The 144,179-nt window shown below is 46.8% G+C and overlaps 2 protein-coding genes and 1 long non-coding RNA gene across 6 annotated transcripts; 1 reads left to right on the top strand and 2 right to left on the bottom strand.

The window, feature by feature from the left end:
* Positions 1-46,279: 46,279 nt before the first annotated feature.
* Positions 46,280-48,806, bottom strand: LOC142019569 (uncharacterized). Of its 2 annotated transcripts, none has more exons than XR_012647110.1 (3): positions 48,287-48,806; positions 47,898-47,973; positions 46,280-47,387 (listed from the first exon to the last, which is right to left on the bottom strand). It is a non-coding gene; the product is annotated as an uncharacterized LOC142019569 (long non-coding RNA). The 2 variants fall into 2 exon arrangements; XR_012647109.1 differs by having other exon boundaries at positions 47,363-47,391.
* An 8,246-nt stretch (positions 48,807-57,052) lies between these two features.
* On the top strand, positions 57,053-126,331 carry AMN1 (antagonist of mitotic exit network 1 homolog). 3 transcript variants are annotated; one of them, XM_074983786.1, is made up of 7 exons: positions 57,053-57,183; positions 78,582-78,714; positions 95,586-95,730; positions 103,474-103,691; positions 111,774-111,830; positions 121,288-121,399; positions 124,944-126,331. In XM_074983786.1, coding segments are annotated over exons 1-7 (741 nt in total). In that variant the 5' UTR covers positions 57,053-57,181; the 3' UTR covers positions 125,018-126,331. The 3 variants fall into 3 exon arrangements, with proteins under 3 accessions (XP_074839887.1, XP_074839886.1, XP_074839888.1); XM_074983785.1 differs by lacking the exon at positions 57,053-57,183 and adding an exon at positions 59,292-59,418; XM_074983787.1 differs by lacking the exon at positions 57,053-57,183 and adding an exon at positions 59,956-59,974 and having other exon boundaries at positions 124,944-126,330.
* Positions 126,332-129,018: 2,687 nt separating this feature from the next.
* Positions 129,019-140,356, bottom strand: ETFBKMT (electron transfer flavoprotein subunit beta lysine methyltransferase). The gene is made up of 3 exons (XM_074983784.1): positions 140,037-140,356; positions 132,311-132,441; positions 129,019-129,362 (listed from the first exon to the last, which is right to left on the bottom strand). The coding sequence occupies exons 1-3, from the start codon at positions 140,354-140,356 to the stop codon at positions 129,019-129,021; spliced, it is 795 nt and encodes a 264-aa protein (XP_074839885.1).
* Between the last annotated feature and the right edge of the window lie 3,823 nt (positions 140,357-144,179).

Genomic DNA, 144,179 nt, shown 5'->3' with positions numbered 1-144,179 from the left:
GTTTACGTGGAGTGTTTGGAGAGCTTTTCCAGTGCTCCTACCATGGCCACACTTTAGCCGTGTCTACACGTGCACGCTACTTCTAAGTAGCGGCACTAACTTCGAAATAGCGCCCGTCACGGCTACACGCGTCGGGCGCTATTTCGAAGTTAACTTCGACGTTAGGCGGCGAGACGTCGAAGCCGCTAACCCCATGAGGGGATAGGAATAGCGCCCTACTTTGACATTCAACGTCGAAGTAGGGACCGTGTAGTCGTTGCGCGTCCCGCAATGTCGAAATTGCGGGGTTCTCCATGGCGGCCATCAGCTGAGGGGTGGAGAGACAGTCTCCAGCCCCTCAGCTCACTGGTGGCCACGTGGAGCGGCCCCTTAAAGGTCCCCTCCCCCTCCTTTCCTGTGCAGGAAGCTGAGGGAACATGCAGGCAGCAGCTCAGACATGCGGCCAGCCTGCACATCCCTCAGCAGCCACAGGAGGCACAGGACCTTTCATGGCCGCCCAGCAGCCCCCCCAAGGGGAGCCAGGGCAGCCAGCCCAGTCAGGCTGGTAGCCAGGTCGGCAAGCGGCAGCGGGGCCCCTCCTGGACGGAGGCCGAGCTGCGGGACCTGCTGGGGATCTGGAGCGAGGAGGAGGTGTTCCAGGTAATGGGGAGCAAGAGGCGGAACGCAGATGCGTTCACTCGGCTGGCCGAGGGCCTGGCCACCCGGGGTCACCCTGCCCACACTCCTGATCACATCAGGAGTAAGGTGAAGGAGCTGCGGCAGGGTTACGCCCGGGCCCGGGATGCGGCCGGCCGATCTGGGGCCGCCCCCGTCACTTGCCCCTTTTACAGGGAGCTCAGGGACATCCTGGGCCCCCGGCACACCTCCTCCCCTCCGGCCACCCTTGATACTTCAGCCAACGAGCCCCAGCAGGCCCTGCAGCCGGAGTCCGACCCGGAGGTAAGCCCCGCACCCTGGGGGCGCCCCCCGGAGCCCACCCCTGGGCCATCGCGGCAGGAGGAGGAGGAGGAGGAGGAGGGGGGCTCCTCCTCCGCAGAATCCGGGCTGCAGATCCTCCTCCTGCCATCTCGGAGCAGCAGCCAGGCCTCCACCCCCTGGGAATCTCTGGACCGTGGGACTGGACCGACAGGTATGTAGCCCCCTCTGGTGTACACCCCTGGGCTTGAGGGGTGGGGGTAATAGATGTGTGTCCAGGGCCCTCCACATGCTCACATGGCCATGGCCCCAAAGACAGCAGGGCCATGTCCCCCACAGCAGTGCATCAGCCCCTGGCCCCCACCACCGCGCACGACAGTGCCATGCCCCATCCCCGGGGCAGGGGGGAGCGGAACCTCGAGGGGCCCCGGGAGGAGGGGGTGGGACACCCCGCAGCAGCAGCATGTGATGCAGTGGGGGGAGTGCAAAAGGGAGACTCAGGCTAGATATGAGCAACAAGAGCCGAATAGCTCCCAGGGGCAAAGGATGATCTTGGGGCTACAGCTGGCAGGTGACACCTCGGCCCTGAACAAACAGGAGGGAGGAGCTGAGCTGGCTTTGAATCGGGGGGGGCGGGGGTGTGCCGCAGGTAGAGGCTAGGGGAAGGGAGAGCTGGAAGGCAGCCAGCCTGAGAAGGGGGAAAGCTGCATCCCAGAGGGGCACCCCTTGGGGTCTTCTCCCTAGGACGGGTTGGAAGGACTGTCTCTTCCGACAGCTGGTGCTGTCACTCCTGCCAGAAACTGGCCATCTGTGGCCTAAGAAACCTCTCCTGTCAGACCCTCCTGAGTGAAGTGAGAGTCGCTCCCACCAGGGGACGGGGTGCAGTGCAGGGGGACCCCTGAACCCCATCCATCACAGCAGCATCTCCCGGGGACGGGGATGGGGAACCTGCAGCACAGGGCTGGGGGATCAAAGGCCACGGCTCGGGGCCCACACTAACGCCTGTCTCCATTCTTCTTCCCCTCCTCCTCTCCTGTGTCCTGCAGCTGCACCATCGGAAGGACCGGAAGAGAGCGCCGGCGAGGCATCAGTGGTCCCGGAGACCCCTCCGGGGCCATCGCTCCAGGCAAGCCCCTCGGCCGAGGACCGACCGGCCCCACGGCTGGCTAGATGGCGGACCCTGCGCCACCACCAGCTGACGGCGACGGACCCCCAGCTGCTGGCCATCCACCGTCGGCATCTGGAGGTCGCGGAGCAGCACCTGCGGGTGGAGCAACGCCACCTGCACCTGCAGGAGCGGGTGCTGGCCTGGCGCCAAGAGGCATGGGGGACCTACATGGAGACTTTCAACCGCCGGGTGGACTACCTGGCCCCCCATGCCGCGCCGGCCGCCGCAGCGCCCGCCCTGCCTGCTCCACTCGCCGCACCACCAGCTGCTCCGCACGTCGCCGTCCCGTCTGCCGTCGCCCTGCCACCCACCACCGAGGGCCGGAGCGCCGAGGGACCCCTGGAGCCAGCTGAGACTCGCCAGGCATATCTTCCAGTCCGCCCCGCCCCAGCCAGCCCTGGACAGGGCTGCGGCCGCGGCGGGGCTCCCGGCCGCCCACGCCCAGTGCCGGACTTTAGGGGCGAGGGGCCCAGGACGTGGCCCCCCCCCTTGTATATAGTTCTGACATTAATTTGTGCCCCCCCGTTTGCCCCGTCCCCCACATGTAAATAGTTCTCCCCTTTATCATCCCTGGTTTTCTTTTTATTACTGAACAAACTTTTTTATTACTATTATTTTATTTGTACACATTACTTCTGTTCCACACATGTTGTATATAGTTCGTTCTTGTTTTATTTATAGTTAAAAAAAAAAGTTCTAAAAGAAAAAGCAGTTTAAGTTCAGCCACAAGTGCGTGCTGTCATTTGTCCAGGAAAAGTGGGAGGGGGGTGCGGTTGGGTGCTCCATGGTGTGGGCGTTGGGGCAAGGAGTGTTGTGGAGGAAGGGGTGGGCAGTGGGGGGCCTGGCAGAGTTCACCCCGCGGCCTCATCATCGAAGTGGGCCCACAGGGCCTCCCGGACCCGGGTCCCTTCGGGGTCCACCTGCCGACTGGGGGCAGCGGGTGGCTGCACGTCGGCCCTGCCGGCCTCCACAGCCCAGCCCTGGAAAAAGGCCTCCCCCTTGCTCTCCACCAAATTGTGCAGGGCGCAGCAGGCACCCACAATCAGGGGGATGTTGTTGGGGCCCGCATACAGGCGGGTCAGGAGACATCTCCAGCGTCCTTTCAGGTGGCCAAATGAGCGCTCCACCACCTGGCGCGCGTGGTTCAGGCGCTGGTTGAAGTGCTCCTGGTGGGCAGACAGATGGCCCGTGTATGGGTGCATGAGCCAGGGCCGGATGGGGTATGCCGTGTCTGCGAAGACGCAGAGGGGCATGGTGGTGTCCCCCACAGGGATCTCCCGCTGGGGGATGTAGGTCCCCGCCTCCAGCCGGCGGCACAGGCCTGAGTTCCGGAAAACCTGGGCGTTGTGGGTGCTGCCAGGCCAGCCCACATAAATGTCCTGGAAACGGCCCCGGCTGTCCACCAAGGCCTGGAGGACCACAGAATGGTAGCCCTTGCGATTGATGTAGCATCCTCCACTGTGCTGTGGGGCGCGGATGGGGATGTGAGTCCCATCCAGAGCCCCGAAGCAATTGGGGAAGCCCAGGGTGGCAAAGGCGGTGATGGTGGCATCTGGGTCCCCCAGCCTCACGAGCCTGTGCAGGAGCATGGCATTGATGGCACGCACAACCTGCAGGGAAAGCACATGGGAGAGCACCAATGAGGGGTGAGCAGGGTGTGCGTGGCCCTCCCCTGCCCTCCCCTCCCCTCCCCTGCCCTGCCCTCCTCTGCCCTGCCCTGCTCTCCCCTGCCCTCCCCTCTCCTCCCCTGCCTGGGCCCCCCTCCCCTGCCCTGCCCTCCCCCCGTGGGTTCTCTTACCTCCATGAGGACAGCCCCAACGGTGGCTTTGCCGACACCAAACTGCTGTCCCACGGATCGGTAGCTGTCCGGAGTGGCCAGCTTCCAGACAGCGATGCCGACCTGTTTCTGCACCGTGAGGGCACGCCGCATGGCAGTGTCCTGGTGCCTGAGTGCGGGGGTGAGCCACTGACACAGCTCCATAAATGTCTGCCGGCTCATCCTGAAGTTCCTGAGCCAGCAGTCGTCATCCCACTCTTCAAGCACCAGCCGCTCCCACCAGTCGGTGCTGGTGGGGTAGCTCCACAGCCGCCGGCGTGTAAGGCGGGAGGGGGGCGGGGTGCTGCAGGGTTGGGGATTGAGCCCTGCTGCCCTGGGGGCAGCTCCTCCTCCGGTGTAGCAAGGAGGTGCTCAGCTGACCCCCGCATGTCATGGATCAGGGCAAGCCCTGCTCCTGCCGGGAGGGCTGGGTGGACCTCTGGCTGCTGCTGCTGCTGCTGCTGCTGCTGCTGCTGCTGGGGGTCCATGCCTGCGTCGCCCGGGGTCTGTGTGCCTATGGCTCCTCAGACCGCATGCTGTGCAGGCTGGGTGTGTCTGGGAGGGGGCCCTTTAAGGGAGCGGCTAGCTGTTGCCCCGGAAGCGCTAGTCCGCCCTGTGACCCTGTCTGCAGCTGTGCCTGGCATCCCTATTTCGATGTGTGCTATTTTGGCGTGTAGACGTTCCCTCACAGCACCTATTTCGATGTTGTGCTGCGCAACGTCGAAGTTGAACATCGACGTTGCCAGCCCTGGAGGACGAAATAAGCTATTTCGATGTAGGCTTCACGTGTAGACATAGCCTTTGACTTTAAAGTGCTGCTGTGATTGCATTTTAATTTTAGAAGTGTAGATAAAGCTTCAGTAACAGAACTGAAACCTGCCATACTTCAGCAAAAAGTCCTTCAAAAACAGACTTCATTGTGTAACTGCAGAGCTGGTATTCATATATAGACTTGATACTATCACACTGAAGCTGAATAGAGCGTGCGAATGGCTAGCTCCCTAAAAAAGGTAATTTTCCCCTTTCTTGGTCTTCACACTTTCTTATCAACTATTGGGAATGGGCCACATCCACCCTCATTAGCACTAGTTCTCCACATCATAATGTGACACTCCCAATGTTTCATGTGTCCATATACACCTAGCAAACTGAAGTTTCCATTTTGTGCTGAAGGAGAAACTTAAGTTGCTGTCTTTGTGACTTCTGTGTGACCTAGGTGTTGGGCCTGACCCCTTGTAGAGTGGTACGTGCAGGCTCACAGGTGGGCAGCAAGGAAGAGGCTGGGTGAAGCTGGTATAAACCTGTTTTACTGGCATCAACCTGTTTGTGAGGAAGTGCTGCTCTGAAGAGATTCCTGAGAATGGAATTTGAGGTGATATGTAGTGATTGGAAGAGGTTTGGTGTGTGATTGTGAGTGGTCAATGGCTACAGGATGATTACCATGGAAGGTAATACAAAAGACATTGTTTTGTAAATGGGCAGTTGCAGTTCTCCTGAGAGTATCCTGGAGATCCTGCCCTGGAATGCATTCCTGAATAAAGCTGGTTGCTAAAGAAGGGTGCCTGAAATTGATTTGATAGGGATTTGGGCCCCCATCCGAACCCTCAGATTATAATTCTCCGTCAGTGCATCTGACAAAGTGGATTCCAGCCCATAAAAACGTATGGCCAAATAAATTTGTTAAGGTGCCACAGGACACCTCATTGTTTTTGTAGTACAGGTGTTGCAAGACCACATGCATTCAGAAGGGACAAGTAATGGTTACAACTCTGCTACGCTCTACCAAAACTATTGGCAAGTTTGAGGATTATACCCTTCATCAGCTAATTTATCTCTGCCTTCAGGACCAGGCAATGGTTCCCAAGGCAACTGATGAGCATTTTGCATGTGAATCTGCTGCAAGACTTGATACCGAAAAAGTAGACACGAAAATTATTTTGTCAGCAGTGTCTTAACTGGTAAAAGATTATATGAAAACAAATAAGTCCGTTCTTGCTCAGGTCCAGGAGTTGCTAACAGTTCATTCTGGGTTCAATTTTGCTTCCATGGAAATCAGCTGAAACTATGTGGACCCTCCCTGCAGTGGGCTGGGATATGCATAAAGAGCATTCAGTCCTTTCGTGGTACCCCAGTGCAAAGGTGATTGTGAGATCTGGCCAAGATCTGGCCCTAATAGATGCAGTATATGAACATCCTTAACATTAAAAATTAGTACCTTTTAAAAAAATCCTGGATCTTCTGAAATAATTTCCACACTCACACAGGTTAAGGGCTCTGCATACTCCTAAATTATTGCATTTTGTGCATGCTGGGGTTTAACGCTGTGTAGAAGCTTGGCTTTTTTTAAGGTCAGATGGAAAAAAATAAGTGAAAAGATAAAAGCAAACACACTTCATACAGCCACTCTGTCAGTGGTAGGTATACTCAACTGCTGAATGTTACACATCAGCTTTGGTGAGTAGCTCACATAGCAATGCTCTGCAGCTCAATGCTGTGAAAAGAATCATAATGAAAATATTACTATCCAGTGCCTTTTTTTTTGGCTATACTTGCCAGTCCTGAGTACTGGCAGCCCCAACTGCAGGACTGAATGGGCCAGGGGAGCTGGCTGAGTACCAGCTCCTCTTCTTTTTACAAAACAAGCACTGTTAATACCAACATCTGTTCAACAGTTGCCCACTCCAGTGCATACATGGCTACACAAACTACAGAGAGAGAGAGAGAATCATATAGCTCGTGAGTACATTAAATCTATGCCCAGTCTGAATTCACCAGTTCATTAGGATCTCCAGAACCTCCTGAAGACATGCCTGTTAGGAAATAGAGTAGAACTTAGATTATTTGACCTCCGGTTATCCAACACTCCTTTTTAACTAACACTTCTTGGGGCAGTGTCGGATAAAATGGAATGTTGGATAACTGGGGGATGGATAATCTCCCCCAGCCCCACACAACCAGGAGTCTGCCCCAGGCAGCTGGCCTGGGGAGTGGGCTCTGTGACAGCCCTGCCCTGGGGCAGCAGGCAGCCTGCTCCTGGCTGACTGGGGCTCACCACCCCACGGCCAGCCAGGGCTGAATGACCCAGGGCCGTCTAAAGCTCCATATTCCTGAGCCGACAGCAGCTGCCCACCTGGGAAGCTGGTCCCAGGGAATTGGCTCCATGGCAGCCAGCAACCTGCCCTAGGGAGCAAGCAGCAGCCCGGGGAGCTGGCCATGGCAGCCTGCCCTGGGGAGAAGTCAGGTGGTAGCCTGCCCTGGGAAGGCAGCTCAGTAGCAGCTGCCCCACTGCAGACTGCTCTGGGGAGCCAGCCACCTACCCTGCAGAAGTGGCCCAGGCAGCCCCCCCGCACCTCCTCTCACCTCCCACTACACCCCTGATTATCCAACATTGTCAATTGTCTGACCATTGGTGGGTCCTGATTATGTCAGATGATTGGGGGTTTACTGTATTAAGCTTTTAGTCTTCTTTTTTTTCTTGTTTAGTAGATTCATTTGCACATTAAGCACCCACCCAGAACTTATATTAGCAAAAAGTGTATTTTAATTCAAAAGCCACGAGTGTGGGCTCTTCATTTGTGAGAAACCTGAATTCAGGAATTTCATGCTATAGAGTGTTCAGCTGTAATTCATTATATCTGGTGCCTCCACGTCTAGGCATCTAGATGTCTAGGGAAAAGACCAGTCAAGCTGAAAGTGTCTACGGCACAATGTTATAAACAAGACTGGGTGATCAGGACAGTCTATAACTTAATTTATATTCTGTGATTGTGAAAAGGTGCTCGATATTTTGTGAAATAAGGGTCAACTGAAAGATGGCTAAGTCATTCAAGAACGGCTGATTGTTATTAACATCTGTAACAAAGACAAGATTATAACTGCTTTTAGTTTACTGAACATGTAACCTAAAGATGCCTTAACAAATTCCATAAATAACTGGATAAAATGAAAATCTCAAATCCAGAAATTAATCACAGGAAAGCAATATTCCATCCAAAAAAGGATTTTCTTTGTCTCACCTCCCAGAAAAAGAAGGAACATTGGAAAGTTTTCTGGGAATGAACACTGTGAGCATTCCAACAGGTACAAAGGAAGGGACCATATTACCTTCTCTTCACCACGTACAGGGAGTTACAACATATGTTTCCTTTCTGTATTCTGTGCAGTGCTGTATTAATCATTGATTTCATTTAAGCCTGTTATGTGACAACATTTAATTATTATTAGACTCAAGCACAGGATGCACTTGAAATCTTGCAAGTCTCTTTGGGCTTAGGGCCAAAGCTCATAAAGATCCTTATTCAACACTGCGGCACTCTAGGAAGAATTCTGGCATAATACTGTGGGAGCACAAGCCCCTGGTGGCCGGGCCTCACTTGCAAGGCAGAATGACCGTACACTCCATCCTGGAACGCTACCATATAACGGCGGGTGGTCTGAAGCCAGGCCAGGAGAAAGAAATCAGAAAGTTGACAAGTAGTTGGAGAGTCCCAAAGAAAAACATCCTGACAAGTAGTTCGAAAGTCCCCAAAGAGAACATCTGGGACAAGTAGCTGGAAGCCCCCCAGACAGAACATCCTGGTTGTGTGATATCAGAAGGTCCCGGAGCCGGGGGGAAGGTTCGGAAATTTACCAAGGACGGAGGAAATCTTATAACATGTCCTGACAGGCCAGGAGAATAGAAAGTCCAAACTGGGTAATAAACACTTTAATTGGCCTGGTATTGAACCCCCAGGTAAGAAACAGTATAAAAGGTGATTTAGCAGGGACAAGGGTGTGGGCTCCTGGACACTAGGCGGAGGCTACCAACTTCCAGTCCACACCGCAGACCCCGGCCTGATCACCCGGATGTCACCACCATGAAAGGTCCCAACCAAGCCGTATCTCTGACTTGAAGGGCCACTGTGATGTAGTTGTTGGTAAGATGTGGGATCATTGGATGTTATTGGTAAGTCACATGTAATTGTATATAGTTACATATAACCTAGTATCCCTGAAGAAGGCATTAGGACCCACCCAGAACAAGATGGCACCTCTGAAATCCAAATCTGGTGAAGTCATCGCTGACAAAGCCAAACAGATGGAGCGCTGGGTTGAGCACTACTCCAAGCTGTACTCACGTGAGAACGCTGTGGTTGATGCAGCCCTCGATGCCGTCGAGCTCCTACCAGTAATGGACAAACTGGATCATGAACCGACTGTGGATGAACTGAAGAGAGCCATCGACAGCATTGCAGCAGGAGAGGCCCCTGGTCCAGGATGGTATACCACCAGAGGTAATCAAGTGTGCTGCGGACACACTCCTGGAACCCCTACATGAGCTACTGTGCCTATGCTGGAAAGAGGGTGAGGTTCCACAGGATATGCGCGACGCTAACATTGTAATGTTGTATAAGAACAAAGGAGACAGAAGCGACTGCAACAACTACCGTGGAATCTCGCTCCTAAGCGTCACCGGTAAACTGTTCACTCGCGTCATCCTTGGCAGACTCCAGAAGATTGCTGAGAGGGTGTACCCCGAATCACAGTGCGGACTCCGCGCAGAGAGGTCTACCGTTGACATGGTCTTCTCTCTAAGGCAGCTGCAGGAGAAGTGCAGGGAGCAGAGGAAGCCACTCTACATAGCCTTCATTGACCTGACCAAGGCCTTTGACTTGGTCAGCAGGGATGGTCTGTTCAAACTGCTCCACAAGATAGGCTGTCCTCCATGGTTACTCAAGATGATCCAGTCGTTCCACGAAGACATGAGAGGAACCATCCAATATGACGGCACATTATCAGATGCTTTCAGAATCAGGAGCGGCGTCAAACAAGGATGCGTGCTTGCTCCGACATTGTTCGGGATCTTCTTCGCACTCCTCCTGAAGCATGCCTTTGGATCTTCAACAGAGGGCATCTTGCTGCACACAAGATCTGATGGGAAACTGTTTAATCTTGCAAGGCTGAAAGCTAAGTCTAAGGTGCGAGAAGTCCTCATCAGAGACATGCTGTTTGCAGACGATGCTGCTGTAGTGTCTCACACAGAAGACCAGCTTCAAAAACTGCTGGATCAGTTCTCCAAAGCGTGCAAGGACTTTGGACTTACCATCAGCCTAAAGAAGACAAACGTACTCGGTCAGGATGTTGCTGAATCCCCATCCATCAGCATTGACAACTATACGTTAGAGGTCATCCACGAGTTCGTTTACCTCAGGTCCACTGTCACTGACACCCTGTCATTGGACACTGAGCTAAATAGGAGGATCAGAAAAGCGGCCACAACTCTGTCCAGACTCAGCAAGAGAGTGTGGAATAACAACAAGCTGTACACTCAGACCAAAATGCAAGTCTACAGAGCCTGCATCCTCAGCACCCTCCTTTATGGCAGCGAGACTTGGACCCTGTATGCCCGCCAGGAAAAGAGGCTGAACGTCTTCCACTTGCGCTGCCTCAGGCGCATCCTTGGAATATCATGGAAGGACAGAGTGACCAACACCGCCGTCCTCGAGCAAGTTGGAATCCCAACCATGCACACCCTCCTCAGGCAGCGTCGGCTCCGCTGGCTTGGCCACGTCCACGGGATGAATGATGGAAGGATTCCAAAAGACATCCTGTATGGTGAGCTTGCCTCTGGCAAAAGACCTCCCGGACGCCCCCACTTGCGCTACCGAGATGTCTGCAAGAGAGACCTCAGAGAGGTAGACATCGAGCTGGACAACTGGGAAGAACTAGCAGACGACCGTGGCAGATAGAGGCAGGGGTTACACAAGGGCCTTCAGAAGGGCGAGATGAGGATCAGACAGCTAGCAGAGGAGAAGCGAGTGCACAGAAAGCACACTAAGGACTTGCCGGACACCCACCACATCTGCAAGAGATGCAGCAAGGACTGTCACTCTCGTGTGGGTCTTCATAGTCACAGTAGACGCTGTAAATGAAGTCCTCAATTGAAACTATAAAGGGCGCGATCCACAGTCTATGCAGACTGAAGGATGCCTACTACTAACCTAGTGTTTAGCCTATGCTAAATAAATAAATATATTTAAGACAAGTGTTAAATAGTTGTAGTTATGAATAGATGAATCAGTCATTATTGGTAAATAGTACTAGCTGGACTAGCTGGGGCTGTATAGAGAATTACTGGGACTTAGAACAGCCACAGGGCATTGTGGTGTTCACAATCGGAGTGTTATTGTTCCTGGTACTCATAATACTGTGGAAACCCGGGGTGTAAAGTCGATACACTGTATATACACTCACTATATAAGGCTGCCATAGAGGTGGGGTGGTCGGTCCCGGGCCATCCCTCCACCCCCCCACTGTATCAACCCCCACGCGCACCCACAGGACCCAAAATAGGTCGGCACATCGTCAAATACAAGTGCCCCAACCGAACACTAGTTTTGGGGAGTTAACAAAGAACTTCCTAGTTTTAATCTACTCCCACAAGAATTGTCTGGGGGTAGCCATGTTAGTTTGTATCTTCACACGACAAAGAAAGCAGTCCTGTAGCTAAACAGTGGTGCCTGTGTAATCACTGGGATTCCTGAAAACTCACCTTGAACTCAGGGCAGACTTCTTCCCCGGCTACAGAGTTGAGCAAAGGAAAGGTGCGAATGTTTAAGTCAGATTGGTGAGACTTCCCAAATCCATAATTCCCATAAAAATTCCTTCCAGTCAACAGCAGTCATCCCCAAACATTTCATACTGCACCCCGCTTTATCCATGCCAGGCCCGTCGAACAATCCTCTATGTGCCTTAGGGAGCATGCCCCACAGTCCAGGGACTCCTGTTTTTAGAGGCTGTTGATCCTTTAGGCTAGTCTTCTGACTTGGATACAGATATAATAATAGGTTTTGTCAAAATCACAAGTTTTCTCAATTTGATTACACTGATTTAAGAATTTATGGGATCATCAAATCAGTTGAAGAGTGCTTTATGTTAACTTAGTTTAAGTTAACTCCTTATCTTCTGTCTCTGCATGTACAGGACCTCTGGGTGTTATATGAAGTTTTGATTCTATTAATAATTGTGGGGGAGCCTGCATGGCCCTGTCGTGACCTTAGCATGGGCATGTGACAAGACAAATTTATGCCTGGGTAAATTCTGGTGCAATATGTGCATGCAGGCAAGGCTTAAAGCAGATATGCAGAAATGTGACTTCCTACACTTAAGGTGACGGGGCTGAGTATGACCATCAACAATGAAAAACAACATGTGGTGCTGGAAATTTCAGGTCAGATAAGTTCAAGGAAATGCAAAAGTTCACCAGCCAAAAAACAAAACAAAACAAAACAAAAAGAAGGTAAACAACTATGAAAGATGTAGTGAATTTAGTTTAGGGAATAAGAAACTAGAGTAGCTATATACAATTTGTGGTTAATCATAGTCATAAGTAAACAAGGGGAACTTAGTATAAATATAGGCAGAAATGAGGCGATCGTTGCGAGGGAATGAGCAAGGTGCCCCCACCTACCTGCCTTACCGCTATAGTGCAAAAGACCTGAACCGTTCAGACCAGCAGATACATTGCGGGCACCTCAATGTGAGGGGAAAATAAGGTCCGTAGTAAGTCTGCGTTACAGGTGAACTGTATTGGACCCATGCATAGATGTATTGTTACCAGAGGGGGGCCTTAGCCAGCAGAGGCATGTTCACACAACCTCTGTAGTGCTGGCACCCCTTCTGCTGACTCCAACTCTCGTGGGGCGGTGGCAGTGAGCTTCAGGAGTATGCAAGTGCCATGCCATTTGCAATCCCGAGAAGCTCATTTTGCATAGCTCTGCCAGCAGCAGAGCTGGGCTGAGCACTGTGTAGACATAGCCTTTGGGTGTTTAAAAATGAGTTGAGAATAATTTGAAGTACTATATTCAGCTCATTGTTGTGGTCTTGAAATCCCAATTTCCTACTATTCAAAGTGTGTCTCTCTCCCTTGCTATCTTGTGTCTCCAGAATTCACTCAGTAAATTACTAAAGTCACGGGGTTTGGTAAAGAAACTGCAAACACAAAGAAACAATTCCAGAGGTTTTTGGTTCACTCTCAGTGAGTGTTGCACATAACCATAACCTGAGCCTGTTGAGCGGCACCTTCTGGTGTGGGCTGCTTATACTACTCAGACTTAAAATGACCTGCAATGGCTTTAAGCTGCACAGAAAAAGAAGAAAACAAAGCAGCTACATAAGTGAATCAAGCTAAAACAAAATTTTCAGAGGGCCAGTCATGTTAGTCTGTATCTTCGAAAAACAGGGAGGAGTCATGTGGCACTTTAGAAGCTACCAGATTTATTAGGACATCAACTTTCCTGGGTAAAACCCACTTCACTGGATGAGTTGGAATGGAAATCACTGAGGCCAGGGCATACATAAGAACAAAAGAAGTACTTGTCAAATGTAGGACCAGTGTTAATGAATCTAATCGTGTAATCATGGATGTGTCTCATTCATAGCTATCTATGCAACAAATGTGATCTGGTGTGTGTTTTGAGCATTCTCCCGGGAAAACTTTCCAGTGCGTCTTAGGATTGAACAAGGATTCCTTCAGAGTTTTAATTTGAGCACAGAAATGCTTGCAAGATTTCTGGCATGTATCCTAATGCTGTGACAAAGTAGGAACTTGCTGTATATTTTCATGAAAGTTTCCTCTCTTGATGTTCACACCTCCACATTGGCTAAGGTAATAGGACACATCCTCCCTGACCGAATTGGCCTTGTCAAAGCTAGCCCTCCTCTTGATTGGGACTCCCTCCTTTTCATGAGCCTATAAATTTATACCCTCCTCTGGACCCCCAGTTCATGTATCTGACAAGACAGGGCTTTGTCCATGAAAGCTTATGCTCCAAAATATCTGTTAGTCTATAAGGTGCCACAGGACTTCTTGTTGTTTTTGAAGATACATACTAACTTGGATACCCCTCTGATACATGAAACCTATGCATGCCTTCAGTTTTCCTCTGTCCTTAGTGTTGCTAACCAGTCAGTGCAAAGCATTAATACTGCTCTGGGAGTAGAGCAGAGAATATGAGGTGTGTATTTGTGTATAGCTGTCTAGGGTGGAATGAATGGGCCATTAAAGAACTGATTGAAATCAGCCCAGATCAACAGAGGATCTGATCAGACCATGAAACCACTTATCACTGAACAATCAACACCTAACAGAAGAGCAGTCCAGCAGCGCTTTAAAGACCAACAAAATAATTTATTAGTTGATGAGCTTTCCTGGGACAGACCCACATCTTCAGATCTTAGCCATACCAGAACAGACTCAATATTTAAGGCACAGAGAACCAAAAATAATTATCAAGGTTGACAAAGCAGAAAAATATTATCAAGGTGAGCAAATCAGAGTAGATCGATGACTTCGACTCTCTGATTTGCTCATCTTGATAATATTTTTCTGCTTTGTCAACCTTGATTACTATTTTTGGTTCTCTGTGCCTTAAATATTGAGTCTGTTCTGGTCTGGCTATGGTCTGAAGAAGTGGGTCTGTCCCACAAAAGCTCACCTAATAAATTATTTTGCTAGTCTTTAAAGTGCTACTGGACTGCATTTTTGTTTTGATAGTATATAGACTAGCACGGCTTTCTCTGTTACTACCTAACAGAAGAAAACCCCCAAAGGGAGAACATGTGAATTTAGAAAGGAACAAAGTGTCAAGTGGCTGGAATAAGGGACACCCTTTGAACATAGTGGCTTTGAAGAAAGGAAGAAAGGACAAAAGGAGAGAGCCAGAGCCAGAAGCAGAGTCCATAACAGTTTGGCTGGCTGATTACATTGGCTTTTGGCCAGAATAGACTATGGCAAAACTTCTACCTCTCTTTGTTTTGTTTTTTTTCAGATTCTGTATGCCAGCAGACTAATAACTTGTTACCTTGTTCTGCCTGTTGTCACTACCAACAATCTCTGAGAGCATTGTGCCGTGAAGGGAGACCATATATTTCCTGCAGGGATCTGGCTTAGCTAGACAGAGGTGAAAGTAAGCGGGTGTGCCCTAGCGCACAGCTCTGGCAAGAGCTGGCTGAGCTGCGGCAGGGAGCTATTTAAAGAGCTGCAGGGACTCAAGTTGCAATAGGACAGTGTAGTAAGTACAGGCCCAATATGAGGCCTTAGGCCTGAACCAAAGTAATGGTCAAGACTTTGCTAACAGAAAGCAAAGTGCAGCTGTGAGCTAAAGGAATGCATTGCTCACAGAAGTTGGCAAGAAGAGGGTTGATGGTACATAAACATATCTACCTAGCAAATTGAAATAGGAACACGGTACCAGAACACCCGACCCTGGAACAGCCCACAGATAAGAAAGAACAGGCCGACCCATCCCAATGACAGGGGCAAAAGGGTAATATGATGGATAGAGCTGTTTTGTTCGAACTAACATGTACAAGGGGAGAGGCGGCACCTGATTACGTAGAAGGGTGTACCTCAATACGTCAGGAGTGATGTGTAAATTGTTTGTACCTGTGTATAAGAATGTACTTCTGGGATATGGTCTGGGTCCAGCTGAGGGGGCAGTGGAAAGTCCCGCCACTGACTGAGCCGAGTCCATTGACCGTGGGTGCATATTTGTAGTATGCCCTGACTTAGACTGAGAAGTCTACAGGGAACTACTATTGTGTCCAACACGGCCATAAACCTGGCCGACGTGCCTTCGCATCTTACTAGACTCTGTGGTCATTGGGGTTTCTCTTCGGGTCTGCTGTGTCAGCTATCTGCAGAGCTGGGGCAGCACACAGAGGGAACACACGCACGCAGCCGAGTGATACATTGGAGAGAGCAGAGCACCACGCTGGTAGCATCTGACAACAGACAGTACCTGTAAGCAGTGCTGTTTTTCTAGGAAAAGGTGCCGGAACTCTGTCACCCCCACAGGCTTTAATGCCTCTGGCCCCAACCCACCACAGCCTTAAGTGCCCCCGCCCCCCTGCAGCCCCAACCTGCTGCAGCTTTAAACCCCTGCCCCCCACTGTGGGCCCAAACCACCTCCAGGCTTTAACTCCATGCCCCCACCCCTGTGGCCCTAACCCAGGGACAGCCTTAACCCCCCCCCACACCCCCTGCAGCCCCTCCCTGTGGCCAGGCTTTAACTCCCTGTTCCCCCAGTCCCCAGCCTTCCACCAGCCTTTACCTCTCCCCATCCCCGTCCCCAAATTGCCCCAAGCCTTTAATCTCCCCAGCATTCCCAACCCAGGACTCACTTACCTTTCAAAAGGAGAACCACATGCTGCTGCTCCTTTGCTGGCCACCACGTTCTGTTCCACATGGCTCCCTCCAGCTCCCCATACTGTGCGGCAGGAGCACCTCTCTGACCTGCCGCGCTGAAAGAGCAGGGCTCAATGCAATTGGTTTAATGGCTGGCACCAGCCATTAACTCAGTTAAATCGAGTCCTGCTCTTTCATTGGTAGGCAGGGTGCTGGAGGGAGCCAGAGGCAGAGTGGCAGCAGTGCAGCAGTGGCAGGAGCCGAAAGTGGCTTCTTAAAGAGCCATATGGAGGTCAGAGCTGCCCAGCTGCCTTTTAAAAATGGCGGCCCTGGGAAAAAAGTTGGTGGAATGCAGTACCTTTGCGTTCCGCCAGAAAAAAAGCCCTGCCTGTAAGTTACTTTCACCCGTGCAGCTGGACACTTGGCAGGGTGTCATGGAGAGCGATAGGGATCGCTGGGGCCTGAAGGCCCAGACTTGTGGATTTGGAAGGCATGGGCCTGCCCCTGTGAAACTGTGGAGTGTGGCACACTAAAATGTTAATTTCAGGACTAGTGAAGGCTGTGGCATAGGCCAGATTTTGTGAGTCCATGACAGAATTTTCTGGCAGTCCTTATGAATTGGTAAGTTCAAGTCACCAATAGTTCAGTTGTAGTGGTAGGCTATGTGTGGCCCTCCAGGTCTTGGATGAGGATACACATGTGCCAGAATGAGCAACCATTAAAAGCCTGTTGATTTTAATATGCCAGGTGTGATTTTCATAATGGCATGAAGCTGTGCAGCCAAAGTTTGGTATATGAGCTGCCTGCCCAAACTGGAGCACAATATTTGATACCCCATGTTAGAATGACTGTTCAAAGGTGTAACATCAGTACCTCAGGTGGTGCCTGCAGGTTGTGAGATGAAACTAGTGCTTGTTTTCACCTTTCCAGATGTCTTTTCCAGATTAACTTTAGAAGTCAAAGCTCTGTTTAAGGTGATACCCAACACTGTTGGATAGGGCTATTTTCAGATCTGTTGACCACAGAAGATGACATTGAATGATTTAATGGTATCTTTGTTTAGGTGCAGGGCTATTACCAGGGTTTAGGAGGGATTTGGGAGGAGATTCCAGTAGTGGAAGTACTCACCTTTATCCTGAGATTGATGGAGAGCGTGTTGCCAATAGTTGGGGAGAGGGTCTTTGCCTCATACAATAGGTCATTGTTGGCCAATTGCTTCCCTGCTACAGAGTAAGGTGTCAAAAAAAAATCTCTTGGAGGATAGCTCCAGGGGATGGTCCAAAACATGCTCTGTTATCGAGACTTTTTGTAACTTCTACAAAACACATAGGTCATAATGACCCCAACTGGATCATCTATTTTCCTCACTTTCAATAAACTAATTTTAGAGGTGACTAGACTCAAGGTTTTTCACCCATTTATCTTCTTTCAGTCTGTTATTTCCTTTTCTCTCCTCTCCTCCCCACTCTGATTAGCAGAAACTGCCAGCTAGTTTTGACCTTGCTTCTAAAAGGCTGTTTTTCAGACTAACCCTCCCTCAAACAATGCAGCCCAGAGGACTACTGGGAACAGCGCCAGCAGCAAGGGTCTGGGCCCCCAGCACTGACGAGCAGCGGTAGAGAAATGGAGCAATGAAGCCACAGCTGGCTCTGCTTCCCACCAGTGATTGTTAGCCAGTCCTGCTCCTTCCCCAAGCAACATGTTCGGAGGAGCAGAGTGAGTGAGGGCACATTGCTCCGCTTGCCCTAGTGCTGTTGCTGAGTGCAGAGGGGTCAGCCGCCTGCTGCAAGAGCCCTGCCTCTACTCCTCCTGATGGATACTGTCCAGTCCCTAGTCCCTCCCACCCGTGGCGCTGAGGGCAGAGGGAACGTGACTCCTTGTGTCCTTCCACACATCACCTGTGGGCAGGATGGCCACAAAGATAGGGGAAGACTCTCTCTATTAACTTGCAAGCTGTGGAAAGGAATGATATTGAGCAATAGCTGGTGACCTAATTCCAGCATTTTGGGATCCTACGTGCTGAACGTAAGGCAGGAAATAGATCTGCCAACTATGCCCGTCCCTTGGGCGCCAGGTTCTTAAGGAATTTGAGGTCAGTGCTGTCCTTGTCTGCACCTTTCCTGGTTTTAGTGCCCACAAGGGCCTTCTTTATCTTTTGTGGTATATAAGGATGATAGCAATGAAGTAGCAGGACTCTGGGGCTATGTTTACATGACAGCATAAACTCAAAATAAGCTACACAATTTACGCTATGCAAATTGTGTAGTTTATTTCAAGAATATGTCAAAATAGGGTTTTTTCAGCACTTGGTGCTGTCTAAATGGGGCCAAATGTCAAAATAATGTGCTGTTTTGAGGCATCCCTTATTCCTTCTGTAGCAAGGAGTACAGAGATGCTGGAAGAGTGTGCCTGTTATTTTCGAAAAAATATTTCAAAGTAATGGGTGTGTTTCAAAGGCATGGAGTAGCTATTTTAGGATACTGGGGTATCTTGAAATAGCTCTGTCATGTAGACATAGGCTGGATGTTTGGAAAGAGCTCTTCCTGAACTTTCTGTTTAGCCATCTTGCCAATCCTGGGCTTTGACTAATCAGAATTATATAATCCTAGGGCTGGAAGGGAACTCAGGAGGTCATTTAGTCCAGCCCCCTCCCTAAAGCAGGATCAACTCTAACTAAATCATCCCAGCCAGGACTTTGTCAAGCTAGTACTTAAAAACCTCTAGGGTTGGAGATTCTACCACCTCTCTCGGTAACACATTCCAGTCCTTCACCAGCTTCCTGGTGAGATAGCTTTTCTTAATATCCAACCTGCTTCTCTCCCTCTGTGACTTCAGACCATTGCTCCTTAGGATACCATGAAATTTGAGTCATCAGACTTCCCCAGATTTCATGGTGCCCTAGGCAGCTGCATGCTGTTTATGAGCACCAGCAGCCAGACCCAGCCTTGGGCTGGTTTCACCTACATGTGCCCAGCTAGTCTCTCCCTGAGCTCTCGTCTGAGCTTAGCATCTGGGCAATGGCCACTGCTCTGCGTCGACCCAGCTCAGAAGGCAGCCCCACCTCCAGCAGCAGTTCGGAAGGATGGGAGGCAACACCATATTATTCCAACCTTCTTTCTGTGCTGTTACTAGTGGTAGCACTGACTGCTGAGCTGGGTGCCCAGACGGTGGCCACTGCTCACCAGCCACCCAGCTTTCAAGGCCAAGAAAAATTACAGACATTTTAAAATATTTCCAAAATCTGCCTGGAGGAAGATTTGAGGACCAAAAAACAGATCATAGCTGGGAAAAACCTGGACTGCTACTGACCCTACTCACAATGCCCCTGCAATAGCCTTGTGACCCCATTTTGGGTTGGGAGCCCCATTTGGAGAAAGGCTGCACTTGCGGTTCCCCTGAGTTCCAACAAGTACAAAAATTGCTGGTAGACCATTTCCAACAACTTCCACTGAAGAGGTCAGAGATACCAACTTCACATGCATTCTGACCAGTTTCATGACCAGACTTTTCCAAAGTGGCCAGCTTCATGGCTTCAGATATTTACATCTGAAATTTCATGGCGTTCTAGCTATGCGGGTACTGACCCAAAATAGGATCATGCAGTTGGCCATGAGTGACTGTGTAGGGGTAGGACAACCCCTGTTCCTCCTCAGTCTGGCCAGACTAGTAGCTAGGTGCCTCAGGCTCCTACCAGCATGGGGAGATCAGATATCACAGTGCAGAGCAGATTTCATAGTCTGTGACACATTTTTCTTGTTAGTCTTTAAAGTGCTACATGACTGCTTTTTTGTTTTGGTAGGATACAGATTAACATGGCTACCTCTCTGTCACCATTCTTTACAGAACTTGATAGGGCCCTAGTTCAGCTTCTCTGGGTTCTTTCCCCATAGTGGTTTGCACTGGATGGTAGTCCCCATTGGAATGTTTTGGTAATGCTACAACTACCATGTGGGGACAGGGAGGTCATATTTGACTTATTGTATTTGTGGTTTCTTTTCTTTCCAGCTTCATGGATTAAGGGCACTGACAACCTGAGCTCAAGTTCTGCAGAAAAATACTTGATGAGGAGGCCCTTTTGGTCTTTTCAAGTCTTCAGTAGGTTCATGTGGTCTAGCCTCTCTTCCCTGGACGGTGGCTTTCATCATCAACTTTCCCTGCCCTGTTTACAGTCCGGAATGACCCTTGCCATTTGACCAGCAGTTTTGACTTCAAGGTGGGCAGCAAAGCCAAACCCTCTCCCTGGGTTTAAATTTTCACATGCAGGCCCTTTGTTGTCAGCCTGGTCCTGGCGCTGAGATTACAGTGTGTTCTCCCACAACAAAGCCCTCAGGGGCTCCAGGTTTTCACTCTGGCAACAGTCACATTGTACTGTGTTGATTGTGCCTGTGCCTAGCATCATTCACGCCTTGTGGAAGAGATCGAGTAACCTGTGGGGTTGCCTCCCCCATAGCAGGTTCTCACTATAAAATATTTGTGCCTTATTTTTAATATGAATTTGTCTGTTTTCCCCATCCAGCCACTGGTCCTATTCTGCCCTTTTCTGTAACATTCAACGGCTCTTTAATCATGGGTAGTGGATGAAGCTTCCAGCTGGGGAGGCAGGAGCTCCCCTGCCCAGGCCCACACCCTGCCATACCCATGCCCCACTCCTTTCCTGTTGTGTGCCTGCTCTCCTCCCTCCCCTTTCCTGCCTAGCCCAGGTCCCTGCTCACTGCATGCTTGTGCCTTCCAGCTACATCCCTGAACCCAAACAGGTTAAAAATAGCCTGCCCCTTGCTTACAACTTCTTTCTGAACAGCGTGGAGCATGTTTGTACGTGTGTCAGACGTGCAGAATGCACCTAATGAAAAGCACTAAATCTGGGAATCAGAAACGTCAGTCACAGGTTTTTGTATAATCTGACAGCGGACACGCAGGCAGCCTGCAAACCCCTCTCCCTAATCCTGGGGAGCACATAATGGCAAGCGCCTGTTGAAGGTAATTGAGAAAGCTCTGTCCTACCTCCACACAATAAAAGAAGGTGTCAGGCCTCACCCTCAGCTGGCATTTGCCTCTTGAGAGGCGGAAGAAAATGACTGGAACCAGAATGCAAAAGTTGCCCCCTCCTTTTCTCTTCACACACACAAGCTGAGGGCCTCCTGTGTTTCTTGGTTCAACATCAATAAGCGCCTCCCACAGTGAGTAAGAATTGCCACAGGACATGGAGCCTGTCAGTAAAGTACAGGCTGGCTGCCGCTTTCACAACAGCTGCACCCAGTCAGCTCACAGAGCCAAGAGCACAGAACGTCCCATCGAGGCTGCTTTGTGGTGCCAGCTTTGTGTGCCAGACCAGCAGAGCCTATATCCCCAGCCCTGTTCTCACCCTGCCAATGTAATCTCCCATCCAGTGAAAGGGGGTCTTTCAAGAGGACAAGGATGACGTGACACACTGCTTTTTGGGGCAGCTGAATAAAGACTGACTTCGGAACTGGGGACCTGCCAGTGGCCAATGCTCTGCTGCCTCCCGGATCCAAAGGCAGTGTCACCACCAGTAGCAGTGCAGAAAGGAGAGTGCCAATACCATAACACACTGCTCTTCCTTCTGTGCCATGTGTGGGGCAGTCTGGGTGTGGGGGGCTCAGTGGGAGATCTGGATGCACAGGAGCTCTTTGGGGGATTCTGAATGAAGGGACAATGGGACTTTGGAGGGCCTGGGGGGATCCGATGGGAGACACAGATGCAGCTTGCTGAGGTTCAGTGGGATGGGGGTCTGAGTGTGGGGGGCTTGTTGGATGGGTCCAGGTGTAGGGGAGAGGTCTTGTCAGGGTTATGGTTAGACGGGTCTGCTTGACCATGGAGCCCCATCTGCTGCTGTGGGGACACTGCATGAGGGACTTCCACTTCCCCTCCCCCTCAATTCCCGTTTCTTTTCCTTCTCTATTCCCCATCCCTCATTCCCCTCACCCTCCATCCTTCCTTGCAGAAAAACGTCTGCATCATTTTCCTACAACCCTGCATTAAGTCTCTGCACGTTTGCTTATTAAGTCTTCTTATATGGAAACTTTGTAATTCCTGTCCCATTTTCTTACTCACTTTGCATGTATATGTGTGTAGATACATAGATAGATAGAAACTTTATATTGTCTTTTAACATAGAAACTTTGTATGAAATCTTCTATATCAAATTCTGGTGTAATAGTCCCTAAGAATAATTCAAGTAAAGAGAATATCTTTGTACCGGAGTAGATCTCTTCCCTTTCTCTCAATTGCTCGGGCTGTTGAATGAGTGAGGTATGAATGAGAGGTGTGAAAGGCGAGCACCTCCAAATAGCTGGAGAGATACAAATCCAAGCACAGTAAAGACCTGTCAAGTGGGGAAGACCAGACATATTGACGCCCAACCACAGGAGTCAAAAGCAAGCATTTCTTTTGAGAGCGAGTTCAAAAGGCCCTCTTTGAAGATGAATGTGGCAGCACTGAGGCAACACCCAAAAGGAGGCATCAGGGATGATTAGCCAAAAGCACATAGGTTTTTGCATATGCATTGAATGACTACCTGGTGAGAGAGGCTACTATAAATCTAAGGTGTTTTGCTGGGGGACCCTGGGTCTCATCTTGTCGACATTGGAGCACCGAGCTGGACTGGCAAAAGCCTGGCTCCACCCCTCCCTCGCCTAACTCACCTGATCGGTGACTTTAGGGAGAGCAACTAGTTGGTAACAAGAAGTCAGCCTGTGCTTGTGTGCGTGAGTGAGTGAGTGAGTGCCTGAGCGTAACATAGCATATGGACAAGATCAAGTAGCGGCTGACACATGTACTACCAGGAAATGTGGCATTCTGCCTCATCCCCCTGCATAATTCTTTTAAGTCCAAATCCCCTCCTTCCCTCATTTCCCCCGTGCCCCTCCGTCCAGCTCCACTGCAGGCACAGGAAACAGGAAGGCTCCCCTCACAGCACGCAGAAGGGGAGAATTACAGGCACGAGGACCTCGTCAGCAGGCACCCCTGGGCAGCCGCGCGTGTGAAATGTGAGCTAGTTTGTTCCGTGTAGGTTCCAGGGCAGGCAGCTGAGAAGGAACCTGCGTGAACCAACCACAACAAAAGACATCAGAGCATGGAGCCAGCGGGGGTTGCTACGGCACTTGGGAGGGAAGGCAATTGCCTTGCCTTGCCTTAGGGAGGGGCCGCCCATGCCTGTAATACCTGACATTTTCTCTCTAGGAAGACACTCGGACTCTTCAATGAAATTGCTTCACAGACTTCTTTTATAGAAGCTAAACTGTTGATCTCCTTCCCATAGGTCACAAGAAGGTGTTTTTCTTCAGCCCCGATTTCACTGAAGTGGCTAAATGAGAAAGTGGTTTAGTCAGTTTCAGGCTTTGTTTCTGGTCAGTTTCAGGTCTCGGTGCCCTTGAACCACCCCAGGGCAGCAGTGTTCAATGCTGCCGGCGACGCTCAGATGTTTGAAGCAGCTCGTGGCATTTACTCTTTTAAAGATTTCATGGACAGCTTGGATTCTGGAAATCGCTTAGTGGGTGATGCACGGGACATGCCCTCAGGGATGTGAGCTGCCTTCCTGAACGCGCTGGTGGAGTGGTTTGGTCAGGTTGTTTCCCCTCCCAGGGCCTCATTTGGCCAAGCCATAAAATGAGAAGAATGACCCTCCGGAGTGGAGACTTCTAATTATTTGCTGCTTTGTGACTGGCCTCCGGAAATGGCCTATAATCCCTGCACTCACCACTCTGCTCTTTGTTTTGAAGTTGACTGGCTGCCTGGAAGGCATGCACATATTCCCTTTCAAAGCTGTCTCTCTGACAGCCTGCACCTGTGCTGATGTACCCCAGGAAACAGCAAATCACTCAGGTGTAATTGCTTGTGCTATTGAATCTAGAAACAGGTTTGTGTGTATGTGAGAGTGATTGATGTACAAAGAGCCAGGGTTGGAGGCAGGAGGTGGGGGGGGCTGATGTTTGGGTTTACCCCTTCCCTTTCCTCAGGGTGGGTTGTTTCCTTTTGTGTCCCCCAAAACACACTCTCTCCCCTCCCCATACACTCCCTGCCCACTTCCCCTCCTCCCCCAGACTTCAGTTGAAAAGCAACTGTCAATATATTAGCATGACCATGGACCAATAGGATTAAGAAAGCTGCATCATGTGATATTGACTGTGCCCTGTGGCCAGCTGCACAATGGAATAGCTACCACAATGCACTGCTTTCTCAGGGATTGCAAGAGCTGCTGATGTGGATGTGTTCCGCTGTCACAAGGAGCACAGTGCAGATACACCTAGCAGTTTCCCTGCAGCACTTTGTGAGCGTGCTGTGATTGTCAGTGCATTACATCTGCCAGTATAGATAGCCATTATCTAATACAATTTACGTGCAGTCTGAACTATAACAGGGACCAGTATTTTATGGATTACTATTACTAAATATTGAATAGTAACAGAGAGGTAGCAGTGTTAGTCTGTATTCTACCAAAAAAAAAAGCAATCATGTAGCATTTTAAAGACTAATAAAATAATTATTAATCTTTGGAGTGCTACATGACTTTTTTATTTTTATTATTAAATGGTTTTGTCACTCCTACTGTTCATCTCCATAATTTGTACATCCCGTTCATCTACAGGCTGAACCTCTTCATCCGTCACCCTCAGGATCTGATCGGTGCTGGATGAAAGAATTTGACCACAGGAGCCTAATACTGTTTAGCACATTACCAACATCTCGGCTGTGTCTACACGTGCCCCAAACTTCGAAATGGCCATGCAAATGGCCATTTCGAAGTTTACTAATGAAGCGCTGAAATGCATATTCAGCGCTTCATTAGCATGCGGGCGGCAGCGGCGCTTCGAAATTGACGAGCCTTGCCGCCGCGCGGCGCGTCCAGACGGGGCTCCTTTTCAAAAGCACGCCACCTACTTCGAAGTCCCCTTATTCCCGTGAGCTCATCTTGAAAAATGTGAGTGACTGTAGCCCATAGACAACAAGCAGTCCTGTGGTACCTCATAGACTAACATATTTTAGAGCATAAGCTTCGTGGGCAAAGACCCACTTCGGAAGTGGATCTTTGCCCAAGAAAGCTTATGCTGAAAAATATCTGTTACTTTACAAGGTGCCACAAGACTTCTTGTTGTTTTTCAATGTACAGACTAAACGGCTACCTCTCTGATACTTGTAGCCCGTAAAGCTCACTTTCCTTCATTGTATTCAGCTGTAATGCAAAGAACCCACAATGTAGCCTTACAGTTTTGTAGGCAACAAGTTAATTAGTTATAATGAATGCATGTTTCAATACATGTTTGAGTAGTAATTAAATACAAGATGTAGGTCTCAGACAAACGCCAGGCACCTTTTTTAAATTAGCTCCAGCTCTGTTTGATGTTAGTGTATTCTCATGTTAAATTGTAATGCATAGTGATGTGCTGGGAAGAAACGTTGTCACATTCTGTTGAAAGACTCTGTTAAAGCAGCTTAGAGGTACTCTTTGGTCCATGCTGCAATTATGTAAACATGTTGTTTGTGTGAATGAGAGAGAGAATGTTTTTAGGGAGATAAGTGTGAAGGCCACTGCATACGCAGATGGCCAGAGAAGGGGCTGAGACTCAATTGCACCCAATGTGTATCATCTGAGATAAGCTCATTGAAAACAAATGTTGGACTGGGGCAGATTGAGAAGCTCTGAAGTCAGTGGCAAGTACCCCTTGACGGGGAGCAGATAAAGATTTTTGGTCAGAGAACAACACCCAGGAGGGGTTCTCAGAATACTGACATCAGATAATTACAAAAGCAACCCTCAGACAAACATATGTTGAAGAAGGACGGATTGTGATGCTGAGTGACTGATTAAGGCCTGACAGGGCAAAATGCATAAACTTTCTGTGGAAGGAAAATCCTATAAAGCAGGGGTCAGAAACCCTGGCACAGGTGCCAAAAGCGGCACACAAGCCGATTTTCATCCACACACAAGGCCGGAGCTCAGCCTGCCCCTCCTCCCCATGTAGCCAGGAGCTTGCTCAAAGCATGTGGATTCACAAAAGACCAGCTAATGCTACCAACCACCACCTAACCAGTAAAGCTCTGCATCTTAATGTATTTATTAATGAAGCTGTTGTAAGTAGGACTGTTAGTGACTTCAAAAAGTATCACCAGCACTTGGCGCATATATAGAGGTCAAAAGGTCAAATGTTGTCACTCCGCCTCAGAAAGGTTGCTGACCCTGTCTATAAAGGATAAGGTGTCTTGAATTACTCTTCAGGCTCCATCCTGCTATGATGTGGAGCATCAGTCCAGACTGACAGGACCCTGCTTCTTCCCCATACCTGACTTTATCTGGCCAATAAATCGGGGCAGGCAAGAGATTGATAATTATAACATCTACAGGATGTGCGCACGTGTGTGAATGCATATGCTACGTGGTTACATTATCAATAAATGCAGTGTGTTGCCCTATCCCCCTTGAAAAAAGATCCCATGTGCTTCTTCTTAACATAACAGTCAGACATCCACTTCAGCAGTTTCAGCACAAATCCTGAGGGCTGCGAACTTTGGCACAGCTATATAGGCCAACAGAAAACCTCCAGTTTTGGGGAGCTGAAAACAGAGTGTGTAAGTGTTTCCAGCCACGGAAACATGAGTCCAACCACAAGAATGTTATGACAATGAATTGACGTACATAGCAATAATAGATCCATGAGCTACACTTGACCACAACGCTGCCATGGCAACAAACTGATGTGGTAATATGGTAATAAATTGAGGTCATTGATCTAGTGAGTTATTGGAATGCTATAGAGTTCCTATAGTGAGCACAGGTGAGCCAACAGACATGCCAGGTCCCTGACAAAATGCTGGGGGGCAGCTCTGTGGACCCAAACAGGGCAGGACCTGAGGCAGAAGGGGCAGGACCAGAGCAGCCGGTCCCCAGCACCTCTCAGTCTGCACTACTCCTAACAGTGCCATCCAGAGTTCATCGCCCGGGGCTCTGCAGCACACCACAGCAGGGCTCCAATGACAACTTCAAGTACGTGGGGCTCCAGCTGCCGCTGCCGCTATTACAATATTGATGGCAGCAGCCAGAGTCCTGGGCCCCTTTGAATCCTGCGGCCCCAGGGCCACTGGTCTCCTTTGCCCCGTTTCCGTTGGCTGGCCTGAGTGTGAGTGTTGCGGCTTTGCACATTGCAGTTCACTACTCTATTAAAATTAGAACAATAAGGGCCTGATCTTGGGATAAAGGCCTGTCAATCCTCACAGTGATATTTGGGAATTCTTTTGTAATCTATATCAGTAATACATAATCTACGTTTTGATGTACTCATTCACAGTATACTAGAGAAATTAAAAAGAGGAAGTATCTTAAACTGTACCAGCAGCATGGTTAGCAAGCTTCCTATGGGGTCTGTCCGGGTTTGTGCTACAAGCTTGTGAAAAATTGCAGGAACTCCGTTTCCTCAGACTATATGGCAAAATGAAGAAATCCTGCCACTAGACTTTGAAGTGTCATTCTCTTTCTTCGCTAAAAAGTCTCAAAACCTGGGCAATTCTTAGGAGCCCTGGTGTAAGATGTCCCTGTTTTCAGGAGACAGTCTGCAGATGGAGTACAGGTTGAAACACTCTAGTCCAGAACCCTCTCGTCCAGCAACATCCATAATCCAGCATGATTTTAATTAGCCAGATGACCACTTATCCTGGGTGTGACTAAGTTTCCTGTGGTCCCATAAAGGTTGTTTACAGCCATCAGTCCTGGCTCTCAGTGTTCTGTGCTGTTATTTAGGTATAATTTACCCCAACTGTCTTCTAAGAGCCCAGTAAGCAGTGGAAGTGTTAGTAATGCTGCTAGACAATATTGACCTCCCACGGTCCAGCAAATTCTCTCATTTGGCATTGGTCAGGTCACAAGGGTGCCAGACTAGAGAGGTTCAACCTGCACTATATCCCCAGGCAACGGACTCAGACGAGTCCCTCCCTGGCTCTTCAAACTCACCCTTGGATATCCTTACTTCTAATTTCTCCTGTTAGAGAGTATGTCCAATGCATAAATGCATTAGAGAGAAATATCTAGAATATTTCTGTTGTTTAGTATTATAGTATTAGATATAACATAGATAGTAGCCCACTACTTTAGTGGCCATAGCCATGACACTAACTGAGTAGCATAAGAAAACACATGTGAGATTTGGTATAAAGTAAAAATGATGTTGTCAGAAAAGTGTAAGGGCTCCTTTAACAACCTGATTCAAAAAGGTTTTCCATATTTTCTATTGGAAAGGAAACAGCTGTATTACTTGGCACCTTTATTTGCCACAAGGATCAAGATCAGAAGAGGCGTCGGACTCTTTTCTCTTCCTGACAGACTGTGTCCTTGCCCAGGGGAAGCACTGGCTTCCTTACCTGGCAGACTGTGCTTATGGACTGCAACGACGGACAAGCCGGGAAGCATTGGTTTCTTTTACCTGACGGACTATGCTTAACATAGGAAGTGCACCGGACGGAAGAGGATGGGAGAAGGATCCCATCACTGGGTACAGTCCCACCCAAGGACTTGAACTTTTCCCAGCCATTTGGGTGGTGCCCACCTGGACACTTATAGACTAAAGCTCCCACTTCAACCATGGCTCAGTCAACGTGGGACACGGAGAACAAAGATTCATGACAAGAGACAAGAGAAGATGACGAAGGACTGGGCCAGGAGGAAGCATTGGCTTCTGCCCACCTGATGAGCTATTACTAAAATACTGCTTCCCTCCCTTTCAGGTCAACCACTGAATCAACAGACAGACTCCAACATAGGGAGTGCTCCGCCCATTTACCACATGTACTCTGCGGACTTTTAGACTAGTCTATACCTCATGGGCAATGCTCCCCACCATTTATCGACTCTTCTATAAAACACCTCCTACCTGGGATGAGGCAGGCTACACCTTCAGTCTTTCTTGTTTTAAATTATATTTAATTCAACCCTGCTCGTGTCAACCTACCCCCGATCCCTGGATCTGATATGCTTTATCGCGTTGAATGTACCTTTGCTGTTACATGTTAGAAACATTAGCTACAATAAAACCGTATCTGTTCAATATGCCAGCTAATAGTTTTTCATTACAAGGGAGACAGGACAGCTATAAAAGAGCAAAAAAGGTAACACTAAGCATAAAACTGCTTTTACAGAAGGTGCCAGTTTAAGCTGTTACCAGTTTTTCAGTGCAAAGTTGAGACAAAGAAGAGGGAGTATGACCTAACTTTGCAGGAAGGCATGTATGCAAATCAAACTGTTAATCATAGTCACAGTTCCAAGTCAAGGGACTTTACTTCAAGTTTAAATAAAAAATTCAACAATGTAACCCATGATTCTTAAGTGTGTGGACTGTTTTCCTGAGGCAGCTGTTCCCAGGGGTCACACTGCGGCATCACTGCTCCCTGTAATTGTTGCCCCCCCGCACCCATAGTGAGTCTGAAGTATGTTGTCCCTCCTGTCAGTGCCCTTCCCTTTCCATTTTCTGGGAAATCCTGGGATTTCAGGCATTTCCCACTCTCCAGGCACAATCAAGCCCTGATCTTGGTTTAAGTCATGGTCAGAGGAAGCTGCATACCAAATTTCACGTTCATTGCTCTTATGGTTTAAGAGGATTTTTTTAACAAACATAGCACTGCAGAAAGACAGACACACTCTAAAATATATACTAAACTTTTGTTACCAAAGGAAAAGTGACCAGCAGTTCTTCATAAAATATTTGAAGACCCCTGAACAGTACTCTGCCTTTTTCTCCATGCAAATCTTGCTCTTTTTCATGACACAATTAAATCACTTCACAGTTGTTCAGTAGAGCCAGACGATATCTTAACCAACAAGACTTTGTACCTGTTTTAGTGAGAAAAATATTTAGAGACATAGAAGAAACTGGGGTCATGAGTGGTCAGTACTTTATTAATGTGTCACAGATACAGCCATAAAATACATACGTGGATGGTAACAGAAAGAAAGCCGCGATAGTCTATCTACTATCATAACTAAAAAGCAGTCAAGTAGCATTTTGAAGACTAACAAAATAATTACTTAAGGAACTCCCTGCTGCTGCTTGGAACCTTATTCACTCAGACACATCATCTGAGCCCCATCCTGGATTATTCTATTTACTTCCCAAAATCCGCAAACCTGGGAACCCCAGCCACCCTATCATTTCAGGTATTGGCACCCTTACCACCAGACTATCTAGTTATGTGGACTCCCTCCTCAAAGCCTATACCACCAATACTTCCAGCTATCTCCAAAATACCACTGACTTCCAGAGGAAATTACAAAACATCAGAAAACTTCCTGACACCATCATCCTTGCCGCCATGGATGTAGAGCCTCTCTACATTAATATTCCATGCAAAGACGGATTACAAGCAATCAGGAATACCATCCCTGAGGTCACCACAGTCAATCTGATGTCTGACCTCTGTAACTTTGTTCTCTCCCACAGTTATTTCCAATTTGGGGACAATTTATGCCTCCAGATTAGTGAAACTGCTACGGGCACCCACATGGCCCCACAATATGCTAATATTTTTATGGCTGACCTGGAACAAAAATTCCTCAGCTCTCATCCCTTATTACCGCTCCTCTACGTAAGATACATTGATGATACCTTTATAATTTGGACCCATGGTATAGAGACTCTAGAAGAATTCCACAGTGACTTTAACAATTTGCACCCCACCATCAACTTATGCCTCTATTACTCCATGCAAGAGATACATTTCCTGGACACTACAGTACAGATCAAGGATGGCCTGATCAGTACGACACTCTACTGGAAACCCACTGATCTCTATACTTACCTACACGCTTCTAACTTCCATCCTGCACACACAACTAGAGCCATTGTTTACTGTCAAGCCCTTAGGTACAATTGCATTTGCTCTGATCCTACTGACAGAAACCAAAAACTACAAGATCTTTACCAAATATTCATAAACCTGAATTACCCAACAGAAGAAATAACAAAACAAATCGACAGGACCAGACGAATACCCAGAGACCAGCTACTCCAAGATAGGCCCAAAAAAGCCAAGAACAGAACACCTACATACGCCAACTCAAACAACTGTAACATATTAGTAAAGACCTATGACCTATCCTTAATCAGGATGCCACACTCCAGAAGGCCCTAGGTGACAGGCCTATTCTCTCCTACAGACAACCTCCCAACCTTATGAGGATTCTCACCCATAACTACAGTCTATACCGCAGGAACACCAGTCCTGGAACTTTTCCTTGCAACAAAGCCCACTGCCAGCTTTGTCCACATATCTATTCTGGAGATACCCTCGCTGGATCTAACCACGTTATTCACAGAATCATGGGCACATTCTCACACTCCTCAACTAACATCATATACAGCATCATATGCCAACAATGCCCAAATGCTTTGTATATTGGGCAGACTTCAAACTCTCTTAAAGAAAGAGTTAATAGGCACAAAACAGTCATAAAAACGCTCCTGATCCACAAACCTGTTAGCCAGCATTTTAATGGAGTGGGCCATTCTGTTAATGACTTAAAAGTTTGTGTCTTACTGAAGAGGAATTTTCACAACAGTCTTGAAAGAGAGGCTGCTGAACTCTCTTTTATATTCAAATTCGACACATTAACATGTTGTTTGAACCAGGATGGGAATTTTCTGGGTCATTACAGGGGCTCTTTTGCATACTTGGCTTAATCTAATTCTTGACTCCCCCCTTCTTGCCCGCCCCTCTACTCTCTGATTTGCTCACCTTGATAATTTTTTTCTGATTTGTCAACCTTGATTACTATTTTTGATTCTCTGTGCCTTAAATATTGAGTCTGTCTTGGTATGGCTATGGTCTGAAAAAGTGGGTCTGCCCCACAAAAGTTCACCTAATACATTATTTTGTTAGTCTTTAAAGTGCTACTTGACTGCTTTTTTGTTTTGATAAGTGGATGGGGAAGAGCTCTGAAGTGTCTGCATTTAAAAGTAGTTCCTTTAAGGCTTAATATTGAAATAACAGTTGTGTTACCTGCAGAAGAAATGCCAAATGTGACAATTAACAAGGATGCACTGTTTGATGAAGTAACTCCGTAAAGTTCATGACAGGAACATTTTGTGGAAAATGATAAGCTCACGGGAGAGATGATCAAATAGGCAGAGACAGCAGAATTCAGGAAATGCACAGACTTTGACATATAGCATGGAAAGAAAGGAAGGCACCTAAGGAATAGACAAGATCCGTGCTAGTGACAATATACAAGAGAAGAAGTACATTGGAGTTCAAGAACTACAGAACACTTGCCCTAATGAGTTATCTAGGCAAGGTGCTGATGATGTGGTATACCTAGACTTTAATAAGGCATTTGATATGGTCTCATATGATATTTTTATCAATAAACTAGGCAAATACAACTTAGATAGGGCTACTATAAGGTGGGCACAAAACTGGCTGGATAACCATCCTCAGAGAGTAGTTAATGGTTCTCAATCCTGCTGCAAAGGTATGACAAGTGGGGTTCAGCACGGGTCTGTTTTGGGACCAGTTCTGTTCAATATCTTCATCAACGATTTAGATATTGGCATAGAAAGAATGCTTATTAAGTTTGCAGATGATACCAAGCTGGGAAGGGTTGCAACTGCTTTGGAGGATAGGGTCAAGATTCAAAATGATCTGGACAAATTGGAGAAATGGTCTGAGGTAAACAGGATGAAGTTTAATAAAACAAATGCAAAGTGCTCCACTTAGGACAGAACAATAAATTTCACACATACAGAAAGGGAAGCGACTGTCTCGGAAGGAGTACGGCAGAAATGGATCTAGGGGTTATAGTGGACCACAAGTTAAATATGAGTCAACAGTGTGATGCTGTTGCAAAAAAAGCAAACATGATTCTGGGATGCTTTAATAGGTGTGTTGTGAGCAAGGCATGAGACGTCGTTCTTCCGCTCTGCTCTGTGCTGGTTAAGCCTCAGTTGGAGTATTGTGTCCAGTTCTGGGCACCACATTTCAAGAAAGATGTGGAGAAATTGGAAAGTGTGCAAAAAAGAGCAGCAAGAGTAATCAAAGGTCTAGAGAACATGACCTATGAAGAAAGGCTGAAAGAATTGGGCTTGTTCAGTTTGGAAAAAAGAAGACATGATAGTGGTTTTCAGGTATATAAAAGGGTGTCATAAGGAGGAGGGAGAAAACTTGTTCTTCTTGGCCTCTGAGGATAGAACAAGAAGCAATGGGCTTAAATTGCAGCAAGGGAGGTTTAAGTCAGACATTAGGAAAAAGTTCCTAACTGTCAGGGTGGTCAAACACTGGAATAAATTGCCTAGGGAGGTTGTGGACTCTCTATCTCTAGAGATATTTAAGAACAGGTTAGATAAATGTCTATCAGGGATGGTTTAGACAGTACTTGGTCCTGCCATGAGGGCAGGGGGCTGGACTCGATGACCTCTCAAGGTCCCTTCCAGTCCTAGTATTCTATGATTCTATGATTCTATATTGATGGAGAGACTGAGATCACAGGTAGAAGACTATCTAGCACAGAAGGAAGCAGGATTCAGGAAATATAGAAGTACCATACATCAGATACTAGTGATAGCGGAGAAAGCTCAATGAAAAAACAAGATCATCTACAATTGCTTTTTCAATTTTCAAAAGGCATTTGACAGTATAGATCAGAAAGTGAGTTGGATGGTGTTGGAGGCATATAGAGTAGATAGCAGACTGATATGATTGTTGAAGGATATCAACGACAATGTGGAGGCAGTAGTGAGAAAGTGAGGAGAATTGGGAAGTTAGTTTAGAAAGAGTAGAGGTACAAGACAAGGGCTACGTCTACACGTGAAGCCTACATCGAAGTAGCCTATTTCGATGTGGCGACATCGAAATAGGCTATTTCGATGAATAACGTCTACACGTCCTCCAGGGCTGGCAACGTCGATGTTCAACATCGACGTTGCGCAGCACCACATCGAAATAGGCGCAGCGAGGGAACGTCTACATGCCACAGTAGCACACATCGAAATAAGGGTGCCAGGCACAGCTGCAGACAGGGTCACAGGGCGGACTCAACAGCAAGCCGCTCCCTTAAAGGGCCCCTCCCAGACACACTTGCACTAAACAGCACAAGATACACAGAGCCGCCAACGAGTTGCAGACCCTGTGCATGCAGCATGAATCCCCCGCTGCAGCAGCAGCAGCCAGAAGCCCTGGGCTAAGGGCTGCTGCACACGGTGACCATAGAGCCCCGCAGGGGCTGGAGAGACAGCGTCTCTCAACCCCCCAGCTGATGGCTGCCATGGAGGACCCCACAATTTCGAAGTTGCGGGACGCGGATCGTCTACACGGTCCCTACTTCGACGTTGAACGTCGAAGTAGGGCGCTATTCCGATCCCCTCATGAGGTTAGTGACTTCGACGTCTCTCTGCCTAACGTCGAAGTTAACTTCGAAATAGCGCCCGACGCGTGTAGCCGCGACGGGCGCTATTTTGAAGTTAGTGCCACTACTTCGAAGTAGCGTGCACGTGTAGACACAGCTAAGGAGATGCAGTATCTTCGAGTATCCTCATCATGCACCTAGAGAGAGTGATGGACAAGATTGAGGAAGAGGAAGAAAGGATAAAGGGGCATGGGATGAGAATTAACAATTTGATGTTCCCTGTTGATGTAGTTATTGTTGAGGAAGATGAAGAGAAGCTAGTGAGAATGGTGCAGGTGCTAAATGAGGAAGGGAAGTGGCACGGACTGATTATGAACATCAATAAAATCAAAACAATGGTATTTGAAGACAAGGAAATAGGAAGGAAGATTGTTATAGATGGGACTGAACTAGAGAATGTAGAGATGTTCACATATCTAGGGAGCAACTTGAGGTATGATCTAGACTGTAAGAAGGAAATAGTGACAGAATAATGAAAGTGAGTTTGAAGGCAGTGGATAAGATCTGGAAAAGCAAAGTGATTAGCTTAGGAACAAAGCCGAGCATCTTGAAAATGTGTGTATTCAGCAGCATGTTGTATGGATGTGAGACACAGGTGATAATGAAAGATTCGAAGAGAAGGATATTGGTGTTTTAGAGGAGTTGTTATAGAAAGATCCTGAGAATAGGATGGATGCAGAAGGTTATCAATGAGGAATTATATAGGAAGATACAGCCAAAAGAGAACCACCTACTGCAGAAGGTATACAACAGAAGTTACCTTTATTTAGTCATATCTGTAGAATGAATTACAAGCAAAAAAACAAGACCCTGGTATTCAGCATAATGGACAGCTCGAATGGGTGAGGCAGATCCACAGAGAATGGGCAAACAATACAGTAGATTGGAGTGGAGCTACAGTCTACAGAAACAAAGCCACTCTGCACTGAAAAGGGACAGATGGAAGGAAATAGTGGCGGAGACTTCACACACCAATGGGCGCTGAGCCCACAGTTGTTGATAATGATGATGAAATCAAAATACAAACAAAATGAAGTAAACCAAATGAACTATTGAATAGTTAAAGGCAGGATATAATAAAGTAAGCCAGCAGGCTAGCCTCATGGACTATATGAGTTATGCAAAACTTGGAAATCGGGAGGTGACAGGAAAAAAAATGGAGACAAATATATTGGTGCTGTAGTAAGAATACAAAGAATGATGTCTGACTAGCTCAGTTGGCAGATAGACCTGGTAAGACTGACATGAAGCATGTTGGTGAGAGAAAGGAAGGAAACTAAGGGTATATCTACACTTGCCAGGAGATGGGTCAATCTTCTAGAGTTCGATTTTGCGCATCTGGTAAAGACGCATGAAATTGAACTCTCTAGGGGCTGCTGTTGACTCCCTGTACTCCTGCTCTCATGAGGAGTAAGGGAGGCAACAGGAGTGTTTCTCCCATCGATCTCCCTCAATAAGGACAGACCTCACAGACGACTGCAGATACATCGATTCTAGCCATGCAGTTGCCATAGCTAGAACTGCATATCAGAGGTTGACTGTAAGGTCTAGTGTAGACCAAGCCTCAGTCTCTGGATAGAAGATTTTAGTTTCCTAACATCAATTGATATGAACTGAAATAAAATGATGTGTAATGCTCTATAACTACATGGGAGTACGAGTGAAGGAGGGAGTGGAAAAATACTGAAACATAGAAAGGCAGACCTGGAACAAGCTGGTGTGGCTGACCAAGCAATAAAACGGGTAACTGATAGCAGCGAACAACTCCAAATAAGGAGATGACCCGATAGTGAGAGTGCCTATGTGGCTAGAAGAATAAGGTGGAGTTTGGTGTTGCATTAGTAAGGAAAAGATAACTTGGAATGAGAAATCTGTGTACGTGACCAACCAGAGATAAAAGGCCCAAGCATCAGGGACACGAACCAGCAAACATGACCTGGGACAGCGTGTGCACTTCCAGAGCTCCACCCTTTAAGTTTCACCCACACCGTGGGTTAGTAACACAAGGATGAGTGAGTATGATATGTGAGAGAGAATAGGGAAATTCTGTTGGTAATTTGGAATAAACGGATTTTATTGAGGAACAGTCACATGGTGTGGCTCCCTCTGTATACAATCCCGGTCTGAGGGCTTGATCAACCCTCATTACCACAAAGGCAGTCTAATACAATCCTGCTTTTTTCTTTTTTCTTTTCCTCTACTACAACATTCACATCTACATAAACTGGTATAATCTTGTGTGGAATGATAACTATGACATAGTTACCAAAAGTTTGCCTACTTCAGCCACCCTCCCTCACGGCTTTTTTTTTGGTGCTTGAAGGTATGTGACACTGACAATCTAGGTTAGGGGGTGAGCAAACTTTTTACATCAGGCTCCCACTGTTTGCCCTGGAATTAGCAGGCCCCTCCCTTCAACCCATCTAATGTAATCCAAGACAACTGAAATTTCAGTTATGTTCTTATGGAAAAAAACCGTTTGGCATGTACAAGAAAATAAGTATGTGGAATGTAAAAACTTTATTAATCAGCATGTACATGTGAATACACATACATAAAAACAATAACATGTTTGAACCCTTTTAATGAGCTGGATGAGCCTGAGACCCAGCACAAATTGTGCTGTGCCCGTTTACGAAATTGCATGCCATCTGAGGGGGAATGCCCCCCACTTTGCACACCCTTGAGCTAGATGATATGATGGTACCTTCTTATTGAATCATTTGTTTATACAAAGGAGAAACCGTGAATAGAATTTTGCACCTGTTTCCTAATGCATACACGGCCAAATTGCTAGAAAACATAGAAAAGAACAGTGCCTGGTGGGTTTAAAAACACAGAGTGTATCTCTCTTTTAAGATATTTTTAAAGTCCTAATGGACTGAATACAGGATCATTGACAATGGGCTTGCAAAGGCTGAATTCTCTTCTGATTGGTTCTAAAGAAAAGGTCGTTTATCAATAAAGGAAAATCATCTGTCAGTCTAGTCTTGTATAGCTCACTGACATCGTGGCTCCTTAAGTAACAGACTGGAGTCTAGAATCTTCGTAGTAAGGCTATTTATTCTTAACCCAAGTTCAAGCCATTTGGTTTATGACTTTTTAGGTGCAGCATGCCTTGTACCTCAAAGATTCTCGTTTCATATTAATCATTAAGAATCTTGTTCTCTTGGGCTATGTTTAAACTGTGCTCTTAACTTGAAATAAGATATGCAATTTGTGCTATACAAATTGCGTATCCTATTTCAAGTCAATTTCACAATAGGTTATTTTGGGATTTGGGGCTGTCTACATAGCACCAAATTTTGAAATACTGCACTATTTCAAAGCACCCCTTACCCCTCCTACAACAAGGGGTAGAGGGATGCTGAAATAGCATGCCCAGTATTTCAAAGTATATTTCAAAGTATCAGGTATGTTTCCTAGACACAGAGTTACTATTTCAGTATAACAAGAAGTCCTGGGCCACCTTATAGACTAACCAGTATTTTGGAGCATAAGCTTTCGCGGGCAAAGACCCACTTTGTCAGAGATATTTTAGGATACCTCAGTATCCTGAACTGGCTCTGCAGTGTAAACATAGTCTTGGAGCCTGATCTCAACCTCCCACTGAAGTTTTGCAAAAGGAAAAAAGCAGTATCAGAGCTTCCATATTTTAAAGTGAACCACAAAGGTTTGTTTAACAATTAAAAAGTTGTTTCAGTAATAAATAACTGACCTTAAGGTAGCTGGACCGAAGTCTGTGTGAGCAGCGGCACACTGAAATTTGGTGGTATTGGTATCTATGTCAACCATAATGCAAATCCCCCCAGCGGAAACTCCAACTATTAGTCATGTGGTCATCTAACATTTGGTGCTTTCACTGAAGCACGACACTCACACACAGGAGTCAACCCAAAAAAAGACTTACTCTGTCCATTAGTCATAAGGGAAAAGACAGACGATAGCTAGAATGTAGGTTAGCTCAGTTAAAATAGTTACATTAAATAGCACTAAACAGCTTTAGGACATTACACCACTAGCAGTTCTAATACATTTATTAATTATCAGAATAATAATTCATATTCCACAGGGGCTCCACATCCCACAGACCCTCTCATTTCTCCCAGAAACACTCCCCACCCCACCTCCCATCATTTGGTTCTGAGAGCTGTTCACAAATAGACATTCTTGAAATATTTAGAGGTTATCTATGAGACATAGGGGTTTTTTCCATGTGGTTACTGCTGGGACACTGTTCAGCCAAGTGCCGTCTCTGGCTAAGGCCTAGATGTTAGTGGAGAACTAATAAACTCACAGCTCAAAGCCAGGCCAATTCACTTGCATATAGAAGATTTAATTGATTGTGTAAGGATGTACGTGGTGTAAAAAGTAATGGGATGTTGCATATATTGCTCTCATTAAATTATACCATGATTTACAATATATCAGCAAACATTCATATTGTATAGACCACGGGCCTGCAACCTGCAGCTCTGGATATGCATGCAGCTCTTTAACGATTTCTTTGTGGCTCCCAACGCTCTAATTGCAAAGTGGTAAAAAGATCCTTCTGATTATTTTTGATAAATGGTGAATGTCTAAAAGCTCCAAAATGAACAACTCAAATCCAAATAGCAAATTTGTGATCTCAGAACAGATACATTCACCTTTAATATGTGCAGTACATTGTGAGATATAATACTGTAGCTGTGTTTTGATCATGTGTCTAATAAAGTCTTGATTTTGAAAAGGCAAAGGAAAAGGAAGTTTGAGGTATTCCTTCTGTGAAGGGCAACACGCATTTTAAGAAAAAAATACCTGAAATTTAACGTGACATAAAACTGGCAAAATTAAAGTGGTGTTGAAATGGCTTCAAAAAAGAGGAAAATCAAAGATGAAAACAGAGAATGTCAAACTGAATTGACCCAATCCTTTGCACTTATATCAAGTTCATCTGGGCTCTCTTTAGCTGTGTCTACACGTGCACGCTACTTCGAAGTAGCGGCACTAACTTTGAAATAGCGCCCGTCGCGGCTACACGCGTCGGGCGCTATTTCGAAGTTAACTTCGACGTTAGGCGGCGAGACGCCGAAGTCGCTAACCTCATGAGGGGATCGGAATAGCGCCCTACTTCGACGTTCAACATCGAAGTAGGGACAGTGTAGACGATCCGCATCCCGCAACGTCGAAATTGCTGGGTCCTCCATGGCGGCCATCAGCTGGGGGGTTGAGAGACGCTCTCTCCAGCCCCTCAGCTCACTGGTGGCCGCGTGGAGTGGCCCCTTAAAGGTCCCCTCCCCCTCCCTGCCTCTGCAGGAAGCTGAGGGAACGTGCAGGCTGCAGCCTGCACACGCGGCCAGCCTGCACCACCCTCAGCCCCACAGAGCTGCGATGGCCGCCCGGCAGCCCCCCCAGCGCCCCCAGGGGACCCCCCGCAAGGGGAGCCAGGGCAGCCAGCCCAGCCAGAAGGGCAGCCAGGCTGGGAAGCGGCAGCGGGGCCCCTCCTGGATGGAGGCTGAGCTGCGGGACCTGCTGGGGTTCTGGAGCGAGGAGGAGGTGCTCCAGGTAATGGGGAGCAAGAGGCGGAACGCGGATGCGTTCGCTCGGCTGGCCGACGGCCTGGCTGCCCGGGGTCACCCTGCCCGCACTCCTGACCACGTTAGGAGTAAGGTCAAGGAGCTGCGGCAGGGTTACTCCCGGGCCCGGGATGCGGCCAGCCAATCTGGGGCCACCCCCGTCACTTGCCCCTTTTACAGGGAGCTCAGGGACATCCTGGGCTCCCGGCACACCTCCTCCCCTCCGGCCACCCTTGACACCTCGGCTGACGAGCCCCAGCAGGCCCTGCAGACGGAGTCCGCCCCGGAGGCAAGCCCCGCACCCCGGGGCCCCCCCCCGGAGGCCATCCCCGGGACATCGTGGCAGGAGGAGGAGGGGGGCTCCTCCTCCGCAGAATCCAGCCTGCAGATCCTCCTCCTGCCATCCCGGAGCAGCAGCAGGGCCTCCGACCCCCGGGGATCTCTGGACCGTGGGAGCGGACCGACAGGTAGGTACCCCTCTCTGGTGGACACCCCTGGGCTTGAGGGGCGGGGGTAAGAGATATGTGTCCTGGGCCCCCCACATGCTCACATGGCCATGGCCCCAAGGACACCAGGGCCATGGCCCTCACAGAACTGCAGCCATCAGCCCGTGCCCCCCCCCACCCCGCATGACAGTGCCATGCCCCATCCCCGGGCCAGGGGGGAGCGGAACCTCGAGGGGCCCCCGGGAGGAGGGGGTGGGACACCCCGCAGCAGCAGCATGTGATGGAGTGGGGGGAGTGCCAAAGGGAGACTCAGGCTACATATGAGCCACAAGAGCCGAATAGCTCCCAGGGCCAAAGGAGGATCCTGGCGCTACAGCTGGCAGGTGACACCTCTGCCCTGAACAAACAGGAGGGAGGAGCCAAGCTGGCTTGGAATTGGGGGGCGAGGGCGGGGACCACAGGTAGAGGCTAGGGGAAGGGAGAGCTGGTAGGCAGCCAGCCTGAGGAGGGGGAAAGCTGCATCCCAGAGGGGCCCCCCTTGGGGTCTTCTCCCCACGACGGGTTGGAAGGACTGTCTCTTCCGACAGCTGGTGCTGTCACTCCTGCCAGAAACTGGCCATCTGTGGCCTAAGAAACCTCTCCTGCTGTCAGACCCTGCGGGGTGAAGTGAGAGTCGCTCCCACCAGGGGACGGGGTGCAGGGCAGGGGGACCCCTGAACCCCATCCATCACAGCAGCATCTCCCGGGGACGGGGATGGGGAACCTGCAGCACAGGGCTGGGGGGACAAAGGCCACGGCTCGGGGCCCACACTAACGCCTGTCTCCATTCTTTTTCCCCCCCTCCTCTCCTGTGTCCTGCACCTGCACCATCCGAAGGACCGGAAGAGAGCGCCGGCGAGGCGTCAGTCGTCCCGGAGAGCCCTCCGGGACCATCGCTCCAGGGCAGCCCCTCGGCCGAGGACCGACCGGCCCCGCGGCGGGCTAGACGGCGGACCCCACGCCTAAAACCGCCGCCGGCGACGGACCCCCAGCTGCTGGCCATCCTCCGTCGGCAGCTGGAGGTCGCGGAGCAGCACCTCCAGCTGCAGGAGTGGGCGCTGGCCTGGCGCCAGGAGGCATGGGGGGCCTACATGCAGACATTTAACCACCTGGTGGACTACCTGGCCCCCCATGCCGCGCCGGCCGAACCATCGCCCGCCCTGCCCGCTCCTGCAGCCCCACCACCAGCTGCTCCGCCCATCGCCGGCCCGTCCGCCGTCGCCCTGCCACCCACCCGCGAGGGCCAGAGCACCGAGGGACCCCTGGAGCCACCTGACACTCGCCGGCCCCCATACCTTCCGGTCCAGCCCGCTCCCACCCAGCCACGGACCAGGCTGCAAGCGCGGCGGGGCTCCCGGCCGGCCACGCCCAGTGCCGGGCTATAGGGGCGAGGGGCCCGGGACGTGGCCCCCCCCCTTGTATATAGTTGGACCCTGTTTTTTTGGTCCCCCCGTTTGCCCCGTCCCCCCCATGTAAATAGTTCTCCCCTTTATCCTCCCTGGTTTTCTTTTTATTATTTATGGCACACAGTTGTTTCTTTGCATTGTTTTATTTTTGTACATATTGCTTTTGTTGAACGTTTGTACCTAGTTTTCTGTTTGTGGTTCACATATTTATTTACATCCAAAAAAAAAAAAGGTTCGGAAAGAAAAAAAAAAATTTACGTTCAGCCACAAGTGCGTGCTGTCATTTGTCCAGGACAAGTGTGGGGGGGGGCGGTGGGGTGCTCCATGGTGTGGGCGTTGGGGCAGGAGTGTTGGGGAGGAAGGGGCGGGCAGTAGGGGGCCTGGGCAGAGTTCACCCCGCGGCCTGTTTGTCGAAGTGGGCCCGCAGGGCCTCCCGGACCCGGGTCCCCTCGGGGTCCACCTGCCGACTGGGGGCAGCAGGTGGCTGGACGTGTGCCCTGCCGGCCTCCGCAGCCCAGCCCTGGAGAAAGGTCTCCCCCTTGTTCTCGACCAAATTGTGCAGGGCGCAGCAGGCACCCACAATCTGGGGGATGTTGTTGGGGCCCGCATCCAGGCGGGTCAGGAGACATCTCCAGCGTCCCTTCAGGCGGCCAAATGAGCGCTCCACCACCTGGCGCGCACGGTTCAGGCGCTCGTTGAAGCGCTTCTGGCTAGCCGAGAGATGGCCCGTGTAGGGGTGCATGAGCCACGGCCGGAGGGGGTATGCCGCATCTGCGATGACGCAGAAGGGCATGGTGGTGTCCCCCAGAGGGATCTCCCGCTGGGGGATGTAGGTCCCCGCCTCCTGCCGGCAGCACAGGCCCGAGTTCCGGAAAACCCGGGCGTCGTGGGTGCTGCCAGGCCAGCCCACGTAAATGTCCTGGAAACGTCCCCGGCTGTCCACCAAGGCCTGCAGGACGACAGAATGGTAGCCCTTGCGATTGAGGTATCGTCTGCCACTGTGATGCGGGGCGCGGATGGGGATGTGAGTCCCATCCAGAGCCCCGAAGCAGTTGGGGAAGCCCAGGGTGGCAAAGGCGGTGATGGTGGCATCTGGGTCCCCCAGCCTCACGAGCCTGTTCAGGAGCATGGCGTTGATGGCACGCACAACCTGCAGAGAAAGCACATGGGACGGCACCAATGAGGGGTGAGCAGGGTGTGCGTGGCCCTGCCCTGCCCTGCTCTGGCCCCCCTGCCCTGCTCTGGCCCCCACTGCCCTGGCCCCCCTGCCCTGCCCTGCTCTGGCCCCCCTGCCCTGGCCTCCCCCCGTGGGTTCGCTTACCTCCATGAACACAGCCCCGACGGTGGCCTTTCCGACACCAAACTGCTGGCCCACGGATCGGTAGCTGTCTGGAGTGGCCAGCTTCCAGACAGCGATGCCGACCCGTTTCTGCACCGTGAGGGCACGCCGCATGGCAGTGTCCTAGTGCCTGAGTGCGGGGGTGAGCCACTGGCACAGCTCCAGGAATGTCTGGCGGGTCATCCTGAAGTTCCTGAGCCAGTGGTCGTCATCCCACTCCCCAAGCACCAGCCGCTCCCACCAGTCGGTGCTGGTGGGGTAGCTCCACAGCCGCCGGTGTGTGAGGCGGGGGGTGGAGCGGGGTGCTGCAGGGGTAGGGGTTGAGCCCTGCTGCCCTGGGGGCATTTCCTCCCCTGGGGCAAGGAGGTGCTCAGATGCCTCCCACATGGCATGGGTCAGGGCAAGCCCTGCTCCTGCCAGGAGGGCTGGGTGGACCTCTAGCTGCTGCTGCTGCTGCTGCTGCTGCTGCTGCTGCTGCTGGGGGTCCATGACTGCGGCGCCCGGGGTCTGTGTGCCTATGGCTCCTCAGACCGCGTGCTGTGCAGGCTGAGTGTGTCTGGGAGGGGGCCCTTTAAGGGAGCAGCTAGCTGTTGCCCCGGAAGCGCTAGTCCGCCCTGTGACCCTGTCTGCACCTGTGCCTGGCATCCCTATTTCGATGTGTGCTACTTGGGCGTGTAGACGTTCCCTCGCTGCGCCTATTTCGATGTTGGGCTGCGCAACGTCGAAGTTGAACATCGACGTTGCCGGCCCTGGAGGACGTGTAGACGCTATTCATCGAAATAGCCTATTTCGATGACGCAACATCGAAATAGGCTACTTCGATGTAGGCTTCACGTGTAGACGTAGCCTTAATGTCTCATTTGTAATGAGAAATTTGCCAACAACAAAAAATGCAACCTCAAGAGAATATGTTAAAAATTTGTGAACATTCTGCAGTAAATTTGTATTGCATTACAAATCATTGTGTGAGCTGTTCTTAACATAGAGGTTACAAAAAGTACGGCTTGACGTTATTTATTGTCTTGTGTTCACATGCATTGCAGCTCTTGAATTATTGAGTTGTTTAGTAAATTCAGAAAAAATTGCTCTTGTTGCTATTTTGGTTGCAGATCTCCAGTATAGACCCTTGAAACTAAGGCTATGTCTACACTGGGTATGTCTAACTCAAAAGGCTAAACCACAAACTCCAGACCAAGAACTGAGGAACCAAGTGAATTGGGGAAGTCTAACCCAGTTAGCAGTGGAATTTACTGAATTGCTTGCAGACTGCACTGTCTGCAGCCACACACCCCCCCTCATCTAAAAGTGACAAACAGGAAAACCCTATAGAGAAAAGAGCCATGACAGCAGCCCAGAGGCGCCACCTGCATCCCTGAAAAGGGAAAAAGAAGTATGGGATGTATGGTTGTGTAAAATGAGGAGGGGGCTGAGAGGGACTGCAAGCGAAGAGAAGCAGAAGCAACCAGGATGTGATGTGTCAGGCCTCAGGTGGAGCCAGCAAACAGCAGATCATAAGAGGGGGCAACAAAGTAAGAAGGAGGAGGAACTCCCGAATCCTGGAGAGGCCATGTTGTTTGTGTCTGTACATCACTTTCTCCTATTAATCGTTGTCCTATCCCCTGAAACTCAAAACTCACACTTTTTGGGATAGATAACAGCTCTTAGAAATCAGGATAGATAACAGCCAATGAATTCCACCAACCCGCGGGCTATTTTAGAGAACTACTGGGAGTTAGAAAAACCCCAGGGGGTGTTTCTTTTCCTTTTGGGTATAATCCTAGTCTTCCTGTTAGTAGTGTGGTGTAAGCCACAGCTATAACTACATCCGTTTCGTAATAAATAGCACAATCACTCTCAGTGGAGTGGGCCATCACTGAGAAGCGGCCCTCCCTTTTCCCCAGTTCAACACTTCACCCACCTCTCACCTCCACCCTTATTTAGGACTTGGAGCACAGAATATTTGCTCCTCAGAAGGATACCTCGAGAGGCCATCGAGTCCAGCCCCCTGCCCCAATGGCAGGACCAAGTACTATCTAAACCATCCCTGATAGACACCTATCTAACCTGTTCTTAAATATCTCCAGCAGTGGAGATTCCACAACCTCCCTTGGCAATTTATTCCAGTGTTTGACCACCCTGACAGTTAGGAATGTTTTCCTAATGTCCAACCTAAACCTCCCTTGCTGCAGTTTAAGCCCATTGCCTCTTGTTCTATCCTCAGAGGCCAAGAAGAACAAGTTTTCTCCCTCCTCCTTATGACACCCTTTTAGATATCTGAAAACTGTTATCATGTCTCCCCTCAATCTTCTCTTTTCCAAACTGAACAAGCCCAATTCTTTCAGCCTTTTTTCATAGGTCATATTCTCTAGACCTTTAATCATTCTTGTTGCTCTTTTCTGGACCCTCTCTAATTTCTCCATATATTTCTTGAAATGTAGTGCCCAGAACTGGACACAATACTCCAGCTGAAGCCTAACCAGCGCAGAGTAGAGCGGAAGAATGACTTCTCGTGTCTTGTTCACAACACACCTGTTAATGCATCCCAGAATCACGTTTGCTTTTTTTGCAACAGCATCACACTGTTGACTCATATTTAGCTTGTGGTCCACTATAACCCCTAGATCCCTTTCTGCTGTAGTCATTCCTAGACAATCTCTCCCCATTCTGTATGTGTGAAACAGATTGTTCCTTCGCAAGTGGAGCACTTTGCATTTGTCTTTATTAAACTTCATCCTGTTTACCTCAGATCATTTCTCCAATTTATCCAGATCATTTTGAATTATGACCCTATGCGCCAAAGAAGTTGCAACCCCTCCCAGCTTGGTATCATCTGCAAACTTAATAAGCGTACTTTCTATGTAAATATCTAAATCGTTGATGAAGATATTGAACAGAACCGGTCCTAACACAGACCCCTGCGGAACCCTACTTGTTATACTTTTCCAGCAGGATTGAGAACTGTTGTATTTCTTTTTAGTGACAGGTCCCAGAGGTGCGATACCGCGAGGGATGAAAGACAAAGACGAACATAGACAGCAGGGGGCCAACAGTTCTATAGTCTGAAGGCCCTGAGTTTATTATTCTCACAGCTTTTATAACCAAGTGAGAGCACATTATTATGAGAAAAGCAGTCAGCTGCAATTAGCTACAATAACTGGCTCAGCACTTCTATCTCTAAAAAAGCCACATCAATCCTCCCAGTCCTTGAACATGGACTCTCAAAAACACCTAATCAAAACAACACAGCTCCGGCGGCTTGCCTACACGAAAGCAGGTGTTCCGTCTAGATGCCAAGAGCCCAGCCAGGCCTGGGAAACATGTAGGAGGGAGAAGGCAAAACTCCTTCATCTCCCCCTTTTTGTTTTTCTAGCTACTCTATGCAACGTCAGAGAAAAAACAGCAGCTTGCTGCCTACAATTGGAGGATAGGTTTCTGTTTCTCCTCCAAATAACACAAAGCAAGAGCAAAAGAATCAAAATCAGGCCTAACAATACTAGCGCTGAGCCCCCTAACAGCTTAATATATTTGAGTGGATTCAAAGAACTCAGGCCATCCACTAGGCCATCCAACAATTTCGATCCAGAGAGTAGTTCTAATTTTTTATCGAAAGTGGTAAAGATTAGGTTCTGCAGATGTTGTATTTCAATTGACAAATTTCCTTGACCCAACAGGTGTTTTTTCACATTTGCCCACGGAAAGTGGGTATCATTATAAGGTAAAGGGGTAACACAATAAGAAGATACATTCCAATCACATTGCATTCTTAGTTGTTTCTGCATGCTAACTATTTGATCGCCAAGCATTATGACAGCCTGTTGGAGGTCAGCCATCTGAGAGGCTAGCTGGCTATCAACTTGGCGTTGAGAAGTCCAAAGTCTATCTGCATTAGCATGCCATTCTTGTACGAACTCGGTGGTTTGAATCGTTTGATGTAGGGCTGCTCCAGCTACTGCTGCTGTGGCGGTGACGGCAATAAGTCCCATAATCACGGCAATCAGCAGACCAACAAATCGTTTGGCTCTTTTAAGAATTCTGCTCAGGGCTTGGTCGATAAGATACATCTCAGGAGATCGCTGCCAAGACCGAGGCATTCGAACGGGGATCCATATTCCAGTCCGTGCTTTTAACAAATACATCCTATCTTTTAAATGATTAAAGGGAACAGAACGGTTAATACATGTATAAAAAGAACAGTTATGACAACTAACAGAAAAATCGCTCTCATTCCATATGGCAGGGCCAATCATTATCAAATATGGCATGCGAACGCAAGCCTGGCTATAATGGGTAGAATTGAGATGAAATGTGACGTTTGAAAAGGTATTGTTTTTTCCTTGGGTATACATCCCTCTCCATGCTCGCATAGGTTGTAGGGCTGTGGCTAATTTCCATAATGAGTCATGGATGGGGCCAAAAGGTAAGTGAGGGGCTGGAGGAGACATACCACCTCCATGCCAAACAATACTTCCTGGGGCACTTGTATACACGCTATTATTTGCTTTACGCCATTTGAGATCCACCACGGTGTTCTTTCGCCGAGCCGAGCCAACAGGGCTCCAATCAATGACTCTTCCATAGGAAGTATTAACTAGAACTCGGCCTGTATTCCCACGACAGGGCTCCCAATGAACCCAATCTGATACATACGCTGTTATCCATTGGACGCAGGGAGGCAGATCAGGAGGTGCTTGATTAGTCAGCTCCACGCTATTAAATGTATGAGCTACAAGAAGATATAAATGGTAATTATCACTTGTGTTTCGGATCATAGCCAACCAGGCTTGGGCGTGGGTTTTTAAACAATGTCCCTCATTTCCAATGCAAATTGGATGCCCTTCAACTCCTACTATATAAGTAGGAATTTGCATACCTTCCTCCGAAGGGGCTAACGGACCTCGGTTATCATAAGGCCCTGGCATCCATCGGGAATCATTGACATAAATAGGCATAGGAGGATCCAACCAATGAATAGCACGGTTAAGGGGAGGGTTAGGCACATATGCCCAATATGTGAAATTTTGTGTTGATGCACTTACGGTTGTGGTCAATACTACCAGCACGGCCAAAAACAGTGAGGGGGAGACGATATCAACCGGGGGCACCATCCTCATTCGCCGGGGGGTTGTCATATCTTGGCTTGATGTATCGAGCCGGAACCCAGCACGTTTCTCCAAGATCTGTAAAGATACAAGCAAACCCTCTGCCCCAAATCTTAACCGTTCCTGGAACCCACTGTCCTTCATCATTTTTCCAATATATGGGTTGATTCAGGTTTCTTCTTTTGCTAATAGACCAATGTTTTTCTGCAGCGGACACATCATTTATTGTGGAACTGTTTAAGAAATTAAGAGTAAAGAGAGCCATATGTAATTGCTGTCTGGGTGTTATTTTTCCTAAATGTGATGTCCATACTCCCCCTTTTTGTTTTTCTAGCATGTTTTTAAGTGTTCTATGGGCCCTTTCAATAATTGCTTGACCCTGAGGGTTATAAGGAATACCTGTGGTATGCTGAATGGCCCATTGTGTTAAAAATGCAGCAAACCGTTGTGAGGTGTAAGCCGGTCCATCATCTGTTTTAATGTGTTTGGGGACGCCCAAAATATTGAACGTCTCTAATAAATGCTGAATTACATGATTTGTGGTCTCCCCTGTTAGCGGGGTGGCCCATAAAAATCCAGAATACGTGTCAATGGATGCATGTACAAAGCTTAATTTCCCAAAAGAGGGGATGTGTGTAACATCCATCTGCCACAAGTCATTTGCATTGAGTCCTCGGGGATTTACTCCCGGGGGAAAGGTAGGGGCAGTAATGGGCCCACATGTGGGGCACTGGGCCACTATTTGCTGTGCTTGACTTTTGGTAATTTGAAACTTGCGAGTCAAGCCAGATGTGTTAATGTGAGTTAAGGAATGGTAATCCTTTGCTTGCTGGGTGGTGCCTACCAACAGCCGATCAATGCTCTGGTTTCCTGCAGCTATTGGTCCCGGTAGGCCAGAATGAGCACGAACATGTGTAATAAAAATAGGGTGTATACGAGATCTAACAAAAGATTGCAATTGCAAAAACATTTCATGCAATTCAGAACAAGGTAAAATAGTAGCTGTTTCTATCTGTTGGACAGTAAATTCAACATATTGGGAATCAGTGACTATATTAACAGGGTGTAAATAATCAATAAGCAGCTGCATAACAGCAGCAAGTTCAGCCTTTTGTACGGAATTATAAGGGGTCTGCCACACCTTGGTAATTGGGCCGGTATAACCGGCCTTGCCAGGCCCACTAGCATCAGTAAAAAATGTTGCAGCATTAACAAGGGGTTGGTGCCTGACTATGGTAGATAAAATAAACGGGGTCCTTTTAAGAAAGGCAAACAGCTTGGCGTGAGGATAATGATTACCAATTTCTCCCACATAATTAGATAGGCTAATTTGCCATTGCATATTGTTCTCAAAGCTTTGGTTAACCTGATTTGAGGTGAGAGGGACTGTAATTGAATGGGGGTCCCATCCTGTGAGCTGTTTACAACGGGAGCGGCCTCGATAAATTACATCAGCAATCTTATCCAAATAGGTGGATAAGGTTTTTGCCACCTTGTTTGGCAAAAAGATCCATTCTAATATAGCATGTTGCTGGGCCAAAACTCCTGACGGACTGTGAGGAGTGGGAAAAACTAACAGTGTAACCGGCTGCGTTGGCTGCACGCGTTGTAACTGCGCTGAGTGGATTTGTTGTTCCACCCATTTAAGTTCAGCCTCTGCTTCAATAGATAACTTACGTGGACTGTTAAGATCAGGATCTCCCTGGAGTGTGATAAACAGATTTTCCAGGGCATAAGTGGGAATCCCGAGAGAAGGGCGAAGCCAATTAATATCTCCCAGTAATTTCTGAAAATCATTCAGAGAGTTTAAAGAATCCCTACGAATTTGCACCTTCTGTGGAGTCACAATATTTCTCTGTATTATGGTACCAAGATAAGCAAATGGAAAATCCCTTTGTACCTTTTCCTCAGCTATTTGTAATCCAAAATTATCCAAATCCTGCCTTGCTTGTTCAAATACCCTGTCCAGCTCCATTTTACATGGAGAGGAGAGCAGAATGTCATCCATGTAATGAATGATCAGTGCTCGGGGAAACTGTTGTCTGAGTAGCTGTAATGGCTGATTAACATAATATTGACAAAGGGTAGGGCTGTTAAGCATGCCCTGGGGCAAAACCTTCCATTGATATCGGGGAGTAGGCTTATGATGATTGATGACAGGAATGGTAAATGCAAATTTTTCCCTGTCCTGTGGTTGTAGCTGAATGGTAAAAAAGCAGTCTTTCAAATCAATAACAATAATGTGCCAATTGGCAGGTATCATTGCCGGTGAAGGCATCCCGGGCTGTAAAGATCCCATGGGGGCAATAACAGTATTAACTCTACGCAAGTCAGTAAGCATTCTCCACTTCCCTGACTTCTTTTTAATAAGGAAGACAGGAGAATTCCAGGGACTGGTTGATTCTTCAATATGCCCCATTTTCAGTTGTTCCTCGACTAAGATTTGTAAAGCTTCTAGCTTCTCTTGGGACAGAGGCCACTGCTCCACCCAGATTGGGCTGTCAGTCAGCCACTTCAGTGGCAGGGCGAAGCTAGCTCGAGCAGCGGCCGTTACTCTAAATTTGGGAACCCCAACCCATCATGATCAAATTGCTTTAAGGTGTTTGCAGAATTGCATACCATGGCATCTGCCAGTGGCTGAGTTTTTACAGGAGTAGAGGGAATGGTAACATAGGCTCCCCACTGATTTAACAAATCTCTCCCCCAGAGGTTAATAGCTATCTCAGCCACAAAGGGCTGCAAGGTTGCTGCCTGCCCATCGGGCCCTAGGCACTGCAAAATATTGGTGCTCTGGCAGACATCTGTCATGACCCCAACCCCGGTAAAGACAGTTGGGACTTTCTGCAAGGGCCACGCCGAGGGCCAGAACTCTTTTGATATGATGGAGACATCAGCCCCTGTATCCACTAAACCTCTGAATTCTTTACCGCCTAAACTAATGGTAATTTCAGGCCGACGGTCCCCAATGTAGGTTTGCCAATACACACTCCTCCCTGTGCTTCCGAAGCCCCCCTGTCTTTTTATGGGGTGCTTCGACCCTGAAAGGTAGGGCAGCAATAGTAACTGGGCAATTTTATCTCCAGCCTCCAGCTGATATGGAACATCTGCACTCATCATAACTAGAATCTCTCCCTCATAATCACTATCAATAACACCAGTATGTACTATTACTCCTTTAGATGTTAAGCTACTCCTTCCCAAAAGAAGGCCGACCGACCCAGCCGGGACCGGTCCAAAAACATTAGTTTTTATCTTTTGCACACCCCTAGCCGGCTGCAGCAGGATATTGTCTGGAATGGCTATGTCTAAAGCTGCGCTGCCGTGGGTGGCATGCCTGAGGTCGGAAACTGAAAGCCGGTTTGCATCGGGCCGCTGCTGACCGGAAAAAAGCTGCGGCTGCTGCCCGTATTGTTTACTTGCGGGCCCCGGGTCGGGCCCGCTTGAAAGTTTCCCGACTGAAAAAGAGGGGTGCCATTTCTGTGATATCTAGAGTGGCACTGAGTAGCCCAATGCCGTCCCTTTTGACATCTGGGACAGATCCCCGGGGGATTGTTAGCAGGATCGTTCCCAGTAACTCTCTGATTTCTTCTTAATCGGTCCTGCCCCTGTCGGCAGTTCCTTTTCAGGTGCCCAGGTTTTCCACATTCAAAACGCTTCATGTTCTGATTAGACTGATAGGGGCCATCCCCTTTTAACGCAGCAGCTAAAAGACCCATTTTATAGGCATCTGACCCTATATCATTACAAGCCTTAATATACTCATCCAGGGAGGCCCCCCGACATTTCAGAGGTCTTAAAGTCCGCTGACATTCTCCGTTTGCATTATCAAAAGAAAGCATCTGTAACAAGAGCTCTTTAAGCTCGGGCTGGGATACTGTTTTATCTAAAACCCCTTTCAAACGGGCTATGAAATCCACATAAGGCTCTTGTGCACTCTGTTTTACCTTTACAAAAGAGGGGGTACTCTCCCCTGGCTTAGCAATTTTTTCCCAGGCCTTAAGACAACAAAGGCGGACCTGGACAATTGCAACATCATTATACTGTAACTGTGCCTGGATGCCAAACCAGGCACCGGTACCAGTGAGCTGTTCCAAAGTAATAGCTACAGGGGGATTCTGACTAGCATTTCGCCTGGCCGTGAGAGCAGCCTCATCATGCCACCAGGTCTTAAATTGTAAAAATTCCGCCCCATTCAGCACGGTGCGTCCCAGTACTTCCCAATCCCACGGGATCAATCTCTCGGCCTGGCTTAATCCCTGCACCAAGCCAAAGGTGTAGGGAGAGTTAACACCATACTGGACACACGCTTGTTTTAAATCTTTGAGCAATTTAAAGGTTAATGGCTCATGGTGATAATTAATTGCTCCCTGGGGGAATTGCTGATTAGGAGGGACCTGTTGTATTGTAACTGGAAAAGCCGAAAGGGTTAGAGGGGATAAATCAAAGCCTTCATGGGCTCCGACTGCCAGAACCGTCCTCATCAAATTAGTCACAGGCTCTGTAACGGTCTGTCGCGGGGGTTCTGCAAAAAGCTCATCCTTTCCATAACAAGAAAAGGGGGGTGCAGAGGGGCCTTCCTCCTTAGTAGGTGGTGGGAGCGGGGAAGGCGTGGAGGGAGGGAAATCGGGCTCTGGCTGAGCCACACAAACATTAGCAGGGAAAAAGCCCGATGATGTTTCACGGGCAGTATAATTTTTCTGTTGTTCAGAGTTCCCTGTCTTTTCATCTCCTGTAATAGGCTGACCCTCTTGGCCCTCCTCACTGGAATCTCCTGATTCCTCCGATAAGGCCTCATCTCCCTTGGGAACCCTGCGTCTGGCTCCTCTTTCTGCTAAAGAGTCCGGGGGGAGGGAGCAACCCTCTTCAGAGCCAGACTGTAACGGCTCTAAGGCACGGACTACAAGATTACAAAGAGACCAAACGGGGAGTGGGATAATTTCCCCCTTTTGGTGCGCTCGACGCAGGGCTCTCATAATCAATCTCCACTGTTTTAAATCTAGAGCATTTTTCCCACTTGGGGTAAACCAATAACAATGCTTACAAATAAGATCAAATAGTTTCTGAAATGTACTTTGTTTTACTTTTACTCCTGAGCTTTTCAGTAACGTCTGAAGCAATTCAATATAAGAGGAGTAAGAAGATGGGGAATTCCCCATCTTAACCCTGCCCGAATCCCGAAGGTCTGACTTACCCAGTCTAGAAATTCTCTTCGGTCCCTCCGGTATTGATACACCTTCCTCGCCGCATGGACGCTTCTCACCTCCGTGTCCCTGTTCGGGCGCCAGATGTTGTATTTCTTTTTAGTGACAGGTCCCAGAGGTGCGATACCGCGAGGGATGAAAGACAAAGACGAACATAGACAGCAGGGGGCCAACAGTTCTATAGTCTGAAGGCCCTGAGTTTATTATTCTCACAGCTTTTATAACCAAGTGAGAGCACATTATTATGAGAAAAGCAGTCAGCTGCAATTAGCTACAATAACTGGCTCAGCACTTCTATCTCTAAAAAAGCCACATCAATCCTCCCAGTCCTTGAACATGGACTCTCAAAAACACCTAATCAAAACAACACAGCTCCGGCGGCTTGCCTACACGAAAGCAGGTGTTCCGTCTAGATGCCAAGAGCCCAGCCAGGCCTGGGAAACATGTAGGAGGGAGAAGGCAAAACTCCTTCAGAGAACCATTAAGAACTACTGTCTGGGTACGGTTATCCAGCCAGTTACGCACCCACCTTATAGTAGCCTCATCTAAATTGTATTTGCCTAGTTTTTTTATAAGAATATCATGTGAGACCGTATCAAATACTTTACTAAAGGCTAGGTATACCACATCTACCGCTTCTCCCCTATCCACAAGGCTCGTTATCCTATCAAAGAAAGCTACCAGATTAGTTTGACATGATTTGTTCTTTACAAATCCATGCTGGCTGTTCCCTATCACCTTACCACTTTCCAAGTGCTTGCAGATGATTTCCTTAGTTACCTGCTCCATTATCTTTCCTGGCACTGAAGCTAAGCTGACTGGCCTGTAGTTTCCTGGGTTATTCTCATTCCTCTTTTGATAGATGGGCACTATATTTGCCCTTTTCCAGTCTTCTGGAATCTCTCCTGTCTCCCATGATTTCCCAGAGATGATAGATAAAGGCTCAGATACCTCCTCTATCAGCTCCTTGAGTATTCTAGGATGCATTTCTTCAGGCCCTGGTGACTTGCAGACATCTAATTTTCCTAAGTGATTTTTAACTTGTTCTTTTTTTATTTCAACTTCTAACCCTACCCCTTTCCCACTAGCATTCACTATGTTGGGCATTCCTTCATCAGACTTCTCAGTGAAGACCGAAACAAAGAAGTCATTAAACATCTCTGCCATTTCCAAGTTCCCTGTTACTGTTTCTCCCTCCTCACTGAGCAATGGCCCTACCCTGTCGCTGGTCTTCCTCTTGTTTCTAATATATTTATAAAAAGCCTTCTTGTTTCCATTTATGCCTCTAGCTAGTTTGAGTTCATTTTGTCCCTCAGCCCTTCTAATCTTGCTCCTGTATTCTTGTGTTGTTTGCCTATATTCATCCTTTGTAATTTGTCCTTGTTTCCATTTTTTATATGCAAGGTCTCCTGGTTAAGCCAAGGTGGTTTTTTGCCATATTTTCTGTCTTTCCTATGCAGAGGGATAGCTTGCTTTTGGGACCTTAATAATGTCCCTTTGAAAAACTGCCAACTTTCCTCGGCTGTTTTTCCCCTCAGTTTTGCTTCCCATGGTACCTTACCTACCAGCTCTCTGAGTTTCCCAAAATCTGCCTTCCTGAAATCCATTATCTCTATTTTGCTGTTTTCCCTTCTACCCTTCCTTAGAATTGTGAACTCTATGATTTCATGATCACTTTCACCCCTTCCACTGCCTTCCACTTTCAAGTTCTCTACAAATTCCTCCCTATTTGTTAAAATCAAATCTAGAACAGCTTCCCCCTGGTAGCTTTTTCAACCTTTTGGAATAAAAAATGGTCTCCAATACAATCCAAAAACTTACTGGATAGTCTGTGCCCCGCTGTATTAGTTTCCCAACATATATCTGGATAGCTGAAGTCCCCCTTCACCACCAAATCCGGGCCCCTGCATGACTTTGTTAGTTGTTTAAAAAAAGCCTCATCCACCTCTTCCACCTGGGTAGGCGGGACATCACCCTTATTTTTTACCCCTCTTAGTCTAACCCAGAGACTCTCAACACGTCCGTCTCCTACGTCCATCTCCACCGCAGTCCAAGTGTGTACATTTTTAATATATAAGGCAACACCTCCCCCCTTTCTTCCCTGTCCATCCTTCCTAAGCAGTCTGTACCCTTCAATACCAACATTCCAATCATGTGCCTTGTGGGAACTATTGCTGTCAACTTGGTTTCTGTGAGAAGAACCTTTAAATATGGCCACAAAAAGAATTCTTCATCTCTGAGCTGTTTAGAGTCGAACTGGTTAGAATAACCAAATGAGAAGACAGAGCCCTAGAGCAACAGTTCCCAACCTTTTCCAGACGGGGACCCATTTTGGCAATTCAGGAAGACTTGGTGACCCAAGGCAATTCAAAAATGGCGGTGGGGGGGAAACAGTGCCAGAACTAGCTAATTTTGCACCTGAAGCAAAAATATAAAATTGTTCCCTCTCATGTTTGTATATTCATAGCAGGAGTTATTAAAAAGAGGGGGGGAATATATTAATAACAATCAAATAATAATACTACACAGTAGCGAACAGTTTATTTCCATTTCTGTAAACCTCTTTCTACGAGGAAGAGCGCCTATTCCAAAACAGGTGTTTTGGAACAGGGGCTTGTAGACAGGGAGTAGGAGCTATTTCAAAATCAGTTACAGTGCTTCCAGGGGCTCTAATCCAAAATAGGCTCTGTTATGTGTAGACGCTCTGTTTCAAAATAGCTGAGTGCTATTTCAATATGTATTTGGGCGACATCTACATGGGCAGCCTCTGTCAACAGAGATACCTCGGCAATACCTCTGGTGACAGATCCTATCTACACATAAAAGCAGCTGAAAAAAGCAAGCCAGTCTTTTGACAGAAAACATCCAGACTGCCATGCCCTCTTTTGATAGTGTGCAAAATAACCTGGTGACCTCTAAGTGAACAGCCATGCTCAGGCATGTTAAGGTGAATTGCATGGGCTCTTGAACAACGCGGTGAGGTACATGGGACGGAGGCTGAGTCCAGAGACCCTTTTAAAATGCTATAGAGAAATATGCCTCAACACAAAAAGGCTAAAACACTAACTCCAGGGCAAGAACTGAGGAATCAAGTGAATTGGGCAAGTCCAAACCAGTTAGCACCAGAATTTACTGAATTGCTTGTAGCCTGCATTAACAGCAGTATGGGACTTCAGCAGCCACATTCTTCTGGTCTAAATTGTTATACAGGAAAGACCCATGGCCTCTGACCCAGTAGCCCAGAGGTGCCAGCTGCATATCTTAAAAAGGAAAAAATAAATATGAGACGTATTGTTGTGTAAAATGGGGAGAGGGGCTGAGAGGGGCCTCAGGTGAAGAGAAGCGGAAGCAACCAGGATGTAATGTGTGAGGCCTCGAGGGGAGCCAGCAAATGGCAGAACTATAAAAGGGGGCTACAACGTAAGCAGGGGGAGGAACTCCCGAACCCTAGAGAGACCAGACGTTGTCGGCAACAAGGCCTGATCACTGTTCGCCACTCCTTCTGCCTGCTTGTGAGTTAGATAGAGTAGGGCGCGAATACCTATCGGTACCGTGAAAATCTGTATTAGTAGTATAGCTAGCTTAAGTGGCATGATGCAACGGTGTGTCTTATTCCTGTATCTGCTTAACTATGTAAGTAAACGCTTTTATTAACTGTTTGTATTCTGATTGTTTGTATCCTGTCCTGTGGCATGTCTGTCTATATGTTTGATGTGTTTATGTTTTAGTTTCATGAGCCTGTAAGGGTCACATGTAAGGCTGAGGCAAAGATGCCCCAGAACCCCCGAAAGGGCTTTGACCCAATGACTGTGAAGTTCTGAAAGCAAGATGCCTCAGCTGGGAAGGGTGATCCGCTGAACCTCCATGTTCTAGAGGACAGAGTGTTGTTTGTGTCTGTACGTCATACCCTCCTATTAACCCTTAAGTCCTACCCCTTGAAACTTGAAACTCACACTTCTTGGAGAAAGACCGGTTAGAAACTGGGGTAGATAACAGCCAATGAATTCCACCAACCCGTGGGCTGTTTTAGATAACTACTGGGACTTAAAGAAACCCCAGGGGGTGCTTCTCTTTCTCTTGGGCGTAATCCTGTTCCTTCTATTGGTAGTGTGGTGCAAGCCAAGGCTATAACTACACCAGTTCTGTAATAGCAAAATCAATCTCAGTGGTGCGGGTCATCACTGAGAAGCCCTCCTTTTCCCCAGTTCAACACTTCACTCGCCTCTCACCTCCATCCTTATTTAGGACCTGGAGCACAGCATATTTGCTCCTCAGACAGAATGGCTGACTGAAATCTCTACAAACAGGCCTTAGTATAATTCAGCTGAATTGTATGCTCATTTAAGAATGTACACTGATAGCGAGGGAGAGGTACAGGTGTTGAGGCCAATGTGGAAGCAAGTACAAATTGGAGTGTGAGATTTTAGCTTTTGGGAGATTTCTCAAACCTACTCTGAAAAACCCACCTGTAAAATATTTCCGTGGTGCAACACCTGCAAACATATATAAAAGTTGAGTGGCTTTGCATATGACAGGAAGAGAGTTTGATCCTTTCCAGACTAGACACAAAGAAAAGAGAGCTTAGCCCCTCCATTCTCCAAATTTACTCAATGTATGAACATTTATTGTTTTTCTGATTTATATTTCCCTTGCCGGAGGCCTACTTTTCCACCTATAACAAAACGTGGGCTTCTCTGGGCCATTTGGAAAAAAACAAACATTTATCTTTGCAAATGCCACAGAAAAAACAGTGCCTTTTTTTGCGCTAAGAAGGTAATCTGAGTTTCTTCATTCCAGGCAGATCTTTCACAAATGAGTCTTGCAAAAGGGTGCCCTTCCTTAAAATTTATCCTAGTTTCCCAGTTACTGTGTGCTCATCTAGACATAGTTTTGGAACTGGTTCAGCTATATTAAATATAGTAACCAATATTGTAATATTGGTGAAATCCCCTAGTGTGGACGCAGTTGTATCATTTTATGATGTATTTAAGCGCTCGTCAGTATACATTGCATTAACAAAGGTAGTTAAATTGGTGCACAAGCCTATAGACAACATTCTTGACTCCCATTGGAGTGAAATCTGGAGGATGGGACATTGTAACCAAATCACATGCTTTTTACAGTATTTAGTTTTTTTCTTGAAGCATCAATGCCTGCAGCAGACAATTTCGGCTTTCCCCACTTTAAAAAAAAGACTTTTCTGATCCTGGAGATCCTGAAGAAAAGTGTGCCAAGGTCCCCTGCATGAACCTTAGAAACTAAGGCAGCCAAAGGAACTGAGAACTATTTATTATGGAGTGCCTGGTGCTTGGACGTTTTTAGGACCAGGGTGGACAGACACTTGTGGGGTAGTCCAGCTGTGTCTGAGCCTGCATTTACACAGGCGTGACTTTGTTATTCCGACACATCTCATGATTTCTAAGACCATCTCTTGACTTTGGGGAACGTGGCTCTGTGGCTCTGACCCCCGAGGGCTGGCAATATTGGCAATGAGCACCAGCTGCGGGGCGCAGCCCGGCTTTCCACAGGGCGCTGGGAAAACCTCTGCTGGGCAGAAGCAGGCCCAGGCGAGACTACATTTCCCATCATTCCTCAGGCCCTGTCGGGGGATCACTACAAATTCGTTTCCTGATTGAAAAATGGGGGGCCGCCACGTCTTGGCGTGGCAGTAACCGCACAGGCCCCGCCCCGCGCCCCATCCCAGCTGGAGACGTGCAGAGCGGGAGTGAAAAGCGGCGCTGCGGAAATGGCGGACGGTCCCTAAGGCGCGGCTGGGCAGCAGGGCGGGGAGCGAGCGGCCTGAGCCATGAGCGCCCCAGGCGGGGGCTGGGATGGGGCCTGCGGGGGTGTCCGGCTCCTCCTGGACCTGTGAGTGGCTCGGGCCGCGCCCCCCCACTTTCCGCGTTACAGCCCCTTCCTATTGCCCCGCCCTCTGCCCCATATGTTTTACCTCCTACCCCCTTGCTGCCCCGCCCCTGCGTTATACCCCCTACTGCCCCGCCCTGCAGGTTCTACTCCCCCAGCTCTTACTGCCCCCTCCCTGTGAGTTCTGCCCTTCCCTTTACTGCCCCCAGTTCTCACTGCTCCTGTCCCTGCGTGTTTTATTTCCCAGGCCCTGGTTGTCCCCGACCCCGGGTTAAACCCCCTTATTACTTCACCCGTGCACGTTCTGTTCCTCCCCTTTTGCCTCCCAACTCTGGTTGCCTCTACCCCCCGCATTTTATCTCTCACTCCCTGATTGCCTCGTCTTGTACCCCCTTATGGCCCCCACCCTCCATGTGTTACACCCCCATGGGCCATGGCCTTTGTTGCCCCTTTAATCACAGGGATTTTAAATGGGAATTACAAATAAGGGAAGGTTTGCCAATCTGACTTGAAGATTAAAGATTCATACCTATCTCTATGCCATTTTTTCCATTAGAAGGTAATTTTCAGGATTTCCAGTGATTATGCGGACAACACATGTTTCGTAGCACTTATGGTTTGTTTATTTTGGCAGCATGATAGTATTGGGCAGTAAATGAAAATAACAGGTACAATTTAATGATGGTAAATATTTGAATTCAATCTACTTACAGATGCAAACACACTTAATCATCTAATACAGTGGTTAACTAACTGCACTTATGGCTCAAACACTAGTAAAAGCTTAGAAATGGCCTTGCTAATGGCCGAATCAAATACTAGTGAGGTGCTGAAATGCATATTCAGCACCTCATTAGCATGCTAGCAGCCATGGCACTTTGAAAGTGCTGTGGTTTGCTCCTGTGTGGCTTGTCTACACCGGGGTCCTTTTCAAAAGGACCCCACCAACATCAAAATCCCCTTATTCCTGTGAGTTTCGGTATGAGGGGATTTTGAAATGTGTGGGGGCCTTTCGAAAAGGACCCCCGTGCAGCCGCACCTAGCCACACGTGTTCGAAAGCGGCACTGTCAAAGTGCTGCGGCTGGCAGCATGTTAATGCTAATGAGGTGCTGAATATTCAGTTCAGCACCTCGTTAGTATTCTTCAATTTGGCCATTAGCATGGCCATTTTGAAGTTTTGGCCAAGTGTGACCACAGCCTATGGTTATACTATAGTTTATGGTTATGCTCAAAGGGAAAATTACTATACTTACTACTCCTTAGCAAAGGGACCTGGAGTCGGGACTAAGGAGTAAGGGGACTTGGAAGTACTGGTGGGTGAGCTGTGGCTAGGTGTGTGCCGGTACGCTGAAGTTTAAAACTTCGGAGTTGCCGCAGGGGGGAATTTGCTTAATGAAGTGCTGCCTATGCATGGCAGCACTTCATTGGTAAACTCCCAACACCCAAATTACCATCCTTCCTTCGAAGGAAGGTGGTAGTGTAGACAAGCCTTTAGTGTTTTCACTGATAACTGAGGCGGGGCTTTCCGTCCCCCTCGGTGCCTCAGCACCGAGGCCCATAGAAGAAGTTCCTCCCGGGTTCAGGGAATGGGGGAAGGGGTTTATTCCCAGTATTTCCTAATTCCAAAACCAAAGGGGGCTTGAGACCCATCCTGGACCTGAGAGGTCTCAACGAGTTCATGAAAAAGATAAAATTTCGTGTGATATCCCTGGGTCTCGTGCTGCCAATGGTGGAGTGGGGGGATTGGTTCATGGCTCTTGACCTACAGGATACACATTTCCATATTTCAATCTACCCTCCTCACAGGAGGTTTCTTAGCTTCATGGCAGATGGGAACCATTATCAGTTCAGAATGCTGCCTTTTGGTCTGTCTGCAGCCCAGGGGTCTTCACCAAATGCACGGCGGTAGTAGTAGCATACCAAGGCAGGCAAGGGGTGCAGCTGTTCCTGTACCTGGATGACTGGCTAGTCAAAGGTCGTTCTAGAGAGCAGGTGATTCGGCATGTACAGTTGGTCTGTCAAACCTTTGTAAGCCTTGGTCTCTTTATCGACAAGGTAAAGTCGGTGTTGGTCCAGCCTCAATTAATAGAGTTTTTAGCAGCACAACTAGATGCCAGGTGTGCCAGGGCGTTCCTGTCAGATGACAGGTTCAGGTCCACGGGGGCCATCATCTGAGACATCCTGGCAGTTCTCACCATGACGGCCAGGTGCTGCCTGTGTTTGCTGGGTCACATGGCAGCGCGCACCTTCATGGTACTGCATGCCAGGTTAAGGATGCGCCTTCTACAGTTATGGCTGTCATCAGTGTATCGCCCTGTAAGAGATAGTTTGGACTTGGTAGTTACTGTGCCGACATGGACTTTGTCGACCCTGCACTGGTGGTTGGTCGAGGGGGTCGTCCTCACAGGAGTCCCCTTTGTCCCTCAGCAGCTCTCACTTTCCCTGGTAAAGGACGTTTTGGACTGTGCTGGTGAGCGCCCCTGGGTCAGCTACAAACCCAGGCTCTTCAGAGTGTGTTGGACCTTTGGCTCCACATAAATGTGAGGGAGCTCAGGGTCATCAGACTAGCGTGTGTGACTTTCCAGGCCAATCTGATGGACATTGCGTGTCAGTCAGTACAGACGACACAACAGCAAAGTACTATATCAACAAATGGGGGTGCATGCTCCTCTCCCCTGTGCCACAAGGCCATGATGCTCTGGGACTTCTGCATACAGCACGGCATCATGCTGCAGCCCCATTACCTGCCAGGTTTGCACAATTCAGTGGCGGATCAACTCAGCAGGTCCTTTATGGCTCATGAGTGGTCTCTCCACACAGAGGTTGTTCATTCTATTTTCTGGAAGTGGGGGTATCCCCAGCTGGACCTGTTTGCCTCCTGACTCAATGTGAAATGTGGCACATTTTGCTCCTACTGCAATCAGAGCCAGGGGTCCTGGGCTGGCGCCTTCAATGTCTCCTGGTCAGGCAGGCTGATGTATGCATTCCTTCAGATTCCACTAGTTCACAGGGTCCTCCTCAAGATTTGCTCAGAAGTGGCATTGATCATCTTGATGGCACCGACACGGGCCCTTCAGCACTGGTATTCAACCCTTCTGCACCTGTTGATCCACAAGCTGATGGTGTTGCTGAGCCGGCCGGACCTGCTGATGCAACAAGAGGGGAGACTGCAACACGTCAATCTCCAGTCGTTGCACCTCAAAGCATGGATGTTTCATGGCTGAGGAATCAGGAGCTGGCCTATTTGGATCCCATAAAGGACGTATTGTTAAATAATAGAAAACTCTCCATAAGAGTAACTTATTTGGCTAAGTGGAAAAGGTTTTTGGTGTGGGTGCCTCACAGAGGGCTATCTCCCTTGCAAGCCCCATCCCATTGATTTTTAGATTACCTGTGGGGTCTGGTACAGGAGGCCTTGTCCCTCTCCTCTGTTAGGGTGCACTTAGCTTCTATCTCAGCCTTTCACCCGGGTCATGGAACGTCTTCTGTGTTCTCAGACACTGTAGTCAAAAGTTTTCTGAAAGGTTTAGAAGGAATCAAGCCCCAGGTTTGGGCACCACTGTCCCCATGGGATCTTAGTGTGGTGTTAGCTAAGCTTATGAGGGCCCTCTTTGGCTCCCTGCTGTTTCTGAGTTACAGAACAGCATTTTTGGTGGCAATCACCTCAGCTAGAAGGGTAGCTGAGTTGAGGGCACTTTCAGTGGCCCCCTTGTACACAGTGTTTCACAAGGATAAGGTTAGGCTGAGACCTCACCCCCCGTTTTTGCCTAAGATGGTCTCCGTGTTTCATATTAACCATGACATTTCCCCACTGGTATTTTACCCAAAGCCCCATGCCTCCCCGAGGGAGCAGTGTTTACACACCTTGGATGTTAGAAGGGGGCTGGCCTTTCTGTATGGATAGGACTAGGCCCTTTAGAAGAATGCAGCAACTCTTTGTGGCAGTTGCTGATAGGATGAAGGGCCTTCGGGTTTCCTCCCAGCGGATTTCCTCCTGGATAGTGATGTGTATCAAGGAGTGTTACAAGCTTGTGAGGTCCCTCCCCCCACCGGTTAGGGCACACCCCACAAGAGCGCAGGCTTCATCTGTGGCGTATTTGGCGCAGGTGCCTATCCAGGACATCTGTAGGGTGTCCACCTGGTCCTCAGTTCATATTTTTACAGCACATTATGCTTTGACACAACATGCATGGGAAGATGCTGCGGTGGGCAGGACTGTCCTGCAGTCTACTGGGGACTCCGACCCCACCTCCTGGGCATTGGCTTGTATATACTCAACTTGGAATGGACATGAGCAGTCACTCGAAGAAGAAAAAACAGTTACCTGTTCTGTAACTGGTATTCTTCGAGATGTGTTGCTCATGTCCATTCCAAAACCCTCCTGCCTTCCCCACTGTTGGAATAGCTGGCAAGAAGGAACTGAGCAGGGATGGGGTTGGACGGTGCATATATTGATTCGCCATATTGGCGCTGCATTGACCTTATGGCTACTGGCTACAGCAAAAAGCTTCTGGTGACTGGGCATGCTCCCACGTACGTCCAACTTGGAATGGACATGAGCAACTCATCTCAAAGAACACCAGTTACAGAACAGGTAGCTGTCTTTTCCTCACACAGAGGACAGCTCACTTAATAGAAAACAATTTCTTTTACAAAGGAACAGGCAGGATTTCTTACATATTTACGATACCTATAAACAATCTCTTACTAACTCATAATACTTAATATACAACTAGCAGCTGCTACAAAACAAAGTTCACAGAAAGTTACAGAACTTACATCTTTATTGTACTGGACTGAGTGGTGGCTTTATACAACGTTAGGGAACGTAAGTATGGTGTTACACTAGGCGTATATGTATTTTAAAATTCAACCTATGTGTATGTAGCTAACCCGAGCAATCTTATCTCAGTATTATCTCAAATGCTTAACTGAGTAGAATTCCACTACTGACTGTAATAAAATTGAGCTGCTGTGATATTGTGTGTGTGATTACTGTGAGTCCTGAGACCTGCTTCAGACGTAGAGCTCATTTACCTCTTGATAACTATACTGCGGCATGGAGGATGAACCTAAAGATTCTTAGGTCAGATTGGCGAGACATCACCCAAATTGATATCTCTACCTAAATTCCTATTTTTGGTCAGCAGCACACACTTGTGGGTGTAAACTGTGTCCATGCAATGAGGACTCGTTAGTACAACTTTTCCAAACAGCCCTGTCAAGTGTAAGCAAAGGCGTAGGCCTTGTCGACACTACACAGTTTTGTTGGCAACAGGTAGCTTTTGTTGGCACACAGTGGAGTTGTACACTCTGCAGTCATCCTCCTGCTGACAAAACTCTCTTGCCTTGCTGTCAAAATAAAACCATCTTGATGAGAGGTGTAGAGCTTTTTGCAGCAAAGTTACATCAACAAAACATCAGCGTAGACACTGCATTGGTTACACTGCAGTAATTGACCTCCCGGAGGTATCCCACAGTATGCACCATTCTTATGATGGTAAGAACACAGGATCTTTTTAGGGGAAAAGGCAATGTGCAGCATTTATGGAGGATGTAATACAGAAATTAACCTGCACACAATCTCCCTCTGCCCTGCCAAAGATGTTAGAGTTACCAGCCAGAGGTTTGAACCAACCTAATTGCAATCAATTTTATTTACACAAGTGTTTATTTTTAAGTTGTTTTCTGAATGTTTGTGATTTCAGGGAGTTGCCGCATACGACTTTTAGCTTATTTGTTCATTCCCAAAGGTTGACCTCTAACATCATCAATTTTCTCGTATCACGATGGGAGTGTTTACCATACCTTCCAGTGTGTTTAAGATCCCAGCTCCCCTGTCCTCCTTCTTCTCCCCTCCCTTTTTGGTACATCTGAATCAAGCCGTGACCTTTGAACTTGCCTAATTAGCACAGATTTTTCACTCCTACCGAAGCGCTATTACTACAAAATAGAAAACTGTTAGGTACAAATCACAACATTTTATAACATCTTACTTACATTAACAAATCCTATAACATATGGTGACCATAATCAGTCACTGGAACTGTTCTAATCTGTTCCTGCTTTAACATCAAGAAGAAACAGACAGTCTGACTGATGCATCTTTACCAGCAGCATGAGGCCATTCCTGTCTGCTAGTCAGAAAGGACAACCAGCAGGGTATCCTAAGTCACCATTACACTGCATAAGGCTTATCATATTTTTATACAGATACTAGAATATTACACTTTAGCTGCAAGGCTACACCACGACCACTCTACTTACTGTTTTGAACGCCAGTGCCCTGCGTCCAGCTACGTGGGCTAGCGCCCCTTCCCTTTCAAAGCCTAAGGAAGTTCTGAAGCCTCTTAGCTTAGAGAGTTCATGTAGGATCAGTGCTGGCAGGTAGGGCAGGCATGAGCAATTCAGTAATGTGGAAGGTTAAAACATTTAAAAATTATAAAGAGAGGTGTTTCGTGATTCAGCGTTGGAGAGAAAAAAGTGCTTGCACTTCTGCTTCCTTATATTATTATGTATATTTGTGTACAATATCATCTAAATGACTCTGTACGAAAGAACAAATTGTTTCCATATCTGAAAATAATTTAAAAATGCAAATAGGTCCTAAATCCTGTCCATGCTGCTCACTTTGAAGTCTTACCAGGAACACAGAGACTGGCCCCTGCTATGACTATAGCCCACACCTTGTTGCTCCGTGAAATGTACCCATTGCAATAGTACTCCTTTTTCAGACAATTCAGGCTTTGTATACACAGTACTTCCAATTGAAAGCCTTACCATGGCAGCGTTTTCACATGGCAGCATGGTCACAGCCCAGTGCTCTAGGTACACTACTCCAGGAAGGGAATAGCTAAGAAGGCTGGAATCCCATTTACAGTGGTGCTTTCTAAAATTGTAAGTTGCTGTGCTGGAGTGTGGGGTGTTTTTCACACCCCTCAGCAAAAAAGTTATAGCACAGTAACTTGCCAGGCGTGCCCTGAGGCCTGGCTATACTAGGGAACAAAGTTGACCCCAGATGCACAATTCTACCTATGCAATCAGCATAGCTAGACTCAACGTATCTGAATCAACTTTCTGCCCTAGTATAGATCAGGGCTCATTGGGCTCGCACCAAAGTCCCTTACTCCATGCAATAGTGCAGAGTACCAGGGTTGACGGCTGGGACCAGAGAGAGAGATTTTTGTCATATCTTCACAGCTGTGGCAGAATTGAACTCTGAAAGATTGATCAGTGTGTCAAATGCCGAGTAAGTATACACATACCCTCAGTCTGCTTCAAAGAGACTTTCACCACATCCTGTACACATCTTTATTTTAACTGCATGGCATTGTGGGCAAGCGATGAATTTTTTTTTTGAACCTGTCTTAAGTGTCAACATAAGTTAACATAAAATTGCTTTGCAATTTAAAGAGAGCAAATGGTAAGACCACTGTCAATATGACTTAGAACTATGTGAGTGCTAGGTAGTATATGTATTCAAAGGGAGCTATTGAAAAGAAGTAGGGTAATCTGGGGTAATACCAGATTTTAGTAATTCAACTGTCCTGGGAAGGAAACATTTATTTTATTAATTACTAAGCTTGAACTTCTTGTCCCTTGTATTAAAAGACAAGTGATAACAGAATTTCCTCATTGGTGAGGTCAATAAATATGTCATCGTGTTTTTTCTTGTCCTTGGGCATTTGTCTTGTGTAGCAAAAATAGACAAAACAGTTGACTCAAAAATTATACTTATCTTACAAAGGACACTGATCACTTGTTTTAGACTGAAGATTAACTTGGCAACAAAAGATGTTTAACAAGTAATGGAATTTTACTGTACAGTGATCTGCTCTGAAAGCTGTTTTAAGATATATTTTTATAATGTACAAAGTGCAAGAGGCATAACAAATGAAGGCGTATGGGTAATGTTCACTGAATTTTGAAAATTATATATTTAAACCTATTATTCTGTTTCCAAAGAAACAAAATGTGTATTGTGCGTACTCATCACATTCTGTGTTATGGGAGCTGTCCTTCCCTTGGGGGTGAGGGACCAATGTACCTGTCACAAGCTCCACTTAGAATAGGGGTTCCCAAACTTTTCAGCATCACGCCCCCCCCTTTTTGATTTTTGAGAAAATGCTCATGTTCCCTCTCCTCTTCTTTACCATCATCCAACTCCCCCTTTTAACAAAAACATTCAATTTATAATTTAAAATAAACACAAAAACTTGATACAAAAGTTATTTAAAATTAATAATTTAAGCACAAATAGTTTTCTTGGCCCTTAGAATCATAGAATGCTAGGACTGGAAGGGACCTTGAGAGGTCATCAAGTCCAGCCCCCTGCCCTCATGGCAGGACCAAGTACTGTCTAGACCATTCCTGATAGATGTTTATCTAACCTGTTCTTAAATATCTCCAGAGATGGAGATTCCATCTGGTGGGTGCCTGGTGCAGCCCCAGCTGGCCCGCTGCTTGAGCGCTTGCTAACTGTCACAGCTGCCTGCGCTAGCCCCTGCCCACATGAGACTTGCGCTGCCAGAGCCACCTGCCCAAGCCCCACGCTGCTGGGGCCAGCCACCCGCCTGGCCACCCGAGTCCCATGCTGCTGGGACCAACCACCCACCCACCAGCTGCCTGCCCCAGCCACAGGCCAGCTGCCTGAGCCGCCTGCCCAAGCCCCACGCTGCCAGGGCCAGCTGCCTGCCTGTCAGCCCAAGCAGCCTGAGCCTTAAGCTGCTGGGGCCAGCCACCCACCTGCCAGCCCGAGCCACCCGAGCCCCACAATTCTGTGGCCAGCTGCCCACCTGCCAGCCCAAGCTCCCCAAGCCACATGCTGCCAGGGCCAACTGCCCAAGCCCCACATTGCTGGGGCCAGCCATCCACTCATCAGCCTGAGCCCTGCAATTCTGGGGCGAGCCACCTGCCTGCCAGCCTGAGATGCCTAAGCCCTGCGATGCTGGGGTCAGCTGCCTAACCCCATGAGCCGCCCACCTGAGCTTCTCCCCTTCCACAAAGCCAGGCACCACCAGCCCCCCACTTTTACCCCATCTCCATCCCCTGAACCAGGCACCCCAGCCCCACATCTAACGGCATCCTCCTCCTCCTCTCTCCCCACAAACCATACTCACTCACCTTTGCAAGTGGGTCTTCGCCGGCTGCCTGCTTTTTATAGCAGTTGCGCTGGGTCACCTGCATAAAATGGCAGGGGCTGAGAGCCAGAAGCAAAGGCTGGATCTTTCTTCGGGTGGTGAGAATGATGGTGGGGCTAGGTTGCCTCGTGCCCCCCTGGAATGTCTTCATGACCCCCAGGAGGACACACACCCCAGTTTGGGAAACCTGACTTAGAAGAATGAGCAAACTTAGATCCACCTGTCAATAGCTAAATACCAAGTGGCTTGGCAGCAGTTAACTACAATAAACCCTCAATTTAATGGACCCTGATGTAATGGGCTTTGGAAATATGCGTGATCTCTGTCAGCACCCCTCTCCCTCCAGTTAAATTCCGGCAACTCACCAGAGCTGCCAGAGCCACCACCACGGCTGGGGCCACCAGGGCCACCACAGCATGGTGCCTTCAGTCCTGCAGATTTAGACTTAAGGGACTTTTGGCATCAACAGACAACATTTCCTCTCATTAGCCTGAAGAATCAAGGGTTTACTGTAGTTATAAAACACCGGGACCTCATAGAGAGTTATGAGGGTCAGGCAGGGAGCTTCCAAATACTTAGAGAGGAAGGGATGTGTCAGGAATGCTGGTTAGAGAGGTCATAAAGGGAACCTAAGCAAAATTTTGCTGGGATAGGGAGCAGGTTCCAAAATGGGCTGAGTTGCAAAGCCCTAAAAAGTCTCAGTCATAGCAAATGGACCTTACCAGGTGGTGGCAAGAGAACCAAATCACAGGGGACTCCTGTGCTGTGCCAGAGAATAGCTGCAATGGTTTGGACACTGCGATGATCCCAAGTCTAATGAAGGAACCCTTCCCCTGGATGGGGACAGTAGTTCTGAGGACGGAATAGGTGTCCCAACCAAGAGGTGAAGAGCCTGAGCAGAGAAGAGAGCTGAATGTAGACAGGGAACACAGACAAATATTCATTTCCTCCTTTCAGCTAGAATGCTGAGGCTGTGGACTTACTTGCATGTGTGTTGGGCTTTGAATTAAATAAATTAAATCCCTGAAGGAACACTATCCACCACAGACAAGCCTAACTGAGTTGTGTTTTAGAAGCCAGGCTGGAATGGTGCAATAACAAGTGAGAGAGAAGAACAGTTGAAAATATAGTGAGGGATTTTATGTTTTTTCGAGTCTGAGTCATAGATAGTGTCTAGGACAAATGAGGAGAAAGGTTAACATTTTCCTTCAGTAAGTTGACTGGTATAGAGTTTTGAATACTAAAATCAGTAAAAATGGGTGAACGTGAATAACACACATGTATACAAATAATAGATCAACTTTGGTTGTGTCCATGTTTATTTCTGACCGTTCCAAATTTGTTTGGAAACAAAATCTAGAGGAGGGGAGCTAAGTATATGTCACATTTTGGCAGTGGGTACCCAAAAAGGCACAACTCTTATGTTACCCACTGTTACAAGAAGAGTCGGGCTGCAGCTCGTTGGAATTAACAGTACTAAATTAGCGAAGAGGAGAAGATACTAGAATTATTTGCAACCATCCCACACAGAGTAATAGTATCTTCACTCTTTAAGCAATTTATGAAAACATGCACCCTTCTAGTTTCCATCCTACACACGTGACTAGATCCATTGTTTATAGTCAAGCTCTTAGGTACAATCGCATTTGCTCTGATCCAACTGACAAGAGACCAAAAACTACAAGAACTTTACCAAATATTCATAAACCTGAATTACCCACCAGGAGAAGTAAAAAAACAAATCGACAGGGCCAGACGAATACCCAGAGACCAGCTACTCCAAGATCGGCCCAAAAAAGCCAAGAACAGAACACCACTGGTCATCACCTACAGCCCCCAACTCAGACCACTGCAACGAATTATTAAAGACCTACAACCTATTCTTAATCAGGATGCTACACTCCAGAAGGCCCTGGGTGACATGCCTGTTCTCTCCTACAGACAACCTCCCAACCTCATGAGGATCCTGACTAACAGCCGCTGTCTATACCCCAGGAACACCAGTCCTGGAACCTTTCCCTGCAACAAAGCCCGCTGCCAGCTTTGTCCACATATCTTCTCTGGAAATACCATCACTGGACCTAACCAGGTTACTCACAGAATCACAGGCACTTTCTCATGCTCCTCTACTAACATCATATATGCCATCATGTGTCAACAATGCCCAGATGCTTTGTATATTGGACAGACTTCTAACTCCCTTAGACAAAGGGTCAATGGGCACAAAACAGACATCAAAACACTCCAGATCCACAAACCAGTTAGTCAACACTTTAATGGAATGGGGCATTCTGTCAATGACCTAAAGGTATGTGTGTTACTGAAAAGGAATTATCGCACAGTTTTGGAAAGAGAAACATCTGAGCTGGCTTTTATATTCAAATTCGGCACATTAACACATGGTTTAAATCGTGATGGGAACTTTCTAAGTCACAATAGGGGCTTGTCTGCATACTTGGCTCAATCTGATTCTTGACCTTCCCCCCTACCCCTCCACTCTCTGATTTGCTCACCTTGATTATCTTTTTCTGATTTGTCGTCCTTGCTTACTGTTTTTGGTTCTCTGTGTCTTAAATATTGAGTCTGTTCTGGTCTGGCTATGGTCTGAAGAAGTGGGTCTGTCCCACGAAAGCTCACCTAATAAACCATTTTGCTAGTCTTTAAAGTGCTACTTGACTGCTTTTTGTTTTGATAGTGTATAGACTAGCATGGCTTCCTCTTTGTTACTATGCGAATTACTGTGTGGTTTTCTTGTATCAGAGCATTCCTCACTTCAGAAGAGTAGAGCAAATTCACTGTTAAAGAGATAAAGGAGAAAAAGAAATGAGAAATAATTATGCAGTCATGGCAGCAGTATTGTGTGTGAATCTCCAAACTGTATTTTTGTCTTTGCCGTGGTCCTCTTAGCTGAAATGGAACACAACTATCCCTGTGAAATACTTCAGTTGCAAAAACATAAACATTCCTATGTTGAAGGATGGAGCCAAAGAGATGGCCAGGAATTTGAAGAATGTAGAGGGCAGAATAAGGTGATGATAGGCTACCAACATTTTTTTTTTTAAGAAATACAAATAATAGAACATGGGGCTTAGCGTAGAAATAAGAAGGTAGTCATTAGGTAAAATTGGTTTTAATTAGATTTGCTGTTAAGCAAGTTAAAGTTATTTTTATGAGATTAAAGAGAGGAAGTTGTTTTTGTGTTAGTTAAAACTGCAAAATAGTTTCTGGTGCTGAAACCACTGTAGCAGCAAGGCTCCTAACCACAGAGAGGATATGTCTCCTGCAAGCGGAACACTGATTCACACACAGAGATTATAAAAGCGGGACTCCAGCAATTTTAGCATAGAGTGCCACTTAGGGTATGTCTGCACTATGATATTAGGTCAAATTTGTTAAGGTGTATTTTCTAACACTCATTTTTGTAAAGTTGAGGGTGCATGTCCACACTGGCACATAAAGTCGAAGGAGCGTGTACCCATTTACGTTGCCAGCTTCAACTTTGTCAGCAGTGCACTGTGGGTACCTATTCCACAGTTTCTGCTGTCCCTTTGCATTGTGGGTTTCTGTCCCAGTGTCTGGTGGGACAGAAATGTGCCATGAGTGGTTCTGGATATGTGTTATCAACATCCCATAGTGCACTTGTCTCCTCCCCATCCCATTGGAAAGCAATGGCAGCAAATGTTTTCATGCCCTTTTCTCATATCCATGCAGATGCCATTGCAAGACTAGCATGGAACTGGTCCAGGTAGAAAACTTCTGCATGTGTAAAACCACTTTCATGGAACTTTGTGAATTGCTTCCTCTGACCCTGAAGCGCTGCAATACCAGCATGAGACCTGCTCTTACAGTTCAGAAGTGTGTAGCAATAGCTTTGTGGAAGTTTACTGTGCCAGACAGGTACTAATCAGTGGGCTATCAATTCAGACTGGGCAAATCTGTTTTGATCCAGGTAGCCAAGATAATCAATACCCTTCTTCTACAAAAGACAGTGACTCTAGGAACTGTGAAGACCATAGTGGATGGTTTTGCCATGATGGGGTTTCCTAACTGCAGCAGGACAATTGCTGGAACACACATCCCTGTTTAAAAATAAAAATCCCTATCTTGGCACCAGACCACCTTGCCACAGAGTGCATAAAGCACAAGGGGTACTTCTCCATGGTGTTGTAGGCACTGGTGGATCACAAGAGTAATTTCAGTGATATCAATGTGGGAAGGTCAGGAAAGTGTATGATGCGAGCATCTTTAGGAACTTTGGTCTGTTCAGAAAGCTGCAGAATGGAACTTTCTTCTCAGACTAGAAAATCCCCATTGGAAACTTGAAGATGCCAGTAATGATTCTGGGTGATCCAGCTTACCCATTGCTACCTTGGCTCATGAAGCCATACACAAGCATCCTGGACCACAGGAAGGGGCAGGTCAACTACAGGCAGAGCAAATGCAGAATGGTGGTAAAATGTGTTAGTAAGTCTAATTCAGTCCCAGGGAAATTGGACAAAGAACAAAATAGATGACACAGTCTCTGCTAGAGCTAGGAGTGTGGGGGGTTAGGGAGCATCCCCAGGCTTGAAGTGGTTTTCCTCAGCACAGGGTTTACAGTTTTGAATGGCTTTCAGCACTGCCACTACAAAAATTGTCCTACTGCGCCCAGAGGCGCACAATATATTGGGTAAGAAACCCATATGGCTTTTGTAAAGGGAAATCATGCCTCACCAGTCTACTAGAATTCTGTAGGGGTTTCAGGACACCTGAACAATGGTGATCCAGGGGATTTTCAGAAAGCCTTTGACAAGATCCCTCATCAAAAGCTCTTAATCTAAGTAGACAGTCATGGAGTAGGAAGGATGGATCAGTAACTAAAAGATAAAAGATAGGAAACAAAGGACAGAAATAAATGGTTAGTTTTTACAATGTAGAGAGGGCCAGTGCTGTTCAACATATTCATAAAATATCTGGGAAAAGGTGTAAATGGTGAGGTGACAAGGTTTACATGCAGAACAAATTTACTCAAGATAGTTAAGTCCAAAGACTGGTGTTACAAAGGGATCTCACAAAACTAGATGACTAGGCAACAAAATGGCAGACAGAATTCAACGTTGATAAATGCATCACTAAAACATAACTGAATAGTGACAGAGGGATAGCTGTATTAGTCTGTCAAAACAAAAAAGCAGTCCAGTAGCTCTTTAAAGACTAACCAAATTATTTATTAGGTGATGAGCTTTTGTGGGACAAACTCACTTCTTCAGATCATAGCCACACCAGGTTGACAAATCAGAAAAATTCTTATTGAGGTTGGCAAATCAGAAGAGCGGGGGGGGGGGGCAGGAGGGGTGTGTGAGTTAGATAAAATAAAGTATGTAAAAGAGTCCTTGTAATGGGTTAGTTAATTGCTGTCCTAGTTCAAACCGTGTGTTGGGTTTGGATACAGGTGACAGTTTTTATATTATGATTGGAGATACACATCTCTTAGAGCTGGAAGGGGCCTGAGGAGGTCATCTAGTCCAGTCCCCTGCCCTCTTGGCAGGACCAAGCACCATCCCTGGCATCTACTTGCCCTAATCCCTGAATGGCCTCCACAGAGATTGGCCTCATAACCCTGGGTTGAGCAGGCCAATGCTCAAACCACTGAGCTATCCTTGCCTCTGCTAATTGTGAGCATTCCCTCTGTAAACGGTTGTTAAAGTTCCTTTTCAGTAAAAGTATCGGAGGGGTAGCCGTGCTAGTCTGGATCTGTAACAGCAACGCAGGGTCCTGTGGCACCTTATAGACTAACAGAAAAGTTTTGAGCATGAGCTTTCGTGAGCACAGACTCACTTCATCAGATGCTGGTCTTGGTAATCTGGTGATTTCCAAGGACAGCATCTGATGAAGTGAGTCTGTGGTCAGGAAAGCTCATGCTCAAAACTTTTCTGTTAGTCTATAAGGTGCCACAGGGCCCTTCGTTGTTGTTTTCAGTAAAAGGCTTTCAGGCCATTAACACAATGGCCCACTCCATTAAAGTGCTGGTTGACAAGTCTGTGTGTTTGGCGTTTTTTTGATGCCTGTTTTGTGTCCATTCATTCTTTGTTGAAGAGTGTTTGCAGTCTGTCCTATATGCATGGTGTCTGAGCATTGTTGGTACGTGGTGGCGTGTATGATGTTAGTTGAGGAACAGGAGGATGTGCCTGTGATTTTATGAATAACAGGGTTAGCTTCAGCTATGATATCTCCAGAATAGATATGTAGACAAAGTTGGTAATGGGGCTTGTTGCAAGGAAAAGTTCCAGGATTAGTATTATTGTGGTATAGCCTGTGATTGCTAGTGAGAATCCTCATAAGGTTGGAAGGTTGTCTGTAGGAGAGAACAGGCCTGTCACCTAGGGCCTTCTGGAATGTGGCATCCTGATTAAGGGTAGGTTGTAAGTCTTTAATGATGGGTTGCAGTGGTTTGAGTTGGGGGCTGTGGGTAATGACCAGTAGTGTTCTGTTATTGACTTTTTGGAGCCTATCTTGGTGTAGTTGTTTTCTGGGTGTTCATCTGGCCCTGTTGATTTTGTTTTTTTACTGCTCCGAGTGGATAATTCGTGTTCATGAATGTTTGGTAGAGATCTTGTAGTTTTTGATCTCTGTCAGCAGGATCAGAGCAGATGCAATTGTACCTAAGAGCTTGACTGTAAACAATGGATTGCGTTGTGTGTGCAGGATGGAAGCTAGAAGCATGTAGGTAAATATAGCAGTCAGTGGGTTTCGTAGAGTGTGGTATGGATCAGGCCATCATTGATTTGTAGTGTAGTCTGCAGGAAATGTATCTTTCGTGTGGAGTGGTCAAGGCATAAATTGATGGTAGGGTGCAGGTTGTTAAAGTCTCTGTAGAATTCTTCTAGCATCTCTTTACCATAGGTCCAAATGATAAAGGTGTCATCGATGTATCGTAAGTAAAGGAGGGATAATAGGGGATGAGAGTTGAGGAATCATTGTTCCAAGTCAGCCACAAATATATTAGCATATTGTGGGGCCATGTGGGTGCCCGTAGCAGTGCCACTAATCTGGAGGTATAAGTTGTCCTGAAATTGGAAATAATTGTGGGTGAAAACAAAGTTACAGAGGTCAGACATCAGATTGACTATGGGAACGCCAGGGATGATATTGTCATCAGAGGTGGCTACAGAACTGTACAGAAATAAGAGTCTTTTTCAGACTAGGAGCTGGATGTTTGTGTGGTAGGGACTCTCAGTTTTCATTGTCTCAACTAAAGTTGCATACCGCTATCATTATACAGTGGTTTAGACAAAGGAAATCTCATGGCAAAGAAAATTCTCCAAAACATATATTGTAATGTCACTGCTATACAGTCTCAATTTACCCAATATTTGTTTGTGAAGGCATGATTATTTGCAGCTGAGACAACGAACAATTATCTGAGCTCTCTCTCTGGTTAACCCACCATCATTCTTCCCTCTTGATTTTCCACCAGAAAATATCTTCTGTAACAATTCTCTCTCTTATGAGTTTCCCAAGTCTACATATGCTTATAAAGCACATGTTTTGTGTGTATGGCTGCTGTAAAGGATATCGTTTCTGAGAATTTAACATGATTATTAACATGCAGCATAACAAATAAATTCCTGAACAGGATTACATATCACTTAGGGACCTATGTTCTGGGCCTTAGGATTCAGATACACGCTTTGTTGAAGAGAAAAAAAAATCTAAAGGATAGTTTAATATATAAATGAATCAAATAAGCTGTGTCTACACTACCTACCTACTTCGAAGGAAGCATGGTAAGTAGGGTGTTGGGAGTTTAATAATGAAGTGCTGCGGTACATATACAGCACTTCCTTAAGCAAATTCCGCCCCCCACGGCAAATCCAAAGTGTTAAACTTCAAAGTACTGGCTTGTATGTAGCCGCAGCTCATCCTCCAGTACTTCAAAGTGCCCGGGCAAAATTTTGAGGAGTAAAGGGACTTCGAAATGCCCCGGGCACTTCAAAGTACCAGCAAGTGAGCTGCGGCTACACGCGAGCCAGCACTTGGAAGTTTAACACTTTGGAGTTACCGTGGGGGGGAATTTGCTTAATGCAGTGCTGCATGTGCACCGCAGCACTTCATTAATAAACTCCCAGCACCCTACTTACCATCCTCCCTTCGAAGTAGAGAGGTAGTTTAGACAAGTCCATAGAAAAAGAACTAATAAACCATTAATATTTACTAACAAGTACTTACAGTGGAGTTCCAGGAACTCCTCCTAATCATTGGTCACTTTTCTTCTCCTTCCTCCCCCATATAATTGTGCGACCACTTGTGCCCTTAGACAAGTTTGTTCTTCAGATTCTTATCTAGGAAATGGAGAGGATCAATTTTGACTTCTTGGTGTTCCATCATTACCAAGTTGACCTGACTGAAAAAAAAAACTGGAACAGTTTTGTTGCTGATTGGACAACAGCTAAACATTTTGCAAGAACATATTGATTTTTGTGAGAATTGCAGACAGTAAGTGAAGGGCTTTGATAGGTTTGAAACATTTAAATTTATCATTTCCTCTTCTGGTAATTATAAATTGTAAGAATTGAAAAGACAAAGTTGAAACAATGCTTTGATAACCTCAAAACAAGTATTTCAAAATATTTCATGAACACCTCTGGGATTTTGACTGTTTGCGGGATGAAAATTACATTTTTATGGTAGTGAGGGGGCTAAATTCACCCCTGGTTTATGGTGGCACACTGATCCTGAGAGGAACTGTTGTAGTGCTGCAAATTGTTTACAACCCCTATTCCCCTAGGGATCTGCAATCATCTGCTACATTCCAAGCACTGGGGTGCTAGCTTTGATGGGGAGCATGGCCAAGATGTACCAACTCTGCACCAGTCCAAACAACCTCTGTTGAAGGGACTTCTAAGGGGCCTTAACTGGAATTTAAAATAACCTCTGTGCAAGTTGGTGTGCAAAAGCTACCTGAACTGAACCGATCCTGGTGTGAAGCAGTCCCTGGGACATAGGTCATTTGCTTGAACGTCTCCCCCTACATCTGCAAAATGAAGTTTTATACAGTTTTGTGTTCACTTGATCTGGAACAGCATTACCTATGTATTAATTACATCTGGACACCATTCTAAAAGTATCTGGATAAGTGTAATCTATTTGTTTTCTCTATATGGGGGATTATTGTAAGATAATTTTTCAGAAGATCCATGTCATTTGCTTGCCTTGTGTCATGTTTGAACTAAACTTGCCTGATATAAAAGCGGGAGGAGAGATCCTGCCAAATTTTGGGAGCATTCTGGGATTTAACGTCTGCCTGGTTTGAGATACTATTGAATTTTGCTCATGTTTAGCAGGATTAAAAATTCAAGTGTACACTTATTAATAAAGATTTGTTATACATTTTTGGCTGTGATTGTTCTCTGCTCTGTCTGTGCTAAGTAGGCGTTTAGCTCTATGAATAGAGGGTATCAGTTTTCATGAGAACGGTTTTATCATCTTCAAGCACTATTAGTTATCTGTTTCAAAAGGCAAAATACAAGTCTGTTCTGATTAAGGCATGGGTCTGGAGCAGGGTAAATTCTTATGTATTTGAGAAATAATATTGACAATGGTAAATCTCTCAAAACAAGTATTTTGAGGTATGGGTGGTGGGAGAGATGCCATGTGTGAATTTACAAGATAGAGAAAAGTATCTCAAACAGGACACGTTGATATTGTTACTAGTAGAAATATGCACTGCCATGTGTTGCTTTCAGATTATGAACAACCAGCTGCAAGGACAGACTGTTTCTTCAGGAATGAATAATAATTCTGAGACATAAGCATCATGAATAATGGCCCCTTCATGCTGCTACATAATGGAAAAGGATTATATCAAAAGCAGCATGTGTTATATTTTTCAGGCCTCTAAGTGGGCACTGTAGATTAGAAGATTTAAAAAAAAAAAAGCTGTAAAAAGATCCCTGTCAATGTTTTAAATGAATAATTGTTAATTCAGTGTAGTACCACTACATTGTGCCTCTATATAACTCAATTTTAACTTACATTTATTTCAGGTCCCTTCAGTGTTTGGCAAAGAACATTTCCAGATACGTTGCAGATATTAAACCTTTGCCTCCCAACATAAAAGATAAGCTGATAAAATTAATGAGTATGCAAGGGCGGATAACTGATTCAAATATCAGCGAGGTAAGAACCAATGCAAAATTCTTACGTAAACTTCCACTCTTTCTTCCTCCTTTATCCCACCTCTTGCTAGTTCATGTCATGCCATTATGGAGCCGTAAAAAGGGAAAGGCGAGTGAGGCACTTGCCTCAGGCGCACAGCTGAGAGGGTGTGGCTAAGACAGCAGTAGCGCCATTTTTAAAAGCCAGCTGGATTCTGTCAGGGTGCATGTGGCTCTGTAAGGAGGTGGAGCCATTTGTGGCTCTGGACTCTGCTGCCTCCGCCTCACTCCTTCTCCAGCTGGCTCCCTGCCCTGCCTTGCCACGCTGAAATGGAACTCAGTTTAATTGGCTTGACGGATGGCCATTAACCCAATTAAACTGAGTTCCATTAATTTAGCACGTCGAGGTAGGGACTGCCTGCGCTGCAAGTGGGGGCGGGGGGAGCGAAGCAGAGGAGGAGGAGGAGGAGTTGGCAAGGGCCTGGTGAATGAGCAGTGGGGGCAGCAGTGGCAATGCACTGGAGCTCAGCTCCTTGTGTGACGTAGGGTAGGGGACTGGGGGAGGCGGTTTGGGGCTGTGGGGGGGGTTAAGCCGGAGGAAGCAGTTTGGGGGTCAGAGCGAAGTGGTTTGGAGCTGCGAGAAAGGGGTTTAAGCCTGGGGGAGTGAGTTTGGAGTTATTGTGTGTTCAGCCCCCCGGAACATGTAAAAAGTTGCTATGTGGCCCCCCGATGATAAAGGGTTGGCTACCCCTTGTCTAGGGCCTGGGCAATCTAAGTGGAAAGCTTCATAAAGGTAGTTTGTCCAGATGTTCTCAGAGCAAGGTTTTTAAGGTAAAATAATCCAACTTTTCGGTTTGTGTGCATGTCAAAATGAGAAATATGTCGAATGTGGCTGGCTTTTGGAAACAAAGTCTGGACAGCGCCTATGAAGCAAGCAGGAGGGTTTATTACACACATTGCTGGTGAGGTGTCACTTCGTGTGATAGGCTTCGTGAACACTGTCAGACAATAGGTTATGATTGATTATGCAGACTGTTGATGGGTGGGAGTAAACTATGGGTGTCATCCAGGCCTGGATAGGTTCAAGCAGCAAGATGAAATCAGCACAATAAACCAATAATCTAACAAGGTTATATTGTATCCTCGCCCATAACTTATGGAACATCTTATCTCTAGTACAGGTGGTTTTCCTTAACAAGTTATTAAAACAAAGCAGACATGCAGTAACATCTATATGTCTAATTGGATGAATGATGTATCTATAAGAGTAATGATGGTGCCTTCACATGGGCACATCCAGGGGTGCTTATCTAGGAGATGAAAGCAGAAGAGACAGTAATGCCATAGAGCAATAACACATCTGTTTTGAGTACCAGTCTGAGACAGCAGTAGAGAGAACCCCATGTCTGAGTTCTCATATGCAGGGCCTCTCCTTGGAATGTGGTTGCTGGGGCAACTGTCCCACCCTCCAAGCTCCAAGGCCCAGTCCAAGCTGGGATGACCTTCCCTGGGTCTTGTGAGTTAGATGAGGGGTGCCCAGCAGGGTAGCTTTCCACTCATGCTAACTGGGTTTCTGTATTATAGGATAATAGGCCTACTCCAGACTTTAGGATTCGAACAGGGGGTCTTTAGCACAAACTGTGGCCTGCCTCAGAAATTTTCACCCTACACTGGCCCAATCAGGATGGGTTTTAGGTGAGGGAGGCCTTTTTTGGTAAAAAGAATTGCAAACTGCTTTTGTTCCCCTCTCCCCCTTCACCCATTTGTTGGTTTTCTTGCCTTCAGAAAGCCTGTTCTGTAAAGCAGTTGGATCGAAACAAAAGGAACATATTTTCTCTCTTTCCATAAAAAAGCAGGGTTATATTTTAAAGAAATACTTCTGATGTCCTAAGGTCTGTCAACAACTTTATATTGTAACTTATGAAAAAGAGAGACACCTTTGTCTCCAAAACATGTGCGACACTTAACGCTCTTGGTGATAGGTCTGTAGGTTGAAAGACATGAGCCGTTTTGGTTTTTTTTAATTCATCACAGTGCATACTTTTCTGGGAATCATTTTTAAAAATATGATTCCTAATGCAAAATATAGTTTTAAAAATCATTATTTAACATGTAATCATAGAATCATGGAAGATTAGGGTTGGGAGAAAGGTTGAAAAGTCCCTCAAGTCACATTGGAGCAATTCTCAAGGCTCGGAGAAGCTGCAGTCATATAGTCCAAACCCCTGTTCAAAAACAGGACCACCCTCAACTAAATGGTCCCAAACAGGGCTTTGTCCAACCTGGACTTACAAAACCTCTGAGGATGGATCTTCTACCACCTCTACAGGTAACCCATTTCAGTGCTTCAGTGCCCTACTAGTGAAATACATCTTCCCCCACTGTAACTTGAGACCGTGGCTCCTTGTTCTGTCATCTGTCACCAATGAGCATAGCCTAGTTCCCTCTGTGGAAGCCCCCTTCAGGTAGTTGAAAGCTGCTATTAAGCCCCCTCCCCTCACTCTTCTGCAGACTAAATAAACTCAATTCCCTCAGTCTCTTCTCATAAGCCATGCGCTCCATACCCTTCCTCATTTTTGTCACCCTTGTCTGGGCTGTCTTCTATGTGTCTACATCCTTTCTGTAATATGGAGCCCTACACTGGATGTAATGTGCCAGATGTGGTGTCACAAGTATTGAACAGAGGGGAATAATCACTTTGCTCGATCTGCTGGCAGTGCTCTTACTAATGCAACCCAGTATGCCATTAGCTTTCTTGGCTACAAGGGTACACTGTCAGCTTATCTCCAGTGTCTCATCCACTGTTATCCACAGGTCTTTTTCTGCAGAACTGCTGCTTAGCCAGTTGGTCCCCAGTCTGTAGCAGTGCTTGGGATTCCCCCATCCTCGGTGTAGGACTCTGCAGTTGTCCTCACTGAACCTCATCAGAGGGGGTTCAGAAAAATAATGTAGAAAATTAATTATTTTAAGACAGCTACTAAGCTATCTTTGCTCATGCCTCATCAGTGCCCATGCCTGTGCCACAGACAGTCAGCTTCAACTGCTCCTTCTGGGCACCAGTTCCTTAGGGGTGCATCTTCTTCAAACTGGTATAGTAAAATAATATGCTTTGCAACAAAGGTTTTGTCCGATTTCTAAAAAGATGTTTCATTTATGAGATTCATGGTAGCGTCAATGTGGCTGTCCCTTAAACATATGTTTCCATTTTTCAGGAATACTATTTTAACCAGGAGTTTGAGCCATGTAAAGGCTATTGTATTTAAGTTTAAGAATTGAAGTGAGAGAAAGTTAACTCCGTTATGAGTTTATTGCATTGTCAAGTGAATGTTGCCATCCCTTGAACATATGTTTCAAATTTGCAAGATAACTATTTTCAGTAGATTTGAATTTTAAAGATGACAGTGATTTGAATGCCTCGGAAATTTCATCAAAGATTCAGAGTTTTAAACATCAGGCATTAATGCTGTTGCCAAACGTTTAATCTGCAACTAGTTTGGGCCTTCTACAGTTAATTCATGAATATAATCTGGCCACATCTTATCCAAATTTGGAAATCGCCCTGCGAGTGTTTCTCTGCTTGCCATTGACTAAGGCTTTTTGAGAAAGAAGTTTTAGTAAACTAAAATTTAGAACTACCCTCGAGCATTCATGGTTATCAACAGAATATGAAGTAGCGAATAATATTAATTTCAACACAATTATTGATGACTTTGCCTTATCGCACAAAGTACAATTATAAATAAATACCTAATGGTACCTGACATGGTGATATTTTATAATTATATGTGTTAATATATAAATTATACGTACAGATTATATTATAAAAATATGTATTTATTTTCCCTTTTTCTGTGGAAGAACTACTATGAATATATAAACATAAGGGGTTTGCAATTTTATGTTCTTGCCTTAGGCGCAAAACTAGCTAGTTAGGGCACTGCATGCCAACTTGGACTGAAGGAGTTTATCTGTCTGTAAAGGACTATAAATGCTTACAACCCTGCATAATAACCAAGAATATGGCCACAAGGCAATGAAAAAGTTTTCTAGTTGACTTCTATATCATCCTGTTTTGGATCAGTTTAATCTGGGGGAATCCTCTTGTCCATTGTACACATCTGTGTATAAGATGTTGTGGAATTTTTGAAGGGATTCCGAAGCAGTAGCGCTTTTCATTTTATGTTGCTATCAGTTTCTAATGAATTTGTCCAATTTACATAAATAAGTATTTAACATGCAAGTTAATCACAGTTGAAAACCCCATAACCTAATAGCCAGGCAGCATTTTTTTAAACCTTTTTGCAGAAAAGCCCTGTGAAGAGTAGTGTATTGTGCCTGTTTGCTGAGGCTGCTGCACAGAATGCTTCTTTCTCAATACATGCAGGATCAGCAGATTGAACAGCTGATGGATCCACGATTCTGTGTCTTCTGGTAGCAGAGGGAAAGCGCTATGAGAGAAGTAGTTGCCAAAATGGGCTTCCACCAGCTGGTATTTAAATAATGAAAAGATCTGAGGAAAATCTTGAAATTCCTATAATCTTATGTGAGTGTTAGGTCTACGAGTTAGTATAAAATTCTATTATCCTTGTGTCCTTTGAAAGGTTATGTTGAGGTGAGGACAAGAAGTTCTTGGGTTCAAACCCCTATCATCCCAGTTGCTCATTAATGCCGATCAGTGTTCCAGGAGGAATTTTAATAATGACTTGCCTCAGTTATAAGTTCAGATGTGTTGACATTTGTATCCATTTATGTCATCTCAGTCTGGAAGGGAGCTATAAAAATTGTATATAACTAAAAGTTGACCTTGGTGAAGTAGGAGGAATGAACAACTCCCAGTTCATTCTTGCTTTGATATGTGACTCGTAGCAGGCAAATACTACCAGTTTCCAAAAGTCAGAATAATGAAACTGTGAGGTGGGAGCAGCACATCAGAATTGTTCTGAAAACTAAACAAGCAAAACTTCACATTGAACACACTACATTTCTTGAATTGTAATAAATAAAAAGTGAGAAAAATAAATTGAGTGAATTGTATACATTCAGTTTCTTTTAACAAGCTTACTGAGTTGCTTTGAGCCATGCAATGGTCATTTGTTTCAGTGAGCAAACATTTCTAAGCATCACAAGGGCTTGGCATATTTTTTCATATGTGATCTATGCATACGTGTAAGGGAAACACATTTACAAAAGCTCAAGCACCTTCTTTTTTTTTGTTTATAATCCTCACATTTTTGAACAAGAGTATTGTTTTCTCCTTAGGCTCTTTTCTGTTCTCATCTGTAAGCTGCTTTCCATAGTTTATCACTACCTTCTCTTGGAATCTCTTTTCTCCTTAGCTGTCTACGCTAGCCCCTTCCTTTCAGAAGTGGCATGGTAAGGTCGGAAGATGCTAATGAGGTGCAGCCATGAACATGCAGTGCCTCATTAGCATAATGGCACCCCAGTGATTGGAAAGTGCCGCTTTCGAATCACATGCTGCCCCTGGAGACGGGGGCCTTTCAAAAGGACCCCTGAGTCTTCAAAAGCCCCATATTCCTATCTGGTGTTAGGAATAAGGGGCTTTCAAATACTGGGAGGTCCTTTTGAAAGGCCCCCATCTCCATGGGCAGCATGTGATTTGAAAGTGGCACTTTTGAACCACTGTGGCTGCCATTATGCTAATGAGGCACTGAATATTTATGGCAGTGCCTCATTAGCATCTTCCAACCTCACTCATTACCACGCCCCTTCCAAAGGGAAGGAGCTAGTGTAGACACAGCTTTTATGTTTTCAGTACTCCTGTTCTCTTCCTTCGTCAGTTTTCTTTCCTCTCCTACTTCGTTAAGGTCCCCAGGTTTCTGTCTTTGGTCCCATGTTCTTTGTCACACGCAGTGCACAATAACTCTCAATGTGACAACTTCTGAATCTACCTTTCCCTGTCTGTGGAGTGTTGCATATTTGATGGTGCATATCTTCCTGAATATCCAAATGCCAGTTCAGATTCCCACGATGACTCCCTCTATCCTCTGTTTGTCATCTTATATCTTTCTCTCTCTGACAATTCCACTGTTTTCCCCCTTACCCAGAGACAGGTATAGCTTATATTTGACTCCTCTCATTTTCTTCTTCCCCCACAATCAGGAGGTCACAAAAGCCTACCTTTTTTTCATTTGCAACATTTCAGTGATCTGTTCTCTCTTTTCTGTTTCTGTGTCTAAATTTTTGGCCCAGAACTCAATCATCTTTTGTCTTCACTCCTGCCCTCCCCCCCACTTTCTGCTGATTACATTGGTCCCCAACAGTCCATCCAAAGTAATGCTGCTCAGCATCTTCTCCCATGCCCAGTTCTACCATATTGTTATCCTTCTCCCTATTCAAATCCTTCATTAGCTTCTTCTCATCTTTTACATCAGGATTAGATTTCTTGTCCATGCATTTCAGGCCTTACAGTTTTGACTTCTGTATATTTTTCTGTTCCATCTCTTCTCTTCCGCTCTTCCTCATGATTGGCTAACACTACCGGCGCTGTGTTCTTCCCTTGATGTAATCTGTTCTTCCAAGTTGTTACATAGGCTTGGAACAGCATACCATTTCATCTATGCCAGTCTCTTCCCTCAGTCCCACCTTTACAATTCGCTTCTGTGAAGCCTTTTAGTGCTGCTTTACAAAATTAAAAATCTGCATTTCCTCAGGAGTGAACTCTTATCTAATGTATTATGTGTCCAAACTATTTCTGTTTAGCTTAGACCATAAACTCCCAGATGGGAAAAAAATGATCCCTGCCTCATTTATAGTGTTGAGCACACTGATATTGAATAAATATTATCTAGTAAATCCGAGAAGAAGACAAAAAATAAAAGGAAATTAAAAGTTGGTGACTAGGAAGAGTTCTTTATTAATGAAGATAATTTAATATTCGTTGAGTATTTGTTTTCTTTCAAATCTTTTTGAGTTTTATAGTTTTTCCTCTTAAAATCTTGATAATTTTTATTATCTACTGTATTGTTACAGAATTAGCAGCTTGCTGAAAATGTCATGCCATTCTTTTTTGGCTGTTTCGTCTCTGGTCGCAGACATAGTTATTTTTGAAGGAAAATTAATGGTCAAAGACAAGTCATGATTTTGGATATACTGACATTATTTCATCAAATTTAAACATGCTTTACATGCAGAAATGTCTGCAGAAATAATCCACAATGATTTTATAGTTTTCATTATTTCTTATGTGGATTAGAATGCCTCCTGTATTTATCACTTTTCCAAAAATATGTCAATACATGTCTGTACCTGTAGTGCACTAAAGATTTCTGGGAAAAAGTTATAGTTGTAGTGCAAAGTTATAGCTTTTGTTTCAAGGAGCAAAATAAATAATGCAACCAAAGAGGAAAGGAGGCAGTTGGAGATGGAAAGGAGAGAGATTCTTTAAGTATGATTCAGAAATCTTAATGATACAAAATTTTAATATGAGTTATGTAAAAGATTGCTTAGGCCAGGAGTACACAAGGTGGGAGGCCATGACATTTTATAAGGGGGGGTGCAGTGTGATCAGCTCCCCCCTGCACAGCTTCCATTGTGTGGCCAAGGGAAAGCTCCCCTGCCCCCCGCTGCTGTGGCCAAGGAGGGGGAGGAGGTGTGCGCACCTGTGATGCCTGCCCCGCTGCTGGGCTGAGGTGGCTGGTTCCGACAGCTGGGGGTGGGGGGCAAGCTGGCTGGGGATGTGGAGTGTCCCAGTGCTCAGGCTCCTCCCGTGGCACCGCAGCCAGCCCAGCCCCACAGCACTTCCCTGCCCACCCTTCTGCCCTGGGAGGAGCTGCCACTCGCCCAGCACCTGAGCCCCCAGGCCAGCATGCACCCCCACCTGGACAGCCAAGCAGCTTGCCCACCCCACCCCACACGGAGGAAGAGGAGGCACAGAGGCTGTGAGACAAGCAGCGAGAGAAGCCAGCGACTTCCTGGCTTAATGAGGTGCCCTCTTGAGGCCTTTCCTGGGATCCTCCCCCTAAACACTCCTCCCGCTTTGGGGCACTCCCCTGGAGCCTCCCAGCAACACCCTTCCTGAGCATCCCACCTGCTTTTGGCATACCCCCCTGCTCTGCATCTCTTCCTGTAGTTCCCTGGCTAATTGCAGGGCTGCAAAGGGGGTGCAACCTAAAAAGTTTGCTCTTCCCTGGCTTAGGGATTGTCTATTCTCCCCCGCGGCAACTTCGAAGTTTTCAAACTCCCAAAATTTTGAGTAAAGGGACTTCAAAGTACTCTGGGCACTTCAAAGTACCGGCAGGTGAGCCACAGCTAGATGCAAACTGACACTTCGAAGTTTAAAACATTTTAAGTTTCCACGGGAGGGAATTTGCCTAATGAAGTGCTGCATAGTGTAGCTAGAATTACTTATCTACAGTCAACTCTAATGCCTTGTGTAGACCTGGTCTAAGACACCAAGATCAGATGGATTACATGGGGCCAAGTAATCTGAGATTTTATTGGCCTGTGTTAGAAAAGGGGACTTAATGGCTGTAAATGGTTAGAGACTCATTGGGTTTTGAAGAATTAACAGTTAACTTTATTGAACAGTCTGTGTCGTGCATTGGGTGGGGTTGGTGAGGTACATGCGTGCATGCGGGGGGTGCTGGTGGGGTGGAGGTGGGGGTGGACCTGCAGGGGGGGCATTGCGTGGGGCAGGCCAAGGCCAGGTCACGGTGGCCCCTGGGTGAAGACCTCCCACATGTGCCTCCTGCATGTGTACCCCATTTCGGTGAGCCTGGCAGTATGGGACTGCACCTGGCTGGTCATACCACGACATAGTGTTGGCTACCCAGTGTGCCACAAAAAGCTCCTGCTTGCTGTCCATGAGGTTGTGGAGCGCACAGCAGGCGCCCACAACCACACATATGCTGGGGAAGCCCACCTCCAGTCATGTCAGCGGGCACCTGAAGTGCACCTTCAGATGCCCGAATGCCTGTTCCTCTGCGTTCCTGGCTTGGTTGAGCCAGGTGTTGTAGTGGTCCTGGCTCTCATTTGTGTGTCCCGTGTACGGGTGCATTAGCCAGGCCTGGAGGGGGTAAGCCACGTCGCTAACAATGCAAGGGGGCATGGTCGTATCCCCCACCGGCAGCTCCTTTGAGGGGACGTAGGTGCCCTCGGCCATCTTGAACCTGAGCCATGAGTTCCGCAGGATGTGGGCATCTTGAGCCTGGCCCAGCCAGCCCACACAAGTGTCTGTAAACCATCCTTGGACATCTACAAGGGCCTGGAGGGTGATGGAGTGGTACCCTTCTGATTTATGTACCATCTGTGGCTGTGTGGTGGGGTCCGGATGGTGACATGGATGCTGTCCAATGAGCCGATACAGTTGGGGAATCCCAGCTGCTGGAACCCGGCCACAGCAGTGTCTACATCCCCCAAGCGGAGGAGCTGGCACAGGAAGATCCGGTTGATGGCATTGATGACCTGCATGGAGTGGAGGGCAAGGGTGCCCGTGAGTGTGTGGCGGCATGCGGGGGGATCACCTCCCTGGGACTCCCTCTCTGGGCCCTGCCATGGGTGCATGGCATAGGCTGCCTTACCTCTAGGACAACCCCAACAATGGCCTTTCCCACCCAGAAATGGAGGCCTGCCGAGCAGTTGCTGTCCGGGGGGGGCCAGCTTCCGCACGGCGATGACTACCCTTTTCTCCAGGGGGAGTGCAGGCCACATGTGGGTGTCCTGGTGACGAAGTGCTGGTGCCAGCCACTGGCACAGCTCCATGAAGGTGGCCCAGGTCATCCTGAAATTGTGGCATCACTGCTCGTCATCCCACTCCTCCAGGACGATGTTGTCCCCCCATTCCCCGCTGGTGTGGTACTGCCAGAGACAATAGGAGGGCTGGGGAAGGGGGTGCTCCCAATGCACCATGGGGGGGCCTGTAGGAGGCTGGCCATGGGGCAGGCAGCACAGAGCCTGAAGTGCTACGCTGCCAGGATGGCCATTGGGCTGGCCATGATGTTCAGGATGTCCCCATTTGTGAAGTGCTGCGGGTCCATGCTGGGCTGCAGCATTGGAGCAGAGCCAGGTTCTGATGGTGCTGTGGTGGAGGTTGTATGCAGCAAGCAGCCTGACTCCTCAGCGTGTGCAAGGTGCAGGGGATTTCGGGGAGTCTGTGAGGGAGCGTATCATGCGTAGTACCTCTTCCTTCGAGGCCCCTTTGAGTAGGCAGTCGTCCAGATACGGGAATATAAGAGGGTGGCTGGCCTGTGCTGAAGGAAGGGCTTGCCGGGCATTTGACCCTTCCCTCACCATTTCCTGCCCCTTTATTTCAAAAGGAGGCTCTGGGCTGTGTAGCTGCTCCGTTTCAAAAGGACGGGGGGGATCTCTTCGATGTTGTGGACTGCAACATCAATCCACGTTTCATGTGTAGTCGCTTCGTTTTGAAGCAGCTCCCTTTGAAGTGATGGATCAGGATTACCCCTTTCAAGGTCACTTGCTGGTGTGGCCCCAGCCAATGTGTTTGGGAGCAGAGGAATGGAACCTTGGTAGCTGTTTGTTCTTCTTCGAGTGTCCCCGTGGGTGCTCCACATTAGGTGTCGGGCTCGCCCGGCGCCGCAGATCGGATCTTCCAAGCAGTTCCTGCCGGACCGCACATGCGCTGGTGCGCTCCGCTCCCTTGCGCGCTCCTGGCCATGTGCGCGATCCGGTCCCTGCCAGTTCCTCTTAACCGCCGTCGGCTGCAGACGGAATCCGACTAGGCTACGGCCAAGTTAGCGTATTCAATGGTTTTTAGCTGTTTTCTTTAAAGTTTTCAAGTTCTTAGTCTATTGTTAAGTTAGCCAGTTGTTATTTTCAAAAAAAAAAAACAAGAAACAACAAGTGGGACGGAATTCAGTCCAGTCCTAGTAACAAGCGGAGCACCGGAGGCCAGGAGCCTAGGGCCATTAGCCCTCCTGCTGTGGCAGGCTATCCGAGAGGGGGAAAACAGCACAGAGAAGGTGCTAAGTACCCCATTAACAACTAAAAGACTCACCAACAATGTCCTCTTCAGGATTCAAGAAATGTGAGTCTTGCCGAGAGGCAATGCCAGTGTCTGATGGGCACAGTCACTGTATAAGGTGCCTTGGGGAGTCCCATGTCACGCAGAAATGCTCCTTCTGTGCAAAATTAACAGCCAGAGCAAGGAAGGACAGGGAGATGTGGCTTAAAATGCTGCTATTCGACAAGGCCCTCCAGCCAGACGTGCCGGAGCGGCCGCAGCAGGAGGGACCCTCCAGGGCCCATAAAAGGAAAGCTGCCTCCCTCACCCCATCAGCGCAAAAACGGAGGAAAGTCTCCCCAACCCGATCCCTGCCGGCAGCAACAGCGAGCAGGACGGGAGGAGCGCACAGCCCCCGGCCGCAGCAACAGCTCATAGGCGGCGGCACGGAGAGCCACGTGGAGGCGGCTCAGCCTCCGATGATCAAGCAGCTGCCCCGCACTGCAGGCAGGGCGGCGGCTAAACAAGCGCCGGTACCGGCGGCATTGCAGGCAGCGGCACCGAACCCCAGGGAACCGGCAGTGCAGAGCGCGCAGGCACGCAGCCTGCAGGCACTGGAGGACACCGCCCGCACAGCACTGCCCAAGAGCGTGCCGAGCGCGGCGCAGACGGGGCCGAAATCCCCTGCATGTCAGGGGGCGGAGCCACCCCCTCAAGGGAGGGGGAAGGCTGCACAGAAAACAAGGCACCGCAGCCCCTCTCCAGACAGGGCTGCAGAGTTGCTTTCTCTCAGTCCTCCGCTCATGCTGCGGACTCCAACTAGAAGGCAGGGGTCCCCCCTAGCCTACCCGGAGCCCCCATCTCCATTTTTACAACCAGCCTCGCCCTGGCTGGGACCACCCTCACCCTTTTTGGGGTTTGAGCCGCTGGAGTACTATCACAAATCGCTCTCTCCAGTGTCCCATGTCTCTCGATGATCTCACTCCCCCAGACGCAGGGGGTACGCACCAAGGGAGTGGTCCAGGTCACCTTCCCAAGAACAGTGCCCATACTGCCATGGTCGTCCCTATCACGCAGGGCATAGACACCACCGGCATTCTACCAGGGAAAGATCCCCACAGACGGTCCCGTATCCCCGAGGGCAATCACGAACGGGGACAGAGACTCAAGTATCTCAGGGGGAACTGGTTATGGAACCCCGAGATTTTCCCTCGCAAGCTTCCAGCGAGCGGATGTACCATCACCAACAGGAACCGGAAGGGTCCAGAGAGGCGTATCCTAGTGGTTCCTCGCTCTCCTCCCCGGACGAGGCTACGGCCCCGGGGGACGTCCATCCTCCAGACAATCTCAAACAGTTTCAAGAGCTGTTTAAGAGGGTGGCCTTCACACAAGGCATCCAGACAGCAGAGGTGCAAGAGAAACACCATAAGCTCCTCAAAAATCTGAGACCTCCGACCTCCTCCAAAATAGCAATACCGCTTGACGAAGCAATCTTGGAGTCCGCCACTACGATATGGCAGACCCCTGCGACTATTCCGCCTGTCCAGAAGAGAGCGGACAAGAAATACTTTGTGCCGGTGAAGGGCATGGAGTTCCTGTTCAGCCACCCACAACCAAATTCCTTGGTGGTCGAGTCGTCGCAACAAAGATCAAAGACATCTCAATTCAAGACAGGGGGAACAGACAAAGATGCCAAGAAGCTAGAGCTGTTCGGCAGAAAGGTCTACTCCTCCTCCACACTACTGTTGCGAATGGCAAATTACGCAGCGCATCTAGCGAACCACAATTTCGACAACTACATTAGGTTAACCTCCCTCATGGACTCGCTTCCAGAGGACAAGAAACCGGTGCTCAAGGCCATCGTGCAAGAAGGCTACGCGGCCTCGAGGACGGGAGTTCAGATCGCCCTGGATGTTGCAGACACAGCAGCACGCTCCACAGCTACAGCAGTGGCGATGCGATGGGAGTCCTGGCTCCAGACTTCAGATATACCGAGGGATCTGCAGGCAAAGATCGTCGATCTTCCCTTCGACACGCAGAAGCTGTTTGCTGAATCAACTGACCCGGTCCTTCATTGCAGTAAAGATTCAAGAGCCACACTTAGGACCCTAGGGATTTACACCCCTCCATACAGAAAGAAAAAGTACTACCCTCAACAAAGATGGTACCAGTACCAGCCACAGCGTCCCCAGTACCACAGGGGTTACGAGCAAGGGTGACATCAACAGCACCAGCGGTACAGAACTTCCAGGCGACATTCCCAACAGAGCCGTGCGTCCTCGGGGCAGGGCCAAAGGCCACAAGTTTGACACACAGATCCAGGGCTGCGCCATCACTACCATCGCACAAGGTCATCCGAAGCTGTTATTCCACCATCGCCTCCGACCATTCTACGACCAGTGGCAAAGGATCACCACAGACAAATGGGTGCTGGAGATCATAGCCACGGGGTACGCCATCCCCTTCCAGTCGCTCCCACCGCCACGACCTCCACCCAGGCCCCACCTCCAGGAGGCCTTCCACGTAGCGAGGCTCAAGCAGGAGGTAGACCATCTCATGCTCATAGGGGCAGTGGAAAGAGTGCCGGAGCAACCGCAAGGGAAAGGGTTCTACTCGAGGTACTTCCTCACGGAGAAAAAGACAGGAGGCTGGAGGCCCATCTTAGATCTTCGAGGCCTCAACCAGTACCTGCGCAAGCAACGCTTTTGGATGATCACAGTCGCCTCCATCCTTACGGCACTGGACGATGGAGATTGGTTCGCAGCCCTCGACTTACAAGACGCGTATTTTCACATAACTATCCATCCGGCTCACCGACGATTCCTCCGGTTCATGGTAGGCAAAGAACATTTTCAATACAAGGTCCTATCGTTTGGCCTCTCCTCAGCCCCCAGAGTCTTCACCAAGACCTTGGCAGTGGTGTCAGCCTACCTGCACAGACGGGGTATTTATATTCCCGTATCTGGCCTCGAAGGAAGAGGTACTACGCATGATACGCGTCACAGCAGGCACGTTCTCTTCGCTCGGCCTGGTTATCAATCTGGCAAAATCAAAGATAGACCCCACACAGGACATAGAGTTCATAGTGGCATGCATAAATTCTATTACAGCGAGAGTGTATCTACCAGAGACACGCTTTTGGGCCATTGGCTCCCTCGTGCAAGTCATCACCTTCAGCCCTACGGTGCCGGTTCTGACGTGCTTACAGCTGCTGGGCCACATGGCAGCAGTGACGTTCATAGTACAGAACGCCAGGTTACACATGCGCAGCATGCAGCACTGGCTGGCGAGCGTATACAAACCGGAAGCACACACCGTTCACAGGGTGGTGTCGCCCACGACAGAGGTGCGCAAATCCCTGCGATGGTGGGTAAACCCCAAGAACATGCTAACAGGGGTACCCTTCCACCAACCACAAATATCGGTTTTTCTTACTACAGATGCCTCCCACATAGGGTGGGGAGCACACATGGGTGAAGAGGTGACGCAAGGACTGTGGTCCTCCATGGAACAGTCACTGCACATAAATATACTGGAGCTCAGAGCAGTGTTCAACGCCTGCAGACACTTTCGAGCCAATATACAATGCAAAGTAGTTGGGATCAGTACAGACAATACCTCCACCATGTTTTATATAAATTGGCAAGGAGGAGCTCGGTCCCGTGCCTTATGTGCGGAAGCAGTCTGGTTGTGGAACTGGTGCATCGCCAACAATATAACCTTGAAAGCCTCGTACTTACCAGGCGCTCACAATGTGAAGGCAGACCAGCTGAGCAGGCGTTTCGCACTCACGCACGAGTGGCAGATCCGTCCCGATCTGCTACGACCGATTTTCCAAGCATGGGGCTTTCCCCAGATAGACCTGTTTGCCACTCAACGCAACAAGAAGTGCCCACAATTCTGCTCCAGGGCAGGACTGGGATGGGGGTCCCTGAGGGAAGCATTCGCGATCTCCTGGAGGGGCCCCCTGCTTTACGCTTTTCCTCCCACAGTGCTGATCCACAAAGTCTTGCAGAAAGCCAGGAGGGAAGGAGCCCGAATGATCCCAATAGTCCCAATGTGGGATCGACAGCAATGGTTCCCCCTACTCCTGCGCATGTCGGACCGTCCACCGATGCCCCTTCCGGTGGCGCTGGATCTGCTCACGCAAGCCCAGGGGTCCATAGTGCATCCGCACCCCCAAGGCCTGCGACTACAAGCGTGGTTAATCCATGGCTCAGCTCCCTAGAGAGCACATGTACGGAGGAAGTACAACAAGTCCTAGAAAGTAGCAGGAGGACTTCCACCAGGAAGACCTACAAGCAGAAATGGACTCGCTTCACGGCATGGTGTTCTACCAAACAGCTAGCCCCCCGTTCAGTGCCTATACCTGTAATATTAGAGTATTTACTGGACCTCAAGAGAGGAGGACTCTCACTATCCTCGTTAAAGGTCCACCTTGCCGCCATTTCGGTGTTCAGACACGAAGAGGAAGGGCACACGGTGTTCGCCCATCCCATGGTTACCAGGTTCCTCAAAGGGTTGGTAAACCTATACCCCCCTCGGAAACCGCTTCCACCTTCGTGGAACTTGGACCTGGTGCTTAATGCGCTAATGGGACCACCGTTCGAGCCTTTAGCCACAGTTTCCCTCTGCCTCCTTACGATAAAGACAACCTTCCTGCTCGCAATCACGTCAGCTCGCAGGGTGAGCGAGCTTGCGGCAGTTATGACAACGCCACCCTGCACAGTATTTTCCAAGGAGGCGGTAACCATACGGCTGCATCCAGCCTTTGTTCCTAAAGTTTCTTCTGAGTTTCATATTAACGAACCTATTGTTTTACCCTCGTTTTATCCAAAGCCTCATAACTCTAACAAAGAGGCGCACTTACACCTCCTGGCTGTGAGGAGGGCGCTAGCCTTCTATATAGACAGGACCAAGTCCTACCGGAAAACGGATAGTCTTCTAGTCTCTCTCGCTCCCAAATCGAAAGGAGAAGGTCTCCCTTCGCGGAGAATCTCGAAGCACATCGTATCCTGCATAAAAATGTGCTACGAACTCAAAAAGACTCCTTTACTGGCCACGCCCAGGGCTCATTCCACTAGGGCGGTGGTGGCATCAACAGCCTTTTTCAAGGGCGTTGCGCTCAAAGACATTTGCAGAGCGGCGACCTGGTCATCCTATGACACCTTCGCCAAGCACTACGCCCTTCACAGGGTATTCCAAGAGGATACCCAGCTCTCGACAGCGGTCCTCTCGGGGACAAGCTGTACATGATCCGATTACCCACCTCCTATCTTGGGTTACTGCTGGGTAGTCACCTAATGTGGAGCACCCACGGGGACACTCGAAGAAGAAAGAAAGGTTACTCACCATAGTAACGGTGGTTCTTCGAGATGTGTCCCCATGGGTGCTCCACTACCCGCCCATCCTCCCCGCTTTGGATCTCTGTTTAGTGTTTTGCAGGAGCATCCGAGGCGGTTGGTCAAGGAACTGGCGGGGACCGGATCACGCACGTGGCCAGGAGCGCGCAAGGGAGCGGCGTGCACCGGCGCATGTGCGGTCCAGCAGAAACTGCTTGGAAGATCCGATCTGCGGCGCCGGGCGAGCCCGACACCTAATGTGGAGCACCCACGGGGACACATCTCGAAGAACCACCGTTACTACGGTGAGTAACCTTTCTTTTCCAGATGTGTGATAAGGCTATAATGGGCTTTTGTGTGTGGTAAGATTAATTTCTTACTGGAAGGATAAGGACTGTTCATGTATAGAAACTGGACTGCTCTCTAGCTCAAGAAGGTAGCTTGTCATTTCAGGGAGTGTGTACTTCTTATAGAGAGAGGATTTCATCCTCTGGGCTGTTAGCCTGGCACTTTTTAAAAGAAAATAAAATTTAAAGTTATATGTAATTTATAATGCAATAATCACAGATTAAATATGCATAATTATGGTATTACCATGTGTAATTTAATGGCATTACTGTTTTTGCATTACAGGTGCTGCATCCAGCAGTGGAGACACTAGATCTTAGAGACTGTGATATTTCAGATAATGCCCTGCTGCAACTTTGTAATTGCAAGCAACTGAAAAAAATTAACTTAAATTCTTGTAGAGAAAACAGATTAGCCATCACATCAGAAGGTATGTTTCCTGTGCAGATCATTTAAATCTACCATCCCTTTTCTTTCTTTCAAACGGGAGAATGGGAGTTAAATTGTGAAAGTAGAGTAAATACAATATGAAATACACACATGGATGAAGTCAGTTATTTTAATCAGCATCACACAGAGACAATGCATTCCTCAGGAAATTAGTTTAATTTTATGTTGCTTGGACAAAAATAAATTCATAGTAGAACTTGTAAAAAAAATAGTGGAATATGTCCATCAGAAAATGCAGTTTTGTAGCAGTGCAAACTTTTTGCAGAAAAATGTTGATTTCAACAGATTTTTCTGTTGGAAAGCACTGGACTGTTTTGACTAAGTTTTATATGGATAACATCAAAATGTTTAATTTTGACTTTTTTGTTTTGTTTAAACTTTCTTTTTTTCATATTTATATTGGCTTGACATTATAAAAATGAGTCAGTGTTTTTTGTTTTTGCTGTAAAGTTCAAAATTTCAACATATTTTGAAATGTCAATTTCCTGCAGAATTAAAATTCTGTTTTCTGACCATCTTTAATAGTTAAAAATTTTGCTAACGTGGCTAGGTGAAATTGGCACTATTTCAAAATAGTGCTGTGGAGCTGGAAATATTATTAAGAAATAGCTAGGTGCTATTTCAAAATGCATTCTGTGTGTGGTTGTGTAGTTTCAAAACAAGATATTTCGGAATGGTTATATAAGAAATATGGTATTTAGGAATGGTTAGTAAGAAATATCTTATTTCAAAATAGGACTGTCCTGTAGATGTAGCCCCAGCCACATGCTTAGACAGGGTATGCTAGCCCCCTTCTCCTTAGATTAGTTTCTGCATAAGTTCCAAAAGCCCTGTTGGGGGCTTGTCTACACTGGGTTTTTCTTTCAGTAAAAACCCCTTTCATTCACACAGCTGAGCCTGTTATTCAGGAGTAATGGAATTTAACTCTGAAAAATAACTCCACCTAAATTAATGACTTCTGCAGATTCCCTCTCTTTCAATTCTGCAGTTGAATCAGTGTGTACAAAGCAGCGCTAATTATGACTTAATTGGCCTCCTGGGAGGCATCCCATCATGCTGAGATGAGTATCCACTCTAGGCAGCCCTGCTTCTACCTGTTTCCCAGGTGTCCCAAGGTTCCTTCTCGCAACGCTTGTAGGGCAGCTTGTTGGGCTCTGGCACTTGGCTCAGGAGCCAGTTCTGCTGGTCCCAGCACCCTCGGCTGCAGCAGGATTCTCTTCTGGCCCTGCACACCAACTTCCAGCCCCCGTCTGGAGTTCCCCGAAGCGGCAGAGAGGCTCCTTGCCAACCCATGTGTGGAACTCCAGCCGCAGTCAAGGGCACTGTGGAGCAGCAGTGGGTCTCCCTGCTGGCCCATGCATGGAACTCCAGCTCTGGTCTGAGTCTCGGTGGGGGACGTGGAACTTCAGCCCAGGCCGGGGCTCTGCAGGGCAGCAGTGGGGCTCACCACTGGCCCCGCACGCAGAACTCCAGCCCCAGTCTGGGACTCCGTGAGGCTCCCGCCAGCATGGTGTGTGGAACTCCATCCCTGGTCTGGGGCTCAGCAGGGTGGCAATGAGGGCTCCCTGCCAGCTCCATGCTACTCCCTGAGTCTCCATGCAACAGGGCACCTCTCAAAGCTACGCTGCCCGGGCTTTGGCTTTTGCTCTGGGTAGTAGGGTTTGGGGCCCCAGGTGTCGTTCTTGAAGAGGACCTCAGCTTTCTGCCCTGGGTCCCAGTGAATCTAATGCCTGCCATGCTGGTGGTGCTGCATCCTGTGGTACTGGGCTGCAGGATGAGAACTGCTGATTTAGGGCACCTTTCAAAACGCACCCTCAAATCATTATATTGCTCTGTAATTTCTTCAGTATTTTACTTCTTTCCAATTCTGGGAGGTATAAACCAAAGCAAAGTGCCCCCCCCCCCCCACCAAGGGTCCTTTCCTCCCTAAGCAGGGCTTCTAGCTTTCGTTCTCTACAGCTTTTAAACCATTTGAATGGGAAGGGTTTCACCAGTGGGTACTGGCAAGGGCTGTCTCAGCTTTCCCATTCCAGTCTCCTGGAATTGGTGCTCCCATCCCCCGCAAAAGAACCCTGGTGGTTAAGGGTTCCCCGTGTTCCCTTTCCCTTATCTGCACAAAAATTCCAAAGTGCGCCCACAAAACGTGTCTTCCATCTGCAGTTTGGCACGTTCTGTTTTCTTCACCTGTGATGTTGGAAGGCTTTGCTGAGGGCCTTCAGTGAGCCTACACAGAGCAAGGGATTGGCAGAAGCACACGGAAGAGCTGAAATCTTCAAAGTATTAACGATGCCTCAGTCTGCATCTGAAACTGTGGGAAAGCACCTCACTAATCTTTTCCACTGTCCAACTTTCCTCTTCTCTGGAGGAGCTCCACCCCTGCCTCCAGCTCACAGGCCACTTCCCTGCCTTTGCTCCCCACAACCTAAGAGTGCAGTGCTGAGCAAGCCCCTCTCCCCAGTTTGGGCTCTGACAGCAGTGGCAGGTCCAGCTCAGTGCATCTCTTCCCCAGCTCTCTCCCATTTCTTGCCTCCCTTCCCCCAGCCAGGCACTGATCTCCCCCGGCCCCCCACCTGCCCCCACCCATGCGCTGATCTCTCCAGCTCCCTCCCCCTTCCACCAGCCAGGCACTGGTGTCTCCACCACGCTCCCTCATCCCCCAGCCAGGCACTGATCTCTCCCTCTGCAAGCCAGGGGCTCCCCTTCCCCCATCCCCTGTGGTCTGCGGTACTTTAAAAACTCCTTATGAGTGTTCCCCCTTCTTCAGCTCAAAGCAATCAAACACTGGCCCTGCATTGGTTCCATTTTTTTTACTTCTTTATTCTATGGGATAATTCAACCACAGCAGGGTGGTCTGTCTGCTTTTCTGGGGCTTTTTATGCTTTTTTTTTGCAGTCATGCCTTTTTCACCCTAAGCACTTTGCCTGCACGTACTGTGAACAGCTGGATATGATACCAGGTACTCCCCACATCAGCACTCAAGACCCCCTTGGATACCTGTACTCTATCATCCAATCACAGTCCTACCATCACCTGCTGCGTCACATTAAAGAGCAGTGATTGCTCTGCTGCCACATCTTGTTCTTGTAATGCAGGATGCACATCTGCTTCTTTGCACACACAGGCGAGCTGGACTGCCTGTAGCTCCTTGAAATGGCCCAGAAAGGAACAGGAAACTTTGGGGGGAGATTCAGGAAGAGAAGGGGCTCATGGGACAACTTCCTGATTCCCAGGATATCATGTGTTTCCTGTTGACATACTGCAATGCCTAGCGAGGCCAGGCATGGTGAGATACATACCCAAAATGCATTCCTCTTATTTCTGAATAGGGCTCTGTAATGTGAACGCTCAGTTTAGAAACGCTCTTGCAGTGTGGACACTCCGATCAGGAATAACTTATTTCTGCTTCAGAAAGTAGAAATAAGTTATTCCAGAAAATTCTGCAGTGTAGACATCGCTTTGGTGGAAAAGTGAAAGGCCCTTTTGATAGAAAACCTATTATTCTACTTGGGAAGAAGCATTCGGTATTGATGGGTGCTAATGGTTCACCAGTTCTTAGCCCTGTTCAAAGCATCTTGTAAGTATCCCTTCTCAATTACACCAGCTTGTCCGTTACAACATCCATGTATGGTATCAGGCATCCCTTTAGTGTGTAGTAACAGAAAAAGACAAAGAAAATTACTTATTGGCTCTGAAGCTCTTTCCATAATATCTCCTTTGTACACTTGATAAACTAAAGAGTTCAACCATTTGTTATTTTATGAATTTCAAAAATATCTGTAGCCAAGTCATTATGACAAAAATAGTCTGTTGGAGTAATTTCTGATAAGCTAAAAACATCTCTGGATAGATCATTATCTTATTGATCATTAAAAAGTACCCAGCTGCTGCATTGTGGTTGCCAGTAAAGTTCAGTTTAGGTTCAGTTTGAATGCAAAGACTTATAAACACAAGGCATGTTGGGACTTTTGTTCACCTGCAAAAAATAAAAGAGACTGTATGGTAATTTGATTCTTTTACTAATAAGTTAAACCAGCATGACCAGTTTTAAACCAATATAAGAGAGTTGAATGCAGAAATTGCATTGGGTTAAGTGACTGAATTTGCTAACCAGTGCAACTTCTGAGTGTAGACATGTCCTTAGCTTCCCCAGGATTATTTGATTTAATTGCATCAGTGTTGTAGCCTTTGCTATCTTAATTGTAGTTTGATTATGGTAGTTTGGTTAGGGCTTTGTTTTAACGTACAGTAAAATTCCTTTAATCTGGCCTCTGATGGTCCGGAAATCCTGATGGTCCGGCATCCCTGACACATGTGTACGTCGAAATTCGTGTAAGTCGGGGGGGGGGGCTTGGGTGGTGGGTTGGGGCCTTGGAAGGGGTACAGGGGCTAAGCCTGGGGTCGGTTAAAGCTGCAGGGGGGCCAGCATGTGGAATTGAGCTGGGGCGTGTGGGGGTTGGAGCCTGGGTGTGCGGGGGAGGTGAAGCTGGAGACGCACGGGGGTGGGGAAGCTGCAGGAGTGTAGGGAATGCAGAAGCTGCAGGAGCTGTGGGTAGAGAAGAAGCTGAGGATGTTCAGGAATGGTGAGCTGCAGCTGGGCGTGGGGGAGGTGAGTCGTGATGGGGGGTTTGAATTAGGGCATAAGGGTTATGGTTACGTTCAGTAGTCTGGAAAATTTGGTAATCCGGCACCTGTCCGGTACTGGACGTGCCAGATTAAAGGAATTTTACTGTATCCATATATCAAGAAGCCATTATAGTATAGCTAACATAGACCCAGGAAGGCCTACCATTCTTATCTTTCCTGTCAGCAGTAAGGCAAGCAGCCTGCCAGTGAAATATGGCATCATGGGCTTTTTGCAAAATGTTTTTCTTCCACCCTGTTTATAAGAAATACTAAGGTCAGCATAGTAATGTTAAGTCATGAACGTAAATGTTTGCTTTCTGCTTCACTTTTGGCACCAAATGGTGTTCAAGCTTTCCCCACCTTCCCCTGACAGCAAAGGTGTGATGGTCTCAATTGGATTCGCATAAAGGTCACTGTGCGCAGTTCCCACTGATGGCAGGGTGGCCTACTGGCTAAGCCTCTTGCGAAGCCTAGAGACTTGAAGTGTAAGTCTTCAGCCCACACCCTAGAGGCTCTAGTATTAGTTTGGGGCATGGTCCCAAAAGTCTAGTTTCCCCCAAAGTGGAGGTGTTCTCTGGGATTCTACCCCTTTTGCCTGGGAAGGGTTCAGAGGCTCTGTGCTCTGGTGGCCGACCCGGTGGCAACTCTGGCTCAGGCCCTGCAAATGTCAAAGCCAGCTCCTGCCTCTTGGCTGGTCAGCCCTGAACAGGGCTAGCTTGTCTCCTTTATGCTGCTTCCGGGCCTGACACTGGCTATAGGTGAATCAGTGTGGGGCTAATTGGGCAAACAGGCTCTGTTTAATCCCTGCCCTGCCTGGCCTTCCTCTCACTCCCTTACAGTCACCTAATGGTGTTTTTCCCCTGACCTTTTTATCAGAAATTGGTCTTGAAAAACTGACCATAGAAAACATGTTGAGGTCATCAGAAAACTTGAGGTATTGTTGGAGATTCTGTGAAATCAGAGCTTAATGTAGTATCAGTATTTCAGCACTATGAGATAAAATGGATATAAGAACCCTTCGCTGCATGGGGAGCAGGTGCTAGACATTGAGGTGTATTCACCTCCTTAAGGCTCTCTCTCTCTCTCTGTCTCTCATTATCTCTGTTATCTTTGCTCCCACTATTCGTAGAACAGCCCTTTGTTTTTCCACTCTTTAACTTAAATTCTAGTAGTAGGCATCCTTCAGTCTGCATAGACTATGGATCGCGCCCTTTATAGTTTCAATTGAGGACTTCATTTACAGCGTCTACTGTGACTATGAAGACCCACACGAGAGTGACAGTCCTTGCTGCATCTCTTGCAGAAGTGGTGGGTGTCTGGCAAGTCCTTAGTGTGCTTTCTGTGCGCTCGCTTCTCCTCTGCTAGCTGTCTGATCCTCATCTCGCCCTTCTGAAGGCCCTTGTGTAGCCCTGCCTCCATCTGCCGCAGTCGTCTGCTAGTTCTTCCCAGTTGTCCAGCTCGTTGTCTACCTCTCTGAGGTCTCTGTTGCAGGCATCTTTGTAGTGCGACTGGGGGCATCCGGGAGGTCTTTTGCCAGAGGCTAGCTCACCATACAGGATGTCTTTTGGAATCCTTCCATCATTCATCCTGTGGACGTGGCCAACCTAGCGGAGCCGACGCTGCCTGAGGAGGGTGTGCATGGTTGGGATTCCAGCTTGCTCGAGGACGGCGGTGTTGGTCACTCTGTCTTTCCGTGATATTCCAAGGATGCGCCTGAGGCAGCGCAAGTGGAAGACGTTCAGCCTCTTTTCCTGGTGGGCATACAGGGTCCAAGTCTCGCTGCCATAAAGGAGGGTTAACTCAACTTACATTCTACTCACTGCAATAACACCTTCCTCACCCAAAGAAGCCAGCAGGCCTTGGCTTCTAGAGTCAGTGAGTATTGCACCCTGCTTGTATAGCACAAGTTTGAACCATAAGTGCAGTTAGTTCAGTAACTTGTATTAGTTGTTATAACATTAAGTAAAATCTCTGTCTGTAACCAGACATTAACGGTATTAAGCATCTGCAGTTTGCGTGTGTTAAGTGCTGCTTTACTACCATGGTGCTGCTAAAATAAGCAAACCATAAGTGCTGCTCAAAGTGTTGTCTGTGTAATTACTGGAAATCCTGAAAACTCACCCTTAGCTAGAGACATGCTCTGTCTCAGACTCTTTATGTTAACTCAGGAGAGGTGCGAACCTTAATCGTTAAGGTGACTGTCTGTCCCGGTTTTGGTGGGACAGCCCGTATTTGGGGTGCCGAAAAGGCATCCCTACTTATTTTTAAAAAGGGACTAATTGTCGTGTATTTTCTGCGAGCAGCTGCACAGGCACAGCTGCTGGCCAGAGAGCAGGGAGCCCACTGGTTAGCCTACTTTCACCTTTCTGGGGCTTGGGGGAGCATGGGTGGCTGCCCCATCCCTGCCGCTTCTCCAGGGCTCGGGGAGGGTGGTGGGGGAAGCGCTGTGGCTGCCCTGTCCCTGCTGCTGAGGCTTGGGGAACGCGGGGGGTGGGAGGGAAGCACCACAGCTGCCCCATCCCTGCCACTTCCTTGGGGCTCCCAGGAGCACTGGGGGCTGCTGGGGTTTGGGGAGGGTGAATGACTGCTGCCTCCTTCCTGGATCCCCAGTGCTTGGAGGGGTCAGGAGGAGCCACCCGTCTCCCCATATCTCCCTGTCCTGTATTTGGTACAGGAAGATACGGTCACCCTAGTAATTTGTAAATTTTAAGTCAGATTGGCGAGAGCTCTCAAGTCCATAATTCCAACAAAATTTCCCCCAAGTCAACAATGTAGGGGGCTTGCAGAGGTTTAACCAGTTAAATATCAGTTCATTTAAATCAATGCAACTTTTCAAGTGTAGACTAAGCCAAAAATCCACACACACACCAGAGGAAATAGATAAACCAACTGTAGGTAAAGTAAATACATTGGAAACGTTCAGAAAAAATTCTAAAATGTTGCATGTTATTTGTAAAAAATAGCAGGTAAAAAAAGCTCCGGCAGAATGTGACTTGTGAATTGACAGTCTCGTTTTTTATAAATAAGTGTTATACAATAAGATGTTTATAGCAATGTAGGCATATTTACATAAGAATGACTTGCTGTATTTCTTCCTTAGGAGTCACAGCCCTGGCATTGTCCTGCCCTTATTTACGGGAAGCTTCATTTAAAAGATGCTGCAATGTAACAGACAATGGAGTTCTTGCTCTTGCACTCAATTGTCAACTTCTGCAAATAGTTAATTTAGGCAGCTGCTCAGGCATCACGGATGTATCTCTGCATGCTCTTGGACAGAACTGCAGATTTCTCCATAGTGTGGATTTTTCATCTACTCAGGTAACTAAAATCACACTAATAAAAATATAAATGACAGTGACACAAATGTAATGAAGAGATGACTTTTATTAACAGCATATTTAGCTGTGTTTTTAGCAAGCAGCTCCAAAGACACATCTATTTTCAGATACTCTTTCCCTATGAAATGGTATCAAATGTGTTCTGTCTTTTGATAATACGAAAACATTTTCTCCAGATACGAATTACTAGTAATGACATCTAATGTGAAGCACAGATACTGTTTTTTCATTAAAGCCTATCAAATACCTGTTTTTTTTTATAGTGCTGCTCCTGTTACTGGGTGCTATAGGAATATAATCTTGCACCAGTTAATTAAGTTCTTGTGGCTAGAGGGACTAATTGGCCTGGGGGCGGGATAACATGCTGAACGGTATGACTCATAGAACCACTGAAAGCATAAGACATAATAAATAAAAGAACTGATTTTTTGTTGACTTCTCAAGGTTTAGTCACTCTGAAAGAAAGTGTATGTGTGTAAAACAAAAGGTTTGAGCAGAATTGTATACTGAATCATCCTCTAGGTTTATAAATTATTAATAAATAATATGATCCAGACAACGCCTCATCTGTGTTCTAGGCGAGGCAGTTCATAGACCTTGCACCTCTGGCCTTGCCACATGTATTATGAAAGTAAAAAAATAGTTTGAGCCCCGCACCTCTTTCATTACAAATTAGGCACAAGGTTAAACAGGGATTTTGGTCCAGTTCCATGATTTACTTTTCTTCAAAATAGTAAGTATCTTGACATTTTAGGTTCCATGCAAATTTAAGGTTCTGGTTTTTGGAGAAGCTGCTTATTTCTGAACCACACATTGTACAGCGGGAGTGCTGTCTTATACACATAGTTAGCTCTAATTTAGACCGGCCTCGCAGTTGAAATGTTTCCTTTGATGATTTTTTTTCATTTAAAGGCTTGTGAAAAGAATGTGTGTTCAGAGACAGGATTTGAAGGAGAAAAGGGTAGCTGCCTGTTGTATCAGGACAAGGCCATTTCCAAGCAGCGGGGGAGCATGAAGACTGCATGAAAACCAGGGAGGGAATGATTGGGGTGGTGCCCTGGGTTAGACGGATTTGAGGAGACAAGTGGGGGCAGGAAGAAATAAGAGCAGAGCCGCATGAGGGAACAGAGGAGCAAAGATTCTTGAACTACAGTGGGTCTCAGCTCTCACCGCATAAGTTCCCTGATTTCCTGTCCTTTGCCCTCTGCTGGAGTGAAGGGGAGAGAACATCTCCTGGTCTGGCAGCTAGGCCAGTGCACTGCAGGCCTTCATTTGATGGGCATGGCACAAGTGCCAGTTAAGAGAAGTGGGGATTATTGGCAGAAGTTCACCTTTCATTGCACTGTGGGGCCTGGATCGCTTGCTGTTTGAACTAGACTAAAGGATGGATTCTCTGTACCATGAATAAATTATGGACCAGGAGTGGGCAGGTGAGATTCTCTGGCCTGCAATGTGCAGGATGTCACGCTAAATAATCTTGATCAACTTTTCCAGCTTTAAAGTTTATGAACCATGTTCCCTCTAATTTTTTTCAATCCATGTGTGGACTAATGTTTATTATGGGTGCCAAGGCATGTGCGGGTGTGCACCACCAGAAAAAGCACAGGCTGCCGGATGTGGGCACTCTGCTAATTAGCTGGCTGGCACCTCAGTCTCTCCTGGGTGGCCACCAAACCACTCAGTTTACAGGGACCACCATCTGAATCTATTTGTTGTTGACAAATCCAATCTGGTCATTACTTATAACTCTGTTATCCTGTAGGTGCTTACACATTGAGGCTATGTCTACACTAGCCAAAAACTTCAAAATGGCCATGCAAATGGCCATTTCGAAGTTTACTAATGAAGCACTGAAATACATATTCAATGCCTCATTAGCATGTGGGTGGCCACGGCACTTCAAAATTCATGCGGCTCGCCGCCACGTGGCTCGTCCAGACAGGGCTCCTTTTCGAAAGGACCCCGGCTACTTCAAAGTCCCCTTATTCCCATCTGCTCATAGGAATAAGAGGACTTCGAAGTAGGCGGGGTCCTTTTGAAAAGGAGCCCCGTCTGGACGAGCCGCCTGTTGTTGAGCTGCGCGGCGGCAAGCCGCGTCAATTTCGAAATGCTGCGGCCGCCCGCATGCTAATGAGGTGCTGAATATGTATTTCAGCGCTTCATTAGTAAACTTCGAAATGGCCATTTTGAAGTTTTTGGCTAGTGTAGACATGGCCCGAATGTTTAATATTTTGAGTATATTTCCAAGAATAGAAGGTAGGCCTGTAACTTCCCAGGGTGTCTTTGTTTCCATTTTAAAATATGGGCACTACCTTTGCCCTTTTCCACGCCTCTAACTTGTCCACTAGGAGTTCTTGAAGACAGTTGCTAAATGGTTCTGAGATTGCTTCAGCTAGTCCCTTAAGAATCCTAGGATGAATTTCATCAGGCCCTGCTGACTTGATTACATCTGATTTATCTGAATGTTCTGTTCTGTCTGTATTTTGGCTTCGTTCCTTCCCTCCTGCTGTTAATATTAACTGTCTTCAGTAGCTAGTCACCAATAACTTTTTTTTTTTTTGTAGTGAAGACAGGAGCAGGACAGATGTTAGTTACTACAGAGAAGCTCTGAAACACTCTTCCAAGGGGAGCAGTGTGGGCAAAATATATAATTGGTTTGCAGACTGAGCTTAATAAATTTATGGAGGGGATGATATGATGAGACCACTTATTTTGGCACATAAGCCAACCTGCAGCTGCAGGGGATTGTGTGCTAGATGGGGAGGGCTCTGAGTTACTATAGAGAATTCATTCCCAGGTTGGTCTTGCTCACCTATATAGGATCTGACTGCCATATTTGGGGTTAGGAAGGAGCTTTTTCTGTGTGTCAGATTGGCAGACACGCTGAGGTGCCCCTTACCTCTGCAGAATAGTACAGTATAGGGCACAGCTAATTTGCAGGTTTAAAGTAGTGCAAATGGTGGATTGTCTGTAACTTGAGGTCTTTAAACCATGATTTGAGGACATCAGGAGTGCAGTCCGAGGTAGTGGGTGGGTGAGGTTCTGTGGCCTGCAACGTGCACAAGGTCAGAATGCATTAGCATGATGGTCCCTTCTGATCAGAATGTCTGTGAAATTGGGAGCAGGCATTTTATAGCTGTCATATAACCAGGCATAAATGCCTGTGTAAGAAGCAGACCTCTACCTTCCTGTGCCAATGGTGGGAGAAATGCTGAATGTTACCAGTGGAGGTGCAGCCTTAACATTGTCCCTGGCTGGAGCACATTGCTGATTGTTCCCTATTTTTGCTAATCCCTTTTCCCAAAACATCAAATCTAGCTACCCTTCCCCATCACACTAAGATTGCTTTTTTCCCTATCCAAGTGAGCATAGGAGAGAAATTTATTCCTTCAGGAAAGGCAGCAAAGATTCAAGTTGGCATTTATGATATTTCTAAGATTAAAAAACACCTCACTCGCTTTAAAAAAGTGAATTTTTTCAAGTATTCCGTAAACGTAATAAAGACTCAAAAAAGGCATAAGCCCAAATAAAAATACTTTGCAGGTCATCCTTAAGAGCTAAGGGATGCCTCATTATTAGTTTTTTATAAGCTTAATTCTTTTCCTTTGCTGACCCCTCCAATAAGTAGATATTTTTCAGTCCTCATATTAGTGTTTGCTGCCTACCATGTGATGCATTGTGGGTAAGATTGTTCAAGCCTTTATGTGGGTACATGCAGCATCAGAGGGCCTACAAAGATCGTCTCCCCCTTACACACAGCCTGCTGGATAAGAGGAGCTACAAAAATGTCAAAGGATGGGTTCAGGATGTAAATTCCCTATATGACATGCCACTTAGCTGCTCAGAAAAACACAGAGGGCTTGTCTACACTAGCTGCCTACTCCGAAGGGAACATGGTAAGTAAGGTGTCGGGAGATTATTAATGAAATGGTGCGCTGCATATGTAGCACTTCATTAAGCTAATTCTCTCCCGGAGCAACTTCAGAGTGTTAATTTTGAGGTGTAAAGGGACTTCGAAGTTGCCCAGGCACTTCAAAGTACCAGCAGGTGAGCCGCAGCTACATGCGAGCCAGCACTTTGAAGTTTAATACTTTGAAGTTGCTGGGGGGGAGAATTAGCTTAATAAAGTGCTGCATGTGCAGCACAGCACTTCATTAATGATCTCCTGACACCGTACTTACTATGCTTCCTTCGACGTAGGGAGCTCGTGTAGACAAGCCCAGACCTGCCCAAATTTCTTCATGGAGTGTGACATTTTTGAATCCCTCCTATGCAGGCTAGTGACTAAAGACCACAGTTTTGCCCTGTTTTGTATGGGAAGATTTTTCTTTTCTTCTGGTGGGGGGGGCTCAAATGAGGACCATCTGTGTTGCCCATGTGTCAGATTGCTTGGTTTCAGTTAGCGTTTTATTTGTGTTGATGTGTATTCATTTATTATTTTAATGTTTTTATTAGTTTCATTGTGTGCCAGTTTTCTGCCTGTTGATATATGGGCCATATAAATGTTTCAAAGAAATGATATCACACTTAAAAATCTAACAGAAAAATTCTGTGGTTTTGCTGTTCCCTTCTTTTGGCAAAACTTCGGCTAAAGATAAAATTCTCATACTATAAAGCAGACAAATGTCAGCTGAGCTAGATTTACTATTCAAATGACAGAACAAATAATGTTACTTGTAGACAAGCAAAGACTATGTTCATTTAATATACACAGAACGTAACTTTGAAAAATTCCATCGGAAAAAAAAAGCAGTCAAGTAGCACTTTAAAGACTAACAAAATAGTTTATTAGGTGAGCTTTCGTGGGACAGACCCACTTCTTCAGACCATAGCCAGACTATGGTCTGAAGAAGTGGGTCTGTCCCACGAAAGCTCACCTAATAAACTATTTTGCTAGTCTTTAAAGTGCTACTTGACTGCTTTTTGTTTTGATAGTGTATAGACTAGCACGGCTCCCTCTCTGTTACTATCCTTCGGAAAAGTTCATGATGTTATAGATTGGGGTAAAACTAATTTACACCAAGTGGTTACACCTGGTATGTTTAACCACTGCACTTCCTTTAAGGTAGGTGTAGTGTCCTTGGCCCGTGACAGTTGCCCTATTTAGGTGGCGCGGGCCTCCACAGCTGGCACCCCCCATGCCCAGCCAACCCTGGGGCCTTGTCCCCTTTAATGGGCTGCGCAAGGCAGGCCTGCTGTTAGGAAGCCCAGCCCTCAGTTCAGGGTGGGAAAGCAGGCAAACAGTTCAGAAGCCGAGCCCTTAGTTCAGGGCAGGGCGGCAGGTGAGCAGTTCAGAAGCCCAGCCCTCCGTTCTGGGCATGGGAGCAGACAAACAGCTAGCCACCAAAACGGGGTAGCTCGGGAGAGGCAAGGGGCTCCCTCTCCAGGGAGGCAGGGTAGTGGCACGCAGGCCCTCCCACTCCACTGCGTCACAGCCTGGGGCTCTAACAATCGCTCTCACCCTGAGCTTGGTAGTGGGGATGCAGGCCGCAACACACCACCATGGGCTCAGGGGGAGCATTCCCTGGGCCACTTCCTACCTCCACCTCCAGCGGCGTGGGGTCCCAGTCGGATTGGTCCGTAAGTCCAAGCAGGTGGGTCTCCTCTGGTTAGGTAGCACTTGGAAGGTCTGGCCAGTTGGACATCTCGACGTCATTCGGGTAGTCCACCGGGGCAGGAACATGAACTCCAGACGGTTGGAGGCCTCAGTGCCACGGGTGTCAGGCAGGTCTGCAGGGCCATGCTCACCTGGAACCCCAGGGTAACTGGTCACAGGAAGTCTTTCTGGCCCTGGCAGGGCCTTGGAATAGGGGCCCTGCCACAAGCACGAGGGCCCCGGTAGATCAGGGAAGTTGGGGTACTGTCCCAATGGCAGGCTCGGCTGTGGTTGCCTTGGCTGGTCCGAGCATCTGGTGGGCAGCTTTCAGGAGCCCACCAGTTGGCGCTGGGTCCCCTGGTCCTGGCATCCAGGCACCTGGTCAGAGCCCTCCTCCCTGCTTGGAGGCCAGTCCTTTAATGGGCCTCGAGCCCTGCCCCATCCCTTCTGGCCCCAGGTGGCACCCTCTGAGGGGTGGGGCACCAGTGTTCTGGCTCAGGGTCCACCCACCAGGGTCTGAGTGGCATCCTCTGCCTCTGAGTCGGGGGAGGCTATCACACCTCGCTACAGTAGCTGAAACAGTTCAGGTCCTTGATGAAATAATAGTGGTCCCTGCCCAAAACAAAGGCACATCCGAGGCCACTGAACTATGTAGGTACTATTAGGCCAAGAAGCCTTGCTAGAGGTTGTTTGAGTGAAAAGAGTGTGAGTGAGAAACAAGCAGATAGGTAAACAGATACAAAGGAGGAAGCTCCAGATACATAGTGGAAAAAGCCCATTGTATGGCCTGCGAGAAGCATGGAAGGGCACCTTTGGGTTGGATGCTGCCTAAATAAGGTTTGGGGACATAAGCAAGGAATCCATCTCTTGTTGTTTGCAAAACAAACCAGCAGTCCTGTAGCACCTTAAAGACTAACAATATAATTTATTAGGTGATGAGCTTTCGTAGGACAGACCCAGTTCTTCAGATCTGGAGAATCCTGTTGTTTGGTTCCTGTTGTGCTGAAGGAAACCGGACTTTGTACAGTTTTTGTAAATAAACAAAACGGTATTAAAGTAGTACCTGGCTCCATCACCAAAGTCTCCTCCCAACAGAAGCAGTCTGCACAACCCTGTATTTTTGGCTAGTCCATTGAGTGAAAGGAGCTAACATTAGATTAATTGAGAATAAACAAAGCAAAATTTACCAGCTTTATAAATGTGTCCTTAGCTCACTGCTGGTTTATGATGAAATATACAAACCACACAAAGCTCATTTCCGTGGGTCTTGTGGTTCATACTATTATCAAAACATTCTGATGTAAAGAAGTCAAATGTAGCTGATATGATTTTGTGGGCTTTTTCATCTGTATTGCATGAATATATTAATTACTTAGATTGAATGTATTACATTTTACAGATTTAAAATTCTTATTAGCAGTCTGAAGAGTTACATTACACTGTCTTTCTATTAAATGTCTGCTTATCTAGATATAGAGTCTGCACTTGAGAAATGTTCTGAGTCTAAAACTGCCTAGAAACTTAGTGTATTCAGGGTTTTAGACAGCTGAAGGCAGCCTGACCCATTATATAAAGATTGCTGCATGCTGTGTTGTTGCCATGTCAGTACCATGATATTACAGAGACAAGGTGCGTCTTTTATTAGACCAACTTCTGTTGGTGAGAGAGACAACCACCTTACCCACCTTGCTCCCCCATTGTAAAAGAACTGGTTTCAGAACCATACTGGACCATATTCACTTTTGGTGTAAATGCCAGTGAACTTTTCCTATTTGGACTAGCACTGAATTTGTCCTAGCATTATTTAAAAGGGTATATTTCATTTTAATTCTTTGTGTCATTCAAGACTAACAGAAATAAATTTATAAGTCAAGAGAAGACTGCATAAACTTGCCTACACTACCTTTTGTCACAAAATCTCTCTGTTGCACAGGTCAGTTATTGGCAGAAGGAGGAGGAGTGCTAATTCAGACAAGTCTTGGCATTTTTCAACACCTTGTATTAAAAGTTCCAATGCTCTACATACATTAGTGCTCCCATGGTTGGTACCTTTGGGAGACATTGCAGCAGTTCACGATTTCTCAACAGAAGCTATCCTAGATACCCCCCAGGCTGGCAGTGTAAACCGAATCATACAGCAAGGCACTGCTACAGCAGGACACCTTTACTGTCTAAATTTTAAACTGCTAAGAAGATTAAAAATATATACCTGTTCAACTCTCCTATGTCAGTTCTGAGGAGAACTAAATGACTTTAGTGACTGCCAGGTAGTCTAAGAACAAGGCATGCAAAAAGTGTGCAAAAAGAGTGTTAGTTTAATGACTAGAAATACATCCCCAGCTTCTCTGCGATCAACTGCTTTACCACACAGGACGGCTCATGGCACTTTCCCTTGCTGCTTTCTTTAAAAGACAGGTTGGTGTCATTCTTTAATCAAATACGCCAATAACAAATTTTCTTTTCTAGGTGACGGATGATGGTGTCATAGCACTAGTTAGTGGAATGTGTTCAAAGAATTTAAAGGTAATTCATCTCATCTGTTCTAAGTACAAAGCAATGTTAAATGCAAATACATTTTTAAAATTGCTGAGGAGAAATCTTATTTGTATTATCAAGTTGTATGTTGATATTTGCATGCACACATACCACGACTGCAGCTGTGAGTCAAGTCACCGGTTTTTGTCATAAGTGTCATTTGACTGCTGTATTTGGGAGGGTGCCTCCCTGCTGGGGCTGCTGCTGCCACCACCACCAAAAAAGACACCACATGCCGCACACTGCATTCCCTATGCCCATTCCCGTATCCCTTTCTCTTCCACATTGTTGGGATAGGAAAGAGTTCATAGGGGTCCTGGAAGACAAAATAATAGTTATAGAGGTCTGGCCAAAACAGGATATGTCATTGCTGATTTTATACAGGTTGAACCTGTCTAATCTGGCACCCTTAGGACCTGATAGTTGCCGAACGAAGGAGTTTGCTGGACTATGGGAGGTCAATATTGTCCAGCAGCATTACCAACACTTCTGCTTCTTACTGGGCTTGTAGGAGACATTTAGGGGTAAATTACAGCTAATAACAGCACAGAACACTGAGAACCAGGACGGGTGGCTGGAAGCAAAACTTTAAGGGGCCACAGGAAACTCGGCCACATTCATAAGTGGCCATCTGGCTAACTAAAATCCTGCTGGATTACAGAGGTTGCCAGACGAGAGAGTTATGGATTAGAGAGGTTTAACCTGCAGACATGTTCTTTCCTCCTTTCTTGTGTCCTAGAAAGATACATAAGCATGCAGTTGCATAAAGACTGTACCTTTGATGAATGCATCTTTTGTCGATGGTGTCTGCTTTGTTCCTCTTGCTAGTTCTCACTCACACTAAAAATACTTGTGAGGTCAGGTCTTTTGCACCCTATGTAACCTGCTGATTTGGGAAGTATGTAATGTAGAAAAGTGCTGATCTAACTGAAAAATCCTGTGAATAGTAAACAGGGATGAGTACAATAATACTGATCACCTGCCTATGAATATTCATTGTGTAGGAGTTTACGTGACTCAACAAGGGTTTCAAGGAAATAGTGACAGATGTGTGAATTTACACACTAAAATGCATGAGTGTAACTGGTGCCAAAACATTGCTCACTCAGAACAGAGTTGTGGGGGTCCAAGGTGGAATGAGAATCTGTAATAAAAAGGTCCATTAACTCCATCTGCTCCTGAGTCTTCTATTTGTTCTCTAACAACTCTTACCTATTCCAGCACACCTTACCTTCTCCTTCTTCTGCCCATTATCCCCTGTCCCATCCTCCACAGTCCCATGTCTCTCATCTTTCTCCATGGCCTTGTAGGGGTTCTCTCATCTCTGAAGTTAATCCCCCTCCCTGAAAGGCAGTAGCTAAGTTGATGGAAGAATTCTTCTGTTGCCCTAGCATTGTCTGCCCTGGGGTTAAGTTGGTATAGCTGCATGTCTCAGGGTTGTGGATTTGCCCTCTTGAGAGACAAAGTTATGCTGGTGTAAGTGTTCAGCATAGAGCAGCCCAAAGTGGAATAAAAAAGCAAGTCATATAGCAGGAATTGTTCTCAAATACTAAGGTCACTTCTACAGTGGTCTTTCATCCGTGTAGCTGTAGTAAGGTAGCTACGTCAGTGCTAATAGCAGTCTTCGGCAACGCCAGGATAAGCAGAGCAGGAGAAGTTGAGGCCTGGTTGAATTCATAGGAAAGCATTCAAACCTTAAAAATGAGTTTCCTCTTTATCATTAACAATTCTGAGAGGCCATGTCACAGGGTGGCTGGCTCTTTTAGGGGAGTTGGACCCAGCCTCCCCTGTGACTGCTCAAGAGGAAAGTCCCCTGGGTCCCTCAGTCTGCTTTGATTAGGAGGTAAATGTTGAGTGTTAGCTTGTGAGTCTTATGTTTGAAGAATAGTGTGCCATAAATGAAGGGCCCAGACAAACTTTGGTGGTAGCATTAGTCTTTCGTGATAATATATGTTTCAATTCAAGTAATAATAATAATCTGAGCTGTCCTAACTGGAATATAGTTAATCAGAGATTACTGAACAGCAGAACACAGAGAGGAATGTATATGTCATGTTGCCTGGAGTGGCTCCTGATGCCCACCTCAGGATACTCTTACCTGCTCGTATGCTCTATAATTAGGGTATGTCTATACTTACTGGGAGATCAGCCTAGTGGGGATGTGCAAAATCAAACTATCAGAGCTCAACAGTGGACCCTGGAACCCTCATTATCATGCTCTGTGAGGATGAGGGTAAGTCAATCCTAGATATGTTGATTCCAGCTATGCAATTGTCATAGCTGGAATTGGTATCTAGGATCAACTTTCAGGTCTGGTGTAAACCTGGCCTTAGGTTTCACCAACACAGGGAAATCCCAAAATACTATTGTGGAGCCAAAGACAGTCCCACGGACACTCCAGTTTGTGTTGACACCAAGGCACGCTGGACTGAGATAAATGGTTACTTATCAAATTTAAAATATTCTGGGTTACCCGCAATCCAAAAAGGCTCAGGTCGAGTTGCAGCCTAAGTCTTTCAACAAAAGCAACACTGGTAGCCAATTCTAAAAATTTATTAGCTAAGATTACATGAGTTATTAAAAAGAGTTAAATGGAAGTTAGTCACAATCTATTATTGCAAATGGTAGCCAAGATATAACAATTAGCCTGTTTCCCAAAAGTCTTTTAGAACTACCCAGAGCAGCTATGGGGTGTCTTTGTCTTCTTGTTCAATTATTCTACCCTGTTAGAATCCAAACAGTCCAAAGATGAAGGATTTTCTTTTGTATCCAGATGTATGTTCATTCTTTTCAAACAATTTTATGGGGCTGAAACCATATACTTGGATAGCTGTGAGAGAGGGATGCATTTGGCGTCTGTCATCTCTGAATACCCTCACAATTGCTTTGAAGTGGAAAGATTCATTACCTTTCTGATAAGAGTCCTTTCTTTGCATTACACAAGGCTTCTTTCATTTTGAAGTGTAATTTAGATATGTGGTGGGGTCATATACAATGTCCCTCCCAAAAAAAACAAACCCAAAACCCCAAGATACAGGTACCTGAAACTAACCTATGCAAAAGCTCATTAATGTTAAGAAAAACCAGTAGTCCTGTAGATTTCAGCATTTTTATTCTCACCTCATTACCTAATAAATAATGTAAACAAAAAAGCAGCCCTGTAGCACTTTAAAGACTAACAAAATAATTTATTAGGTGATGTACTTTTGTGGGGCAGACCCACTTCTTCAGATATGGAGATAGTGCCATACTGGAAATAGTGCTGAAAGTGAATTGGCATGACGATTATATGACAGCTAAATAATAACAGATAGAATATTAAAACAAAAAGCAGTCAAGCAGCACTTTAAAGACAAGCAAAATAGTTTATTAGGTGAGCTTTCGTGGGACAGACCCACTTCTTCAGACCATATCCAGACCAGAACAGACTCAATATTTAAGACACAGAGAACCAAAAACAGTAAGCAAGGAGGACAAATCAGAAAAAGATAATCAAGGTGAGCAAATCAGAGAGCGGAGGGGTGGGGGGGAAGATCAAGAATTAGATTGAGTTAAGTATGCAGATGAGCCCCTATAGTGACTCAGAAAGTTCACATCCCGATTTAAACCATGTGTTAATGTTCCGAATTTGAATATAAATGTCAATTCGTCCGCTTCTCTTTCTACAAAGGAGCGATAATTTCTTTTCAGTAACACACGTACCTTGATGTCATTGACAGAATGGCCCATTCCATTAAAATGTTGACTAACTGGTTTGTGGATCTGGAGTGTTTTAATGTCTGTTTTGTGCCCGTTGACCCTTTGTCTAAGGGAGTTAGAAGTCTGTCCAATATACAAAGCATCTGGGCATTGTTGACACATGATGGCATATATGATGTTAGTAGAGGAGCATGAGAAAGTGCCCGTGATTCTCTGAGTAACCTGGTTAGGTCCAGTGATGGTATTCCCAGAGAAGATATGTGGACAAAGCTGGCAGCGGGCTTTGTTGCAGGGAAAGGTTCCAGGACTGGTGTTCCTGGGGTATAGATTGTGGCTGTTAGTAAGGATCCTCATGAGGTTGGGAGGTTGTCTGTAGGAGAGAACAGGCATGTCACCCAGGGTCTTCTGGAGTGTAGCATCCTGATTAAGGATAGGTTGTAGGTCTTTAATAATTCGTTGCAGTGGTCTGAGTTGGGGGCTGTAGGTGATGACCAGTGGTGTTCTGTTTTTGGCTTTTTTGGGCTGATCTTGGAGTAGCTGGTCTCTGGGTATGTGTCTGGCCCTGTCGATTTGTTTTTTAACTTCTCCTGGTGGGTAATTCAGGTTCAGTAAAAAAACAAATCGACAGGGCCAGACGCATACCCAGAGACCAGCTACTCCAAGATCAGCCCAAAAAAGCCAAGAACAGAACACCACTGGTCATCACCTACAGCCCCCAACTCAGACCACTGCAACGAATTATTAAAGACCTACAACCTATGCTTAATCAGGATGCTACAACTCCAGAAGACCCTGGGTGACATGCCTGTTCTCTCCTACAGACAACCTCCCAACCTCATGAGGATCCTTACTAACAGCCACAATCTATACCCCAGGAACACCAGTCCTGGAACCTTTCCCTGCAACAAAGCCCGCTGCCAGCTTTGTCCACATATCTTCTCTGGGAATACCATCACTGGACCTAACCAGGTTACTCAGAGAATCACGGGCACTTTCTCATGCTCCTCTACTAACATCATATATGCCATCATGTGTCAACAATGCCCAGATGCTTTGTATATTGGACAGACTTCTAACTCCCTTAGACAAAGGGTCAACGGGCACAAAACAGACATTAAAACACTCCAGATCCACAAACCAGTTAGTCAACATTTTAATGGAATGGGCCATTCTGTCAATGACATCAAGGTACGTGTGTTACTGAAAAGAAATTATCGCTCCTTTGTAGAAAGAGAAGCGGACGAATTGACATTTATATTCAAATTCGGAACATTAACACATGGTTTAAATCGGGATGTGAACTTTCTGAGTCACTATAGGGGCTCATCTGCATACTTAACTCAATCTAATTCTTGATCTTCCCCCCCACCCCTCCGCTCTCTGATTTGCTCACCTTGATTATCTTTTTCTGATTTGTCCTCCTTGCTTACTGTTTTTGGTTCTCTGTGTCTTAAATATTGAGTCTGTTCTGGTCTGGATATGGTCTGAAGAAGTGGGTCTGTCCCACGAAAGCTCACCTAATAAACTATTTTGCTAGTCTTTAAAGTGCTACTTGACTGCTTTTTGTTTTGATAGTGTATAGACTAGCACGGCTTACTCTCTATTACTATTCAATATGCAAGATAGAATATTGGGTTAGTCTTTAAGGTGCTACACGACTGCTTGTTTTTGTAAAGCTATAGGCTAACACAGCTACCTGTCTGAGACTGATGTTGTTACTTTTAAACACCAAACACGTTTACAAACATTTAACAGCCTGGTTTGATGATCTGCTAGTACACAAGTGAATTGGCTTCACTTCCAACTGTGAGTTTGTCTGTTTTCAGCTGAGCCTACAGTTTTGACCAAAGCTGGCGTCAGCATCATAGTGTATCTTACCAAACTGAATTGATAATTGAAGAAGTGAGTACAGCACAATCCACTCCTCGTTCACCTTCCGCAAACCCCTCTCCCATGTAGGATTTTGAAATTCTTTCATTATAATTGAGTTAACTCAACTGTGAGTTCTGTCTTAGAGGTCTTTACTTAATTGTAAAAGACATTTATAACTGATTTATTATTACTAAAACCATTCATGAAAATAAATTAGTCTTATTGACGTGATCATTAATTGATTAATTTTCTTATTAATTAGAGAACACCAGGATCATAGGGGAACCTTGATGGTTACCAGCATCGTTAAGTCAGACCACACTTTGGTAATAGGCATCTTTTTAATCACCAGTGTTTCACTAATAACAGAATATCTGAGATAAAAGTTTTGTCAGTTAACTCTTTGGACATATGGACATAATTCTTCACTGGTTAGCGGATTCAGAGAATAAAGTTATGTAATTTCTTTATTGACTGCATACATTTTCCTCATTTAATTACTGTGAGATTTTGAGACTCACCCAGACCAGTAAGAGGTTACATCACTGCCTGTTCTGTACCCTTGCATAAGGGGTGCCCTAGTTCTGTCCTGCTATGTCAGAGAGCCCTGGCACCACTTGTCACCCCACAGGCATAATGGTCTCATTATGGTTTCATTTTTAGTCTATGATTTTTTTTTAAATTTGTTGGAATAAAGTCTGGATACTGTATGTGAAGCAACAAAGGTTTATTACAACCAGCTGGCAGAGTGATTCTGAACTTGGTTGAGTTTCAGAATGCGCTGACAGGCATCAAGTTGTGATTGGTTATATAGAGATCTGATAGACGGAGGAAAGGATAGGAGCAGACAGTAAGGAAATGAGCATAATCAATGAGCGATTCATGTGAATTAACAAACAATCTGGGAGTTACAAAGAGTTTCTGTGCACAGTTTACAGAACATTTTATCTACAAACAACAAGTCCTTTGAAGAATGCAGTCCCCAACATCAATGTATAAAGTGATATCTCGTCTGTAATACACTGATGTGTAGAGCAGTGATGTCTCGTCTGGCATCCTGATGTAATCTTCATAGGGACATGATCATTCGTGTTATCTCTACAGAATCAAAGCAGGTGGGCAATACAGGATCAAAGCAGAAGTTAGTGAAAGAATCCTGTCAGTCGCCCTTTAACTATAGTCCAATTACCCTACCCACAGGGTCCCTTCCTGGAATGTGGCTGCCTAGGGACTTGTACATCAACTGGGATGCCTTCCCCAGATGGCTGGAGTTGAGGGGAGCTTACCAGACTCCATTTTGGAAGAGTGGTTCTTAGCAAATATCATGGCCTACTTCAAATTTTTATCCTGTAGTCCCTCCTCTAACCTAAACGGGTCACAACCCTGCCAGGTTAAATACAGTCGTGTTAGGGTCTTTAACTTGCTTTGGAGGCATTGATACAGTATTAGTACTAGTAGGAATGTCATGATGGACACTCCCCACATGACTTGGCAAAATATCACCTCGCAAGGTGATTCAAACAGCCTGTGCAGTTCCAGGGGTACAGCTACCCTACTTGGGAGATTGACCCAGTCAGGGTCAGTCTTTTGGGGTTCAGTTTTGTGCGCCTAGTAGGAATGCACAAAATGGAACTATCAGGGCTCGACAGTCGATACCTGTATACCTCATTCTTGCGAGGAGCAAGGGACTCTCCATCAATCTCCCTCAGTGAGGACTGTCAGATAAGTCGACTGTAGGTACATCAATTCCAGCTACACAACTGTCATAGCTGGAATTGTGTATCTATGATCAACTTTAAGGTCTAGTGTAGACCTGGCCTAAACCTCCCTACATCCATCAACTTCAAGTTCTTAACTAGCAGGCACTCAGACTTCTCCCATGTGGTTAATCATCCCCAAAGGCATGAAAGTGGCCCTCCAGATACCAGCTTGCTCTGGCACATCCATTTCATACTGGTGCAGACTAGAGACCTGCTTGTGATGAAAATAAACAGTTTAATTTAAAAAAAACATAGACTAAAAATTAAATAGCAAGGGAACCAAACATAAAATAGCAGAAAATAAACACAAAAAATGCAACTTCAGGCTTTACACTTATAAATTAGATTACTAAGCCCTTTTCTAATACAAGTTACCAATTGCCTTTGAACAGTAGTTTTCCAGTGCACTTCATAAATATAAGAGTAGATTCATTGTTTCACAGACATCTTCCAGCCAGGATGCTGTCCATCAGTTTCTGGATGTTCAGACTCCTTCCACGTTTAATGGTTTGCATGTTTGTTTGTTTGTTTTCTTCCATCGCTGAGGATACCCAAAGTAGGGAAAACTCACCTCTTTTTAGCCCTGGTCTATACTAGAAATTTACATGTGGTATTATGAAAAGTCCACGCACCAAGATTGGGCTGGCACCCTGGGTATAGACAGCGATATATCGATAGACAAATTCTTCTGTTGACTTGACTTGTGGAGGTGGATTAACCGGTCCGATGAAAGAAGTCCTCCTGTTGGTGTAGGTAGTGTCTACATTGGAGTGCTAGCAACTACACTGTGCTGTTGTAGTGTTTTAAGTGTAAGCATACCCTTAGTTTTCCAAGATTGGGATTTTCTTTTCCGTTTCAGATTGTTTAAGTATTCTCCCACTGATTTGAATAGCCCATCATTTTGTCCTTTTCTTGGTTGTACAATGTCTGGGGCTTGGAGCTTGTCTCGTATGGTAGGAGAGCTCAACCTTGCCAGACTACCTCACTGTGAGATGGAGCTGAACATTCAGCACAAGTTATGAGCTCAGTTTTACATATACAGAACTACATACCCACAGTCTGTACACATAATCTCATAATGAGCTTCAAGTTCAGAGCACTAAAAGCTTTCATAAAAGACCTTGTGCAATATACTTGTAGAGACCCTTAATATAGCATACAAGCAGTTGATTCAGTTGCTAATTTTTGGTGTTTAAATCTTCTGTTCTGGAGCATCTGGATCCTGATTGTCTGTTGTCCACTAAAGGTCACCCTCAGTATCAAGAATGTTTTACAGGAAACCATTGCTTTTTACAGACCCCGATTTAGTGGACTTTGGGAGCAACGAACCCCATTGTTCCCAAAGTCTGCTTAGCTGGGGCCTGTAAAATCCTAAATACCCACCACCCTCTGCCCCCAGTGGACTTACCACTGTGGAGCCGCTGTGGCCTGGAGGAGCCACTGCCTCTTCTCCCCGAGCCACCACATGCTCCTCCCACCAGAGGCGGGGCGCGTACGTGGACAGCTGGCACTTGCATATGTTCCCCTCCCCTGGTGGGAAGAGCATGTGGCCGTTCCTGGGGCAGTGGCTCTTGCTGCTGTGTGCAGCGAGGTCCTTGCTGCTGTGCACGGTGCAGCTTATGCTGCCACACACAGCAGGGCCCCCAGTACCGGCAGAATCCCTACCATGGCGGGGCCCCCGGCAGTGGCAGCAGGCTCCAATGGCTCCTCCTTTGGCAGTGAGTAGAGGGCATTTTTTTTCGGGCGATGCTGGGGGAGTCTGGCGGGGGGGTGGGTTGCAGTAAACCCTCCGATTTAATGGACATCCAGATTTAACAGACACCCCTCCCCCCACGAGTCTGTTAAATTGAAGGTTTACGGTACTTTGATAAATACAGAGCACTAGATCAGTCGATACAAAACGCTTTTGTTACATACCCAAGAAGAATTTTGGAGCTATGTAATGGAACTAAATCTTAGTATATAAAGGATTTCCTTTCATAGCTGCTCCACAGAGTTGGACATTTAACATAATAATCACTATATGTGCCATTCTATGAAATTAGAATGGGCAACATAAAAGTTGGGCTTAAGATGTTATGGATGTGGTCACCAGGTTTTTATTCTCCAAATAGGAGATCCACATGGAACGCTGCGTGACTCTGACAGATGTCGCTGTGGAAGCTGTCCTCACCTGCTGTCCAGAGATATATATTCTGCTGTTCCATGGATGCCCACTGATAACAGGTCAGTCAAATCAAGTTGATAGCTAGTAAAGTATTCACTCCAAAGTCAGCCCAAAATATGGCATAGCAAGGGTGTCTTTTTTCTGTCTTCAAAGCACCTATTAAGTTATGGTTGCCCCGACTGATTATTAGTGATAATGGTTGTAGTGAAGTGAATTGGGTCCTCACTGATCTGGATGGGGAAGACCCCCCTCCCTGAGCCTGGGTGGGCAGAGCCCCACATGTGCGTGTCACCTGGCTGGAAGCCAGGGGCAGGACAGGAAGCATAAAAGCGGAGCCCAGGAGCTCAGTTGAGCCCCAGCCACTGGAGGAGCCAGACGCTGGCCCTGAGCTCCGAGGCCGACAGGCTGACCCAGCTCTGCAGGTGATTGAAGACTGGTCCAGACTATTGGGCTCACAGCCAGACCTCACCAAGGAGGAACAACCAGCTAGGACAGAGACCCTGTTCTAACCAATCCCAGAGGAACTTTACCTGCTACCCAATAAGGTACGATCGGAAAGGGAGTTTGGAAGTGGCCCCAGGATACCTGAGTCAGCATGTTGTGGTCTGGATCCCCACTGACCTCAGTGGCAGATTGTCATGCCCCTGGTAGGTCCTTGGGCGAGGGCACAAGGGAGTGTGTGGGCCTTGAGACAAGCAGAGGGGGCAGCCAGTGACTTCCCAGCTTGATGAGGTACTCTCCTGGTGTCCTCCCCACAAGCACTCCTCCCCCTTCAGGGTACCCCCTGGAGCCTCGCAACACCCCCTTCCCACACCCTTTCGGAGCACATCTCCCTCCTGCATCGCTTTCTGTGGTCCTCCCACAGGTTGGGGGTGCCCCAGCTAATTTCAGGGTTGAAAAGTGGGGAATGACCTAAAAAGTTTGCTCACCCGTGGTCCACAGGAAGGCCAAGCCTTTTCACAGTCCATTCTCTTCACTGATAAACCATCAGCCCCTGCCTGGCTCGTCTATTGTTGTGTCTGAAGTGTTAGCAGGGGTGTCACCTGTAGTAGCATATATCAAACACAGATGCACAAGTCAATATTCCTAACTTCAGATACATGAGTTGGATAATTACATTCAGGAATTCATAACCTTTCCAATAATGTCTTACATGAGGCATTTTGCATGAACTGTATCTCACTTATCTATACCATAAGCATATTGTCAAAAAGAATATGGAATACAAAGTCACAGCCTTCATGTTTAATAGGTTTCTCTTGAAATTGTCTGAGTCCTGTTTCCCATCCTTGTTTGGAGCTGAGCCTATAGTGGTGTCAATCATGGTTGTTAGCCTTCTCCTGACCTTTGGAGCCCTAAAGAGGACAAAAAATAGGACCTCAGGTTTCCTGATTCCCCAGTCAAATCCGCTATTCATCTGGCTAAGCCACTTCCCATTTTTTCGTTGTCATAAGTGACCCATCTGCTGTGTCTCTGTACACCCCCAGACCTCACAAAAAGGTTGGCTTTGTAGAAATAGGTAAATAAATTGTGCAGAACCAGATTCTAATTTCACACAGATGCAAATCAGGAAGAACTGAAGGCAGTGGAGTTACACTAGTGTGAGAGGAGATTGAGGCTGTTAGTGTTGTAATATACAATACTGCATATGCTGAAGAAGACTGGATTACAGCTGCTTTGGGAACCATAACTCTGTCTTTCCAGAGTCTTCTGTGATTATTAAAACGCCAGTTTAAATCAAGCATGAATAGAGTGGCTTTGCATTTGGTAAAACTAATATCAAGAGTTACTACTTAGCTCAGTCAGAATTAATGATTCACTGACATGGTAGGTAGCCTCTCAACTTGTCCCGTGACTGGAGCTGGAAATTTGGCCCAGTTGCACATCTGTCATGACTGAGGACAGCCAGCCAGACCAAATCTGAGTATCACTGTGACCCCAAAGCATCTGCTTTCCCCACCTCCGTAGTCTGCCCACCACCACCTTTGTCATCATTCCAGCACCCAGGCCCCAGAAAGATAGGATTGGATCAGGCCTTCTGGCCCTTCGGGAAATGGAGATGCAGGAGGAAGAGATCTGGGGCTCCCAGCCTGTCAGCCCCTGCTGGGGATGTTGTTCTTCAGCCTGACTGCCCTCTGTAGGTGCGAGCTCGGTGCGGGGCAAGGAGAGCTCATGCTGGTTTGGGAGCAGCAGGAAGGGCAGGGTAAGGAACAGGGTGCAGGAAGAGAACTTGAGGCTGGGTGAAGGGCTGGGGAGGGAGAGCTCTGGGCTGTTACCTTAACAAAAGTGAGGTGGTGCTCCTGGATGCAAGAGCAATGGGCCTGTCCCGTGAAGGGATGTGAACTGAGTCAATGAAAAGATAGGCAAAGTGGTTTTCTTAGGGAATCTGATGCAAAGCATCTTAGCCCCCATTCAGGAAAGCACTTAAATAAGTCATTTACAATTAAACACTGGCCTAAGTGTTGTCTTCCATCAGTGCCTTATTTGGAACTTACCCTTGAGACAGTTCAGCTGGATTCAATTTGTAATTGTTGTGTTGGTCCGTTCCTCTTCTTTGTGCATTTCTACCTTAAAAATTACAATGCAGTGCTCTTTTCTTAGTATTATGTGGCCTTTTGGTTATCTTGGGCTTGTCATTTTCTCTGCTGTGCAGTGCCTGGAACAATGAAGCCCTAACCTGGTAGCACCATATAAATGTTAAAACAAAACAATGCTGGACTTGGTTCTGGAATTACTTATACCTAGAAAAAAGCAGATTGCCTGAGGGGAAAAAAATCTGTTGTTTTTTTAATAGTGCCCCAGAGAAGGCTCTTAAGAAAGTGCTAAGGTAATCACCTTTGCCCAACTTTCTGACTGTGACATTCCCATCTCCACCCTCTTAAACCATCCTCTGGTTCCTCTTCTTTTCTCTGCATCAAGCTCAAGCCTTCTTCTCTTTGTCTTCAAAGTTCTTCCCAACTCTGCTCCTCACTGCTTACCCAGAATTTTCTTGTATCACTTTGCCCCTGCATCTCCACCACAGCTAACTTGCTCTACCCATTCTTTCACTCTTCCCATAATTGTCTTCACACCTTCTTCCAAGCTGACCCTTCTATATGTAATGCTATTGTTGAACTGCTACTACCCCCTTCTCTTTTAAACCACTTCGAGCCCCACCACTCCTCAGATGCTTATTCCTCTCCTTTTCTCCCCCGCCCCTTTTCCCACTTCTCCTCAAAAAGCCAACTATTATTGAACTGGTTATGGGGTAGTTGAGTGTATTTGTTAAATAATAAAAATAAACAAAAATCCTACCTTACCAACATCTGTCTTTGTAATCGAGTGTCTGGTTTTTTGATATTGCTGTCCTATAGATATAAAAAACAAACAGCACACTTTTTGGAACTGTTACATATGAAAAAGTATCTGAAATGTCATTTCTGTTTTTCAACTGTACATTCGCAGAATACAGAGCAAACAAAGAAAATCCCTATCTTGCGCTAATGGCAAACAAGACAAAGATGAAGAAAGAATTTATTCCTGTATCTTGTATTACAATAATCTTGCTTGCCCAATATCTGTATTATTATAAAAATTAAGCAGTTTTTCTTGTGCTTTTTGCAGACCGTTCCCGAGAAGCCTTGGAGCAATTAGTTGGACCAAACAAAATTAAGCAAGTGACATGGACTGTTTATTAATTTTTTTTTTTAAACATAACATTTCCAGATGGAAACAACCTTTTCATGAAACAACCATCTCTGGGGAACAGCTTTCTCTCTGTTAACCACTGTTGTGTGTAATACCAGATCCTTTCATTTTTGTTTGTATTAGAGCTTTCTGTCAACATCCAAGTCCTTTCATGTCCTTGATGCGCCTGTCCATCCCTGTTAATTAATATTTCCTGTAATTAAAGTAATGCCTCTCTTTACATCACAAGTCTGAATCTTTTTGGGTAAAAAGTACAGTTCCCACCAGTGTAACAAGAATTATTTATTTTAAAGCTTTATAAAAAAAAAGTTTGGACAGTTATTGCCATCTTAATGATGGCACAAAGCATGTCTAAAAGCTGATAAAGCAGGAGAGGAAGAGAGCGTCCTTGTGCATAGGTAGGCTTTCTTTCATCACCAGGGCCAGAAAAGTTCCGTTTTGTGGGCAGGGTTTTGTGTTGTTCCAATCATTCTTAACAGTTCACATCCTTTTATATGCTTACACAACCCCTACATCATGCATGCCTATATCTAATCACTCCTTTCCTTTGTCTCTATTTAATATAGTTCATGCTATATTCATGCTTCCTTTTATATAAAACATCATTCTAACTGGTTCCTTTAAAACAATCACATGCCATGTTATCTTGCCCATTCACCCTATTCAGATGTATCCTAGTAATCTCAATTTATCTGTTCTTGCAAATCATTTGGGAGCATAATAGCTTGTTTTCCTAAAGCATCCTATTGGATATTTTGCAAACATCCATTTTTATGTTTAGTTAAGACATACTGACCGTTTAGAACAACTGTTCTCATAAACCAGATAGCGTATTAACATTAAGCAACTACATTTTGCACTCATAATAAAGCTTATACAACAACATGATTACAAACTATTCTTACCCCTTGTCAAGGGGTTGGTTCATTTAACAATAAATCTTATCTTAGCAATAAATTACCATTTCCCTAATGGTCAGCAGATTTTGGGCTTGACCTTACCTCTTAATTAATATGGCCCTCTGTTTTGATTAATTTAAATTATTATTATTATTATTATTTATTACTACTTGTCTGACAGTAATGCCCAGGGGCCCCAGCAAGAATCAAAAATGCCTAGCACTTTATTGCCCTAGATATTGTACAGACATGATGAAAAGGCAGTCTGTACCCGCAAGGACTTGTCTACAAACATTTCATTTTATGCACATACAGTTCCATATGAAATCCCAAGCATAAAGTTAAGCACATGCATATATGGGCACAGGACTAGATTTAAGTCTGTGATGAGATACAGCACATAGAAGGAACACGTGACAGTCAGGGAGAGTAACAGTAAAACATATGAGCTACAGAATAGTAGTCACAGTTTGCTGCTGTTCTGGGTTTCCCACAGGCCCAGCTATGTTGTGCTGTGATTCCTTAAGATGTTTTTCATGTTCCTTCTTCTGGCATTGATTTCCTGTCATGAGCAGGGTTCCCTGTAAACTGAGTGCTTGGGTGGCTTCCTAGGAGAGATTCAAATGCTGCCCTGCTGATTACCAGTTCACCCACAGCTGTCAATCTACCAGTGGTGCACATCCACAGATGCCTCAGCGCACATAACAAAATTTATTCCAGCATGGATGAAAAAAAATAGAGGGAGCATTGATCAAGAGCTTATTTTGTTTTTTTATAAACCCAAAAATACAGTCCGTATGCAGTGAAATGCGAAGTTGGCTTGAATGAAGAATGACTCCCAGTGAGCCTTAGGCCTTGTCTACACTTACCTTTACCATCAGTCTAGTTCAGCTTTGCCAATTGCATTGACATACCTACCTTGTTGTCTTTCATGCAATAAGGATGTTGGGGGGGGGCGGTCCTTTCCCATCAACGCCAGCTACGCTTCCCATTTTGCTGGAGTACCAGCATTGACAGGAGTGCATTTAGAGATCAATTTATTGCAGCTTCAGTGATGCAATAAAAGGATGCCCGGTGGACTGATCCCAGCTGTGCTGATCCCTGGCGTAGTGAATATTTATATTCAGTAGAGTTAACTCTGGTTTCAAAAAAAAAAAAAAAAAAAAAAACTGGTGAGAGCAGAATTGGGATCCAGTAGTATGAATGTTGGAATGAAATGCATTGAACTGTCATAGCAATATCCTAAGGACAGGGAGGTGTTCGCAAGAGCCTTTGCTCAGCTCAGTGAGAAGGCATATGTATACAATAGATTCATAGAAGCTGACAATATACCGCTAAAGCCAATGCTAGAACTGGCGGATAGAAGACCGTCCCATGTCTGCATGCTCAACTTAAAAGTGCATATATGTTCCATCTTCCTCTAACATGACGCCATGGTCCACTGTGCCAACAGAGAATGGTAAGTAATTTCAGATCGAATCTCGTCTGAGATTAGCAGCATTTCTAGCCCACTGGAAAGAATGTTTATCTCTTTGATGATAGCTGCTCCTCTGGCTGAAGCTCTGAAGAACTCCCATTTTTGGTGGCTTTTCACTACCATCCTGGGCTCCTGTATTACAGCTTTGTTTCCTAACTCAGTAGCAGGTGGGATAGCAGCCTCACAGCAGTTAGTACTCCATACTGCAGCCGCTCTTCTTTTAAAGCCTAATATTGGCCAGTTTATACAACACACGCATGCACCTGTCTTAAAGGGGCTAGCGACACACAGTTTGGTTGTCTGTAGGGCTATTCGTATGTGCATCAGGACTAAACTAGTCGTACTCTCATGAGTTGGATGGGACAGAAAGCTCACAAGAATGCTCTATACAGTTGGATATGAAATTGTATAACTGAATTAAGCATGGGAAAGAGATGCAAATCCCCAAGAGGATCTGAGGGCACATTCTGTCAGACAAAACTGACTTCTCAGGGTAAAACAGCCTCATAATTAGCAAAGAAAGTTTGTGAAGCAGCCAGAGAGATCAACACTCGTCTCTTCATCAGACATTGAAAACTTATCCACTACAGTGAGCCAGCAGGGACATTTTATGGTAGCATGCCACTGCACTGAATTTCTCTTATCTTCTCATTCCCCATTTATCTTGGTATTTTATTTGTTAACATCCGGTCCAGTTTTTGAATATGCACACTTAACTTCCATTGGCTTCCCTAGGGCAGGGCAGGGGCCTGAGGGTGGAATATGCCTGTAAGGCTTCTCCCAAACTATGGGCCAGAATCTTCACCTGCAATGAATTGTAACAGAGAGGCAGCCCAGTCAGTCTGTATTCTAACAAAGCAAACCAGCAGTCATGTAGCACTTTAAAGACTAACAAAGTAATATATCAGGTGATGCGCTTTCATGGGACAGACCCACTTCTTCAGATCTGTCCCACAAAAGCTCATCACCTAGGCTATGTCTACACTTGGGCAAAACGTTGAAATGGCCATGCTAATGGCCAAATCAGAGAATACTAATGAGGCACTGAAATGAATATTCAGCACCTCATTAGCATGCTGCTGGCTGCGGCACTTTGAAAGTGCCATGCTTTGCTCGTGCACAGCTCATCTACATGAGGGTCCTTTTCATAAGGAGCCTGCAAATGTCAGCTGATAGGACTTAAGGGATTTCAAAATGTGCAGGGTCCTTTCGAAAAGGATCCTCCATGCAGACGAGCTGTGCGCGAGCAAAACGTAGCACTTTCAAAGTGCCGCAGCCGGCAGCATGCTAATGAGGCGGTGACTATTCATTTCAGCACCTCATTAGTATTCTCCGATTTGGCCATTAGCATGGCCATTTCAACGTTTTGCCCAAGTGTAGACATACCCAATATAACTCGTTTTGTTAGTCTTTAAAGTGCTAACTGACTGCTGGTTTGTTTTGCAATGAATTGGTGTAACTACAGATTTCAGTGGTGCTACAGCAACTGCACCTGCAGAGGATCTGCCCTATTTTCCAATGTTCCGTTTTCATACTTTATCAACAAAACATTTTTAGAAGACCACACTTTTTTTTTTCAAATCCAGTTGTAGCAGCTTTTGGAGAAAGGGAGAGATCACGGCTGGTAACTCCACACAGCGCTTGAGGTTAATCCGTTGTTTTCTTGTCTAGTGGATTCAGGAAGTGAGTATTCTACCACTTTGTGCAATTGACTGTGGATGTGGTGGCCTAAGAACTGAGGCCTCCCAGGGTCACCAATTAGGACTTTAGTGCCCTGAGTCTTGATGCATTTTCTCAACCAGTGATGAAGACTGTTTGCAAGTTGTTCATCATAAAACATATCCCCCAAAACAATGAGGTCCCAGTTCTTTAGCTCTGTACCGATGATGTTCTTAGTGAGAATAGGAAAGGGAGTCACATTGTTCAGCTCACAGTTTAAAACCATGGCCATTCCTGCAACTGAGAACAAGCACAAAGTACATGAGAATTGGTGTAGAAATCTATACTTCAGTGCCATCTGTAGTGGTAACCTCTAATGTTGTCACAAATGCTTTGTTTGGATAAGCTCTTCAATAGCAGTGTTCTACTAGATATCCATATACCCTTCATTAAGATAGTAATTTAGCATCTTCCAATCATTGATGGATTTGATTCTCAAACCATCTTTGTAAGGTATTACCTCCACTTCCATTTTACATTTTGTAACTGAGGCACAGCGTGGATGAAGTGACTTGCCCAAGGTCACACAGGAAATTTGTGGCAGAGCCAAGACTTGAACCCAGCATTCTCTCTAAGCTAGTGCATGGGCAGCCACCCAAAAGAGACACAAGTGCTGCCCAGTTGATTAACAGATTGCCCACAAACACCCACAGTAGACAGCATGCAGGTCTCTCAGTGGTACATATCTGCACATGCCATGGTGCACATAAAAAAAAAGTCTGCAGCTCCTGCATGGGAAAAATTAAAAGGAAGGGAACACTTTGAACCCATTAATGCAAGTCCCAGTTCAGTGCCTTTGCCACTAGACAATCGCTCCTCCCCAGTTAACAAAGAATATATTGATTTATTAATAAATGAAAGGGTGTCTGGAGGAAAATAAGTAAAAATAAGACATCTAAATCACCATTAGCCACGTAATCAGAAAATAATTATTAAAACTTGTAAACAAAGAACAAATCGTTCTTGGTGTGACGTCCTAGGAGTCAAAGTTTTCCCCAGAGATGGTAACAGTATCATTCAGTGTGGTTCATTCACAAACAAACCTCCGTAAAATACAGCTCATTAATCTCTTTCCCTAAGTAAGACAATTAACAATACAGGCCAGATTTCAAAATTGTGGGCATGCGACCCCTTAAAAGATCAGATCACTCATTTAGGTGCTGAAATGTGGATAAAGTGCATGCAAATTCAGAATCAGCATCAAAGTGCTGAAAGGTGACCGGAGCCCAATTTCAGAGAGGGTACTCAGCTCAGTCCTTTAAGATCTCTCAAATTGGGTACCCCAAAACAGAAAACCAAAATCAAACACAAATAAATCAGGACTTAAAGGATAAAAGACATAGTTCTACGTTTCCTGTGTAAAATGCGTTAATTTTTTAACTCCTCTAGAAGTTGAGTATGTTTGTGGGGAATTTGTGGAGCAGGCATGGGTAATCTGGCTTTAACTGTAATTTCGTGATGATCAAACGTCTTTTTTTGTTACAAGTCCAAAGTATAACCTAGCAGACTGGAGCACCCGGGGAACACTCTGGTACTCGTAATCAGCAGACTTATCTTTCAAACATTAATTTGGATTATTTGGACCTGCTGAAGAAATGGAATCTGGGTTTCTTTGACCTAAGTATGAAAAGAACAACTTGTTAAGGATGAAAGTTATTCCATCCTAGAAGTGATAAGCTGTTTCAAAACAGATGTAGAAACTATTTGATTAAGCTAATATAGAGATAAAAACTTGAACTGACTGTTTTTAGTAGAATTTGGAGAGAAAAGATCTATTTCTTTACCAAAATAGGTTCATAAATGCAAGTTAACCTATGGATTGACTCCCTAGGTGCAGTCGTTTACAATGCTGAAGTCAAATACAGGACTGCTGCGGCATGGAAGGCGTCATTAGAAAGCAGCATAAACAACTTACCAGGGAATGCAGACATTTAGGCAGGATTGCCAAAAAACAGACGCAGAGACTTGCTGAAGTGCATGCGGCAGGCAGGGAGGATTTTTGTAACCTCTTATAAAATAAATCACCATCCAAGTATGTGTCAGGTTTGAAGGAGATTGTGAAATATGTGAAATAATGTATTATGTCTGATGTTTTTATTGCTACAAGAGGCCTTGAGCAAGTTCACAGAGCTAGTTTTGCATCAGGCTATAATGCTCCGGTCATGGAAGACATTAAAGGCATCATGGATTTTGATGTGACCAAGGCTGTTAGACTTAAATTTATCCCCTGGCAGATGGTTGGGCGCAAGGCCCATTGTGAAAAAATAATAGGTGCAGGTGCAAAATTACTGTGCACTCGTACTTCCTTTTGGACAGAGAACTCCAAGAGCTTTGCAAATATGAAGCCTCATGGCACCGTGATAAATAATATCCCTATTTTTCCAACTGGGGAGACTGAAGCGTGGAGCAGTTAAGTGACTTGCCTAAAGTCAATGAACAAGTCATTCCTAGTGCTGGAACCAAAACCCAGTTTGCCAATCCTATGACCTATCTCTGGAAAAGCTTCCACTGTGACTTGGTGCCTGCAACACAAAAAGCACCAATTAAATTTTCAGGCTTGGCAGTGAAGCCTGATTAGACATAGAGACTAAAATACCCACTTCCTCAGGGGAGGATGGGGCCAGGGTGTCTTTCAAAACAGGAAGATGTATTGCTAGAAAGTTTGCTCTACCACTCATTTCAGTGGGCATGATCAAGAATGAGCTACTACTTAGGTCCTGTCTACACTACCACTTACGTTGGTAGAATTTATGTTGCTCGGGGGGGGGGGGGGGGGGGGGAGAATATTCCATCCCTCTGATTGACCTAAATTGCCCCAGCGTAAGTGGTAGCGTGCACAGCACTATATTAGTAGGAGAAGATATCACTGCTCATTGGGGGGTGGGTTAAGTGTGCTGATGGGGGGAACTCAGCACAGCGATCTACATGAGAGATCTTACAGTGGTCTGGCTGCCTCAGCACAGCTGTGCCACTGTAAGTTCAGCAGTGTAGACATAGCCATAGTCAGGTTAGTAAAGATATCAGCACCTAGTCCTCAACGTCAGCCAAAAGGGCGAGAGTGATAGTACAGTAAACCTGTGGAACTGTTTTGCTTCCTTATTTGAAACCTGAATGTCTCCCAACAGCTGAAAGAAATCAAATGTGCTTGAAAAATGTCTTTGTGTAGGGCGTGGAAAGAAGTGGCTTACTGGGGTCGATGTCAGTCGCAAGGATCTGGGATGCTCCACTCATCACGGCAGCAATGGCTGTTGCTCCACATCCACTTCCAAGATCTAGTACTGATCCCATTCTGACGACATCCGGGTTATCAAGGATATACCTGAGTATAAAATGAAACCTGTGTGAGTGTCCATTTCGTAGCTGTAACAATGCATCAGACATTAGCTCAAAGGATGTTCTAGGCATGCCCTGGTACATACTTTCTCTGGCAAACCAGTGTGTCTGTGCTATTACTGAACACCACCAGAGGGTGCACAAAATGAAACAACAGCAACAAACTACAGCTTTCATTGTTCTTTTTTTTCATTTCATTTTGTATCTGAGGAAGTGGGTTTTACCCTTGGAATCTCATGACCTAATAAATTTGTTAGTCTTTAAGGTGCCACAGGATGGCTCGTTATTTGTGAAGCTCTAATTTTAATCCATTGGATCCTTGTCTCCATTTCAAATCTGTAATAAACACGTTACAATTGGCTAGAGGTTGTAAAGCTTGACACTAAAAGCAGGAAATGCAGAAACTGTAGCTGATAGTTATGAAATTAAAGTGAAATCTATCCACACAAATATGAATACAGTAGGGTCTCAACATTCGCGAGGGTTCTGTGTTAGGAACCCTCACAAATGATGACTTTTGCCAATATGGCAGCCCTTGGCTGCCAGCACTCTTGCCCGGGGGAAGTGGCAGCTGCTGGTCGCTTGTGAATAAGTGAATTCATGAACGTTCGGTTTGCAAATATTGAGACCCTACTGTATTTTAAGAGCAATATCTGGATAATTTGATGCAGCACTCTGTGGCGGCATCCACACTAGCATGTGTTCTCGTAATAGCTTTCGACAGGAGGGCCACTTTCAAAAGATCCCGCTGAGTGTCTATACACAAGACAGGTTCTTTCAAAAATAATTTTGAAAGAATGCAGCGCTACTTTCGAAATAGCTCTCCCACTCCTGTTTCAGGAAGAGCACCTTCTTTCGAAGGAGGGCATGTGCACACGCTCCATGGGCCGCTCTTTTGAAAGAGCAGTCCTCCATGGCGCCGGCCAGCTGGCATGCGGAGACGCCCCTGCCAGCACAAGCAGGGCTCTATGGTTGGCGCATCCAGCCGTGTTTAAAGGCACAGGGGCTGTGTCGACACTAGCCCAAAACTTCGAAATGGCCGTACAAATGGCCATTTCGAAGTTTACTAATGAAGCGCCAAAATGCACATGCAGCGCCTCTTTAGCACGCGGGCGGCCGCAGCGCTTTGAAATTGCCGCGGCTCGTCCCGACGGGACCGTTTCAAAAGGACCCCAGCAACTTCAAAATCCCCTTATTCCTATCAGCAGATAGGAATAAGGGGATTTCAAAGTCCCTGGGAGGCCAGCAAGGGGCCAAAGAAGAGGGCCCCCCTTCGTGGAGTGACGAGGAGACTGAAGATCTGCTGGGGCGCTGAGGGAGGGAAGAAGGTGCTGCTCCACACCACTGGCCAGCACCGGAATGCTGCAGCCTTGTCCAGCTGTCGGCAGGACTGGGGACCTGGAGCCACGCACTTTCCCCCGCTCCCCCACAGAGCCGACCACATGAGGTCGAAAGTAAAAGAGCTGCAGCAGTCATGCACCCGGGCTCAGGACGCGGCCAGCCGCTGCCCCACTATAAAACCCGCGATGGGTTACTGGGGCTGAAGGACGCAGCTGAGCTGGCGGCCATGCTGACATGGTGGTGCCCAAGGCAGAGCCCCACCTGGTGCCGGATAACCAGTCGGGAGCCATGGCCAGGACCTGGGACCAGGAACTGGAGACATCCTTGGACAAGGAGGGGGCCCTGGTCACAGCCAGAGTCTCCATCTCCTCAAGCCAGGCCCCCTCAACCCAGGCCACCCCCAGTGTCCTCAAGGGACCCTCAGGTAGATAACCAGCAAATTGGACACCCCAGGCTGGGGCTGTCCCTAGCACAGCCAACAGCGGGCCGGCCACACAGCCACAAGCCCCATCCCTACACATCCCAGCCGGCCATGGCCTCTGGGCTGTGAAGCTGCCTGTGCACTTGACACCTCATTCCATGGACAGCACCACAACCTACAAGCCCGGGAAGGGAGACTGGGGCGGGGGGTGGGGTGGGGAACCTCACCTGGTGTGTGGCCCACCCATGTGGGGCTCTCTGGGTGCCCAAGATCTCCCAGGGCCCACAGGCCATCGGGGGCGGGGCTGGCTACTGGGTGTGGGGGGCATGGTCCCCAGGGCCAGATCACAGGGCTAATAGGCTGCCCCCTCTGTCTCCACAGCACCACTGGCTAAGGCCACGGGAGCCCTACCTCCAAGTGCTGAGGGGGACAGGTCATCACAACCCCACCACCTGGGCAGGCCCGTGCCCAGAGGCCATGCTGCCGCTGCTGCCACAGGAAGGAGGAAGAGGCCACCTCATAAACAGCGGCCATCTCAGAGCAGACCGCCATGCTCCATGGAGGTGGCAGACATGGGGTGGCAGTGGGAGGCCTGGGACAAGGTTGCCGTGGCCCTCTTGGCCCTCAGCCAGGCTGTGTCCAGTGCCCACGCCTGCCGCCTGCCAGTCCAGCTGACAACCCGCCAGCCACCACTCTTGCCACTCCTGGCCTCGCTGCCCTGATACTGCCCGACCTCCCTCCAGCTGCCCTGCTGGAACAGGTGCAGCTGCTCATGGCCAGGGCAGGCCATGCTGGGCCAGCTCCCCCAACCTCTCCAGCCCCTGCCACTGAGCCCATGGCTGCAGCACCCCCGCCGTGCCCCTACCACACCATGGTCATGGCCCCATCCCAGACCTGCTGGGAACCCCAACCCTGGGACAGTAGGGGCTCCTGAAGCCGGCATGGGTCGTGGCCCCCCCGCCCAACACCTGCAGAAGACTGAGGCCTCAACCCTCTCCCACCTCCAGGTTCAGGTGCCCTCACCCCATCCCTGCACATTGTACATAATTCACCCCATACATAGCCCCTACTCCCCACACTGCACTGCACATAGTTACCTCTATTCATTCCTTTATATACCTCCACTCATTCATACTGTTGTTCAAAGAAGGTTCATTTTGAGAGTTAACATGTTTATTTACAAACACCACCCGTGTCCTATGTAATAGGGGAAGGGTGAAGGGTGTGCAGTGAGGTTGGGGGGGGGCAGTGGTGGGTCATGTGGGGGGGGGCTCTTGGTTGAGAGTGGCTTGGGGAGGGTTATTGGGGCCCCCTGCTGAAGGCCACCCTGAGGGCCTCCCTGACCCACACCCTGTCCCAGTTCTCCTGACGGCACAGGGCATGGGCCAGCTGCTCACATCCAGCCACGGCCCAGGCCTCGGCAGCCCACCCCTGCACAAATTGCTCCTGCTTCCTCTCCACAATATTGTGGAGAGCACAGCATGCCTCCACCATGGCAGACACATTCTGGAATCTGACCTCCAGCCGTGTGAGGAGGCACTGAAAGTGCCCCTTCAAGCTGCCAAACGTGCACTCCACTGTGCCCCAGGCCTGGTTCAGGCAATTACTGAACTGCTCCTGAGTGGGGTTGGTTTGTCCCATGTAGTGCTGCATGAGCCATGGGTGCAGAAGGTAGGCAGCATTGGCCACAGTGCAGGGGGGCATGGTGGTGTCCCCAGCAGGAAGGTCCCCTGGGGGGACATAGAACATAAGAACATAAGAACATAAGAATGGCCATACTGGGTCAGACCAAAGGTCCATCCAGCCCAGCATCCCATCTGCCGACGGTGGCCAATGCCAGGTGCCCCAGAGAAGGAGAACAGAAGACAATGATCAAGTGATTTATCTCCTGCCATCCATCTCCTGCCCTTGTTCTGAAGGCTAGGGCACCATACTTTATCCCTGGCTAATAGCCATTTATGGACCTAACCTGCAAAAATTTATCAAGCTCTTTTTTAAACCCTAATAGAGTCCTGGCCTTCACAGCCTCCTCGGGCAAGGAGTTCCACAGGTTGACTGTGCGCTGTGTGAAGAAAAATTTCCTTTTATTAGTTTTGAACCTACTACCCATCAATTTCATTTGGTGTCCCCTAGTTCTTGTATTATGGGAAAAGGTAAATAATTAGGTTCCCTCTTGCATCCTGCAGCCAAGCCAGAAGTTGAAGAAAATCCAGGCATTGCGGGCTCACCCAGGCCACCCCACGCAGACATCTATGAACTGGCCCTGGGTGTCCAAAGGGGCCTGGACTACCACAGAGTGGTACCCCTTTCTATTGATATATCGCCCCACACGGTGGTCTGGGGCCCAGATGGGGATATGGGTCCTAGCAAGGGTCCCAAAGCAGTTGGAGAAGCCCAGGCCAGCAAATCTCTCAATGGCAGCATCGAGGTCTCTGACTTGGATGACCTTCTGCAGGCGGATGGCATTTGTCACCCGGACGACCTGCATGGAATGGGGGGCATGTGCACTGTGAGTGAGTGTGTGTGGGGTGCCCTGGAGCCCCCATTACCAGCCCCTGCCCCCCATGCCTCTTCCCTGTCCCCTGCAGAGCCCCTTCCCAGCTCCCTCCTCTTTCCCCTCCCCATCACATCCCGTCTCCTGCAGAGCCCCTTCCCAGCTCCCTCCTTTTTCCCCTCCCTGTCACCTCCTGTCCCCTGCAGGGCCTCTCCCATGTCTTCTCCCTGGTCCTCCCACGTCCCCTGAAGGTTCCCTGCCCCCAGTCCCTGACAGTCCCCCTTGCCCAGGAGCTTCCTTTCTCCCCCCTCTTCCATGGTGGGTGTGTGTGAACCAATCACCACTTACCTCCAGGAGAATGGCCTTGACGGCAGTCTTGCCCACCCTGAACTGGTGGCCAACTGAGCAGTGGCTGTCTGGGGTGGCCAGCTTCCATATGGTGATTGCTACTCTCTTCTCCAGAGGGAGCACAGGCTGCATCCGCATGTCCCAGTGCTGCAGGGCAAGGGCCAGCCAGTGGCATAGCTCCAGGAATGTCTCCTTTGGGTCTGGAGCCATCGCTCATTGTCCCACTCAAGCACCACCACGCAATCCCACCACTTGGTGCTGGTGGGGTAGTGCCACAAGCACCAGATGGCACAGAGGATGGGGCACGGACGGTGCCCCATGACGAGGGCCTACATGACTAGAGCCAGGGCCTGGGGGGGGTCGGCCACTGGAGGAGGTAGAGGACTGCGATGATGATCAGTCTGACCCAGTCATTGGTGATGTCCCTGTCAGGGAACTGAAGGGGATCCATAGGGGTCTGTGGGATCCTGGCTTAGCTCCAGGCACAGGGTCTGAGGTGCTGTGTCGCACAGAGCAGCCCTCGGCATGTACGGGCCAGGGGTGTTTGGGAGGGGCCCTTTAAGGGAGCAACTGGCTGAGGGGCCCAGAAGGGCTTGTCTGCCATGCAACCCCGTCTTGAGGGTTTCCTGGCGTGTTCTTTCTAAAGGGTTCCTGGGGCTGTGTGGACACTCCACTCCGGGGTGTACGTGTGCTCTTTCATAACCTGATCTTTCGAAAGACGCCCTCCGGAAGATCACCTTTTGAAAGCGCGCTGTAGTGTAGGCGCAGCCAGTCTCTGAGGTTATGTCTACACAGCAGCCTGAATTCAGAATAAGCAATTCTGGAGGAGCTATTCCAAAATAGCTTCAAAAATAACAGCTACACCCAAAAGGGCATTTCGAAATAGCACTGTGCTATTTTGCAATACAGCGTCTACACACAAGAGAGCCTATTTCAAAACAGAGCCACTGGATGCACTATGGCTTATTTCAAAATAGGCCACCATCCTGTGTTAACAGCGCCTATCTCGAAATAGCCATTTCAAACAGGCGCTATTTCTCGTAGAATGAGGTTTACCAATTTAGAAATAAGCCAACTGCTATTTCAAAATAGCAGGTACATTGTGTAGCTGCTAGCATAGATTTTTTGAAATAATGGCTTTTATTTTGAAATAACTTTGCTTGTAGACATACCCTGTGAGACGTTAAAGTTCTCTAACTGCAAAGCAACGCACTCACGTCTTGCCACACAATATACCTGACAAATCCCAACATGAGCTCCTTTGCAGGTTCTCAAAGAGCCACTTGCTCACGTTCCGCTGAAATACTACAGAGGGCGCCCATTGCTGCATGGATGCTCTGTTTCAAAAGAGCACCTCGCTCTTTCGAAAAGGTGGATCGGATGATCGATCCGCTTTTGGGCGGATGCGCGCTGTTTCGAAACCCGATCTTTCGACAGATGCCTTCCGGAAGGTCACCTTTCGAAGCACGCTGTAGTGTAGACACAGCCACAGGGTGTCGTTTTCTTCCCTTGGGGTGATGGGGGGGGATCACCATCACCCCCAAGTTGCCATCGCTTCACAGGAGCTATGACAATGGGCAACAGATGAAGTCATTTACAATGCTGAATTCAAGCTCAAAAAAATCAGGTTGTTTTGAAAATAAATGAAATGATAAAAAATAAAAATCCCCAACCAACCCCAGATTGAGCCTTTTCTTTTCAACTCGATGGGAGATGGCTGAAGATTTGCTATTTGCAGTAGTGACTCGTGACTTTTTATGCTGCTAGTTATGACAAGATACTTTGGATCAGTGATTTTTGTGTAAAAATAAAAAGAGGAGCCAGTAGCTCAGCTCCCCTGTGGCTGGGGCTGCCGAGGCCCTGCTTTAGATGGTCTGAGAAAAGCAGCATCTGCCTTTTGACAATATACTGGCAAAAACAAAATATGGCAGTGTTTGTAAATGAACACAACTCTGTCAGATAAATATAAAAGAGCCCTGTGTGTGTGCGCGCGCGTGCGTGTGCGTGTGTCTACAAACTGCCATCCCCATTTCAGGATTTGAGAATTAAACTGGATTACAGGAAGAGGTTAACAAGGTGACTTAGATTCTATACTAGGTTCCATGTTTAATGTGGTTGTCATCTGGAAAGTGTTGTGAGTCATGAGGTAACAAAATGTACAAGGGAGGTTGCAGAATCTCCATCACTGGAGATATTTAAGAGCAGGTGAGACAGATACCTTATGGGGATGGTCTAGAGGGTGCTTGGTCCTGCCATGAGTGCAGGGGACTGGACTTGACCTCTCGAGGTCCCTTCCAGTTCTGTGATTTAAAGGTTAGGCCACCTCTGCATTCAAGAGTTGCACTAGCAGAATTGTCAGGCCCAGCTTTAGGGCAAGATACGCAAGGCAGCTGCCTGGGGCCCCACATTTCAATTGACTACAGTATCCGCTGCCTGGCCCTGCTGTTGGCATGCCACATTGTGCGCTGCCCACCAGCCAGGGCCCATTGGGCCAGCGCTGAGATTCGTTTGTTGGTGGACACAAATGTGTTTCCATGAGAACATCTGTAGCCTCCTGGAACAACTCTGAGTTGTTGTGACGTATGTATTCCCCTCCTGAAGGGAGGCTAAATGCGGTTATTGAACACGCTATGCTACATTTGTGGAATATACAAAACTTTCCCATGCTTCCAAATTCAGCCCTGGTGTACACACATGCTATTCCATTGAGGTCAACAGATTTAATGTCCCTCTGCGATTCCACAGACAACAGCCACAGGGACGTAAAGGTTATCAGCAGACAGAGTACTCAGAACTGTCTGCTCCACAGCCACAGGCTTCTACTCCTTGAGATACAGGAGAATCTGCATTAGGTGTACTTGTACTAGCCTTACTAGGCTACAGCCATTGGAGAATAGTATGATCACAAGCAAATCTGATGACTCATGCAGCAGGGGTGACAGTATATGTGTACTCTAGTGGTCATTGTGCACTGTACCTGGACAGGGCTTGGCCTCCTGGCCAGTAGATTGCCCAGAAGGGGTCACCAAAGGGCCACAAGTCTGCTCTTTCCTGCCAGAATCTGCAGCGAGGTGTCAGAAGTCGCAGTCGTATCTCTGGTGTGAGGTTCCCGCTGCAAGTGACTTCAGTATTCTCCTCCAGAAATGTTCTTATCTCAGGATCCAGGCAGCTTCCTGGAGTCCTGTGATAGCAGCATCTCCATACCAAAGAGGTATTTCTCTTACTGCTCCTTGAAGCTCTTGTAAGGACACCCCTTCTCCCAAATCTTGAAAACCACTTCCAACAGCAGAACACCATGGCTCCCCTTTAGGAATGTCCTTCCTGATCTGAGCTGAAAGCAGCTGAACAACAAAGGTTTGTCTTAAAAGTGTGTGAGGAAAGGTGTTTGAAGTGGTTCTGTTTTGTAGCAATGGGTGACAATTCCTGAAAACAAGAGCAACACTGTCAGCGATAAATCTATTTCAAGGTTACTTACCATCAGTGCAGTAAGAGGTGACTGTTGGGTGGGCATTGCTGTACGTTGATGTAAGGTGTCAAGTTTGTCACACTCCTGCCAGGGTATAACCAGTGCAGGGACCAGTTTTGGTATCAGTTTTGTTCAACAGCTTCATCAAATGATTTAGCTAACAGCACGGAGTTGTGCCATTATAAAGTTTGCGGATGATATCAAACTGGGGTGGATTGCAAGTGCTTGGAAGGACAGTGTTAGAATTGAAAATGACCCAGATAAACTGGAGAAATGGTCTGAGGTAAATAGGATGAAATTCAACAAGGACTAATGAAAAATACTCCATTTAGGAAGGAACAATCAGTTTCACATGTATAAAATGGTAAGGGACTCCCTAGGCAGGAGTACTGCAGAAAGGGATCTAGGAGTCATAGCAGACTACAAGCTAAGTATGATTCAACAGTGTGATGCTGTTGTAAAAATAGCAAATATCATTCTGGGATGTATTAATAGGACTGTTGCAAGCAAGATATGAGAAGTAATTCTTTGCTCTATTCTGCACGGATTAGGCCTCCGTTGGAATACTGTGCTCAGTTCTGGACACCACATATCAGGGAAAGATATGGAGAAACTGGAGAAGATCCAGAAACAGCAACAAAAATTATTAAAGGTCTAGAAACATGACCTACGAGGGCAGATTGAATGTCAATGGCTTGTTTAGTCTAGAAAAGAGAAGACTGAGAAGGTTGTTACAAGGAAGAGGGAAATAAATTATTCTTTTTACCTCTGAGAAGAGGACAAGAAACAGTAGGTTTACATTGCAGCAAGGGAGGCGTAGGCTCTGGACATTAAGCAGTGGAATAAATTGTTTAGGGAGGTTGTGGAATCTCCATCATTGGAGATGTCTAAAAGCAGGTTAGACCTGTCAGGGATGGTCTGATAATACTTGATGCTGCCATGAGTGCAGGGGACTGGACTTCATGACCTCTCAAGGTTCCATCCTGTTCTAATATTCTATGATTCCCCACGTTGCAGGTCTACAGTGCAATTCCTAGAAAGGCAAATCCTGCACAGGGAGGGGGACACTTGGAGAATGTGTGGGCTGGAAGTGAAGTTTTGTTTTTTGTTTTTTGCTTTTTGTTTGTTTTTTGGTTTTGTTGTTCAGTTTTGTTGTTGTTGTTGTTCTGAATGGGAAGCAACAGTTCATGTAATAGCTCATTACTCCAGTCCTCTTATGACAGGAGGAGATAAAGTCAACCTACAGGGCCAAACCATGGCTCCACCAGAGTCAATGTCAAAAGTTTTATTGATTTCCGTGGGACTAAGATGTGGTCCAGATCCCTAAGCAAACAAGAACATGCACTGGGCATAAGTCATACCATGCACTGTTACTGCTGGACTCGCCAGTTCAATAGAGTTGATTTCTAATTTCAGCATTAGACCTTGAGTGGCAACTGATACAGGCATGTGAGTAGTGTTCCCTGTAAAATAAGCACTAGGGTGGGCCCCCAAAGAGAGATTCAGGTGCCAGCCAACTGACTAGCAGAGCACCCACAGCCTTCCACTGCTGGCATCCTGTAATTCTATTGATGGTGCATATACACACATGCCTTGATGCACATTACAAAATTTATTCTGCCCACGGATAGAAAAAATTAGAGGGAACCCGACATCTAAATCTAAGGCTTGGTCTATGCTACAAACTTTTATTGGCATAGCTAGGTCAGGCACAAATGGGAAGGTATCATCTCTGACAGAAAGAGCTGTGCTGGCAAGAGTCCCTGGTGCTGATGCAGTTGGACGGACAAAACTTTTCATGAGGTTTGCTAGTATATCTTGTTTTACTTGGAGGGTGTGATCCAGTCTAGTACAGTAGACCCCTGACTTATGCAGCGGTTGCGTTCTCACAACCCCCAGGTAAGTCAAATTTCCTGCGCAACTCGGGGGAGCCAGGAAACTGATGAGGGCACCAGCCCTGGTCAGTTTCCTGGGTCCAGCCAGTGGAGGGGAACCACCTGGCTCCCAGCTCCCCTGCCCTTGCAGAGCTGGGAAACTGACTGGGGCAACTGCCCTCATCAGTTTCCCCGCTCCTGTCAGTGGCGGCAGCTGAAGGCCTGACTCTCAGCTGCCACCACTGACTGGAGCAACTGCCGTCCTGACAGGATCAGGCAAACCTCTCCTGCCAGAGGTGCCAGCTCGGTCTGCTGCCACACCTGACAGAAGCTGGGCAACTGACCAGTAGAGCAGTGCCTGTCAGTTTCCCCGCTCCTCAGAATGGTGGGCAGCTGGCACCAGGTGAGAAGCTCCTTGCCACTCAGAGTCACGCTGACCCAAGATATGCACTACTTGAGTGCGTATATCTCAGGGAGCTACTGTGTATGAGAGTAGCTACCCTGGCAATACTCTCTCTCATCATAGACCTGGTCTAAGGCTCCACTACTAATCTCACGTTCCAGAGCATGTACTCCCACAGAGGAGAGAAGCTTAAGGATGCAAAGGACACAGAGAGTGAACATTAAATTGCACCTTTGAACCACAGCATACAAAACCCTACTTACAAACCTTGTAATTTGGGCTTAAAATCTCATTCTGAAAAGGTTGTGGGAAAGGCCCAACCTTTGGATACTTAAAATACAATACATGACAGTGGTTCAAGGGGATGTCCCATTAAAGTTCAGATCTGAAGAACTGGGTCTGTCCCATGAAAGCTCATCACCTAATAAATAATATTGTTAGTCTTTAAAGTGACACAGGATTGCTTTTTTTATTTTCCATAGGACATAGCTATGCATTTCTGGTGCACCCAAAATACAAACTAAGCCACTGGAATATGGGACTGGGCTCTTAGCACACCCTACTGTGTGGACATCAGTTTTTACCTTTCAAGTTTTTTTAACTTCTGGTCAAAAGCAAATCAGCACAAGAACAATTTGCTGCTGAAAATTCTTGCTGCCGTAGAAGTTGATGGAACTATCAAGTCTCTCCTCTAATTTTTTCCAGGCACAGGAACAACATACCATATTTTCCATTCAAAAGAGCTCTAATATTCTATCAAAATCCTGCACTCTCAAAATGTGGAAACAATATGAATGAGTGATACGTTTAAAAACTCTTACTTACAAAACTATCTGAGCAAGATGGGCCAAAATTTTAATCATTTAAAGGGACATTGTTATTTTAAAAGTCACACTCCTAAAATGCTTTACACACAGTAATGCAAGTTTCAGCTATTATGACTGCAAGTGGGATACCCGAGTAACTATGAGCTAATTAATCTACTGTTAATACCAGGAAAAATCATGTATTCAACCAATAAAGAATTAAAGGACAGGGATATAATCAGCATCAGTTAACATGGTTTTATGGAAAACAGGTCTTATCAAATTAACCTGATTTTATTTTTGAGATAGTGTCTGGATGAGGCAGGTAACTATATAGATATAATATACTCAGATTTGGTAAAGAATTTGATGTGGTACTGTGTGACATTCTGATTCAAATATAGCACTCAGCAATATCCATGGAGCTCATGGAAATGAATGAAGCACACACTAACTGGCAATTCTTAAAAACTACCTGTCTGTGGGGAATCATTATTGGAGTAGAATCACTGAATCCTAGGATGGGAAGAGACCGCAGGAGGTCATCAAGTCCAGACCCCTGCCCAAAGCA

Source organism: Carettochelys insculpta, chromosome 1 (genome assembly GCF_033958435.1).
Source record: "Carettochelys insculpta isolate YL-2023 chromosome 1, ASM3395843v1, whole genome shotgun sequence".
Taxonomy (NCBI): Eukaryota; Metazoa; Chordata; order Testudines; family Carettochelyidae; genus Carettochelys; species Carettochelys insculpta.
Note: the sequence above shows the minus strand (reverse complement) of the source record. Positions and strands in the feature narration are given on the sequence as shown.

Coding starts and splice junctions, on each gene's coding strand:
- AMN1 (XM_074983785.1), top strand. CDS start 59,357: ATGAGCGCCCCAGGCGGGGGCTGGGATGGGGCCTGCGGGGGTGTCCGG. Junction 95,731..103,473: donor ATTAGCCATCACATCAGAAG/GTATGTTTCCTG, acceptor TTTCTTCCTTAG/GAGTCACAGCCCTGGCATTG. Junction 111,831..121,287: donor TGTGTTCAAAGAATTTAAAG/GTAATTCATCTC, acceptor TTCTCCAAATAG/GAGATCCACATGGAACGCTG.
- ETFBKMT (XM_074983784.1), bottom strand. CDS start 140,356: ATGGTGTTCTGCTGTTGGAAGTGGTTTTCAAGATTTGGGAGAAGGGGT. Junction 132,442..140,036: donor GGAGGCCAAGCCCTGTCCAG/GTACAGTGCACA, acceptor TTTTATACTCAG/GTATATCCTTGATAACCCGG. Junction 129,363..132,310: donor TGCGACTGACATCGACCCCA/GTAAGCCACTTC, acceptor GCTTGTTCTCAG/TTGCAGGAATGGCCATGGTT.